General features: G+C 38.6%; 1 protein-coding gene and 1 long non-coding RNA gene across 3 annotated transcripts; one reads left to right on the forward strand and one right to left on the reverse strand.

The window, feature by feature from the left end:
* Positions 1 to 10,434: 10,434 nt before the first annotated feature.
* FUT9 (fucosyltransferase 9) lies at positions 10,435 to 49,576 on the reverse strand. 2 transcript variants are annotated; one of them, XM_064447605.1, is made up of 3 exons: positions 49,417 to 49,576; positions 41,234 to 41,383; positions 10,435 to 19,148 (listed from the first exon to the last, which is right to left on the reverse strand). In XM_064447605.1, exon 3 carries the CDS (start codon positions 19,138 to 19,140, stop codon positions 18,061 to 18,063), a length of 1,080 nt encoding a protein of 359 aa, XP_064303675.1. In that variant the 5' UTR covers positions 19,141 to 19,148; positions 41,234 to 41,383; positions 49,417 to 49,576; the 3' UTR covers positions 10,435 to 18,060. The 2 variants fall into 2 exon arrangements, with proteins under 2 accessions (XP_064303675.1, XP_064303676.1); XM_064447606.1 differs by lacking the exon at positions 41,234 to 41,383.
* Positions 49,577 to 49,710: 134 nt separating this feature from the next.
* LOC135312631 (uncharacterized) lies at positions 49,711 to 60,605 on the forward strand. Its single transcript, XR_010372262.1, has 3 exons — positions 49,711 to 49,796; positions 58,264 to 58,768; positions 60,188 to 60,605. It is a non-coding gene; the product is annotated as an uncharacterized LOC135312631 (long non-coding RNA).
* The last annotated feature ends 83,574 nt before the right edge of the window (positions 60,606 to 144,179 follow it).

Below are 144,179 nucleotides of genomic sequence, written 5' to 3' on the forward strand. Positions count from 1 at the left end.
TTCAGTTCTTAAGTTCCCTCCCTGACAAAAACGCTTTTATTTCTATAACATAATCTATGAAAACAGTCAGCCTTTAAGAACAATGGCTGTTTTATTTATATACAGTGGAAACTGTTGTAAAAGAGATATATATGGATTGTTCTAACTTGAGAGACAATGCAAGTACAAACAATGCAAGTACAAACATGGAAGCTTATTTATTCTACTGATAATTTACTGTGGGATTTTGCCAAGGTGAATTATTTCCTTCCAAAATATTTAGTTAAAGGATGAAACAGATGGACAGGGATTTTTTTTCGCTATGTGTCTATTAAATTATAATTTATGCCTACCAGACTATGAGCTTTGTCCAATAGGGGACCCATACATGTGGAGATTCAGTTCTACTCATAGATTATATCCTTAATAGATAAGTAGGTGGATATTAATTGAAAATCAACAAAAAAGAACTTAGAAAACAAAGACTAAGACCAAAAGATATGCCGACATAATTTTAGAACAAAATTCAGTGAAATTAACTTCATGCAATTTTGGAACCAAAATAGATTTCCTCCAGCAGATTTTTTTTTTGAGCCACATGGATCCTGTGCTGTTGCAGGATAATCTAGTGTGTGGTAACAGTATGCACTACTAGCGATACTCCTCAGTGAGTAAATAAGATATTAATCAAAAAAGGCTGCTTGGCCACAATATCTTGCATAAAGAATTGTGTTTGAAGGTATTGCCAGTGGGTTCGGAGGCATACTATACCTGGAAGCTGAACTTGATGAAATACAAAAAAGAGACCAAGTAGAGTATTTGCCTTGATGAATTTGAGGGAAATTAAAAAGTAAGCAAGCTGAATTACAGTAATCAATTATCCCTCAGTCTTGCCTGCGGTTGTGTGAGGGTTTATATTATACGGAGGTATAATCCTGTTGCAGTCAAATAAGGTCCATTCAGGAAAAAAAGATACGTGAACACATCCCAACACTCAGCATCACTTCAAAGCTTATGAGTAGTGTGGGCACAATTGTATGTTGCCATCCCAAGAATGAAACAGAGGGGCCTTGTCATCATATTGAGGTTTCTGCAAGAAAAGGGAGGAAGAAAGGTGGGATCTGAGGCAGAGACAAAAAGTAGCTTAAACAAAAATCTCAAAATGTATAACTTTCATTCACACTGCACTAAATATCAGATGGTATCATCTTGTTGGCATGAGGGCGACTGAGAACAGCTTAGGATACTGGACATAAATTCAGCTCAGCATAATGTGATCTTTTTTATAAGAGTCATTGGTCTTCTAGCCAGCTCTAACACCAACTCTCATATTTATGTGGAAGCTGTGTTGTGATGCAGATTTCTTTTACTGAGTTCTGATGATGAAGTTATAACCCATTATGACTTTAGAGAAGAATGTTGTGCCAGTGAAGAGTTTTGGATGGAGGATCTTAATTTTTTTTTGTACTGTAGTGAAAATTAGAACATAAGGAAATAGTAGTGGGGTCATAAACATATTAGCACTGCATTTTCTTGTGTGGGTAACTTTCAGATCTTACCTTTTAGATCTACTAGGTTTCACATTCCTTACTCAAGACTGCAAACAAACAGACCAAAACAATATGTGTTAAGCTATCACAACACTATTGCAATCTGTAGTTCACAGAATCCCAGAATCCCAGGTTGGAAGGGACCTCAGGGATTTTCAGGATTTTTGTCTAAAAGGTATGAAATTTTTGAAGCATCTTTACCTAGCTAATGAATTAATTTCCTAAATTCCTTTACAAAAGTGAAGTGCCATATGTGAAACAATAGGTGAATATGGAAGGGCTCTGAATTTTCCATTCAGTTATGTTTGCAAACATGCAAATGCTCATTTGATTCATTAAAATCCTTTCATGCAGGGCCTCTGTCCTGCCATGGTGCATCCTTCTGCTATGCTTCTATAAACACATTCAGCCCCCATTTGATTAATTGAAAAATGTGTCTCCAGATTCAAGGAATTTCAGCAGATGCTTATCAGAAGAGCAGAATTTCTTCTGCTCGCTTTTGTTATTTCTCTTCCCTATCAGTTCCAGTTCTAATTTGAAATATGAACAGAATCTTGCCTTCTATCTCAATTATATGGAAACTATCCTATTTTAGGAGAAAAAAATTCTAACCCTGAATAGATATTGTGTGCTGGGGTATAATGAATGAACTCTTTAATCAAGAGCTATCTATTCTCCAAATATCTGAAAAAGATTGAATTCACTCTTACACAGTTGAACACTGCAGGAGGACTTTCATAGTAATCAAGGAAGGGAAGGTTGTCAAACAGCATAAAATTTTAGGCATAAATTAGGTCCACATTTGTGTAATACCAGTTGTAAAATTTTGTTTTCATTAAGAAGAAATTGTCACTAAAAGGGGGTAAATTCACATTAAATACAGGAGTGTGAATTGTCAGAATTCTGCCAAATTGATCATGCACTGAGCTGTAACAGCGAAAGATTTTTCTAAATTAGTTTATCGCTCTTTCAGCATAACATGATTACTCTCCCCAGAGAATATGACAATGCATTTTGCAGGTGGTGGGATGTGATACTGTTTTAGTTCATGAGAAATACACGATTCAAGAATTTAAAGAAGTACATAGTATTAAATACTTAAATCTGTGCTTACCTTTAACTGCATTTTACTACTGAAATATGTCCATGACCATTCTCTGAGACTAGCCAGTGTCCACACTAGTCAAGTCTATCCTTCAGAACAGAATACTCTCATATTAAGTGCCTCTCGGCATGAAATGTGCTAGGGAGGTACCGGGAGTGCAGCAGCTGGCCTGAGGCATAAATAGTACCAGGGTTCACTCTAACAATGCAATAATATAGATCACTCTAAAATGTAATAGTATACATTAGAAAGCCTGGGACATGGTGGAAAAAGTGACCTTAGATATCTAATACCCGCTGCCTGTATCCATCTTTGAAGATCTGGCCCGTAGTTTCACGAAAGGCAGATTTCAGAGAGATTTGAGCATTTGCCAGTCATTTTAAGGGCAGGCAAGGAAAGCATTTCTGTGGGGCTGTATGCTGTGGGAGTGCATGCACCCAAGCAAGGACAGTCTTCTGATGTTCACGAGAGAGGACTGAGGGATCTGTATCTTTTACTCCTCTGTGGCTCCCAGAGGCTAATGCTGGCTCTGGAATTAGTTAATCATCACATGTCTACACAGAAATATGGTACCAAAAAATCTGCTTGTGCTCCCACATACGGTGTCACGTTGCTGACACTTAGCAGTAGTCAGGTAGCTCTACCCACATGCTGCTGCCTCTGAGGTGTGTAGCTGGCTTGCATGTCCCTGGCAGCATGTTGGTTAACACTTTGGTGAGTTAATACGGGTACAGCCAGATAAGCTTTCAATTAACTCACACACCAAACTTGATTTGAGAGAAATGATACCGTTAGACAGTCTGCCACCTGCTGCCATATCTGAGGCCGACTGACAGTTGCGTGCCACTGGGGTTGCCTGTAGAGTGCACACAGACTGTTAAGCATCTGAGAAAGGGATTTTAGAATTTGGCCAGTGAACGTGGTGCTGCCATTGGTCTCCAGGAATGAAAAGCTCTGGCACCTGTGGGTCAGTTTTCAGATATGGTCACGGAAAGCTTACCATGGCACTTCTATATGAGGACATAAGAAGATCAAACTGGGTTAGAATAGGAGTCTATCTAGCCCCGTGGTCTGTCTCCAAGAGCAGACACAGGCATATGCCCAAATGTGCTGTATCGTAGGCTGCCTGGGTATCATTTTTTAATGGCTCTTTGGCTGCATGCTTATTTGTGAGCAGCTTGTGTTTAAGTGAACAGTTGGGGAACGGTTGTTCTTTAGCAAAAACTCTTAGCTGTCGTTCTTGTGTTCAAAAAAATTTATCTGGACACTTGGGGAATATAGTCTTTGTAGGTGAGACAGGAAGAGAAATATTGTGTGGAAAGAGCATAATGTGGTCCTAACAAAATCAAGGCAGTCTGAGGAAGAAGGAAGAGGTTTGAAATGGGATTAAAAGTGAAGTGGCAGTTGTTTCAGCAGAGAGGCTGGCTTTGTCTTTCATGTTTCTCCACAGAAGGTGAAAGGTTGAACTTGAGTTTCTCTAAGGGTGTGCAAATGGCAGATATTTATACTGCTGCATGGTGGAAGGAGATATGTATCAGAATTAGATATTTTAGACATTTCCCAGGACATGAGGCTTAAGTGATTCCTTTCTCTCCTTCTCTGCCTGTCTTTACCTGTGTTTTCCTTTTTGGCTCTCTCTTTCACACTTCATAATTTATCAGCATATGAGCCAATTTCACAGAGTGTTAGCAGGTGTAAGGATAATATGTTCACATAATGTTCATCAAAATGGGCAACTAAATAGTTCAAATAGACTTGTAAAGTCTCCTTTCTGAAAGAAAACCTGACTTATGAATGCAATCCTCCAGAGACATCAGGGAATCCACAAGAGAGAGCTATTATGAGCATCCTGATTGTGAGAAAAGCTTTAATCAGACATCACGCCTAATTATATGCTAGAGAATCCAACTACAGGACCTGAATTCATAAAAATAGGCTTTATTGCTTCCTCTTCAGGAGGATCTTAGGAGAACTAAATGTCTTTTAAGGGGATGGGGCTGGTGATGAACTTCACTGAATGTAGCATTGAAAGTACTACTGGAAAGTCTCCACTGAAAGTGGAGAGGGATTGTTATGCTTAGTAAACTGAGTGAGAAAGAGCAGCATGTTGTCTAGGTAAAAAAATGATGGTGGAGAGGGATGTTTTGGGAAATTTTTTAAAACTGGAATGCCCTGTGAAGCAAAAACCACAGAAGCAATTAGCTTCAGAGGAGATAACATAACTTATTAAGCATGTATTCTTCTGTCTTGGGGGGTGTAGTATCATACAATGGAGTTATTACTGCAAGTATTAGAACAATGCAATCAACAATGCCTTGAAATTAATGTTTCTGGACTTCACAAGCAATTTCAATTATATTATGCTAATATGTTAAATTAGCAAAACAGAAGTTATGTAAAGCTTTTAGATAACATCAGGGTGCTGAGCTGGTAAATGAATGAAGGGAATTCTCCTGTAGTGGGAATAAGGGACTGAGAAACAGTTAAAGGAAGGTAATTGGGAAATGCCCTCAAACTGAAGCAATCAGCTACTGAAAGAACAATAAGAAATCACTATAAGACCAGAGACACCACCAATAAAGGTCTCCTCGGGGAAGAAGATGGAAGACAGATCAATGATTTTAGAGAAGTACCATTGAAGCTGCTATCACCTAGCACCTCAAATACTGCATAGCTCTCTAATCACTCAGATTCAGGAAAGATAAATTCCTCTTGACGGCTAAGAATATCAGGGCATGGCAAACCCATCATGTGAAAAGCAAATGGAGGAGCAAACTAAAAATGGAGAAGGAATGTAACACTATGAAAACACATGATGAACGTAAGCTTAAGGGAAAAAGAAAATAATTTCTTCCCTCTTAAGCTGAAGGGCAGTGCTGTCAGAAGATGAGGTGGGCTTCCATGAGAAGGAATAGTTGAACTACTGAAGTAATGAGATTCCAGAGCAGCAAAACAGCTTTGTAAGTAATTTTAAGCTTAATTATTAAGACTATGCTCAGGTTTGCTGAGAACTGTTCTGGGTGTTCTGGCCTAAAATGTGTCCTTTCCCATCCAGTCTTAGATTTTAGATATCAGGTTGACATAAAATGTAGAAAGACAGAAGGCTACAGAGTAGAAAAACAATTGGTAAGGAGAAGACAGCTACCTCTTCAGTAAGGATATTAGCATTAAGTATTTTCCAAAATATCTACATGTTTCACTGAAGACAAGTTTTAGTTGTCTTAAAATGATTATGCTTAGAGTTTAAGAGAAGCACCTCTGAGACATCTTTATTAATGCTGTGGTCATCTGTGAAGTCAACTGCTTTGTAAAGGTATGCATTAGTATCCACCATGGAGAGATGCTCCCAGGTAGCTTAGGTTTCATTACAGGATTAAGAAATTTAGAAAAACACCTAAGGCCTGTTTTCTGACAAACTTTCAGGGAGGATTCTAGAGATTTCCTGAGTGGAAGGGCTTATCAGATCCCTTGCAGAAGTGCAATGGCTTGAAGTGAGCTTGCTCAGGTGCTGGGACAGCGCAGGCAGGTGGTTATATTGTTATACATCTGTGCTGTACAATAGCTGAGCTAGTTCGTTCTGCTCGTGACTGTACTGGGCTGTGCAGAGAGCCCAGCTAGCTGAAGTGTAGTATGTCATTTGTAAACTCTGCCTCAGTTCTTTAATGTGGAAGAGGAAAACATGTATATTTATGCAAGGCACCCATTTTCTGGAAAGTAAATGCCCTAACACTGCAAACACTAGTGCAGATGCTTTAGTTAAGTGTGGAAGGAGTCTCAAAACCATTTAAGTCTACAATTTACAACATCAAGGAAAAGCATTTTTATAGATGGTGAAGGGTCAGATCTATTTCACTAACTCTTTGATCTCCTTGGCTGAATGGGATTGGTAGCAGTGAGAATGATTATCATTATGGTGCACATTCCTGCATATTTTTGCTGATAAGATAGAGCTCATGAACCATGTTTTCATTTGTAAATACATATTTCAGCCTCACAGAAAAGGTAAATGAGTTCTGTTTTGCTATACGGTTATCTGTGAAAAGCATTCATCTTGAACACGAACAAAAATGTAATGCATCAGAGACATAAAATCACTACAAAGGTTAAGGTTTTGGTTCTGTAATTTTTGTAACAGGTTTTGAGTGATAATATTAAGTGCCATTGCTTTCAGAGGTAATGGGAAAGAGGATGCTTTTTAACATCAACCAAATGGAAGATAAAAGAATTTTTCAGACATCCAACATGAAAGACATGAAAAAGGACAGAGAGAAAGAAAGCTGCACTTTTGAACACACTCTCGTGTTGACCTAGATCTCATATGGCTGGTGGGTGGCCCACAGGCTCAATCCTGCTTGCCAGGCAGTGCTGTCCAGCTCTCAGGAATGCTTGGAGATGCACCTGCACTTTATTATTGCTGGGCAGATTGTCCAAGGCACTGGAGAGCTCTGTGAGTCCTTATGGTGCTCTGCGTTAGCCAGAAGCCAGGACGCTAGGAACAGACTCAAGGGCTGTGCCGAGACAGAGTTCATAAACGCTGCTGGACATGGGCTGGGCCTGTGCAGGCAGATATTGCTGTAGTAAATTGGATAGTACGTCTATCTGTATGTTTTGGGTTGGGTTTTTTTTTTCCCCCTGTTAATAAGGGAATCTCAGATAACAACTGATTAAATGGTTATCCTGTGCTCCTGGTCTGTCCCCTCAGTATTGTTTGCTGTCTTTGAGCTCAAGACTGGATCTAGTATGGTATAAACGCATGACAGCTTGGAGCTATATTAGAATAAAAGGTTTCAAGGGTAAAGCCGCCACTCTTGGATGTAATTGACACATCCGGTTGATTGCATTACAATATATTTGGTTGACAAGCAGAACTAATTAAAAAGCACCTGATTGCCCTGTACCTTGTTACATTTCATTTCAGTGCACTTATCAGTGAATTATATCTAATTTAGTGACAATGAAGGGGCAGTGGCGTCAAGGTGTGGGGCTCACTAGTTCAAGGTTACAAAGGCTTGAACCATTCTAGCTGGAAATAGATTTTTTTTTTTCCCTTTTGTCAAAATGCTGATAGAGAATGTAAAATTAAAAAGTTGGTGTAGGAGAGGGATTGATATGGCTGAGCAAACTGAGTGGACATAAGGTGGAGACAATGTCAACAAATGCCAGACACTGTAATGGTGCTAATAACAAGACTGAGCAGCTTAAAAACCAAAGTGAACTTCATAACTTGAGAGTATGTGTCTGAAAGATGGCAATCAGTTACTTGATGATTGCTCCTGTTGCAGGAATAACATGATTGTGGTATAGCAGCAAGTCTGTGACTATATACAAATTATTTTGAAACCTTTTGTAACATCTCTTCCATTTTGATTAACCACATCTCACTGAGTATGTGTTTTTCACACATGACAGAATTCAGAAGAGAGAAGCCAAGAGGAGAATGAAAATGCAGTTGATGGCATTTTCCTCATTCAAGAATCCTGTCACTGAAAAATAGCCTCCTTTGGGAAAAAGAAACATCTCATAAAAAGTGTTGAAATTAGTACGCAATTTCCCAAATTAACCTTAATATTATTTTAGCTATTACTGAAATCTTAAGTTTTTGATTAAAGGCAAAAAATTTGAAAGAGATTTTGATCTTTCATAAAAGTATCAATTAGAACATCACAAGCAACTAATTTTGGCTGAAAAAATGAAACCTGATAATTTTTCACCTTTCAACACAAGCAGCTTTGTTTGATTTCATTTTTCTGATTTGTTGTACATCAAAACAAATCGTAATAACAATTGTCATTGAACTGCTAGTTAATATGTTATTTTTTAATGTGATCTTAGGTAGGAATAAAGATGAAGGCACCCTGAGTAGGTGAGCTATGTTGCTCTCAGACTCCATTTACTTTTTTAAACTTATGACTCCTTTACATGTAATGGGAACTTAGAAATTCATTCCACTTCTGTACACCTACGTGCAGACATCTGCTCTGAGACACCTTGAGCAACAGCCAGGTCTTTTGGCTAAAGGCTTGTTATCCTATCCAAAGACTTTATCTGGTATTAAAATATATGTTGAGACAATATATTTCCTGAAAGGAAGTTTTAGTCAGTGTGAGAATTGCATGGGGTATTTTGCGGTGTGGTGAGCCAGGATGTAACCAGCTAACAGACCCAGAAGCAGCATAACTGCTTGTCTGTCTCACCTTCTCTATTAGCCTTGCTGAGAGGTGCTAGCCTGCTCGCAGACTCACACTGGCTGCCCGCTTGGTTCAATGAGCTGTTTGTGCTGAAGGACCGGCCTGTGTGAAGCTTATGTACGGCCTATTGCTTGGTTTACTGCGTGAGGAAGTTGTGCCCACAGCAGCCTTATCACTGCAGATCTGGTTTCAGCTTCTCTAACAGTCCCCTATTGCTGGCAGCGTTAGAAACCTGCACACCTTCTATGTGAGGCTGCGTTTCTTTAGGTTCCACTTCAGTGCTGTGCTTTCAGAAGCAGATTGTTAGGCCAGCTTCTTCTGACAATCAGGAGCAGGGACCTGGCTTTCCAAACACACAAGACTTTGTGTCCAGCAGGTTGTTTTATCCAGGAGGAGCTTTTAGGTGAGAGGAAGAAGAAATGGATCATTTTAGAAAAAATGTTCTGTTTTAAAGACAGAAAGTTGTATGTTCTGTCCTAGATTGCCTTTTTTTGATGTGGTATTTGAATACAAGAAGGAGAAATGAGAAGCGGGGGCGGGGGGGGGAATGAATGAAATGTGACAGGGACTTCTTTCCCATGTCCTGTTAAAATATCAGTTTGTATCTGTACTTATCAAGGCCAGGTTGGACGGGGCTTTGAGCAACCCGGTCTAGTGGAAGGTGTCCCTGCCCATGGCAGGGGGCTTGGATCTAGATAATCCCTTCCAACCCAAACCACTCTATGATTCTATGATTGTCAAGGATGAGTTCAAGACAATTGTAAGTTTGGTTTGAGTAAATAGCATAAATCAAATAACTTATAAAGAATATATCCAAATTAGCAAAGTTTTATTAGCTCAGGAGAAAAGCAAATTTGCCTGTCTGATAGAAAGGAAAAGTTTTTTTGAAGACCCCAACCCATTCCTGAAGCTGCACTGTAGCCAGACATAATATTCTGTCTTGGATAATCTTTGCAATCACTGGGACCAAATGCTCTGTTTTACTGGGAGTACTGCATTATTTATTACCCTCATTTCAGTGGCAGCTGTTTCATTTTTTTTTGCATATATATATTTAAAAATAAAACTGACACCACTGTGTTAACCGTTTACTATTTTAGATACAGTTAAGGTCTGCAAATGTAGATTATTTGTACAGTGGTTAAAGCAATGAAATAGGAGCATGTAAATTACTATTGTATTCCTCTGAGAACTTTTAAAGATATATTTTTTTGGTAAGATTGTATAGACCTAATAAAACCCATTTTCCAGTATCAAATATCTTGTAAATTCAGAAAAAATCAAATGATTGCTCCAAGTGCTGCATCACCATGCTGCTAAAAGCAAGGCAAAATAACCTCAGCTGTAGTACCATACTGATTCAGCTGTGTTGCTTGCTGTACACAGCAAATTCATGCAACAGTCCATAAGAATTCAGTTTGACCCTGAACACTTACAAGAATTCCATGTGTAACAGCTTAAGAAGAACTAAAGTTCTGTTTGTGAGAACTCAGCCAGAAGTCATGGGAATGACTAGCAACAATCTTTAGATCAGGCTCTTGAGAAGAACTACTGCAAGAAGAAAAAGAATGACATTAGACCTACAAAATAATGATCAAAGACTATAGTACACTTAGAATGTTCTCTTTTTATTTTAAATATATCTATTACAATAATTTGTTAGGCTTATATAGAGCACTATTTACATAATTCAGTGTTTATCCTTTGGGGAGAATTCCAGTGCTCAATAAATAAGAGTCAGTGAGCTGCTTGATAACCGTCTTGGAATCAGAGTTCTCAAGTATTAATTTCACATAAATGATTAAAGTCCTTGAAATGGTTACAATTACCTGTAGTTTCATACAGTATGTATCTTCTGACAGCAGTCAAATTGTGTTGAAAACTCTGAACATAGCTATAGGTAATCAGAAGAAAGTTTAACAACAACATCAAATTAAAAAAATACTGAAAAACATCAGTTGTTGAACCTCTACACTTTTTAGATGCATCTCAGGGTGATGACATTGTTCAAAGGGAACAAAGAAACAGTTTGGTAGAATCCCTGTTATAAAATGTCTAGATCATGGGGCAAAATATACAATCACTAATAAATAAAAAATACAGCTTTTTACAAGATCTCCCTTTAACATGGCATCTTAAAATGTGCCTGCAGGTAAGAATGGTTTTCATTAATTTTATTAAAATTCAATTTTCCATGGTTACTATTTCTTACACATGAATTTATGCATATTATATATACTATATAAAACACATAAAAGATTAAGTTGTCAGTACAAGGAATATCAGTAGCTGAGAACATGAAGCAAAAGTTCATATCAGATCCCACCGAATGCTCTGTGTGTAAGCTGAAATACACAAGAAAGGGACTTTGGTCCTGATCTCGCACCAAGAGAGTAAATGTGGTCCCATGTTTCTACATACAGAACTTACTATCATTACTGAGATCGTACCAGCCCTGTGTGCGCCAACTCTCCCATTTTCAGGTGACCCACCACAGAAAGTGGGTTTGAATCAGGACAAGCAGCTTAAGGGTTTTTCTCCTAATTCTCATCAATATATTTCAGAGGTCAAGTCTATGGCACATTGTGTGAGTGGCTGAATATCTATGACATTCAGCTATGGCACCCAGTTTTGTTTCCCCAACATACAGAAAGACAGAAGGGTAAATGCAGCTCATAACTACCAGGCATTTATCCTAGCAAATGTAACATTATCATCATTATCATGGAATAGAAACTGTCATTTATTGACAGTGTGCCTGCTTGTTCAAGAAAACATCTTCGATTTCAGTAGCATTACAGTTTGGCAAAGAATAGTTTCTGAATTATCTTTGTTACAGTTTTGAATCTCTGGCACATTTAAGACACCCACCCACCTATTCAAACAATATTTTAAAGCAAAATTAATGTTTGGTATAAAATAACAGTTGTGTTGTAAATGTGGAAAAATAGTCTACAAAAAATAAGTATAAAAGTGATCTCAGATTTATGAATATGTTTCATATAAACAAGTCCAGGTGACTAATTTGTGTGCTAGAAATGGCCCTTGGTAGGCTGTGTCACAACAGTACATCACATTTTTCACAGTTTACAATAACACAGATTCACAATGTGATGACACCTTATATAAGAAAAATAGTATTTTACAAACTATACATTTGGCATCTATTTTTAGATTTTTTTCTATTTCTTTTTCAGTTCCTTTTTTCTTTTTCCTTTTCTCTTTTCTTACAAAATAGTGCAAAATTACAGTGCGTTAATAGAACATTTTGCAAATCCTAATAAAAAGTCAGTGTATTTAACTGTTTTTTTCATTCCGTGGAAACAGTTTGGCACATTAGGATTTTGTATAGATGGAAAAGCTTCTCACTTTCTTCTCTTCAGTATATCCACTGAATCTTTAAAATATTAAATTGCACCAAGGGAGTTAACTTTCCAAACTTTTTAATCTCATCTCTTATAACACGTGTGTTACAAAAGAAAACAGCAAAGGAAAATGTAGATCTTGCAGTTAATTTATTTGCCAGTCAGCGTATATCAGACTGGCTTTTCTCATCATGTTATAAAGAAAAGGACTGATGGGAACATTTTAACTCTGGTGACTGGTAAAGTGTTTAGTTACAGATTCAAGGTTCTATAAGAAATTTATCCCAGCTTCACATATATGTAAGTGTTGGTTTACCATATATCTTTCAAATTTTGCTATCATGCATATTTCTGTATCTGGACCCAAACAGGCTGTATCAAGTCAGGAGGATAAAGTTTCATCAGAGCCTGTTTTGCACTGGACTAATTCCTATGGAGAATAACAAACCATTGCTTTTGCTGCCAATTTGCAATGATTAAATGATTTTCCTACTAATTATTTCCTTAGGAATTTTAACAAAGGGTTCCCCCATGTATGACTTTCTCGTTTGTACAGACTGGTACCATACCTCAAAAAAATGTCAGTACTCATTACTTGGAACAGCACAGTCTTCTGCGTAATCATAAACAGGTATGGTACAGACTGCAGGAGTGAGAGCGTCCTAAGCCACCCCATGAGCATGCTGAGAAACACACAGAAGATGCCAGAAGAGTCTCAGGTCAGTTCTTTGCCTCCTTGGCTGAAAGCAGGAATAAGAAACCTGACTGAGATCACTGAGTCATCTACTAGAGGTTGCCAGACAGCACTCCGTACCAACCTACTCATAATTCAGGCTATTAATCTGGAGGTGAAAGGCTCTCTGCCACATGAGCAAATCTTTGAACTATTCACTGCACAGAGGCTGTTGGTTTCAGTTAAGTGCGTAGAGAATATGGCAACATTAAAGATTCCCAATTAATTACCTTTCCAATAGAGTGATGAAGTGACTTTTTCCAATACGAAAACTGCAGGGTGATGTCTCTAGGCCTAATTATTTCTCATGAGTTTACGGTTTTATCATCTGTATCACTCTGTGGCATTTGTGCCATGAATTAAAATTACTACTGCACGGTTTATTTAATCAATTTCCTGGCATTTCAGTATCTTTTATGAACATAGCTAACCAGTATGAATTTTACACTGATTCTCTGAAGGTAGAATTGGCTATAGCACTAGAACTAGCGATTCAAATATTAGGAGGGAAACATCCATGAATAAGAAGGTTGGTTTTTAGCCCAGCCATTCCAGCCTTGGCTCAGTCCTTTATTACTAGCTTGGGAATCTCCCAAATTACCTGCTGACTCTGGTGGAAGATTTACCTGATCAAGGAGTGAAAGATGAAGCTGAAATAACTATCTTGTATGAATCATACTGATTGATTTCTAACATTTAAAAATCACTTATATTAAAAACAAACAAACAAAACAGAACTGTCAGTCAATGTTGATGAAAAAGCCAACCAGCTGGTAGATAAACAAATACTTTCCTTAGACTCTCTTCTCATTACTAGTCAATACTAGTTTTGACCAAGGAAATACTTGAGTATTTGATTAACTTTTGATTGACTTTCACTGTTAGGTTTAAATAGGTCAGAAACATCCTTGTTAGCCTGCACAGGCATACCTCTTGTTCCCACTTTGGACACACAGCTGATCACTCACAGCATCTCATCTAGACTAAACCAAATGTTTCCCTCCAAAAGGAAATTCATGTATGGCTGAGACTGACCCTCTCTAGGGCACACTCAGTCCAGATTAAAAGGATGCACACATGACCAAGTTTTATGCTTTCTTCCTAGGACAGTCCTCAAAACAGTATCTCAACAAGCCTCAGCTCCTCTCAACTCTTTATACCACACACAGGTTCTCTTATCCTGCACAGCACAGGCAGGCTGTAAGGCAGAGTGCCATGCTGAGCGGACGGCATGAGGTGATGGTGGCACATATAGAATGAAGAAGCAGAAGAGTAGGGCCAAGGTATATTTGATAGACACTAAGCCAGAATTAGTCCAAATAGTTTTCAGTGTGGAGTAGCCAGTCTACGCACAGGATGGACGCACATGATGCAAAAGAGGCCACACAAATTGGGCTCTGTTGATTATAGACTGTGCTCTCTGGCACAATTCCCAAAGGCAATAAAAACATGCTGTTTGAAGACCCAGTGCATTAAAGCATTTAAGATGCTCTTGAATTTAAGCATGTGCTTGAGTCTCATGATCATATCCACGTGCTTAAGATCTTTATTGAATCAAGTCCAGAAAGTATTGTTGCATGAAGACGTGAAGGTTTACTTCAAAATCAAAAGAGAAAAGAAAAGAAGGATTCTGGAAGTCAGATAAGAAATTTGATTAGCTTACTGACAGATTTCACTCTTCCCCTAGATGTTATTTTTGGTCTAGTAAAAGAGATAATACAAGGCCAACAGGAGTCCCATTCTTGAATAATCAGCAACAGTTATTAGTTATTTAACTGAAGCTTTCTTAATTAGAGATGGGAAAAAATTATATGCTATGGTTTTTTTAAAAGCTCAATTTGAGAAACAAACACGGGTAGCTAGAAACAGTAAGTAGCTGTTTACCATGCTCAGTAGTGCCAATTTATCATATTTTCCTGAGCCTGCATGAACTCTACAAATCCCCACATTCATGCTCTCTCAGTCCAACTTCCATTTTATTTGATCTGTGTCTTAAAAGACAAATATGTTGCTGGATGTGTCTCGCGCATTCTGCAGGCCTCGCTCAGGCTGCTTGTTCATTTTGAGTACAGCTGTCTCAGAAGGCAAGAGGTATTCAAAGAAACTGGCAACCAGGATTCACTAAGGAATGCCTCATACTGGACAAGAGCTGCTGTGGTCATTAAGTGTCTGCAAAATGAAAGGAAAACTCTGCTTTAGAAGGATCTGCTGCCAGTTTTGTCTGACGTCTGCTCACATTCAGTGGGGTAGCAATGCATGTGCAGTTAGTATTTTATCTGTTTTGGGTCTTATTTTCCACACTGAGAAATGCAGTAATGTTGATAGCTCAGTGCATGACAGAACATAAAAACACCCAGAAGAAGCCATTGAAAAAGAAAGAATAATGATTACTCTCTGTCTTCAGTGACTGCCGAGTTAACTTGTGGCAAGTGCATATGCAAGATTATTGTGGGCTGGCAAATAAAATAAACCGAATGCCTGAAATAACTTTTTTGAGAAAATAGTGAGATTTAGTATGATTTCTTATCCTTCATTTCTCTTTTCTTGTACAACTGAATGCAAAGTATACACCTGTGTGGCATTTCTGTAAAGGGAATAACTCCCTTTCCAGTTCCATCAAAAGACTTTCACAGTTCTTAAAATTCAGCCTAAGAGTAGCCATGCTGGCTGGATGCAGTGCTCACTGAGGTAACGACCTTACTTACAGGCTTAAAACTTAGCATATATTTCAAAACTTTCCTGTGTATACACTGATCGGTATTTGTAGTAATAAGTCATATATCTTGTTATTGTGCTTACTTGTTATTAACGTAAGAATTTATTGGCTAAGTCTTGATGCCAAGAAACCAGTCTGATTTGACATAAGGCCTTGTAACGCACAACACAACTCCCACTATCTGAAATGAGGAAAGAAATATGGGACTGTGCACTTTCACCAAGGGGTGAATGTACTTCCACTGAGATCAATGCAAAGAACTTCCAAATTCCAGCATCAAGGGAGTCAGGTTATCCAGCCAAAGCAGTGGCATATTCAGTGACTGAGAATTTCACAGCTCTCCTGAAAACAAAAGGCAGTAGCCACTAGCCTTCAAAATAATAGAAATAGTACTCACATTATATCCATGTCAGCACTTTGTTTTTAGAAGACTGGGTTTCATTATATTGCATTAATTTGCAAGGTAAGCTCATCTTGTTTCATACTGGAATGCTGGTGAGTTTAGGAGGTTCACAGTATATTGCAAACTAGCTTTTAAAGACAGCAATAAATAGTATAAATAAATATCTAGATGAGAATACAGCTTTTGAAGCCATAGGGAGAGCACAAGTGTTTCTACAATATTTCCATGGAGTTTCCTGTTTCAGAAATTTAACTACATTACTTTTACAGACTTCTGTGTTTCTATTCCAGCCTGGGGTAAAAAAAACAACTGACAAATCACCTTATCTTTTGCTAAATGTCTATCATTGTTTATCCCTTATTTCCTCACTTCAGCAACGTTGTTGTCTGCAAGTTTGATCTTAAAGCACTTGATAAACTACTTTGCTTGATCAGGGCCCTCTATATCACATAAGCTGAAGTTTTTCCAGTTAGATTTTTTTTCAGTAGAAGGTATGATTTGTAACATTTTGACCTGAAAAACCAAGCTGATTTGCTTTCACTTGATACCAAAACATATCCATACATTTATGTCTTTAAACCAACCTTGTACATACAAATATATACAGCAATCAGATAATTCTTAGCCAAAAGAAAAAAGTAATAAAATCAAATGACATATGTTAAAAGCAGACATTTTAAACAATCAAGACAATCATCATATTTTTGTATTTGCTATCAGAGCAAATTTAATATTTAAGAACCTATTTATATATTCAAATTTTTATAGGAACTGCTGCTCTTAAGAGTGAATTTGTTTATACCTGTCACATAAAATATTTTCAAAACCCCCAATTCATTAGCTTAATGAGTTGAATGGTTGAATACATCAGCCTGATAACTTACTTAATGATTTTCAGCATATTTCTTTTAGAAAATATACTGTTTGGTGATTTTTTTTCCACATTCATGAGTCATAACAGCAACTTGCCCAGCTACAATTGAAGTTCAACAGATCTTTACAGAATTGGGACAAATTCACAGTCATTCAAGAAATTAAATGAGAGAATTGCTAAAATTTTTCAACAAGCTAGTTCTAAAAATTCATTATTACCAGCTGCATTCAGTGCATGAGGCTGACGTAATCAAATGCTTATGTTAAAATCTGTTTATCTCTGTATCAGTATAACACCACTTACAGCCCTGGTTCAGGTCGACAACACTTGAGACACAATGAGACTTTAAGGACATGCTGCATTTAAACACGCTTAAAAATTGGATGACTCTGGGCTTTGGTCACTAAGGTTGTTCGTCTTCTCTATATCTGACTTCTTTATTCTTCAGAGGGTAAGAACAGAAATATTCCTACAGCAACTTAATGGAGCTATTTGTTAGGAAACATCTTATTTTTAGAAACAAAGACTGCCTACTATTGTAATACCTTTTAAAAACTATATTTCTAAGTTCTTCACCCTTAAAAAGGGGTGCAATTGATCACACTGGAATAATGGTAGGTATTGAACTTTACTGTGCTCTTAAAATGTAAGATGAACCATAAAAAAACTTTACTGTCTTTTGAAGTAATACACACATTTCAGATTGGAACAGCAAATTATGTTCTTAAAGTTCCCTCTGGCATTTAAAAGTTGTGTCCTCATTTTTTCCAAATAGATTAAACAGGAAATGTAATGTTAAAAATTAAAAAGTAGTGTTAAAAGTGACTACTTTAAGTGTAAGACTGGGACATATTTCACAGAAAATGTGGAAAACCTTGTTTAAAAATTATAGTAAACAATTATTCTTCAGTGCATGTAATCAGTTTGTACATTATAATTTAAAACTGAGTATTGATGACTGCTGCTGATGATCTTTTAAAATCTCTTACAAAATATAAATAGGTTGGCCAAGAGAAGATAGCTGGTAAACCATGATGTAAGGTCCTCTTTTAATTCTTTTTTTTTTTCTCTTTTCCTTTCCTCTCCACTTGGACTGAAGTTTCTTCCAGCTTCTTCAGAAAAGTGCCCCCCCCCCCCCCCCCCCAAATTAATTCCAAAACCATTTTTCTAAATTTCCAATGGACTTGTATTCCTGGTGTCTTTTCACATGATCACAAGCAAGACATGCATGTGATTCCCAGAACCTAGGAAGATGCACTGAGAAATCCTTCTTCCAGTTGAAATAACTAAGGTACATCTTGTTATTTTTGTCAAGCATCAGAAGATATTCTGCCAGCTCTCTGGGGGAGAGAAAATCTTCCACGTGTATGAAAGAGTCTGCTGGGATGTAATTCTCATAGTTTTCTCTGGAAGGGCCCAATACAACTGGTACCGATCCGGCCAGAAGAGCATTGTAAAGTTTCTCAGTAATGTAATCTTTGTGGATTGAATTTTCAAAGGAAAGGTAGAATTTGCAAGTGGAGATAGTTGGAATCAAGTTTTTATCATTGACGTAGTCTCCAAAGGCTTGTCCGTAGGTATGGATTTCAATGTATTTGCTAAGCTCATTGTAATACTTGACTCGAGCGTGCTCAGGGTTCCAGTTACTTACAACCCAACAGACCAAGTTTTCTTTACTTGGCACTTCAAACGTAAAGGAACTTGTACCGACCATCATGAAGCCATAAGGCACCTGAATATCTGAATCACGCCGATAAGTCAGGGTCAGGTTAAAGAGGTGTTCAATGCCACTCTTTTGTGGAGTATGAGTTGGAGACTCCAGGTTCATCCAAATCCACTTCTGGAATGGTGGCCTGGCTTGCTGAGGTAAATTAGTCAGATCCCAGCTAATGTCCCTGTGATGAATGAGAACAGCATGGGATCTGTTATATAGTGAGCGGTCAATAGTCAGATGGCACCCGTGGATATTGAACATTGTTTGGCAGGATGTTAGATCGAACGTCTGACCAAATGGCCAAACCCAGATCAAAATAGTAGTTTCATTAAGGTTATCAGTTTTGGAAGAAAAGAAGCTCTTCATTTTTAAAACTGAACTGGCTGATTCTATAGGACCAGAGATCCAGCTATTTGTTGGTTTGATATAAATTAGTATAAATGCCATGAAACAACCAAGGACAATGAAGATAATAAAAAATGGCCGGAAAATTCCTTTAGATGTCGATGTCATAATTTGTTCTGAGAAAAAAGAGAGGAAGAGAAAGAGAGAAAATAACATCAGGTATTAAATTACATATGTCCTGTTAAGGCAATCAGACATCAGACTTCAAAAGTGATAGAACTTCAATATCACTGAGCTGTAACCTCAGAAATTTCCTCTGAGTGGAGAGGATATGGGTTATTGCATGCTATTCATGACAAAGCAACAATATTTCTCCTCTCCACATTAAAAACTAATTGATATAAATTAAAATCAGGATTTTAATATATCTCATACTTGATATAAATCACTATACATCCTAAGTAGTCTTTTTACTTAGATCCTAGGCCACGAGCTTGAGACTCACAAGACAGACAAAATCACCCTTTGATTCTGTCCTCTGTAAGGGATAACATACTGCAGTTTTGGTCCATTCATATTTTTGTGTATATACATATGGAGGATATAGGATTAGAGGAATGAAGAAGGAAGGGATGGGAACTTTAATTCTGAAATCATTAATACTGTTAGGAAACTAGTTCATGCCTGATAGCTACATGGGGATGAACATTCATGCCTTCTCCAGAGGACTCGTAAAATAGCTAAGGAAGAAAAGCAGCTATAAAGGTTCTCAGCTCCTCTGTTCCCATAAGCAGCATCACACAGTTCCTACAGTGTGTAGGAAAATGAGAAAAATGAGTAAAAAGATGTCCTTAAATATTTGATCATGTTTTTATGCCACAGCCCCATGTTAAAAATTAGGAAAAGTAGAGATATGCTGCATCTTTGTGAGGTACCGTTTTTTCAAGGGGGAAAAAGGGGTGAAGAGTTCATATAGCCTCCTTTGTCCTCTGGTTGTCTCTTTCTGAGAGATTTAATAAATCTCATTCCAGAACTTCTCTTCCATATGGTTCTTGTGAAACCTGGCAAAGTTAGGGGTTGCTTATTGCTAGCCTTTGCTCCTGAATGTAGCCCCAGAACTCAGAGTTGTTCTAAAAATAAAAACAGGTAACCATATAAAGAGCACTATGACACACAAGGAAAAAGGAGTGGAAGTTAGTTACCAAAAAGAAGTGTTCTGAATATATTGGCCTACTGTAGAAAGGTAATTCTTCAGTTCGTTTCAATGACTATAAAATTTGTCTGGCTTTCTTTTTCCACATATTTTTCAATTATTTGGGTTTTTGTTATCTTTACTATCTAGCTCCACAAAAAATTTTATAAAAATCCCACCCCTAAATATTTACTTAAAATATATATAATATACGAATAAAAAATAATAAAAAAATTCAAAGTCACAGAAAGCAGAAAGAGAATTTCAGGCCTTTTAAGCAGTTTCATAGCTCATCTCTAACCTGTGAAATAAGTAGTTAAATTCAGAATGAAGACATGATAGAATGCGATTCAGAGGACCATTAGTGTAACGTAACTTTGCTGCTTTGTGAATGTAAAAACTGATGTGTCAGTGTAGCACTGCAGTTACAACAAAAATGTTTTTGTAATATTCATTGTTGAGAAAAAGAAAAAGGAGGAAATGTGCTTAGCTTTACATTATATCTTGAGGAAAAAGTAATTTGCCACAATGTCGCCCGTTTTGGGAAGCAGGTGGTCTTAATTCTGGTTTTAGTTATTGTGGTGGGTTAACCTTGGCTAGCTGTCAGACACCCATCCAGCTGCTCTCTCACTCCCCCTCCTCCACAGGACAGTGGGAGAAAATAAGATGAAAATCTTGTGGGTTGAGGTAAGGACAAGGAGATCGATCACCAGTTACTGTCACACGCAAAACAGACTCACCCTGGGGAGAAGTAATGTAATTTATTGCCAATTAAAATAAATTTGGATAGTGAGAAACAAAGACAGAAGTTAAAATAATACTTTCCTCCCTCGACCGCTTCCCAAGCTCAACTTCCTCCTCATTCCCAACTCCTCTACCTCCTCCCTGCCCCTGAGCAGTGCAGAGGGATGGGGAACGGAGGTTTGCAGTCAGTCCACAATGATACCTCTCTGCTGCTCCTTCCTCCTCACACTTCTGCCCTGCTCCAACATGGGTCCTTCCCACAGGACACAGTCCCTTCAGGAAAAAAACTCTACTCCTGCACAGGCTGTCCATGGGCTGCAGTTCCTTCAGGGCATATCCCCCTGCTCTGGCATGGAGTCCTCCCCAGGCTGCAGTGTCGATACTGCTCCACCCTGGTCCTTCATGGGCCACAGGGGAATCTCTGCTCTAGTGCCTGGAGCACCTCCTCCCATCCTCCTTCTCTGACTTTGGTGCTCACAGGGTTGTTTCTCACTTTCCCCCCCCTCATTCCTCACTGCCTGTCCCTTTCTTAAATACACTTCCCCAGAGGCACCACCACCTTGGCTGCTGGGCTGAGCTGTGCCCTGCGGTGGGTGGGTTGGAGCTGCCTGGAACCGGCCATGTCCGGCCCAGCGCAGCCCCGGCCGCTCCTCACAGAGGCCGCCCTGCAGCCCCTGCTCCCAATACCTGGGCATGAACACACAATACAGTTATATAAAATATAGTGGTATGTAGAGTCTGACTTTTGTTTTTTTTGACCCCTTTCTTTAGGACATATTTAGCAAGTCCTCTCTGCTTTCAGCAAAATGATCCTGAAGGGAGTAAAGCAGAGGAACTGTTGTTTTCATGGCTTTTCCACATATCCTCATCAGTCTAATTTCCTCTGAATGAAATATATGGTTTTATAGCAACATCACATTGGCTTTTTTAGCTTATGTTGATTTTTACTGGAAAATATATCTGGAGGTGAGGTTATGATGCACAAGAGCAGAAGGCTTCTTCCCTGCCTTACTATAGTGAAAGTCAGAATGGGGCCTCTGAGGAAGAAGTGTGTTAGGCTGAGCATCTCTAGGATGTGAAGCTCAAGGGAAAAACAAGAGGCTGAGCTGATCTTCATGCAATACTGTTCTTTATGTCTGTGCTATTGAAACCAGCACACAGAATAGGTATAGCTTTTCACTGGCCAGATAGCTTGAGCCGAGTTTAAACAATAGGTTGGGAAAGGTGTTTATTCATAGATGCTGTTCATTTTCTACAGATTGAAATGGATGAGAAATTAGAAAAGGTCTTTAACATTGTGCTTTGTAACTTAGTCGCCCTTCAGTTAAAAGCCCTTTGACACAAATCTCTCTGATAGAGATTATTTTAGCTCTTCTGCTAACTAATAAAAAACCCTGCATCATCACATGGCAATTCTGGCTACATAGCAAATGACTAGCTATTATGTATTCTGTTCTTTGCTTGAAATTCTAGTGTGTCCATGGTGTTGCATTTCTGTAGGAAGCTTTTGAATTGTAGGGCCAATGTCAGGATAAATGCTGTTTACTCTAACCAGAGTGCCAATATTAACATCTCTCAACACTAAACAGGTGAATTTACCTATTTCATCCCTTCCAGATGTGTTTTCTCACATTGCTTTGCTGCCCTGTGAATTCACGTACCCCCTCCTGACCTGGGAACATGGTTTTTAGATAATGCCTTTCACCAAAACACAAGCCTACACTCAGGTTAGTCCTTTTTAGTTTTCCATCCTTTAGATTCAGAGAACTAACTGTTTGTTACGCAGACTCATACATCTATTAGATGTATAGGCATCACTGGCATCCTTCACTTTGAAGCTACTGCTAACAGGATGGTGGAAAAGGGTTGTAAAAGTAAGACCCATTAAAACCTGGAATGAAAGGCTTGCAAAGAAGCAGAAGACCTGAGCAGACTCCTAAAAATACCACTTACCTATACCCCAAGGAGCTGGACAGGATTTTGTCATGGCATTCTATTTTTCTATTCCATTTTGTGTTAACTCCAGTAATAACTATTAAGATGTGCACTGGGAGTAACAGTAATTTTTCAGGATGAAGTGCAATAACTCTGATGCAATAACTTCTGTGCTTTATATAGCAGATTTAGGAACCTATGGAACAGACCAGCAAACTCTGCCTTCATGGCTTTTGGGACTGAGTCCTGTACACAGTCAGGCAGTAGTACAGTGAAGGCATGTGGTAAGTACCTGTTGACAAATACTATTTTCTTGAGAAGCAGCTCGTCCGTACTGCTAGGAAGTATAGGTTGCATTTTTTTTGTTTGCCCACTAGAATTCATGGAATATTTTTTTCACAATACTGTCCAAAATGTGGAGCCTTTTCCATATTTATTTATTTCCTTCTCTTTTGTGTCCAAGATAACCATTGATCTCCCACTGTAATTCTCACTATATAGGTGACACTAAGGAGATATTTGTTACAAGACACCCAGCCAAGTAACCTTAGCTCACACTTCCTCTTTCATGGCTTTCCTTCTACCACAGAATAAACAAATTTCCTTTTTGTGGATCCCATCCCCCATTAATCTCTGTCATGCCAAACTCTGAAAAGAAAAGTTTGTCGAAGAAATGTGTTTACTGAGACTTCTGCCAACTGGAAGAATTCAGTACTTTTGATAGTTTTGTTATAAAGTACATTCCAGAGTGTTGTGGCATAGCAAGTATTTTCTAGGTGCTTTTTTCCCAAGATGAAAATATGGTATTTCATCAGTACAAGACTATTTTTCTTGGTACAAAACTTAGCAAGTCTCCTTTTAAAGTGCAAAACTTGGCATTCCATCAGCAAGCAACTCCATTTAGTAACAACACAAACAGGGAGATAGTAACAGGGTACCAGCAATGTTAACCCCAAGTACACCAGGCAAGGCTTGCAAAATTATATATATTTTGTGCATGCACCATGTTCACTAAGAAATAAAATGGAATTTTATATAAACTGTTTTATCATGGCTTCATTATGACAGTGACTTCTCAATCATTCCAGAAGGGATAGACATATTTTTTTTCTGGTTATGCAACACTGCAGGAGGGAGAAAATATAGCCTTTTTGGTCAATAATATCAATGCCTGCTTCCCTGGTATATTTTTACACCAATTTCTCTGCTATACCCTCAAGATTTTTGCCAGTAGCCCAAAATATATCACTACTTACAGAGGTATAACTTTCATTACTAGTCTAGTACTGAGATTTTCCAAAGGAAAAGGACTATTTCAAAATTAAGCCGGAGCAAAGATTTTTGAAATCATGGACACTGAATAATGAATAAAAAAAAATCACTTGTTACTTTTCTTATCTTAGAATTCTTAACTGTTCAGGGCTAACTCTTATCTTCACCATCACTTGGTCTCAGGATAACTAAAGAAGAAATACTTAACAACCTCAGAATAGTCTCTAAGGATCATTGAGGATCTGATCCTGGGATCAGACTGGGCATTTCTGACACAGAGGACTTACTGAGATTGAGGAGTGAAAGGGCACGGAGGCAAACAGGTGTCAGAAGTATGTCCATTTAGAAGCAGACAGCTGGCCAGGTACGTACTCCAGGACTATTAAAAGAACAGTTGAATGCAGTGGGAACTGATAGGAATCACAAGCAAACAATTGTTATTGTTAGAAAGCAGGCTCATTTGAAATTGCTTTTGCTGTCCTCTGGCATGTTTCACCAGCCTCCACAGCATATCTGCATTTATGTTAAGAACTGTGTTTTCTTAGACCATACTTCCAATTAGCTGGAGCTTTTTCACCTGCAGTATTAAAAGAAAACTGATTGCCTCAGGATAGCCTGACTTCTTATCTCCAAGTCACTGCTGCGTGGATGTGCCCCAAACTGCTTTTGCTTTAGCTCTCTGAGGCTGAAAAATACTTCTTTTTATTGGAATTAACTCTCACTGCTCCCAGTGATGCCTCCTGTGTCCCAACCAGAAGGGTGGATTTTTTTCCCCCCAATATCCAAACACGGGCTTGCTTCCACGCCTTTCTATGCCTGTCCCACAGATTTCTGAAAGCAGCCCCAGTGTGAAAAGGCTCAACAGAGCTGCACTACAGTTAAAGGTTGAAAGCTGAAAGAGCTGCTAATTTCAGACTGCATATTTTTATTCTATTGTTTGCAAAAGTTTCTACCTTCCCCTCTCCGCCTCCTTTGTTTTCGGGTTATTTGCTCAGTTCCTCACATTCCAGTTTTGTGTATTTGCACTTTGAGAGCAGTATAGAATCATTTCATTTAACAGTGGTAATTTTTATTTTGAACAGTTTTAGAAAAATGATCTAAGAGCACACAGAGGACAGGTAGCCATTAAGATAGATTGGTTAGGGATGGCGCTGAACCTATCACTGGAAATTGCTAGGAACAGGTTAGACAAGCACCACTAAGCAATGAGAGATCAGATTCTGCCCCCAGGTCCTGGGGCTGGGCTAGATGACATCACTTGATTCCATCCAGCCTTGTTCTCAGTGATAATATTAACCACAATTTCTTGTAAAATGTACCTAATAACAACACAAACTGGCAGTCTAAAACTGCAAAGAATTGCTGAATAAATGAATAAAAAACTCCTCCCTCTCGAAACTTGTCTTACAAACTATGAAATACATAGTACACTGTACTGTACACAGTAAAAATGTGAAGGAAACTGAAAAACTGCGTGGACAACAACAACAACCTCCTTATTTTCAAAGGCAAAATGTAAAGCTTCCTGTCAATTGCTGGCTGGGGTACTGCTGCTTTTCTGAGAATCTCTGAATCTTGTCCCCTCAGGCCTTGCTGAGGAAAAGCCTACTCTCAGCTCCCTTCTCCCAGTTGCTGTGCAGCACACAGCATGCTGCTATGGCTCAGCAGCCCGCAGGCTTCCCCTGTGATTGTCATCTATCCTCTCCTTCTCCCCACAGCAGTCACACACTGTCACTCTCCAGCTGCTTAGGCAACAGCTCAGTGGTTTCTTTCTGTGATCCAGCTGTACAGCAAAAGGCATTAGCCAGGGACACCGAGTTTCTCAGAATAACAGAGCGAAATGGCTACAGTACTGGAGTAACCGTATCTCCACCCACACTGCCACATATTGGGGGGGAAAAAAAGAGAAGTGGAATTACCCAAAAATCCTATCAGCAAGGAACTTTTCCAGACAATCTGGCATTAGTGTCAGGACACCCCACTTCATACTGCAGCTGTGTTGCTTTCTAATTATGAGCTTTTAGGTTTGTCTCAGAGGGAACATGAGTACTCTCCATTCCCTCCCCGGCGCAACTGGAAAATACAGGCATGCAAAGCTATCAGAAACCTCAGCAGCATTGCCAGCCTTGGTAACATGCAGAAACAGGACCTTTTTTACCTTAACTTCCACGTTGGCTTGTCCACATCACAGCTAGTTTTTGACCGATAGCGTTCTGTGAAAGGGGTGGTGGCTTTCCATACTGTGCTAGCTACAGAAAAGGGAGTTCTTCACCACTGTAGCTTAGTAGCAAACTTTATCTGCCTTGCCAGGAAAGTGCTTTTTATATTCCTGAAGATAAAGCTTATCCTAGCTATGCAGCTCAAGCCAGTCCACACTTCTTTCAAAAGCCCTGAAAAGGCTCTGCACCAAATGAATCTGATCAAAGAAAAGCTGCTCCAGAAGCAAGTGGTCTCTTTCTCCCTTCCTTCAATGTGGTTTGGGGATAGCAAACTGCCGTTCTCTCTGATTCTGCCAGAACTGCAGAAAGAGCTCTTCAGTAGCTTTGTGGCTGGCTTGTAAAACTGCAGCCAACCAGCTGAAATATGAATACCATACCTGTACAAGCTGTGTATTTGTGATGGCCACGAGCCCATCAGAAAGCCCTACTTAACTCACAGTAGCTGTGAAAATGGTGTGAGGTAAGCCAGAGATGGAGCATGAAGTGGCAGAAGGAGAATCATAGGCTTTGCTATGCATGTGTGCTAAGCTCCACAGCCCGGAATCACAGTTGATTCTGGCTGATTTCCTAGTATATATTTCCCTAGTACAATGGAAAAACACCTCTCCGTGCAAAGCAGACAAATCAGAATCAGGAAAGAGCAGGGGATGGCTGCTTATAATAGTGAACGCTTACTGTGGGGGACATGACTTCTGTGGCAAAGCAAGACTTTTGGAGCTCTAAGGCCCAGCTGTTTGTGTAGATGCGATTAGAGGCTGTGTGCAGTAGCTACACTGCTGAATCTTGCTGCATAGGCAAGCTTGAAAATTTTAATTGGGATTTAATGCTGCTTTTTTTGCAGATACAATTGCATAGATCTGGAGAATTCTGCCCGTAGCAGCATAACTCCTGAGACAGCTCTGCAGCCTAAAAAGAAAGCCTGAAAGGACTCTAAAAATATACCACAAAGTCCTCATAATCGGATCTCTACTTAACATTTCACTTCTCTACCTGCACCTTTTCCTTAAGAAACTCATTATACATCTGGGTTGGGGATCTGTACTGATGTAGCTGGTTTTTAGGATGCAGGTCAATGTTCTTGCTTTAATTTGCAAAGTCTTAAGTGCTATGGATACTAGTTGCCGGAGAGACAACTACTGCCCTAGAGAGAATATGGAGCAACTGAAGTGCTCAGATCTGTTGCAATCTGCTCTGTGGCTGAAAGGGAGAATGGTATTTACTAACACAGTCAGAAGGAAAGTGGAGCAGAGAGGTGATGATTTATTGGCATATTTTTTTAAATATGTCCATATTTGCAAGTAAGGATATTTTCTTTCCCCTCACAGGGTGGGAGGATGGACATTTATTTTAGAAATCCAGCCAACTGAATTGGATTTCTTTATTATTCTGAACAAAGAAGTAACTGAATGTTGGTCAGCAGGACCCATGATGGCCAAGAATCCTTATCCAGGTTCAGCTAGTTGTTGTCTAAATGACTTGAGCAGAGCTCCTTACTGCTCTAGCTTTCATAAAAGAGCATCAGTGACTCAAAGCTTCAGGTTAGAGTTTGTGTACAGAGAGTGTAAATCCTTCATACCATAAGATACTGAGTGCCAAAAATGATGGTTGCTTATTCTCCATCTGGGAAAAGTGCTGTTCAGGTAAGTGATGTAATGGAGAGCACTAGCAAGTTTAAGGACATCAGCACTAAATTAATGGACAACCAGAAAAACAGAAGACGAGCACCAATCATTTTCCCATTGCACACCAACAGCTATGTTTTCAAGGTGACTTGTCTTGGTAGTGCTAAACATTTTAAAGAAAAAGGCCGGTAGGTGTAAGAATCATAGAATCATAGAATCGTTAAGGTTGGAAAAGACCCTTAAGATCACCGAGTCCAACCGCTAACTTATCACTGCCAAGTCCACGACTAAACCATATCCTCAAGCACCACGTCTACCCTTCTTTTAAATACCTCCAGGGATGGAGACTCCACCACCTCCCTGGGCAGCCTTTTCCAATGTTTGACAACCCTTTCAGTGAACAAGTTTTTCCTAATATCCAACCTAAACTTCCCCTGGCGCAGCTTGAGGCCATTTCCTCTCGTCCTATTGCTTGTTACTAGGGAGAAGAGTCTGACCCCCGCCTCGCTACAGCCTCCTTTCAGATAGTTGTAGAGAGCGATAAGGTTTCCCATCAGCCTCCTCTTCTCCAGACTAAGCAACCCAGCTCCCTCAGCATCTCCTCAGAAGACTTGCTCTCCAGACCCTTCACCAACTTTGTTGCCCTTCTCTGGACACGCTCCAGCACCTCGATGTCCTTCTTGTAGTGAGGGGTCCAAAACTGAACACAGTACCCGAGGTGCGGCCTCACAAGACTCTTAAATGAAGTGCTTTGTCTTGCTGGAGCAAACAAATTAATAAGTCACCTTAAAGACTGGCCAAGTTTGGACACTGAAAATACGAACGGAATAATTTTAAGAGCCAGTCCAAGTGGCTTCTTACTTATGCACAGAGAGAAAGATCAAGATACATACAAAGTAAGTTCAGAATCATTCCTAATAATATTATAAGAAGTTTAAACATATGCACAACCATGAACAGAAACAAAAATATAACCCCCCAAAACGCTAAAACATTAAATAGCAAGAATGAAAACATATTTTAAATAGAATATATATTTTAGATAGTACATATTGTAAAACCAGCAAAAATAAGAAGCCCTAAACCTCTCCAACTGAATATTCCTCTAAGCAAACAAAATTGCCGTTGAAAGAAACCAGTGGTTAATTTCTTGGGGTGTCTCTTTATGTGCATAGCAAAAGAAAGAGCAGAGAGACGGAACTACTAGTATAACAAGTTGAGAAATATAAAGCTTAACAAAAAGTCACTGAAAAGTCTTTTTCTGTAGAAAAGAAAAAAAAAAAGAAATCCTTCAGTCAAGAAATAGTAAACACATAAGAGGAATAGGCTGAAAGAACAATAGTCTGAAAAAAATCCTCCAGGAGTTACAAACATCTACATGTTCTAAGATGATGTTTTCTTATTGCTACTTACTGCCCAGGTGAACATATGCAGTGATGCCTCTGAGAGCAACTCTCAAGGTTAGAATACGGGAATGAAGAATACTCTGCACAGGCTGTTGACAGTACACGGTACAAAGGAGATCAGTAGATAGTGCAGAGATCATACCTAATTTGAAAAGACTCAAGCCGCTTCATATTTCTTAGCTTATTGTCTTCCTTTTGTGCTTGTTAAAAAGAGAAGTTAAATACTTGTAGTGTAAGCTAAAGCAGTTCGTTCTGATGTTCAGTTACTGGGTTTTACTGTCATACATTATCCTACTCTTAATAGAGCAAAAATTCCATGACAATTTAATAAAATTTTTACCACTACAGTAACAAGTTAATGTAAAATTATTTACTATATCTTGGAAATACAATTTGCCAAGTGGTCTTTTTTGCATCGTAAGGTTTGCAGCCAATAGTCTTTCTCTGGTACAACCCTACTGTATGTATTAAAAAGAGGCATTTAAACAGGGGAAAGAAAATGTTCGTATTTTTTCCTACTACAGGAGGAATATTTTACAAAGCCATCTTACTCAGAAAGTAACTTTCTAAAGAAAGCAAGCAGAGACAGCTAGGAGGAAACACAAGAAGAGAGAGAGCAAGGGAAATAAATCGGAAAAGGGGGAAAGAAGGAGCTAGATATGAGGTCAGCAGAACTCTAGTTCTGTATTCCTCTTCTTTGAGGACATTGGTGTAAAGAAAAATTATGGCAGGCAGTTGCCTTTGCAAACAGTCTATGAATCCCTGCAGTTAACAAAGCTTAGCAAAGGTGGATAGGACTAATTTGACGATAAGAATGATAAGAGGAAGCTAAACCCCTCGTTGATTAGGCTACCCCTAAGGAGCCCCAAGCCAGAAAAAAGACTAATAGGGCTCAGGGGCAACGCTGGTACCTGGCTCTGAAACTACAACCTGAAACATGTCTATTCATTTGTCTTGTAATGCTGGTCATGCTTAAGCTCGCTCTGGCCCTCTGCCTTTCAGGATCCTGTGCACTTAGGAGCCTGGTGCCAGCACATCCCCAGAAGGGGCTCATTCTTCACAGTGAAGGACCATTCAAAATCAATAAACTAGTCATTCCCCCGGTTCTCAGCCCTAAGGGTGTAGATGTGGCTACAAGAGCAGACTCCATCTTAAATGCAGTGATAACAGCTGTTTTTTGTCTGATTTTGAAGAAACAGGCATTGGATGAAGTCCCTTTATGCAGCCAATCAAAGGTATGACTTATTAGATATAAATCCTACTTCAGCCAGAAGTGATTCAGACCTAGATATTTCACTTTCCTTAAAGATCTCCTAGCTCCTAGGTGGCGATGGCTGTCAATTTTAAAATATGTGATGAATCCTTTCCTCCTTATTGGTGCAGGGCTAATCGAGGCACTACTATTTTCTCTTGACCTCTTTCTGTCTCTTGCCTATTGACTCCCTAATGATTTATCCCAGGAGCACATCTGCAGCAGTAGAGGGTGGAGTCAGCTTCCTTCCCTGTGCAGTTTACAACCTTGTAAAGGGAAGGTGGCAGAGGTGCTTTGAATCTCCTTTGTCAGAAAGATCACAAACCCTGATCTGTATTCTGGGTGAATCCTCCTCTGGCTGTGTTTCAAAAGGTGTAATAGCCCTAATTTCTTCATAAGAGAAAGGGGTTAGCTCCCTGATCTCCAGGGAGGATTCCCAGCTCTGAATCCCAAGAACAACCCACTCCTTCAGAGCGCTGGATGTGCCTTGGTGAGGGATAGAGGAAGACACATTCCAGTTCTTCTCTGGGCAGCCTATTCCACTGCTTGTGCTGTGTGTCTCCATCCTTAGGTGCCTAACTAATTTCCTGCATTAGGTAGGTGGTGTAGGCACCCTAAGGAGGCTTTTGGGCTAACAGCCAGACCTGTTAATGCTCGGTGCACAAAGTGGTTTTTAAGTGCAGCTTTTGGTCTGCATGATCAGTTGTGGTCAGATGTCACACAAAACAAAGCCAAAAATACCACAGAGTCTCCCTCCCAGCCACATTAAATTGTATTTTTTTGCTAGAATATATATATATGTCTCTCATAAATTCTCAAAAAGGGAGTGAAAACAAAAGCAATAACACTAATATTAGAAAATCAAGATCTTACTGACCAGCATCTCGTTCCAATAAAGGACAGCACAGTCTTTCCAGGACAATTAGAGCCTGCTGCTGCATGACAAGTCTCATATATGGGGCAGAGAACAAAGTGGTAGGAGGACTTCCTAGCTGTTCTATCAGTTTAATTTGAGTTTAGTTGAGTTGAATTTAATTTCTGTTAATTTAAGTGTTAATCACTTTCTATCTCATTTTTGACACCCATAGCATGAGACTAATAACATTTTCCCTCTTTTAATAAAATACCTTAAAATCTACAAAATTAAAGTACGATACAAGCAAAATAAAATGCTGCTCTAGTAATAACAATATTTCCATTTCTGAAATGCCTTCCCTTAAAGAATCTTTTGAACTTTTAAAAGCAATAATTAAGGTTTAATTACTGCACAGTCAAAAAATTATTACTAAAACTGCTTTATGAGGAGTAAAGGAGGGATGGAAATGAAGTCCCAGAGTGATAAAGTGATTTCCACAATATCATAAAGTTTTTACAGATATTTGACAATGATGACTTCAATTCACATCAAAACAGTTGAGTCTGTGGGATAGAATATTTTCCTTCAAACAATTGTTACCAGAAACTAGTCATACCACGTTTATTCAGATCAGATATCTCTGGCATGCATCTTTGTTTCAAATCTCTGAAAACGCATCCTAATCTTCTTGATTGTAGTAAGTTAGTAAAGGGAAATTGAAGATTTAATCAGATTTAAGTCAATGACCCCTTGATCTGTACAATAAGAAAAACCACAACCCTTTTTCAGAACTATACTTGAAACTGTCAGCAAAGCTGGATTTGCTGAAAGACAAGAAGTATCAGAGATGAAATCTTGCTCACAGAAAGACTGGGAAATCTTCTATTAATTTCAGCCTGGTTAGGGTTTTGTTCTTTCAGCTGGTTGCAGCAACATGTAAGAAGTCAGAAAAGAGCTCAAAAGCTATTCCTTTGTGATTAAAGTTAACTTAGAAATGAAAAACCTAAGGCAACTCAGGAGAAAGCAAGACATGTAAGTCAGAGCTCAGGGGATCTAAAAGCTAGAACAAGTTACAGATAATAAACATTCTCCCGTATACACACCTAGACATAGACACACACAATCTCTGACCTTAGGAAATATTTAATCACCTATTAAAAGTGTGTCTCAGTTTTTACACCTGCAACATTTTATAAATAAAAAATATGCTTACATACATATACACACACACATATGTATATAAATACACACCATTTATGTGATATTTGTAACACACTTCATTTCTTAGATTCCCTGACACGTCTCTTATCAGTTCTGCTTTATATTTTTTTGCATCCATTCCCTTACATACACCTCTATGTATGTAAGCATATACACATACACATGTGTGCTTATGGATATATAGGAAACTACTACCCAACCTGCTGGACGTGGGCAGAGGCGGTGGTCCTAACGAGATGCGCTACCGCTTTGCAGTCAGACAGCCGGCAGGTGCAGAAGGCAGTGGGGTGACTACTACTGCCATACTGGCAAATAGGACGGAGAGAAACAGAGCATGGAATTCACGGAGGCACTGAACCAGGGAGGGATGGACAGGAAGAGGAGGCGGAAAGTGGAGATGGGTATTATTATTATATGAGAAATAAATTTTTTTTCTTTCTTATATAACTTAACCCTTTTATCAGAGAGGACATGAAAGAAAGCATTGCTCTGAAAGAGTTACTTCAGCAAGAAGCACAGCAGCAGGCTGAATCCTGCAAACCTGAAGATTATTTACAGCATGAGATGCATGAGGCCTCTGTACACATATCTGGAGAAGGGAAATCTGACTTTAGACTTTTGGAAAAACTCTGGCAAGGAAGAGAAGGCAGTTGCTCACACTAGGATGCTGATGAACTATGTCATGGGGGAATGGGGTGTATTTACTCAAGAATCTTTCCTAATGAGCAAACAAGCATATTTATTGACATAGTTGGCATGAATAGAAAGCTCTAAAGATAAAGGATTCTTAATATCCAATTTAATTTTCATTTGCATTCTGTCCTTTTTTGCATTTTAAGTGTCAGAAATGATTATCAGCTTCATTTTTATTACCAGTCAGTATCTTTCAAGTTTTCTATGCTTTTAGGTTTTGAGTCATGAATATGACAAATATGATAATTGTTTTCAACCTGCTATTTCTAGTGGATCAATTTTAACTGCCAATACAAAGGTCTAAGATTTATGTGCATCTTTTTTTTAAAAAAAAAACCAAAATATCTAATGACATTTTAGAATAAGCTCTTTCAAAGGTTTTTTCCATATATCTTCTGTTTATATTCTGAGTTACTCTGTTCAGGTTCCTATGTCATGCCTGACACCTTAGTATCTGGTTTTATCTGTTGTTCTGAAATGATGCTCTGCAATGCCAAAATGGAAAATTAAACTGTAAGTAGAATACGTGGGAATTTATTCTATTTAAATGGTTCTGTACTCATAGAGGTGGTTGCTTTGCTGTTCTGCATGTGAGAATGAGAGGAGGGTGACCTGAGTCCACACATCCAATTTGCTTCCTTAGCACTGCTGAGAATGGCTGCCTGGCTGGGAAAATGTATCTTCAGCAGAACTCAGCTTCTGTGTAGGATCAGTCTCTTAGTGACCCACCCCTATTGTGGGACCTCCAGCAAGAGAGGTTTATTCATCCTGCAGACTGATGTACCACTAGAGGAATTTTGGCCAAGTCAGAAAAAGGAGGCCATTGTAGGAATATATAGGAAGATGGGAGGAGATTTTGTAACTCAGTCTTTGATGTTCATTATGGGATAATCAGCAGGTGGCAACTAATGTGTGCTTATGTAATAGAAAAATACACCATATGTAATATACATATTAACTGGATGTATTTTCCTTCCTTTAAAGAGTTAGAACAAAAAAAATTGTTTCAAATTCTTAGAAGCTAGAAATATTCATTAGAAACCAGAGGCTGGAAACCTAGCTGTGAGTCATTTCTACCTCATGTCAATCTGTTCAAGCACATATTTGAAGTGAATTAATTATTTTATTTCTTGGATGGTGAAGGAGTGGCAAAGATAAGATGTAGTTGCTGGTGGCAGCTGGCAGTGGAGAGGAAAATATTCAAGGTATGTTATAAAGTGGATGGCCCTTTATAAAGAGTGAGAACCATTTCAGGCTGCTGTAGGAGCTCTGGGTGTTTTGGAAGCGTTGGTGTTGAATGCAGGCAGGATTTGTGCTGCAGGACCCCAGGGTGGTCCAGCTCTCACCTTGGTTTGGAGCTAAATATCCTCATGAAGCTCTGAAGCAGTTTTGAAACGAATCTTCTGATTACTTCTTGGAAAGGAAAATAGTTTGTGCGCACCTAAATCTCTTTAAGAACTGAACCAACAGACAGTGAGGGGAAGCAGTCAGGAAATCCATTTCAGAATTGCAATATGGCTTCAAAGCAGATCACTAATGCAGACAATGACCACAGCAACAAAGTCACAAGAATAATTAACCACACTTGATTCTTTTTTTTTGCAGTCTCAACAGCAAAATATGCCAAGACCAGGTATGTTTGCCAAAGGAATAGAAATAACCTGACATATTAGCTGTGTGCCTAACAGTATATTGGCATAGTTAATGTATCTGCAAATCATTTCTGTGCTTCTCTGTAGTTCCTAGTGAGCTCCCAGTGACACCTGCTATTAGTAACTGATATGATAGAAGAGGAGAAAGACTATGGTTAAGGATCAGAGAAGGAGTTCTTTTAAAAATTGAGTTACTTTGGATTTTTAGAGATATAACAATATGCAGAATATATTTTCTAGATTGCAAATAATGTAGTATTAACTGGAAAATATAAGTTTTTTAGGTACTCATGAGATATTTAGAAAATTCCTTACAGTTTAAAGGCAGTCTTCTTGATTTAAGCTGTTTGTTTGAATGCCATGCAAGTGTTTATTCAATGACCATGGTGTAAGCATTTAAACAGAAAGTAAAAGATTACTTAACAGAACTTGTGTGCGATTGACAGATATTGGAATTTGACTCCACTTCTGTGTTATTTAAGATGATAACCAAAGAAATCTGTGCATCCGGAGAAGCTCGTTTTGGATGGATGACCTTTACTTGCTGATGAAAGTTACACGAAATAAATTACATTTCAGCCTCTCTGAAACTGGTGTATAATGCTGAACTGAACTGTAAGTATTTCACTAGGAGACTTCTAACAGGTTCTCAAAGATTTTTTTTTTCTAAATAGAGAATAAAATACAATAATCTCCCAGGAGTCTTCTGGAAAGATACTTTAAATTGTCATTTTGTGCAAGGAAGCAAGACAGAGTTTTGCAGAGCTGATGTGTTGATAGTATGATTGCTCTAGCTAGATTTATTTTTCCATTGGGATTTTACATCACTGTTTTATTTAACTGCCACATATAAGGGAAATTACATAAAAGGAATAGTGTTCAGGCAAATATGGCACAGAATTTAGGTCTGGAATACCTTGATTTACAAAGCCTAAGAACAAAAGAAATGTTTCCATAGCTATTATTGTTTGAAATGCAGAGGAAATATTTTTCTATTTCTTTTACAAATTCCTGCTGTGTATAAGCTGTTGTTCTCTGTTTGTCTTGAGGACAAACTCAGATTTACTGGACAGTAACTGCAAACTGCAGTGGAAATTATTTTCTTGTTTTCATTGGACGAGGTGAATTAAGTGCCCTTTGTTTCCTATTCTCCTTCCATGCATTAGTTCTCAAATGGTTTTAGATTCTGATGTACTGGGCATAAAACTTTATTTTGGTCTATGAAAGTTCAAGGAGACTTGATCACAAAATGTTTAAATTTTTTTTGTGTTCAGTTTTGTATCGGTTTGTCAAAACAAAAATTTAAATCAAGAATGTCAGGTTTGTTAACATTTTCTCAGGGATATTTGTAATCACATTTTGAATAAATTTTCAGGGAAGCCCATAGCTGCTTTAATACCAGCAGACCTCATTAGGGAGGGAATGGTTTGAAAGATTTCAATTTTGCCCTGACAAAAATGAGAACATTTTCAACATCACAAAATTTTGCAGAGGACAAGAAATCATTCCAGCTATCAATTTACAATACCATTAATGGCTGCAAGATCTCTCATCCTCTGTCAAGCCTGGAGGACAGGTACACACTGTCACGTGCTGTCAGGATGGGATATGGCAACTGCATCACATCTTTCTCCTGAGCTGTACAACTGCATTACTTTCTAAAGAAAAAGCAAGGGTGGAAGAAATACACCTCACCTCAACACAATCTAAATAATTAGTAGTTTCCATTAGGAGACAATCCAGGAACTGTTGCTCTAGCAGCAAGGACCCACAGGAGTGACATGCTTCCCAGTGTCCCCTAAGTTTTTAGGTAAGTATGCCTTGAAGGATCTGCCTCAAAGAGATTGTACCTGTAACATGCACATGTAAGATACCTTATGAAAATTTCAGTCTCCTCATTGGTCCTATACTAGTCGTCTCTACTAACAGCATGACCATGGTGAGAGTTTCATGGTCTCAGTCTCAGACATCACGATTCTTACAGAGAACAGCCTCAAGCCCCTCTCTTAATTGCCTCTTAATTTTTCCTTCTACATCTACTGTTCCTTTTTCTTCATCCTCTGATCCTGTTTCCATCTTTACTTTGGTCCTTTCTGGGGCAATGTAACACCCTTTTCATTTCTCAGAGTTAGCAAAAATTACAGGAATCTGGCAGCTCCAGCAACATCCTAACAATTTACTGAACTAACCAAATAATACTGGCAATGTTGCTTTTCCTGTCCTTTGTCCTTATTTAGAGTTCACTATTTTCTATGCATTTGCTATTTTAAAGCAGATCAATGGAAATTTGAGTGTTCTTGATAGGGCCCAGCATGTTAATCAAAAAACAATTGTTACATAATTGGAAATTGCTGAATAAAAGCCCATGAGAAGACTGGGAGAAAAGCACCTGGAAGCAGTACATTTTTTCCTTATGGTACTCTACTCCTCTGAGTGAGGGGAAAGATTATCAGTGCTCAAAGAACTAGTACTAGATAAGGAACTGGAAACCTTAGGACTTCAAGGGTGTTCAGGAAAGACAGGACCTCCAGGCTTACCCAGAGTAAAGACGGAAGAATAGAGGCAGTTTCTTGATGGTGCTGTTTGTTTATTAAAGACATTTAACACTATGTACATGTCCTACTCTGTTATTTAAAATGGGTTCAGACTTGAAGTACCATGCCTTTACTCTGTTATTTGCTATGCAGAATTAATTACCATGCCTACAAGTGTATACTTGACTAAGGGTGCTACAGTTACCTTCATGGAGACATGGTATAGCATGTATTACATCCCTGACATTTTCTGAAGTCTTCTTTCTTAATCTTACATGCATTTCATACCAGCCTCACTCTGCTCATTATTAATTACTAGAGTTATTCCTTGTTCCCCCAGCAGCAGACACTCCGAATTAAAAAAGTCTGCAGGATCCAGACCACTGATGCTTTCATGTGAAACCTTTGTCCAATTAATGAGCATGAATTAAAATCCCGTGAATTTGATTATAACACTGGTGGTTTGCATACATTTTCTGGACCTATGATTGCAGGCTTCCTGTAGATTACTATGTAAACGCCTCATTTGAAATAAGAAGCATTATGTTCTTCCAACTGTGTTCAGCTCTGCCTGCTTCCAACCCCATTTCCCTCCCTGCCCTGCTTCTAAGGTCTTCTGGAAGACTCTGGATGCAGGTGACAGCTCTGCCACCAAATGATGCTGCTCTGAACCACCACGTCCCTTTTTGCCGTGTTCCTCAGTATGCCAGTTCCAGAGCCCTGCACTGGCCTGCTCTAATGTTTAGTGGGACTCCATGCTGGGCCTCACTTTTAACATGCTTTTTATCTTACCAGTTGGGAATCACTGTTCTTGAAGTTTCCCTAATGGTTGGCTACGGTATGAGTATGACCACTAAGCTATTCAGGATGTCTATATTCCAAACCAGTCATGCTATAATGCCATAAAAAGCAGCATAATGAACAAAGCCACAGAATGATATAGAGAATAACTAATACCAATACTAAACTGAATACAGCACACTAAAGTCATTCCTGCTGTAGCTGCCGAGGAGAAAAATCACTTAGATAAAGCAGCAAGAGTGCTTTGCTGAATAAATGGTACAGTGACGGCAGTTTTTGGCCTTCTCTCTTTTGACTTTAATGGAAAACCTCCTAAGCGGAATAATTCTAAATGGAGGGTTGAGGAGGGGTGACAGAAGGACTTTCTTCTAAGGGTAAAAGTTTAGAGGCACACATCCCACAGATGTGGGCTTTCCTTGTCCTCAGTCATCAACACTTTGCCTTTTGCTTGGCAGCTTTGAAAGTTGTTGTTACTCCCTGAATAATAAGTCTCATTTTCTCTGTGATAACTGTGGCAGACATTTGCTACCGTGCATCATAAGTCTGAAGGTATATTTCCATTGTAAATACAGAGTATGAAACCCAGTATTTGAATGTCATTCCCACAGCTCGACTAACACTCTGTCACTGTCATTTTAGCACCCTAATTACATCAACATTGTCCTTTGTGACTCATACTGCAGATTTCCAATCAAAATGTCTCTGATGAGGGAAGTAGCATTATGGCAATCAAGCAGAAGAACAACATCTCTAAATAATCCTAGCTTGTTCAACATCCCAACTGCACTGTAGAACATTAATCTGAACAGCTAAACATGGCAGGAAAGTACACATCACTGTGAACTGCTCTGGCTTAGATAGCTATTAAGGAGCAGTTAAATATAGATGAGCATTGCCAGACTTCAGTGCACCTCACCCCTGCAACCCCATAACACTGAGTGACGGTAAAGAAACAGCAAAACAATAAATTGATGCCTGTTATGCTTGCATACATGCATATGAATTCACACACACAAAAAATTCCCACACCATAGACTTAGGAGAAGAAATGTTTTCACTAGTTGTTTTTTTATTCAAGCCTAAACCCAGAAAGCCTTAGGTTCCTGGGTAACGCAGCACTGTGAACACACAGAGCTTCCATTTTCCCAAGGAAATAAATTTCTAGCAATCACAGCTGTAGAGCAAAGCTTGAAAAAATAACCTGGTGTATTCCAAAAACTAAGATGAAAAAAATACAGTACTGATTACAAGAAATCCTATTATGGGACTGTGGGAAAGTAGCTCCTGAGTTTCACTGTTCAGTACTTCCAATACAGAACTTGCTTTTTGTTCTCACAGGGCAGAGGACTTTTAATGTGGAAGGTTTGAAATAGCCTCAAACAAATGCTTTTTCTCTGGTTTGTTTTTTTTTTTTTCTTTCCTTTTGATGCCACATGGATTTGAACCATGACTGCAGACTACTTTGTGTCTGCAGCAAAATGATGCTGAATACAGTTGGCTGCAATGCTTCATTAGGAACTGGTTTAGCAATTGAGTAGGCCCAGAGCAGAAAAATGTTTGGGTGATATTTTCTGTATTTGGGAACTCATCAGAGATGTGGAATGGATATGGTCTGAACTGCTTTAGCTCTATTACTGTCACAGGATGACTGCTATAATTTAGAGAAATTTGCCATTGATTAGATGCTCCTGTGCTGTTTTACTGCATGTTAGGGCTGTGCTAGTTAGTGTGTGCTGTGAGGCATTTTTTCTGCAGAATTTTGTGTTTTGTTTGGGTTTTTTTGTTTCTCTTCTAAAATGATACATGATTATCGGAGAGTCCTATCCTTTCTTGAGTACTCCAGGACTATGACACTGGTAAAACAAAGACTCCTGTTTAGGCTTTTCTTTTCCCTGAGAACAGTATACCACTGCTGTCTGTACAGGATTGCCATTTGGTGAAGAAAGCAATGCCTGTGGTTTGCCAGCAACTCTAAAATCCCTGTCCCCACTGCTGAAACATGAAGAAAGATGAAGAACAGGTTTATTTTGTGGTAGTGCAAAAATGCATAGAACTTTTATTCTGCTGGGGAAAGATATGCTGAAATGAAAGAAGATATTTCAGAGCTACTTATGCTATAAATAGCTAAAAGTGTCTCTTTTCTTATTTAATTCAAAAAAAGAAGTCAGCATGCTTACAGAGCTCTCAGTTTTGGGATCTGTTCTTGCGCAAGAACCTCATCCTCAACCATCAGAACTGTCCGTTCAGAATAGGACGTTGACCTGCAGCAAGCCTTCCCGAATGCACATGTACACCCCATTCACATTCTAGTCTCTTCCACAGATTTTCCTCTGATTCTCAGTCTTATTACTTAATCAAGGTATCAGTTTTTAACATTGCTCCCAAAGGAACTGCTGACTGTTAGAGCATAGGTTTGGAAATGCTGGTATCTCTAAGGCATAGTTAGACAGAGCTGTTGCCTGTAAACAAGCCTCTTTTTGAGAATAACTGTGGAAAGCATAATGACTGGGCTGGTATTAAATTTTGCTATGAATGAAAGATTTTTCTTATATTAATAAAATCTCCCTCTAGACCAACAGGGAGAATTTTATCTCAGTGTAAATTCATTTACACATTTAAAACATTTGATCCCTTTACACAGACAAGCACACTTTAGACTACCGTAAAAAAGAAGCTATGATGGCAGTTTTGACAGAGATTGGAAATGAGAGCAACATATTAGGAGGATACTCAGAGTTTCAGTGTGGATGACACTGTACCTGTTTTGCCTGAATGGTGGTGCAGGTGATAGTGACACTGGCAAGTCAGATCTTATGCCTGATTTAGTTTTCTCAAACATAAAATGGATTTAAAGAGACTCACCTTCTTTGTACAGTATTCTGAAAGTACGTAGAGAAATTATCGTGTAACTAAGACTGGTTCCCTTGCACTGACTGAATCCTCTGTTAAGTGAGTAATTGGGATCTGTGATGCCTTTGGGCTTGCAAATCGGCACAGATGAGATCCAGCAGACTGGAAAAATAAAAAGCAAAATGTGATCTATCAAATTACTTCCTAATATCAGTGTCATGTCAAGTGCACGAAGTTGGTTGTACTGATTGCAGAAGAAACACTGACTTGCACCACTGGTAGGTCCATATCATCAGAATATAGCCTCAGCATGTTTGCCCTCCAAATAAGCCCAAAGTAAATAATTTTAGTTCAGATATCATGTGAACACAAGCCATAGTCTATCTGAGCTAACGTACCCAACCCTTCAGCATGCCTTCGGGAGGCCTGGCTATGCTGATGCCCTTAAACACAGCCCAGAGAAGAGCTGGCTCACTTCTTGAATGTGGCCAGAGCAGCTACACAGCATAGATCTTACACAGCACAGACATCGTGGAAGTCCTTATGAACTGTTCATTGGCACTTCTATGAACTTGTGCAAAAGGACAATAAGGCCAGAACTGTGCTCACAGAAGTCACGTATGAGTAACAATATACTGCATAACACTTGTGTGTAAATGCTTTGCCATCTGAAGGATTGCCATGCACTTTCTTTGATGGACACTGAGCTTTTTAGGTTGGTAGAAAACAACCTCTATTCTGGTATGACTTGAATACCTGGAAGAAGAAGTTCTTAGTCCTGAGATGATATAAAGAAGGGATGAATGAAACTGATGGATACAGAGGAAAAGCAGAGTAAGTAAATACACTCCAAGCAGACATGCAGTACAGCTATTATTTTTACATTTCCTCTCCCTCTGTATATCATATATTTAGAGACTTTGTGAAATAACAATCAATATGCTATAAAAAAAGCAAATGTTAAGTAAAGATATATTCATCACAGGAAAATGACGAAATATTTCATTCTATTGTCTGAAATAGAGGAGTAGGTAGTATCAGCAGTCTTTGCTCATCTGTTCATTACTTTTAGAGGTCTTTCAAATGCTTTCTAGCTGGCATGGATCTAAAAAAAAAGAAGCTAAAAAAAAAAGGAGACTGTGACAGTTATGCATTTGTAAAAAAATATGTATTTATAGAGCTCTGTCCCATGTTAACTCCTCACTGCATGTTACTATTGTATTATGCTATTGTGACATGTTGCTATTAAGAGAAAATATGAAAGAAATCTTTTGGAAAGGATTATAAAGTTTCTGCTTGTGATGGACTTCACTATCCCCCAGGTAAAATTTACACTTCCTTCCTTCCTTAGTTCTCTTCTCTCAGATACTTCAGATTATTTCCCCAAATCATGATTTCCAGTTCAGTGCTATTCTTTTAATGACATAGTAATTGCAGCTGTGATCACAGGTAACCCCTTTTCTGTATAGTAATTCTGAAATTGTCCATTGCAAACCTGTAAGAACATTCTAAAAAAAGGAAGAGCCAAGGAAAAAAACCCGATATTGTGACAACTTGAAGATTAAACATTAGGGGTCAGCAAGTGTTTCCATTCCTTTCTGCAGAGACTTACATATAAAACTAACTTTTTAAAGCTTCTTATATAGTATTTTGTAACAGTTTTACAGAGTATAAGAAAATCACTGAATTTTAGACTAGAAATTAAATAAAGCCAAGGAATTTTAATGGAACTCCTCTACACAGAAAAAAAATAACTTTTAGAATTTGCACCTCATAATGATGGCCACATTAAAATTCCTCATTAATACATCCTACTGGTTTTGAAAACAGGTATAATTTAAGCTATTGCTGTATATCTTAACTTTCTCATAGGATCCTTCCTTGAAAAATGGAAATACTGAATCTAGCTTGCAGAATATGTTGCACAATTCTGCAAAGTCCCAAGTTAAAAAAGGAAGCTTAGTGAAAAGAATTAGGGTCCCATTTGCAGAATTACTAAGGGCACACTTTTCAAAAGCACCTATCACCTACCTGCTTTAGAAATCCATCACCACTTTCAAAACTAGCCTAGACATTTTAATCGGGACTTCAATCGCCTAAAAGTTAGATATCTGTTCTAAGCTGGTTGTATAATCTTCTCCTCATATTAGAAGAGAGAGACAGTTGTCTCAGTAAATAATTCAGCTTATCATAAGATAAGAGAGTAGATGCTTATTTCTTATTTCCCCTTGGGATGTAGAGTCATTAATCCTCTTTTGGAGTCAAGTGGATAAAGTAAGGTCAGTTCTTTCTGGGTTGGCAGGTAGGGGATGTAAGGAACAGCTGCCTACAACACTGTTCTGGAAAACTGGAGAATCAAATCCAAATCCCTTCTGTGTTTGATCTGGTTTCCTATCTTCCAGGAAAGAGGCCTAACAACTAAGCTGTAAGGAGGCATTCAGAAATAAAGGTCTTTGTGCATCCCAGGGTGAAATTTAAATACCTGACTACTGTAGCAGAACATGAATGTGACCAAAACACTGTAGCTGTGGAGACTAGCATCCTCCATCTGTGATGTGTCCTAGAACATGGCAGCTTCACGTGAGAGTCTGCAGAATGTGTAAATCCCTGCTTCAAAACTTCAAAAAAAACCCAACAAACCAAACAGACCCCATGTTTTAACCATATCTTGGGACGTTGTAGGTAAGTACTTTTAGCTACATGTTAAACAGATATACTTTCCCTCTCTCCAAGCTGACTCATGTGAAGTTCATGCACGCTCCAAATATGGTGGTGGGGTCCGAGTATGCAGGTAACATGGGGAGAAACCATTTTGACTTGGGGATCCTAGCAGGGTAATGGGATACCCCTAGGCTTTGGACAGCTCAGTCATGGTAGAAAGCTGCGTGGTTTTCCCAGAGCTCAGGAGACAGTGGACTTTTATGCTGAAGCCTTTACAGACCAAAACTTGGATGCAGAGGTCTCTGGACATGGGAAGCCTACATGGCTGAGAGGGTGTAGTGTCTCACAGGTGCCTAAATGTTTGCATTTAAGAACATGAAGTAGATGCCTAGGTCCCTGACTCTTCAGGCTCTAAATGAAAAATTTCCAGAAGTGCCTATAGGTCAAATGTTTTCCTTTTATATTAGAGACTAAAAATTCAGCTAATGTGCCAGGGGAATTTTCTAAAGTTTCTGGGTACTGTTCAGTGATTAACATTCATACCTTCAAATTTTGCCCTCATCATACCTTGTGCTTTCTTTTGAAAATGAGATTTTATAAATTGTTATATAAGGTGCTTTAAAAAACTACCCTCCCATTTCTCTAGAAAAATGCAGTTTTTGTTGGTTCAAACAGTGCCTTAATTTTCATCACAACAGGTTCACTTAAAATGTCATGAAGAAGAATGCTAGTCTTTTAAGGCTTTGATATGTTTGAAAACGGAATCCAATTAAACCCCCATATTTGTTAATCTTTGTCTTAATAAAGTTTCTGTGGGTGTTATTGGCTGTTTATACCACGAAAACATGGAGAAACAGCATGATTATTTTCAGATTTGTGTTTAGATTTTTTGCTATCATAATCACATGAGAAAGCTGCTTGAATGTATTCAATATTAAAATCAGCAAATGGTTTTTAAAGGAGAGAAGGTAATTAACTTCACTTCTTAATGATGCTTCTAATTTAGACTATGCATGAGATGTATCATGAGTGAGAGAGATGTTGCAGAAGAAGACTGTTCTGTGGCTAAAGAACCAAACTGGGAATCAGCAGTTTGATTCCATTTTCCCGTCTTCAGCAGACTCACTGTGTGACCTTAACTGAAGTATTTAATTATTCTGTGCTGCAGTTTATCTCTAAAATGGAAATAATGACAGTCAACTTGCTGAGAGGTTGTGGGGATTAATTATTTAATTAATTATATCTTCAGAGAGAATACAGATAGAATTGCAGAGTATGATGAACGATTAACATTATTTTGCTATTATCAAGGTCTGAGATTATAGCCTGGCTATTTTATTGTACAAAAATCTTCACTTCTTATAGTCCTGCATGCGACAATTACCCTGCCTAAAACATATTCATCAACAAATGTAAAGTCCTTTTCTTGGCTCTTGTAATTAATGCCCAAATTACTCTCAGAAGTAGTAGAGAACAATAATGTGCAAGTCTACCTTTGTTACCTGCACCTGCCAGTTCTGCAGAGGATGAGTAAAGGGTATCTTCCAGATATGTAACTTTCCGACACTCTAATGGTTTAAAAAAGCCCCAAACCAACACAGAGCACATTAACTGCAGGCTTAGCTTGCAGGTCATGGAGACTGGAAAAAAACCCAACAACTTTCAGCTTCTGGTCAGAGTTGGAGAGTATGCTTACGGGCAGCAGGCAAGACTTGTTTTGAAGGTGACGGGCTTCTGAAGCACAGGTCTGGCCCACACAGCTGTTGAATCTGGCTACCTCAGATAACCTATTAAGCAAACGTCTCAAGCAGCAGTTAAAAGAAAAAAGCTGCATATATGCCCCAGAGGTGTGCCAAATACGCTCTAATTGATGCTGATGAATCATTCGGAGAAATTACAGAGTAATATTCATGATGTACAAGTACTGCCATTTTGAATCAACAAGTAATTACCAACAAACGTCTTTAAAAATTTCCTATGTAGTACTATTCAATATACAGGGGCAAATGGTCTTTTTAATTCAAACACTTCCTTGTTGTTATTGGCTGTACTTCATGAATTATTACTTTGAATTGGGGTGTGCTGACAAAGGTCTTCAACGTCTTTAAATATGTGATGCGTCTGAGCAAGTTGAACTTACCACCTGATTTATTTGTCAACACACACTAGAAGAAGGTGGCATGTGTCCTTTCTGGTATTAAAAGGAATGAGGCATTGAGCAGATGATTGCTGTCCCTGTGACTGTATCCTAAGATGAGTCCTTTGTACCAGTGCCTGCTCCTGATCATGAGCAGGGAACACAGCAAAGCCCGAGTTAGGACACTGCTCAGCTGTGGTCTCTCCCTACATATGTGCAAGGAAAAGTGATTTTAACTGTAGAGCTGAGGCACAGTTTGAAGAACAAAGAGCTCATGCAAATACTTTGGAGAAAAAAGAGAGAATAGAACTCCATTCTTTCCTAGCAAGACACCCAAGAGATTTAGAATAGACAAGAGAGAAATGCCACGATTTTATCTATGCTATTCTTATGTCTGAAGATGATGCCACTAAAAGGGGAGCATATCAACCTCATAGCTTAATATGAAATTTTTACAAATGCATTTGATTCATATCTTCATGAACAAAGAGGTCCCCTGTGAAAGGAAGATTAATTGCATGAGCCTTGGGAGACAATCCGTTGTGGTTTTTAACCCAGGGTAATAGTCATGAATTAGCCTATGATCTTGCAATGACACTAGAAGCAAAGATTACACTATGTGAGAGAAGCAGTCTGTAAGGGTTCTTGAAGCTTAAATAAACTGTCTAAATGACTTTTCTTATTTTGTCACTTTCTGTATACTCTGTTGATGAGTGTGGCAGTATAAACACACATAATTTTAAATACCCTGACCTATATAAATGCCATATAGGAAAGCTCTTCTACCTGTGGCTTGAATCTGTCCTGATACTTTATATTTCTGTATCACCTTTGGAGTTGGCAGCTTTGTTTTGGAGTAACCCTAGATCTTGCCTTGCTATAAACAAGCATTATCACCTCCCGCTGCCTGAGGAAGCTTGTATTTCTTGGTCTTGATGAGCAAATTAAAGCCCTGCTAGTTGTACAACATGAAAAACAGTAAAAGCAGGAGTAGCTCTGAAGCACCTAAGTTCTTGTATGACTGTTGCTTAGAGACAGAATCATACATAGGGAATCTACATTAGGTGGCTAGCAAAATTAACATAAACTTTCACTACATTTTCCTTACATAGAACAGAAATAAATGTTTTGAGGGCAGCTAAACCCCCTACAGAGCCTTATTCTGACTCATAACACCAAGAAAATCCTGATCTGCCAATCTAAAACAAAAGCAACCCCCCCCAACAATTATCTTAAATGACAGAACCAAGTTTTCTGATCAGGCTGTTGGTCCCACTCAATCACCTTACAAAATCTTACCATAACCTGACAGGATATATGAAAGGCAGAGAAGTCTGAGGATCAAAAGCTCTTAGGTAAATCCTGCCTGCTCTTTGCTTCTTGAGAACAAGATCCCAGATGTGATGACCTCCAAAGTGAAAAAGTCATCCTAGGGCTAAGGTCTTTTGTCCAGTAAAGAGAAAAAGGAATCCACGTTCATGCAGAAAAGACTAGTGTCATTATAAAAAGCTTTTTCTTTAGCATGGAGAAACAAAATTACACAAAATATGTAACAAAAAAATAAACCCGGTGGATTAGGATATTTTCCTATCTAATCTCTGCTCTGTAGAATTTGCATAGCTGTATCGTCATGAGCAGTAAGTATGAAATGCAGTGACATTATAAATGTTCTACACCTCATCTATAGACTTAAGTTGGACTGTATAATGTGAACTGGTATAAACAGGGTGCAGGGCAGTGTATATACACCTCTTGTTTGTACATGTCTTCTCTACCTTCTTTCACAATAAGGATCTGACGGACAGCATCACTAGCTAGGATGTTGCAGAGTACGAGGAACTCTTCATTGGTCAACTCCCAACACCAGCTCACGATCTACATTCCACCATGCAAACAGGCCATTGCAAACATGAAAAAATAACCCAACAAACCCAGAAAATAAAATCTGTCCACAATAAGCAGAGATCCAAACATAGGCTATATAAATGTTGTGGCAAAGAAAATACTGAAATAAAATGGTAAAGAAAGATGGTAACAAAGATTATTGTTTACTGATTTGGTTAAAATGAGAATTTAATCTTTGTTATTTAAAGTGATATTAGTAATATGCAAAACTATAAATAAGTTTTACAGTGATGAAGAAACAGTGTATTTTAGGGACAGAATAATAATCTCTTCTATCAAGCTCAGAAAACTACACATTTGCTAATGTGAACACTCTTAAATTCACAAAAAATGATATAGGGAGGAAAAAAGTACTATTTCGTATTACTGAATGAAAGCTATGGACATCACAGCCACTGGCCTTGACTACCAAAAATGACAAACCTAAACCACACAATTATTAAAATTCAAAAGCATTGGGTAAACTATGAATGCAAAAAAAAAGCCCACTATTTTTGACTTACAGGTCAAAAAATTGGGAATGCCCTTAGGAGGGCAAGATGCAGATACTTCAGACCAATATGATTATATTTTTAACACATGTCAATTACATTTACAGCCCTGGATAGACATTTGCAATCTAGCAGATTAACCTAACTAAGTGTCAGATGTGATTTGAAGCAACAGAAGGAAGCAATGCAATTAGAATACCAAAAAGGCACAACATGTTAAGCCCTTTTTTGCATGATACTCTATCCAGCTTCCCCATGTGTTCATCACACCTCTCTGGTCCGAACTCTAGGAAAAACAACCAAGCACGCAAAGCATGAGGTGGCTTATTTTGTAGAGTTACAGCGTTTTTTTCCCCCATTCCTAGCCAGTGTTAATGCATTAAATATTTCATAGTTTATGTCTTTTCAAAATTAAACAGAAGAGTTTCTTGTTTTGTAAAAGTTACAAATATGAAAACAGTTGATTTTTGTGTGCTTCATACACACTAAAAGATTTCACTTAGTTCACTGTCATTGACTATCTCAGTAAATGCCTCAGTGTTGCTCTTGATTAGCCTCTGTTTTTCTCTGGATTACGCCAAATTCTCCTTCAATGCTGAGGTCAAAGCCTTTTGAATATTCCCAGCTTGCTGCTGTGCAGGACAAGGATTTCAACTGAGTGTTGTAGCTTGCGTTAAAACATTCTGTTTGGTCTGCTAAAGATAGAGCTAAGCCTGCACCAAATAAGCAGCAGGTTTTGGAGCACAGCTCCAGGTGATAACAATCATGCTGCACATCCTTACCTTCAAGCAGTTGACGAACTCTTGGCTTAGAGCATTAGATATGTGCTTATAAGGCCAAAGTTGTACTGCAGGAAAACATGCTAACTTAAAATGGAATGAACAGCTACTTGCTACAGTGAGTTTTCTCAGTGAGGGGCTCTCCTGGATACCCTGAGCAGTTTCGTACAGAAAATACTGAAAACAGATAGCAGCACAAACCTCTCAACTCTCTACACTTACCAACGACATTTTTTCCCACTTCCTCTCCTCCAACAGGCTTTTCCCTCAGTGTCTGTGTTTACCCCCTCAGGGAAATCAGAAGTGAGTGTGCATCTTTGTTATCTTTTGCTCCATCTCATATTGCATTAGCTCTCAGTCACCCGCATTCTCATGAGCTCTGAGTCTGATCTTGTCTAGGAATTGTACTCATTAACTCAGCTGAAACAACAGTTTACAAAGACATCACTAGAGTAGGGTACATAGTACCAAGTCAAGGTCAGGTTGCTTAACATATGCATTTGTTCAGTTGTTTTTTACTTTATTCCTGCAAACGTGAGCTTGGGGACTGGCTTAGCAAGATCAATGTTCTCAGAGATCATAAATGGAATAATTAAAAGTAAGTTTCTTCAGCTGCATCTACAAAACTGGGTTTTCAGACTGCGCTTTTAAGATTTTGTTGTTGGGTTTCTTTTTATTTTTGAGACTTTTTTTTTAAACATTAGCTAATATGTATAGAAAAGACATGTTAAAGGACATTACATTATCTGAGAAATACTGAAATACATGTAAACAGTGGCTGTTCTATAAAATATATGTGGAAAAGAGTAAGGTTAACACTGCAAATGAAAGGTGGGATTTACCGATGGCTCTAATCTATGCTGTTATATATCCCCAGAAAAACTGACACTTTTTTCTTTTTCCTTCTAATACCACACAGAGAAGATTTAGATCATCTGGAAATCTGAAATACATTTTTGTATACAATATATTTTATTATGAATGCCATTAGTTCAGTGGAATTTGCCTTGCATTTTTCTGATAGGAATGATGTCTTGCTTATGTAATAGATGATGGACAGAGACTACTCCATAACAGTTGATTTGAGTCATGAGGGTGGCTCAAACTTCTTTAATAGTTTGCAAAAACCACATGAACACAGAACCCTCTTCTTTATAAAGATGTATGGGTTTGGCTGGCTGATGTACCATTAGTTACAGTTTCTAAAATAGTACAGAAATAACATATCTTTTGGCAGGTTCCTGGTGGACCCCATCGGAACAGAAATGTGATTGTAGTTGCATTAGGAACATTCACATGCAGGTGGAAAATACGCCACAAGGAGTATTTTCTCTGAGCCAAGAGACAATAAATGAGTGTAGCAAAAGAGATGAAGAAAGATAAGAAGAACGATAAAGGCAGCAGGAATAAGATCTTGTGTTTAAGCATGAATGTCCAAGTCACTTTAGAAAGCAAAAATAAATCTATATCAGCCATCCTGTTTGCTGCTGAATGCATATCAGAGTACCTTCTTTTTTAATAAACTTTTTAACTTTCTTGTGTACTATTTTTTATTAGTTTTTATTTTTGTACCTTTGTTGTTGTTGTTGTTGTTGTTTTCTTCCCAAACAGCGTGTCCTTAAATGTTGAATGGGAAGAGAATAGGATCAGTTTATGGATCAACTTTAGGAATCTATTGTAGTATAAAGGGCTACCTAAATGGAATTTGAAAGATGTTGCCACTATAGCAGCAGAATGAATAAAGATACACATGCTCCAAAGTAATGTGCAATGATAAAAACACAAAGGCTGACTCTGATGTGGCAGGAAACTGCTTCCTATCACAAGATAGGAAGGTAGAGCTTCAGAACAGAGGAAAGCATTCCATAACAACTGACATGACTATTTTGGCAGCTGTATTTTATATGAGCAGATGAGTGCAGTGAGGAGACTGGTTAAAAACCCAAGACAGCACATCAGGGCTTTAGCAGCAAGGGCAAGAAAACACAATGTAAACCCCTTTGGAGGAGCAAGTGGTCTAGATGGCCTTATCATGGAAACAAATGCAATGGAAAAGGAGGAACTGAAAATTTTCTCTAGCAAGTTAAGGGTCACTGTTTTTATACCATTTGGATTGTCTAAATACTCTGCAAGTAGTGCCTTGTGGCAATCCAGTCTAAAGGTGAGACGGGGTGGGCCGTCTGGGTATGAGAAACGCAGACTTATGCCCATGCACTAAGCCAATGTTTTCACTACTGCCCCTCAGTTTTTTTCCTTTCTTATCAGTGTATTTCACAATTGTTCTATTTAGCAAGTATTTCCCAGCATGGTCTTAATTCTCCCCAGACTGATTTCTATTTGCTCAGTCCTTGCTGAATGCCCTGCATGATCCAAATTCTTTAAATCTAATTGCATTATTTATTAGCTTAGTGATTTTTGAGTAGACAACTAAGTTTGCATGTAGCCTCTGAGGTGTTAGAATTTGTGAGGATACTTTCTTGGCTGCCATGGAGGCCAACTTCATCTTCTCTTTTCCCTTCTGGCCACCACAATGAAGGTGCTTTCACCTTGACCCTCTTATTGAAGTTACTTTCTCTATAGGACATGTCTCCTTTGAGCACAGGTGAGGAGAGAGCTTTATAAAATGTATTTATACTCAACAAGTAGAAGTTAAAAGGCATGTGTTGCCAATCCCAGGGATGCTGCTTGTATGAATTATGTCTCAATAATTACATTGCTCCTGAGTTAAATCATTTCCTTACCCATTTTTCCAACAGTTTTCTCCATCAAATCACAGGTACATTATCTAAATGCAAAATAGCCCTAAAATTACCCTAGCATACTACAGTCCTTTCCCAAACTGAAAGTTTCCACCCCAGATTACATTTCACAAATCAGCTTTCCATTCTGCAACTACTCACTTCTCTTCACTTTAAACATTAATCTCTGAGGTGAAATCATCTTAAACACTTTTTGAAATAAATCCTACAGAGGAGTTAAGTGCAATTTTCTCTGCTCAGAACTCATATACATCTTCTATACATTTCTGCAGGCAGCAGAGTGGCCACTTCTTTCTGGCTTTTCTCAGTAGAATTATGCTTTTTCTTTCAGTAGTAGGTTGATTGTAATCCAACTCTCAGGGAAGTTTTTGTCCTTATTTTCTTCTAGCAAAAGGAAAAACTGGAGAATACAGTGCTCATTGTCACTTGTCTTAAGAACTAGAAAAGAGTTCAGGCAACTACATTTTAATGCTGCAGTTCCTAAAACTTACTTGCTCAGAGCCAAGTGTAATGTTTGCACTGGAAAGTGCACTGTGCTGCTGAGAAGTGGAGCACCTGGAGTGGGCTTTGCAGTATTAAGTCAGGTGTCCATGTTCCCTTGAAAGAACGGGATTTCTGGAAGCCTACAAGAGGGATTTGCACCTGTCAGCAGGTGAAACACATTGATGCTTAAGTCAGTCCAGAGGAGGCTGAATCTACAAATCTGTTATAAGTAGGCAATCTTAAGGTGGTAGGTAGTCATGTCTCTTAAACTAGAATATAGGCCCTGAAGCTCAGCTCCTGAACTTGGCTACCAAACTGGGTGTTGACTGATCTTCAATTCCTATGATGGGAAGGACAAATGACAGAGTACAACACTCAGTTGCAGTGAGTAGTCTCAGTGTCCAAACCAACAAGCAGGAACTCATTGTGGAAAGATGTTGGTGAGATAACATGTCTTTTTTTCCAATTGCAGCTTGTCAGCCAAGATTGTGAAAGACATGCAGTAAGTTCAACATGAAAGCCTGACAGGCTTGTACCTTGCATATCTTGGGAGCCCAGAGCTTTGTGTACAACGTTCACACGAGAAAGAGCTTGCTGGAGGTCTCCTGCCAATGTGCTTAATTGTAGTTACTCAGTAAATATATTGTTTGACCTGGAGATAATTGAAAAGATAAGTAGTAAATTTTCTTTGTGTTGAGGAGGAATAATGCCAGCATAGTTACCAATGCCTTAAAGCATTCACGTTCAAAACAGAAGAAACCTTTTGTTAAGCTTGGATGCTACCTTAAATTTAGACTTGGAAGTGTGTTTTCTTCCATTTGAACTTTCAGAGTGTTCACACTTAAACTCAGCAGAACTACTCATGAACTTAGCACTCAGCACATGCAAAGTATTTGGATGGCCACAGACACAAAGTCAGATACATGGTGGTGCCTAGGTGCTCAGTAATGGAGCTGGGATTTTCAAAAACACCTATCCAGACAGTATAGACTTGTCTCCCTTACCTTCTAAATGATACATAGAGCTGGCATGGCTACTTCGGCTGCAGATGATGAGATCCCTAGCTGCTGGGAAAGCCCTTCTCTTCAGGAAAGAGCTTTTCAAATTTTGTATCCCTTTCTAAACTTTCTCCAGATTCATCCATAAAAACCCCTTTGGTTTTGATCTTGACACTATATAGGTCTTCTTGAGGGGAATCAGGCTGCATGATGCTTTCCAGAATGGGACTAGTCTCCTGAGACCTGAACGACCTTCTACAATAAAGTGCTGGTTGTTGATCATTCCTTTGTAGGGACACATAGGCACAAAAGTACCAATGATCATCTCTGCAAATTCCAGTGAGTTTCTAAATACTATTGAAAAACTGATCATGGCTTACAAGTGTTCTATTACAAACAGTTACACTATACTACATAATTGTCTTTATTAAGAACTAAAATGCTTCACAACTGTATAACATTGTATCTCCTTTTGCTGCCTATAAAAGATACATCTTTTTTATATGACATATAAAATGAAGTCATTAAAAAAAAGAAATTTATGACTAAAGTGAATGTCTAATCTTTTTATAAAACAAATCTGCTGTTTCAACCTCAGGTAGTTTCTCTTTCAGCATCCTTAAGCTGATTGACAGCCAATCCATGCTGTTCATCAGAAAAGCTGAGTGCCATTTCTACCACAAGTTCTTCTTGTTACTTTTGAAAGATCAAATAACTTCTTTTACAAGCCTTTCTACCTGAAATGGCATTCACCATCTCTAAGACTTTTTTCTGCATTTATTATCCACTGGTTATCCTAATTCGACTGGGGTTTTTTTTGCAGTTTACTGCTTCTTTTCCATTGTTCCAATTTATTCTGATCCCACTGTTGGGTTTTTTTTTCCTTTCATTTTCCTATTTCATTTAGTCTGTAATATATTTTTTTTAATGTTCTTTCATATATTTTTGTTTAAGTAGTTATGATATAAATCTATTGAGCTCACAAAACCAACACTTTCTTAATTGACTTACTTCAAGACACAAAATAGATTTTAAGATAGTTTGCAATATGAGCCAAAAATTTTGTATAAATGAATAACTAAAATCACTCTGTGCTTCTCCACAATTCAAAAAATTATATTGATGTTAGTATTCCTTAATGTACTAACTTTCTAAAAGATCTATAACAATAATTTATGTTAATGCATGTAGTAATTCTGCTGAACTCTTACTCACATGTGTAGAGTTAAGCAGAAGCAAAAACATTTCACAGGAATAATTTTAAGGCAATAATCATCTTTCTATAGATATTTAGAGAATATTGTTCTGGAACAATTTGGATTCAAGTGCCAGATTTTTGGTATGCAAAAGGCAAAACTAAGCCTCATGCACATCTTTCTTCGCCCCTTCATATGAGTACTAAAATTTTTGGCACCTCTGTCTAAACAAAATACACATCAGCTTAGATAGCTGAAATGTGGACGATAGCTTGTCTTTATAATATATATAAAAAGTGATATGTGATTTCTTTCTGGAAGTTCTGCTTGAATGAAGAATTCATGATCAAGTCTCAAATCAAAGCTTATAAGAATATTAGCCCCAGCATACATGTTTGTGTCCTGAGTCCTTTGAATACACTGCAGCTATGTGTAGGTAAATATGATAGATAGCAGAACAGGCTTAATAAAAATCAACAACAGATTTGTTTGAATAAGGATTGCATGATCAGGTTATTTACTAGCAAGCTGGCAACTATCCAAGGCTACAGGACCTTAGAGGGAAAGAATACTCTACACAAACAGTGAAGACAGGCTGAGATTTATGGAAATATTATTTTAGAATTCAAGAACTGTTGTCTCAGGGATATATTTCTGCTATATTTTTGCAGTGCTACAGACTACAAGCCTGACTCGTGTTGGCCCTAGAATTTTCATCTGTATGTATTAGGGCAAACTGTATACCTCACAGCTATTCCCTGCTCACTGTTTCCCGTTATTATTCCTTAAAACAGGGACAGGACGCACATGAATTGGCAGTATTAGAACTAGCACAAGATAAGTGACTTTTTGCTGCATTTCTCTCTCATCCACCTAAGAAGATTAAGTGATGTAGCATAGATTTTACATACAGAAGGCATTTCTTGCAGAGAATTATAAAATGTTTAAATCCACTTTTATGAAACTTTTCTCTGAAATGAAATGCACTTAATATTGCAAACGGGCTGTTCCAGCCTGCTCATGTTTGTCCTTTTGTTAGTGCGTCCTTCGCATAGAAGTGATTTATGCCACCAAAAGAATGGCATAGCTAGTGCAGTCTGTAACATTTATCCAAACAAAATAGTTGCATTTCAAAAAAGATATATTTTCTGTGTATATGCACAGTAATTAGAGTATTCCACCACTATGAAAACTGACAAAGAACCTTGTTCCTACCTGACAATATAGCACTACCAAAGAAGACACTATTGCCCTATGGAAGAATCCAGATTCAAACACATGAATGGAATGAGTAAGGGAGATTATGCATAATTTTTAAAAAATCAAAATGTTCCTTAATCTTTTGGGAAAAGTAATACATTGGTATTTCATTATAATCTGGCAGTGGAGTATGGGAAAGGGAGTAGTGAGGGAGAATGAATAAATACATAAACCACATAAAATGTAAGTTAAAAAAATATAGTTTTAAAAATTGTTAATTCACTTTTAAAATTACAAACTTATGAAGACATCAGTTACAAGAACTAATAGTAAAGATCTCTATGATTCAGCTTTGCAGATCCATCTATAAGCAGCACTTCTCTGTATCTGCCAACTCTTTCAGAGAAGGCATGCTTAGTTTTAAACAAAAGAATTAATTCAATTTTTAAAAACCATGCTAACTTATATATATATTTTTTGATAGATTTAAACTCACCAGTATTCATGATACACTACTAAGTCAGAAACTCATAATCTAAAGTGTTTGTTGGTTGCATGAAATGCTGGTTTGGACCTCTTTGTAGTCACAGCATCACAGAATCACAGAATGGCAGGGGTTAGAAGGGACTGCTGGAGATCAGCTCATCCAACCCCCCTGCTTGAGCAGGGACACCTAGAGCAGGGGGCACAGGCAGGTTCTGAAAACTTCCAAAGTAGGAAATTCATGCCACTCAAGTCTCATTATCATCATAAACCAAGATTATGGCTTAACACTTCTGCCAGAAGTTAAGGAAACAAAATACCAAAACAAAGCCAAAGTCTAATTTCACTAGCACAGGGTATATTTGCCCACAGACTTGAGTGAAAAAATTATTTGGCTTTCCTTCCTACCTGCTACCTTTAAGCTACTGATAATTGATCAGATGGAAACAGGTAACTACAGAGAGTAAGCATGGTCAGAATCAACGTCGTGACAACCATTGCCTTATTTTCATCAAAGTTCTTTACAGTAAGACTCCTTTTCTTGAAAGCAGAGCTGTTCATTTTCTCAGTGATCCAAAGCCAGAGGAGTAAATAGTTTGCCTGACTTAAATTAGTTTTGTATGAATTTCTGTGGAATGACAAGTAATAGTTAAAAGAAAAATCAAAAGCCATGTTGTACTGAACAAGTCTTGTGTGGAAGTACATCATGAAGGGTGATGACATCTTAAATACCATATTCCTTTTTTTTCCTTCAAACTTGGCATTTTTTTATCTTTAACAAACAAAATAAGCTGAGAACTACATGGAGTTCAGATTAATGTGATTTCCATTGCTTTCTCTAAAAACTGTTAAACAGTAGCACTGTGGTCTTTCATGTGCAGTTTTGATTATAGGAACATTTAGGCTACAGTACTGGAAAGGTGTATGCACCTGCTTGCCATTTGGCATTGCAAAGAGCTCCATTGATTTTGGTGAGCTAAGGTAAGCCTTTGAGCATGCCTTTGCAGGATCGAAGCTTAGCTGCTTCAAATTTCAAACAATAATACCATGACATGCCTAGGTCAAACTTCTCTTCTGTTTCAACAATCTGTTTCTGTGGTTGTTTCTGTTAAGTACTCTGTTCTTTATCCTACCTCGCATAATTAAAGTTGTAGTTGAAACTCGTACTTAGCGATTTATGAAAATAAAACTGAAGCTAGCTATGCTGGGTAACTGGCTTTGACAGAAAAAGACAGAATGAGTAAAGCAGGTCAAAATTTTTGCAGGCAAAATAAAACCAAAACAACCAGTCAGGTAGCAATAAAGAAGACCTGAGACTTAATTAGAGACACGTACATAGAAAGGTAGAAACAAAATTGTTTTCCCCCAGAATAAGTGCCTACAAATTGAACACTGCAAAGATTGCCCAGCTGTTTCAACTTAGAGTGTAACATTGCTATTTTTCAAAGCCTGAAATAGCTCCATAATTGGGCATAAAATAAGTAATGGAATAATGCAGTGAAAAAGTTTCCTTGTTTCCCTCTAACACAGTCTGAAAGTGCAGGCAACCCAATAAGACTCATGTGCTTTATATTTGAAATAATTTTCAGATACTTTATCACATGATTCTCCCACCTCAGAAGATATTTATTCCTTTCATTTAGACCTACTTTGTGTGTTCATATCACACTGGTCTGCTAGGCAGAAAAGTAAATGTCTTTAAAACTGACTTCTGATTTGGGAGCTCTGCTTTGCTGATACACAGGACAGTAGTCAGACTTCATGTCCGGCACTCATGAATCAATTTGACAAGGCCTGTCTATGATAGAGGTTAAACTGCTCATTAATTACAGATAGAAGTAAGTTTTATTGGTTGGCACAGTGTCTAATAGCTTAGAAATGTCCATAGTTTACAAAATGGCTGTAATAATCTAAGGTGGATTAATCTTCTCTCTTTTTTATTCCAATCAGCCTTCAACTTGGTTATTAACTGGTGTCAGAGGACAGAGTGACCTGTAGAATCTGGGAGAAAAAACTGTGGGGAGAGTCCTTTTCAGTCTGCACAGGTCTGGTATGCCACATTCTCAGTTTAACTAGGTTTTTCAGAGACGTGTGTAGCTACGCTATCGAGCATGTATGAAATGAAACACCTGACACAGAAAAATCCAGCTCAAATGATTGAAATTTTACAAAGTTGCAAGGAACTGAAAAAAGGAGTATTAGCACTGCCTGTCATAAATAACATGACCTTGGGAGTTTGGAGGCTGACTTTTAGGCCACTGCTTCATCTGGTTTTTTTGCCTTCAGAAGACATTGTCAAAAATCCTGGGTGGTGGCACTGATTGCTTTTGATTTATCCAAGATTTCTTCTGGAGTAAGTGAGTGAAGTACTTGGTATTCTTTCTCAGATCCTGCCTCCTGTCTCCTGGGTTTGGTGATCTATAGACTTTACCAGATGGTGAATAATCTTCATAAGGTAAGACAATAAATCATAATCAGAGAAAAATACTGCAGTCTGAGGCTGAATGGGAGCAGTGTGTTTTCCTGTGTCTAATGATCTTACAACTATGCTCCATATACTGGAACTACCTGCTTATTCACAACGTACTTATCCTACTCTTGCCATACTCTATCTTCTTCACACAGAAATTAGCAGCACTGTTGTTTCTCCAGCTGCTCTACTGACTAGCAATTAAATACAACCAAAGACAATTATTTACTTTATAATTTGCCTGTGTAACTGGGCTGTCTTGTCATTCGTTTCAAACTGTGCATTATAATTGCTGTTATCAAATATGATATATAGGAAAATTTGTGGTGGTGCAAAGGAATTTAGTTGTGCAACTACTATCGACGTTAATAGAAGTCACACAGCTTGATCCTTTTAAAGCTTGCTGGAATTTAGGTAGTTAAATATTCTAATTTTTTTTAGGAAAACAGGGTACTTCCAATCAACTTCCATGTCAAATATTTATCAGTATTTAGACACCTTGATGCCACTCCTAATCATTTGCCCACTTCATCTCTGACAAGTGAAAATCAATTTATTTTGTATCAGTTTTATACTATTTGCCAAAAGGTCTTTAGCTTTCTTGCAGGATAATAGTGCCTTTTGAATAGCTGATTTTTTATTTTCCTCATTTATTGAGCATTTTCCAACTTTTGTGCTGAGTCAGGAGTCCTTTGCGAAAAATAGTATGTGATCATGTAGTTAAAGATGTAATATGCACATTCACATGAGAGTAGACTGAAGACTGACAAAACATCCTTGGGTCTGGCATTTCCTAGCTCATAATATTTTGGATTTCCAACCTGAGTAATATTCTTTGACATATTTTTTGTTGGTAAAGAATTGATTTATGTGAATGAACATTTGTAGAAAGTGTGATTCAAATAAAGAAAGGAATCGTCTGAACTAAATTCACATTGCACAAATTCCCAATGAAGGTGATTTCATTGTGTATCATGAAGACTAAGAAACTTTTCCTACTTTGCTCTCATAATGCTTTGACTTGACATCATCATGTTACTTTATATCCTTTTGTGCCTCTGAGGCAACTCCTTTGCTCTTCATCATAGCATGTAATTACTTATCTTCCTCCCAGGTATGTTTATCTACGGCTATCTATACATTCAGCTTGCAGGTTAAAGAAGTGACTTGATTGAATTTCCAAGTTAGTCTACAGTAGATCAGTATTTGAACTTTGGTAATTCAAAGACAGAGTGATAGCAACTTTGGAGGGATTCTTATACACTCTTACCCAGCTATGTTAGTTTTTGGTAGGTGAGAGCCTGTTTGGTGCAATTGGCTGCATTCTGAGGTAAAAAATATACTCACAAAATATATATGGAAGCTAGATCTTGAGAATCGTATAATCTCCCATTTCTTTTTCAGTTCCACTATTGGGTCTATCCTGCCTTGAGGGAAGTGAGACCTTTTCTGATAAGGAACCGTTGCTCACTTCTCATCACTCACCCCAGAAGCTTGATGGATTTTAACTGAATAGGAGTTCATTAGCTGTGAACATACACCAAGAGGATGGAATTTTTGACTGCTACCATTCTGAAATTACATTTAGGTCTGCAATTGTCTTATTAAAATTAAGTGGGAAAATAAAAGTACACAGGCAACTGCACATATAAACCCAAGATACTGGGTCATAAAAAGATGACATACTTACCATCATTTTAACACAGTGTGAAACAAGCAGCGGATATTGGTCTCAGTGAACAAAGCTCCATCCTTTTCTTAGCATCTGGACCTGTAGATTTCTAAAGCAACAATGCCATAATAAAGACAAAGGTGCTTGCCATCTGTTCTGCTTTATGAAGATTATTTGTTGCCCTTGTAATCCTGGAAAGTTTCCAGCAAATGTTCCAGCAAATTTGAGCATAGAAGTAATCAGGTGTGAGGCATATGACCATTATTGTGTGTGATGTGCTATAAAACATAAAGCAGCAAGGAAACACAAAGGAGAAGATAAAAATAGAGCACAAAGAAGAAGAAAACAAATGTTAATAGAGATAAAAGATATTGGACTTTTTTTTCCATTTTGACTGAAAATTAATAATTCTATGCATAGAAAAAGGCAATGTTAAGGTTGTGATTTCAAACACTTAAAAGCTAGAAAGTATGCTGTTGGTGAACTCCTGGTTAACTGCACAGAGGTCCCTGATGACTTTAGGAGAAACTGCACTACCTGAGAGGAGCTCAGGCAACTGTGACGGTTGGAGCTTGTAACAAAGATGACAAGGTACCAACATAATGTGTAAAATGGATGGCAGCAAACAGCTCTAAAAAAGGAGATGTAAGGAATACATGGATGACTCTTTAAACTAGGAAGAAGTTATTGTATAATCATTAGGTTCAGAAGAAGAATTGGCAATAGGTCAACCATAACATTTCTATCTCATTTTGAGAGACACAATAAATTTTAGCTTTACTGTATTCACTTGAATGTGTGAGGTTGACCAGTCCTCACTATGAACTAATGAGGTGGTCTTCCTGTCATCTGTTCAAAGATGCAGCAGGAATGATTTCAGACTTTCCAATAAAATATCTTCTAGAAGTAAAAAATAGAACCAGGTGCAAGTAGATTGAAAAGCATTGATCTGGCCAGTAGATTCAGGTTAAGGTGCATGGCATTTTGAACAAAATAGAGAACTAGCTGTTCTGATTTCTATTCAGAACTTTGACACAGTCTTCCTCTTTGATCATGGAGAAGACCTATACAAGCCTGGATAGTCTGTCAGAAGTTGAACGTCTAAAGATGACAGAGCCCCTTGAAATCTTTTTCATTTGGGCTCTTTTTTTTTAGTTTCATTTCCTCAAAATTGTAATTGGAAATCTATGAAGTGACATAGCTATGTGGCTATGAAGCCACTCCTCAAAACCTGAATGGAAAAAAGCCTTAGATCTCTTTTTTAGTTTGTTTGAGTTTTGTGAGCTGGCATTAGATGTTTGGTCAGCTGTTCTGGTATCTGGAATAGAGCTAATGCAAGTTCCGGGTTATAATGGTCATGCGAAGTCAACACTGCTATCTCAGTTCTCCACCAGTAGAACTATGCTTACTCTTGCCACGTTCTCCTGAATGGCTATTAACATGTTTGACCAGCCAATAAAGAAATAGTTTATTCTGAAAAGAAAAGAACAAGGCTGTGATCCGTGGTGAAGAGAACACAAGCTGCCAGAATTTTCAGGGTTACCAGAGAACTAAGAAAATATGTTCCAGTTCAGGATTTCTTTAGAAGTTTTTGTTTTTGTAGCTAAAGCCTCTTTTCATGTTAAGATATTCATAAATAAACTCAAATAAAATAATATGTAACAAAGATGCATCTTTTGAAGATACATCATAAGAAAGAAGAAAAAAGAGACAATACCTCTCTGTACCACTCAGGGGAGGGCACAGTCCTGGACAGGAAGGCTTCAGAGGATATGGATGAAAACAGACTGAGACCATGAAATGGAAGCAAAGTGATAAAAAGTCCTGGAGGAATTGATTTATGAGAAAAGATCAAAAAGGTAAAACGAATCTATAGCTAAGAGTGACTAAGAATAAAAGACAGCAGTAGAAGTTGGCATGCTTTATAGCCATGCAGGGAAATGTCACTCAAATAATATGGGGGTTTTGGGGAATGGTAGCCCTGTGAAATCATTCCAGGATATACTGGTAGAAGAGCTCAGTAGGCTGACAAACATTAGGAAAAATATGGTAGAAAAAAAGGTAGTCATTGGATACAGATGACAGAGAAAAAAGAACTAGATTTTTCATTTCAAATTTGGTAGCATATTAATGTTAAACTTGAGCTGGGAGAAAGAATTGGAGATGATGGCCGCTATAGTGGCTGGCCTCAGCCTACATTATTTGCCTTTTTTCAGCAATCCCCTCTATCAACCGGACAAGGAAAACATAAGGATCATGTATACCTGTGATACTAAGTTGCTTGTGGGGCAAGAAAGATACAAAACCTTCATTCAGCCTAAATTCAGTGCATGGGGCTGTGGAAAGAATTGAACCTTGATCACTGTAAATCGTGCCTGATTCTCTGAATTCAATTGCCTTAATCAGCCATGGTATGAGGACAGATAAATGACCTCTCACTCTAGCGACCACAGACATACTGCCATCCACTTCCAAAAAAAAAACAACCCAAAACCAAACCTTTTGTTGACCTGAAATGAAATACTGAAAGGCTTTTCTGGTGCATGAGTTGATGGAAAGGTCTTGATACCAGTCTCCAAAAGGGCATTCCTGAGTTTATCATATGAATTACAAAGTTTGGCAGGTACATCTGTAGGGGAAAAAAGCCAGGAGGAAGATGTTTGCTTTCTTCTCTTTTAGATGAGATGAAACTCCCTGGATGCTCTAGTGAGGGAAAAACACAGCATGTATATGAATGGACCTGCCTGCCAGTGACAAGCCTCACTCCAGGATTTCTGGCACTGACAAACCAATGAATGGGATTTAGCATATCAGGAAACAGAGGAAACGTCTTATCTGAAGATTCAGACAAACCTGATACTGCTTTCAACAAAGGTGGTTCAGATCCTGCATTCTTCTGAAGCAGCCTTATTCAGAAGAAAAGTAAACCCCAAAGTTGCACTAAATCAGTAGTGAAGGTTATGTAAGGGCAACAAAAATGTCCTTTTCAATAAAAATTCATGTTATTTTTGGACTAAGAATGGCTTAGCCTTCATGAGCTGTCTGATTCTGACAGTTGGGTTGACTTGTGAACGACCATTACCCACCCACACCAGTTACACCAGCTATGAAGTTGCTGTGCTTCACACAGGACACAGCTTCTTCTCCAGGATGCTTTTGTGCCTGTAAAGCCATAAAGCCATATTTGTGCCCCAGATCATAACCTGAATAAAATTCTTTCAGGTCTGAACATTTTCACATTTAGCACACAGTATCTGTTTGAGCTGGGTATCAGACAAACCATACACTTGATCAAATTTCATTTGAGAAGATAATCCTTGTCACCTCTTTAACTGGAAAAACTTTCAAAGACTTCTGTCTTTAGATGACTAAGGTGTTCCTTGGTGAGGGACTGACATTTTTTTTTGCCTTGGGGAACAAGTAAGTAAGCGCTGATGGGTGGAGTCGCAATCTAGAGGGACCTAAACAGGCTGGAGGAATGGACCAGCAGGAAGGTTTCAAATTTCAACAACAAATGCCAAGTCCTGCACCTGGGAGGAAGACACCTTGCAATGACATAGGCTGGGGACTGTCTTGTTGGGGAACAGCTCTGCCAAAAAGGACCTGAGGATCTTGGCAGGCAGCAAGCTGAATGTGAGCTATCAGTGTGTCCTGTAAGGAAAGAAGGCCAGCAGCATCCGGGGCTGCATGGGAGAATAGCCAACACATCAAGAGAAGTGATGACTCCCCACTATTCAGCACTCAGACGACACCTAGATTTTGTGGCTAGGTTTTGGGTCCCCCAGTACAAGACAGACTGATAAACTGGAGTCAATTCATGAAGGACCACCAAGATGCTCAGGGAGCTGGGGCACTTGCCCTGTGAGAATAAGCTGAGGGACTGGTGCTTTTTCAGCCTGAAAAGAAGTGGCTTTGGGGGTACTATAGCAGCCCCCCAGACCTTCGAGGAAGTCAATGAGGAGATTAAGCCGTGATCCTCTCTAGCAGTACATAGCTAGAGACCAAGAGACAGTGGGTACAAACTGGAAAGAGAGGTTCAAACCAGGTATAAAGAGAAATTTTTACATCCTGATGATAGCCAAGCAATGGAACAGGCTGCTCAGAGATGTGGTACAGTCTCTAGCCTTGGAGTTTTTCAAGACCCAGCTGGACACAACCTTGAGCAACCTGGCCTGACCTCAGATCTGAGAGTGCTTTTAGCAGAAGATTGGACTAGAAATGTTGTGAGGTCCATTCCTTCCTGAATTACCTTAGGGTCCCTCATCAATAAATACTGAGAAAGTATATGAAGCACAGGAAGGATTAATTAAGGATTTTCATGGTAAGACCAGAAAATAGTCTGTAGGCTGATTCCTATATTCTCCCTCCAGGTTAAATTGCCAGTTCAGTTGGGTCGTCTTGCATAGTATAGGCAATCGGAATCTACTGAAGGATTTCAATGACAGTGCTACATTGAACTGAAATTGAGAGGTCTCTAGCTAACCATTTTACTAGAGCACTAGAGTTAATACCCAAATCTGCTGAAACGTATCACAGACTTCTTAAAAAAATTCAGCAGGACTTCAGTTCCACCTTATTTAAAAAAAGAAAGAGTAAGCTAATTTCTGCTCACAGTTACACTAAATTAAGTGTTTGCTTTTCCATGTTTTTGCATATGAAAAGAGTACGTTCACTAATATTCCATAACAGTAACAACTAAAATCTAACAGTTTAGTGTACAATCAAGGGAAAATGAGATGCACATGGAATTGATATTGCTCTTTTCTGTTTTACCTGTATGATTTATAAAATCTCTAAAAAACCAAACAAAAAAATTCTTAGCAGAAAGAAAAAAAAAGCATAGTTTTTAATGGATTGCACCCCAGAACAAGATTCACCCCATTAGTTCTATGTATTATTTAATCAAGCAATACAGAACTCTTGTTATGCTACCAAGCGATTTTAAAAAGCAAGTTAATCATGCTGAAGTGACTGACAATACAGCAGCACTTTCTGCAGGCTTCATTTCAAATCTAATTATTTTAATCCAACAAGCATAACAATGCAGCAGGCAAGATAGTCTTTTATAGTTTAAGTAAAGATGTGGGGGGAAGGAACTGTACATACTTCAGAAACTCTAAAATTTAACTTCCATTCACAAAATTATTTTAAATAGAAGGACAACATTTTTATCCTGTGATTACCTTTGTCAAGGTTGCCAATTTCATACCTAGGCTTTGCCAGTAAAAAGCTGCTAATTTTTTTTCCTAGTTATCTCCTCTGCTGCCAGAGATATTATATTTTAAATGAAAGGCACTCACAGTATACCTAGAAAAACTACATTTAAAATCTGTACACACTATCTATATTAGCACACATTATTATTATAACAAAGGTAGAATAAAAACAAATCTGTTGTGAACTGGATTAACTCAGTGCAAGAGTGGATGCAGATTTTAATTTATCTTTGCTGTGCTGGGTCAGGATCTCTTAAATACAGTTTAAAATTATCTTTTTGTGTATTTTCTTTCCTTTTACCGTTCAAATGCTTCCTTTGTTATGTGTGTTTTCTCTTTTCCTCCTTTTACCTTCTGGAAATTATCCAAGTTATCTGTATATTTGAACCACACATTTCTTTTCTGCTTATACCCTAACTCCCTCCTTCCTTTCCCTTCTTTGGTTCTCTTCATCTCCCTTTTACTCAGTCCATGACTTGACACTTGTTCACTTTTAAGAGTGGATGTCACAGAATCTGTAATATCTCATGAGAGATAATAACATGGAGCAGGAAAAGAACGCAACCTATTGAAACGAGGAATGGAAAAAAATCAGTATGGGAGGGCGGATGAGCTGAGACGAGAACGTGCAGGCAGCCCTCACCATCCCTTAGATATCAGGAGTCTAGGTCTCACAGGTGGAACAGCTGGGTGATGAAGTATCAGCAGAAAGTGGCTGTTGTGATGGCCTTGTTCAAGACAAATATATATATATATATGCCATCATTGCTTTTATATTTCCTTTCTCTGTGTTTCTGATTTCAGAGCTGGAAAATCTGTAATATTCCTTTCTGTATATTGTGATATCAGAATTGATGTTTTTTTAAACACCGTATTTCAGTTATCAACTGCACACTTTCACCACAGGCTGCATAATTAAGAGACTATTGTGACTATCCTAAAATAATGAGTAACATGCAAATTAAATTGTCTGTGGACGATGTTAAAAAGTTCTAATTATGGAATTCATCCTGTTGGAATATGAAAACATAGAAGTAAAAAAGTCAGAGCACTGCTTAACTTTCATTCTAAGAGCAAGACTATGTAATTACATACAAGCTATACACAAAAAACAGATATAAAATTATTTATTGCAGCTATGTTCAGAAGTCAGATTAGAAACATGATTCTCATATTATGTTAAAATACAAGGGCATATACTTTTTATGAGAAAAAATATATGTCAGTCTTCTGATGAAAGTTACTGTAAGAAATCACCTGCATCCTAAAACAACAAAAAGTATCACTTTTCTTAAACTGAAATGAATTTTATATCACATTAAAGATGGTAACATCTATTTTTTTTAAATTTGGGTGGTTTCCAAACTATAGCTTAGGATTTTTTTTAAAAATGCACCATGCAATTAAGGATAACATGAGTCACCCTCACAAGTAATGAGGATAGTTTGACTGCAAAATATAAACAGTTGCTAAGATTTATTCAGGACAGGAAGAACTGATTTTTACTGGGGGTTGAAAAGAGAAAGATACTTTTTATGAGGACTTGAAGTACGTATACATCATACAAAAGTTATTACAGAAATACCATATGCTTTCTGATGAAAATATTGAAATAAACCAGCTTAGAGGAACACAGGTTTTACTGGTCTGCATCAGTCACCATCCATGATTTCTGTCTCAAACTGATGGTTTTTAATAGTGACCTACTGTGATTTTAAAACATGGAGTGTCTTCTTCAAGTTTGGTATTAAGGCACAAAGATTTGAATCCTCATTTTTTAGCAGTTAAACAGAGTAGGTGGTCATACCCTACTGCCATGGGTATAACATAAACCCCTAGGTCTGATAAGCCAGGCTTCCCAGGAGAATTTGTGATCATGCTTCAACAAAATTAGAATAAGGTGGTAAGCACATGCCTGAAAGAAAGAAATACTGCCCATTACATGTACACTGTGTCGGCCATATGGTACTGAAATTTCACAACAGGAAAGTAACTTGGTTTTAAAAATGAAAGAAATGAGCAGGTGTAGGATAACATACCATGAACAAAAAGCTTTTTAAGCATGAAATGGTCAGAATAATGAGGAAGCTATAGCCTAGACTGGAGAAACACAGCCTAACTCCACAGAGACATTTGTGAACAACTGCCCTGCACAGTAGACCTTAAACAAATATGCTGTTTGGCTCTTGTTTTTAAGATCCCTAATAGCCATCTTTTCTCATTCATTAATATTCAGTGAACATCCTTATAGGAAAGGAAGATGAGGCATCAGTGTGTGCCATCATACACAAATTATCCCAGACTCTCAACAGCTTCTTTGCTTTCAGTGCTTGTGCATGGGGTTTTGATATTCTGCCAAGAGCTACTGCTTACGTGACTGACCGAAATACCTGAGTTTCCTTTTCTTTCCATGTGTTTTCCTCTCACAGTCACTAGGGATAACACAGACCATTGGCAGTGCAGGGGAGTAAGGGACAGGTCCTGTCCTGCTGACTAAGAGAGATTCTGCAACAGCCATCCCACTGCTAGTCCACACTAACAAAAAAGGGACAAAGAGGAAGAAAAGACACGTTTGTTGTGTGACTCACACACTCTTTGCTAAAAGGAAAATTACCTCTTAAAATTGTATTCCTGAAACATTTTGGAGTATGTGTAGGCACAGACATTTTAATTAGGATTTTGTGATCCCAAAAGGGAAAGACCTTCATGAGATGAAGCAGTGCTTCAAAAGCGCTTTTACATTTTGAATCGGGATCTTGGAGTTAGACGCTAACATTCTCACCCTGTTCTCTGAAGTACCACGATAGGTGTCTTCATTTGTAAGATCACTTGCCATTTCCCAGATAAAGTGCTATTATATCTCCAATGCTGCACAGATGATCTTGTAATTAGGTCATTTATTTTTCTTAGTTCCTTTTTTTTTTCAGTTTTTAGGCTAGTGCTACATTTCATAATTCCAAATACATTTTAAATGGAACCACGTTTTTTACAATTTATATTGATCACGCTTATATGTGATCTTCCCTTTGTTCCGATGCATGTGTTTTAGTAATTGCCACTGTGTACATTTATTACACCATTACCAGAAAATGTTTCCCTTTTGCAGATAAATCCCTCTCTGACTTGTAATCTATTCATATGCTATTTCATAACTCTTTTTTGTGTAGCTCAAAGGCTGAGTATGATTGTTTTGTGTTTCTTTGCTGTCTGTTCTCTAGACTGAAAACAGTAGATACTACTTTCTTCAAGTACTGAATATGTCTTCAAAATATTATTATACTATTTAATGAATAGAAAGTATTTAAAAATATATATGTAGTACCATATTTATAATTAAAGGAATAGAAATATAAGGAAAAATGCACTTTTTCATCTTTGCAAGTTGACATATGTATGCGTTTCCAGTTGCAAAAAACTAATTAATACTATAATTTAATAATGCTTAATAATGATCAAATATTTGTGCTGAAACACAAGGATCCTTAACCAAAGAAAATATGCCAAATTATTCTGCATGTAACATAATGAATATGAGAATAAGGAATGAGGGCAGAAGGATGGAAGTAGAGGATTTCCCTTCATACCAGGATTACACCTTTGTTACAACTGCTAATGTTTGGCAGGATAGATCCAAGTCAGGATTATTTATTTTGCTATCTAGATAAATGGATGAAACATATTTAAGTAGATAAATGATGGATGAGATTCTTGTGGGCATCACAGAAAAATAGGTTATTCAGAAGGGATTTGAAGGAAAGGGTAGCTATTTCTAGAATGATGTATAGGCAGAACACAGAGGAAAGAAAGGGTCATGAGAGAAACGAGAACAAGAAGTTGAGGTTGAGGTACCATCATTGAAGAAGGTGAGGTACCCACAGAGCATGCAGACAGAATAACCACTAAATTCTATACCTAAAGGACTGGCTAGTAAAATGGAGGGAATGCACACGTATGTATAATCCTAATGACATTGAAAAAGAGCACAAAATTTGGGAATAGCAAAAAGGAATTAGAACTGGAGTAACAATACAGACAGTGATAAACACTTGTAGATTTTTCATCTATATGGCAAAAACAGAAACAGAAATAAACAATGCAAAGACACAACATGATTTAATTTTCAGATTTTAGGAAGAAAGTTATATCAAGGAAAATAGCTCCTGGAGAAGATACTGTTGTGGTTTATTTCTAAATTAGAGAACAAGTCTTATGAGGAGATGCTGAGGGAGCTGGGATTGTTTAGTCTGGAGGAGGCTGAGGGGAGATCTTATTGCTCTCTACAACTATCTGAAAGGAGGCTGTAGCGAGGCGGGCGTCAGACTCTTCTCCCTAGTACCAAGCGATAGGAGAGGAAATGGCCTCAAGCTGCGTCAGGGGAAGTTTAGGTTGGCTATTAGGAAAAACTTGTTCACCGAAAGAGTGGTCAGGCATTGGAACAGGCTGCCCAGGGAGGTGGTGGAGTCTCCATCCCTGGAGGTATTTAAAAGAAGGGTAGACGTGGTGCTTGAGGATGTGGTTTAGTGGTGGACTTGGCAGTGCTAGTTTAGTGGTTGGAGTCAATGATCTTAAGGGTCTTTTCCAAACTTAATGATTCTATGATTCTATAAATGCATTGCTCTCTGTAGTTAAAACATGCTGTCATATAGATACTGTGTGACAGGACTTTATAGTGACTTGGAGCTGTGTTTCACTTACAGATTGATTATTGAATTTTTTCACAGAAATGGTTTGCTGGGCACAGAATAAATTAGTCCTCCAAGAACATGCACAAGTGACTGCCTATAGGATAAAGAGGAAATAGTGCCTGAGGTAATGCTTGATTTGAGCAATGTTATTCAAATGGAAAGCATTACAGGAATACACAAATCTTGCAATGCAGTAATTTTGGCATGTATGAGTAGTTTCAGCCTATGGAATCTTTACAACTGTAATATTTAATTTCAAATAATTTAGTTTCATTTTCTAAGTTAATTTACCAGAGAACAGTAACCTAAAGAGTATCCAAAGAAGGGACTTTACCTAAGGCTGTGCTACTTCCTGAAAAAATACAGGGCAAAGGGACACAGTCCTGTGTTCATTCAGGTCAGGAGCCTGAACTTGTGAATGCAAACAAGCATATTCATACCCATCTGGATTCTGTCATCACCTTTGCTTTGCTGCTAATGGGGATGAAGTTATTCATCGATTCACAGAATCATAGGTTGGAAGGGACCTCAGGGATCATCTAGTCCAACCTTTCTAGGAAGAGCACAGTCTAGACAAGATGGCCCAGCACCCTGTCCAGACGACTCTTGAAAGTGTCCAGTGTGGCCGAGTCAATCACTTCCCTGGGGAGATTTTTCCCATGGTTGACTGTCCTCAATGTGAAAAATTTCCCTCTGGTGTCCAATCATAATCCCCCCAAGAGCAACTTGTGTCCATTCCCCCTTGTCCTCTCCATGTGACTCCGTGTAAAAAGGGAGTCTCCATCTTCTTTGTAGCTACCCCTTAAGTACTGGTACACGGTGATGAGATCCCCTCTGAGCCTCCTTTTCTCAACGCTGAACAAGCCCAGTTCTCCCAGCCTATCCTCATATGGCAGCTTCCCAGTCCTCTGATCATCTTGGTGGCCCTTCTCTGGACCCCTTCCAGCCTGTCCACATCTTTTTTGTATAGTGGGCACCAGAACTGCACACAGTACTCCAGGTGTGGCCTGACAAGTGCTGAGTAGAGTGGGATAATGACTTCTTTATCTCTGCTGGCGATGCCCTTTTTGATGCAACCCAGCATCCTGTTGGCCTTCTTGGCTGCAGCAGCACACTGTTCGCTCATGTTGAGCTTCCTGTCCACCAGGACCCCCACGTCCCTTTCCACAGAGCTGCTCTCCAGCCAGGTGGATCCCCGTCACCTCCTCAGTGAATCCCAGGTGCAGAGCCAACACCTGGTCCCTGTCCCAGGCCTTCTGAGTTGAGAGTGTGGAGGTATGAAGGGTAAGTCTAATTTGTGCACCTCCCTAAAAACTTTGGTTACAGCAAGTAAGTTCTGTTATTTGCAACAACTTTGTTAAAGAATTCAAGAACACGTTTTCATTTGTTCAAAAGCACCAGAATCCTATTTCCTCTTTAGCTCTGGTTCTGGGCCATAACATGTCACAAGGACCGAGCAATTTACTGAGCGCTTAATTATTGCGTGCAAATTTTCTCAAGCGCCTATCTGATAAGTTTAGCAAAAACAAGCAAAGGAATAACCAGAAAGATGTTCAACAGAGCCTGAGTTTTATGGAATTAATTGCAGAGCCTTAGCCAATTTGCATGTGGTAATACCTGTCCATATTGCTTTTGCAATTCCAACTGGAAAAGATATGTTTCCTATCTCATTTTTGAACCCGTCTGTTTTTTTGTTATGTGCCATTGATCTGATGCTGCATTTTAACTCCCAAGTTGATTTTCTTTGTGTGTGTGGCTTCAGTTAACTCAGTGTTCATTAAATAGAGGGCTGATACTTCATTTTCTATAAGGAAGAATCTAATTTCTATTTTCTATCTATACTCCTTATTTGTTTCACATCTATATTCTTTACTTATTGGGGCTATCGAGTCATAAGACTAACAGTTTGCAAAATGACCTTTACAACTCTAAAGCACTTTCAGATGAAACAGGAATTACTGTTCTATAGCAGATTCTTAGGCGCTCTACTGCAATCTGTTGCCTCTTTTTGTAACCAAAGCTGTAGCACTTAGAGAAAGATTTTAGAAACTCCCATTATTTTACTAAATATGCACTTTCCTCAGTTTGGTCTTTTTTCCATACCTCACAGCTAGAGACTTGTTTAAGCCTCAAAACATGAAACCTCAGGAATCTTCATAATGTTTGTAAGTAATAATGGTAATAATTACAGCATGTCTTCTTTTTTATTCCTTTTTTATTGATAGATATAGATATATAAATAGATATAATGCAAACACAGTCATCTCAGGATTGTTCTTACTATATTACATCTCGTGTGATCACTCACAACTGCGCTAGCTAAGTTGGTGTAAAAACCTACAATGTCAGAACTGTGCTGGTCTATGTCCATTCTGGAATTACTTTGCACTGCTAAAAATGTGCGCTGATAAAGGTAAGGAGGGGAGAAGGCAGAGAATGAGACCTCCCCAGTTTAGACAGTGTTTAGTTTTGGATCATAACTGAATCCTGTAAGTTATGATCCAAATAAGCTAAATGCCTAAGATCCAATAAGCTAAATGCCTACTAAATTCTGTTTCTTAGACAAAATTCTAGAACTGATTCCATTTTGCTTACAATACAAAATATGTTTCTAACTTTACAAAAATAAGATTCCTTTATAATTGGATTATTGGAAGTTATTTTAGACTTCAAAATAGACTCACTTAACTATTCAAAACGCCTTGCAATTTCCATTCTGCATCAGGAGTAAAAGTCTTGAACAGTGAAAGGGGAGGGCAGAGAGGGAAGCACATTATTTAAACGTGTCAAAGGTTAACCAACAGAGAAAGAAACCAGTCACCTTTTAACATGAAATCTCATTGTGTGTGCTCTGTATTCTGTATTAGGGCTGCTCTTTTTGCTGTTCTTGAAGTTCTCTTCCATTCCAGAGCCAACGGTTATTAGTGTAACTGATCTGGATTAATTTACACCGTATTTTGTAGCATATATTTTGATAAATAAGGTTTTTATTCAAATAATCCATATCAATGTGTAAATATCAATCACAACTTTCTCCCGGAATATTGCCAGTAAATTTCAAATAAACTGGCTGCCTGAGAAATAAATGTAATTTAAGCTATAAATAAAAATAATATAAGCTCTATTTCCATAAAACATTGAGATCAATACTTCTGAGGCTGTAGAATACTCTAGTTCTATGAATATGATGTGAATTAAGTTACTGCCATGACTGATGTGCTACAATGCATTATTTATTATTTCATCCCAATCTCATTGAAATCTTTGGCCTTTTCTTATACGTAACTCAAATTCTCCTCATTTTCCCCCAATTACTATCTGTCGCTGCCTACGGAATTGTTCTCAGGAGAGTCTAAGGCAAAACTTCATTTGCTTCAGTAGTGCGGGGCAAATTCTAGCAGTCTTAAAGTAATAAATTTGTTTAAGAACATCAGTTTCTGAACTACTCTCTTTAATGCTTAAGAGATATTCTCTGTAAATAGGTGTACTGATAAAAGACATGTATATGAAACCAAGGTGTGTGTACTGGTAAGTGTATTATTTGAATATGAAGATGGGATTGGAGTTTAAATGTGAGATAATAGTATGTGTCCATAGTTCTCTGTTCCTGGATATTTTCTGAAGCCTTTGCCCTATGGAATATAAATTCCATGATCTTTGGACTGGGAAGTATCAGAGCTAAAGCTGATGAAGATGTGAAAGTTCATAAGGTTCCATTTCTATGCTAGCTATGCCATGCCATGCCACGCCATGCTACTCCTGACAAACCACGTCTATTTACCAGGACTCTTAAATACACTGCTATCTATAAAGAGACTTCAAATGGAAAAAGATTGGCCAGAAGAAGGCAGAATCTGGAGAACAAAGGAAGAACTGTTCCAAGGTGGAAGTACTGTTTACTTGGCAGAGATAATCCATAGAGAAAAACATGTACAAGTAGAACTGACAAGTTTTTTCTTAAATCTCATGGAAATTTAGGGAAGGAATGAAGAGAATATCCTGAAGTGGAGGAGGAGAGGTGCTCCTTAAGAACCAACATTATGATCAATGTTGACTGTCAACCTAGGGGGTTTAAGTTTAGTTCTAGGGCATCTTGACTGGAACTAGATGTAGATGTAGATCTTGTAGATCCACTGTAGTTCTGCTCCAGATCTAGATCTAAACTGTAAAGGGACTTCACTAAAAAGGGCAGAATTTGATTTAGAAATGACCTATCATTTTTGTGATGTCCAAAGTATTTTAACAAGACTTACCATAAGTAGTAGTGTCTTGTCAGGCAAGAGGAAAGAACTAGGATATAAAAGGGGCGGAAGGGTAGGAATGAGAACTTCTGGAGGAGATATGAAATACTGGGTCACCTGAGCAAAAGAGACATTAGAAGAGAATGCATGCACCACTCTTGTTTTGGATGTTGTATATTGCTAATACCGGTAGATAAGCACGTTGTCCTTAGACATTAACTCAGTAAGAGGGATGTGTAGAGGAATGAGCTCTGACTTTAATATAGAAGATTAACAGAAGTAGCTGATGGACTGGACTAGTATTTTCCATATTTTGTACATTAGAATCATATTTGGCAGTGCATATGTAAGCATATATCTATGGCTTCACCAAACTGATTCTTAAATTAGGATGCGGTAGTGTTGCAACAACTTTGAAAGTCAGCTTCTGACTGTTGGGTGTGTATAAATGCTCAGTTATGAAATAGCATTAGTGAAGACCTTATGCATTTTATTTTACTTTTCAAAATGATGAGCTGTGGCTGATCAATAATACTTAGAAATAAGTGTGTAGTGCATGGTTCAAAAATAGATATAGTGTAAAATACATTTTTGCTTCCTGTGCACAGTAAAACTAGAGTACATACGGACAGAGAGAAGGAAGAACCTATAATTCAAAGGTAAGTAATATTTTGCTCTTGGAACAAAACAGGAAGCTCTTTGGAGCAGATTTGGATTAAATATTTTTCTATAAGAAAATCATGAGCTGTCGGAACCAAAACTGTTTGGTGAAACAACACATTCAATTAAATGTTTTTTTAGGGAACTGCTCTGCAATCTGGAATGAAACTGCTAGTCAAAACCATGAGAATGACCAGATTCCTCCCTTCTAAATGATCTTTAACGCAGGATGGGAGAATTAAGGTCAGATATTGAAGACTCAGTTCAAGTGTCTGATGCAAGAAAGACAGCTGATGGCAATGAATCTAAGGTCACATGTACAGAACAAAACCCAGGCCAGAGCCTGAGGATGGCCTATGCCCACATGGCTATGCACAAACCTATTTCTCCTCAAATGGGACAGATTTATCAATAGGGCCAGCTGAACTCATTTAGTGTGTTTTGCCACACCCAAACTGTGTTATGGCATTTCTTAGCAGCAGAGAAAGTCAAGCCAGGGAACATACTAAAAACTGAGCAGTGTCCTGCATTCCAGTTTTCCTTTCATTTTCAGGGTTATTATTTTTAGAATTTCAGCAAAACGTAAATATTCCCTCTCAATAGAAACGGGCATGAGAAGATCAGCTCAAGACACTTCAGTACAGTCAATTCTGAATCCCTGAGTACAAAGACACTGGCACAAAGCATATGAAGCAGGAGAGAACAGTGGTGTTCGTTTTGACCAAAGTAAGGTCAGTACTGAGAAAGGCCTCAGCCTAGTTTTCGGCAGCTGTTATAGAGAAATCTGTGGCAAGTCATCAAACATCCATGTGACTCACCTCTCTCCTTTATTTAGTGGTCTTAATATGATGCTTTCAGTAGCGGAGAATATCCCTATGTGTTTTTACCCTTCTGATTTGCAGCACTAGTTACTCAGGGACTTGGGTAAACTGCTGCTGCTGCTCTGATGCTTCCTGTTCTGGAGCCTGCTTGTTGGAGCTGGGAACCTCTGTATGATGCAGCAGTGAGCTGCACGCAAACCCTTCCTAGTGTTGGTTGAAATAGCACTGTGACACAGATGGCTACCCTACAGCGCTATATGGTGTGTAAGGATGCATATGTTGTTTTCTGCTTTGAGTACCAGTGTCTTTGTAACCAAACACTCAGGACTGAAAGCACTATAGCATGGTTTAAGCTGGTGCTACTGCTCGTGCTTATAGCGAGGCAGTGTGTTCTAATTAGTCTTTTAGGTACTACATTTAGATGTATGACCACATCTGAAGCTGCTTTTTAAAACTGCTTATCATAACATATTCAAATCATTGACCACACATTTATCTTGGTTGCGTGACTTTTTAAGTATTTCCTTTCTACTAAGTAATCTCATCTGTGATGATGTTTTCTTAGATAATTTTTTCTTCCAAGATGAATTTATGTTGATCTTTTTTACACATTCATCAGGTTTACAAGGTTCAGGTTTTAAATTTCTCTCTTGATACCCTTGATAGCAACAGCTGTGAATATATCCTTTTGATTCAATTTTTTTCCCCCAAATCCTTATTACAGATGCTAAGTAATGCTACAATTACCAATAAAATGTATCGGAAATATTAGATAATTCATCAGATAATGCACTCATGCTTATTCTTCTAATTTAGTCCTTCAAAATTTGAACTATATAGATTCATAATCTACTAGGACAAAGACAACATTTTTATACAGCTTTTTCATGCCTCTTTTCTTTTTTGCAATACATATTGTAGAAAGAATACGGTTTTAAGTTTAAACAAAGGCAAAACAATTCTGCCCAACTTTTCAAAGTTCTAGGAATTCTTTTTATGTGGGACCAGGCAGATAAGCTGCATCTTACTTTGGCAGTTTAACAGCATGTCACTCGATGTAGATAGTAACAGCATAGGTACATACAATAATTTGTAATGCTTATAAGACAACCTGTCATCTTCCACTATAGCAAAGCATATCATTAAGAATTGTTTGATCTACACATCGCCGATACGATGCCACAGAATAAGACTGTAGCATTTTACCTGCACTTCTATAAATCATGCTGAATTGTCAGCTCTTTTAAGACTGACAGGATTTTAGTCTGATTGTTATAACTGTACCTCATGATAAGAATGTAATTTAAAGTAATTCCCATGCATGTACAAGATCCTTTTATGCAGCTGCTTGAGAAATATTTTTGTGAAGTACAAAACATGAAACGATATCAGCTCAGAGGGGTAGCCCATGTACTTAATTTTTGAAACAGAGTTTTTGAATGAGATTGGGCCAGGCATAGTCTTCCCCATCCAGCAACATGTCACAGAGGGATATGAGATATTCCTTCCATCCTCCTGTCTCCTTTCCCCTGAGGATCCTGGAATTATATATGTGTATAAAAAAATAATCTGTCTTCCACTAGCAACTTGTCACAGTGCTCTGCACTCATGGTGCAAGCAAAATGAAGGTTGCTCACAGGTAGCACCCAGAACTTATTCATATTTTTAAAACACACATTTTCCTTAAACTCCATGTAGTGCATAGTTCTGATGAGAAAAATGGAAAAATTGTTTTGGGGTAAATGTCTCAAAGGAAGTTCAGTCACTTCTCACTACAAAGTCTACTGTACATAGAACAGCTAAAGAAGACAAGTGAATTTATTAGTATTCTAGTGACCTTTTAGGCAGACTGCATGGAAATCCTGAAGGCTAATTTACAGCTAAATTAATTAAGATAGCACATAATATATAAAGTCAGACTGTGGTCTTTCCAGAGTTTTTCTGTCTCAACAAGACACTAATTCTCAATTTTATTCTTAAAAAAAAAAAAAAGTACTTCTCTGTGTCCCAAGTCATGCAAAAGATTTAGAAAAGCAAAGAATAATGAATCTCAGAAGCACTTTAATTCCAACCTCAAAACAAGGTAATAAAAAATTCTTTCATTTCTTCCTTGGAGAAGCTATCGGTATCATGCACAGTGCAAAGGAGATCATACTGAACTCATGACTGTGAGAGGTGCTGAGTTCTGTCAATCAATCTTAAATATTTTTTTCTATTTTTTCAGTTACCTTTTCCTTAAATCATAAATAAATGCAAAGTCGTTAATGATGCATTAGTCTAAAGGTTGGAGGGGTGTGAAAAAAAATGAGAAATGGTATTCAGAGGGAAAGGGACAGATGAGAAAACTGGTAAAATAGAGCATTGATCACAAAGTACAGGAAGGAAAAGCACCCATTGTTTATATATATTAAAATGGCAGTCCTATTTGAGTACTTGGGACTATCTCCATGAAATGAAATCACATCTTAATTGAACCCATTACATTCTATGAAGGAGAGTGAAAATGATAAAACACTGAATTTTAATCTAGAAGCAGAAAGCACAGGGTGGGTAGATATGGTCACTTTTTGCCTTATGAGTATTGGACGACTCCATAGGCTGGTATTGACTGAATAGGTCTATCAGATCACATGGTGTCTACTTTTCCTTTCGACCATAAGTAATCATTACTTTTTACCATGGCTGCAGTCCTGTAACAGTCATTGATCACTTCATAGATTTTAAGGCCAGATGAGAACACTGCAGTCATTTAGTCTGACCTGCAGTGTGACACGGGCGGTAAGACCTTACCTAATAACATCTACCTGAAGTCCAATAATTTATGGCTGAATACACTACACCTTTTAGAAAGAATCCAATATTGATTTCAAAATGTTGTATGATGGACAGAAAATCTACTACTTTCCTTCATAAATTGACCCAATGGTTATTTTGTCTCACTGATAGAAATGTATCTCATATTTCCACTTTGAATGTGCTTATCTATAAACTGTACGCAGTGTTTTTTTTGTTGTAGTTATAAATAGCATGGCATCCATTAGCCCTCTCCTATTGCATACTCCTATTTTATTATTAAGTTATAGGTCAGTCTCTTTACATTCCCCCTGATAGGTAGATTACTTCCTCAGATATTTCCTTGTGAGGGAGACTTTGAGCCCCATGATTCATTCTTTTGAGTAACACAGCTAGAAGTTGGGGTTTCAGCCTACTCCTTGGAACTGTGAACTAGGTATCTTTGATGTGTAGGGACAATATAAGCTTTTGAGTCTTGTTTGGTACTTAGCTGTATATACACAGATAATTTAACCCTATATCTGTTCTAATGGTCTTATGAAGATGATTGTGGACCTTGCAAACGTTTGTCTTGATAGGGAAGCAGCATCTGCAGACTGGCAAATGGGATAGAATTCACCAACAGCTGAGTATGAAGGAAACAAAATATATCGAAGTTATATAGTCTGAAGAGGTTTCCTTACCAGTCTGAACTATCCAACAGGCTGCGGAAACAGAGGGAAGAGGTTAGAGAGTACCAAAAGATGTGATAATACCATAATCCCTACTGTGTTGGCACTGGCAACATTATTCTTGCAACTTATCTTCATCTGTATGTAACATTATTAGAAAAGTAAAATATATATATTTTTGTTTAGTATACACTTTAAAATCTGGTTTAGGGGTTTTTTAATTATTATTAACTGTTGGCAATTAGGTCTAAGCTTGAAATGTTCTTAGCAACTCCTTGGATAAATGCACTGGCTAATTTTCTGTCCTTATACTCTCCTCAAATTTATTGTGGAGGTCCTATTTCACAATGGCCGATAAATTCTCTATTCTAGATTTGGAAATTAGTTTCTAGATTTTGAACAATCTTTTTCTGAGTAAAGCTTTCTCTCTTCTTTCAGAACAACCCAACTTCCAGTTTAAGCCACCATTCTCAAGCACCTCAAAACCAAATGAGACATGCTGGATTTTCGGAATTGTCCTAATGGCATAACCTAGTTTCCACAAAAGGCAACGGGAACTTTATCAATTATTCTAATGGAAGATAAAATGGAAAACTTGAAAAAAAATCTAACCATAACTAATCAGGTTTTGTGTCTATGCTAGGTCTGCCAAGTTGGTTGTATTGAGGAGCCGACTTAGAACTGGCAGGATACCTGATGTTGCAGTTACCATCCAGTCTGTCAGAAGCCCTTCTTTTTTGAAAGCAATGCCATACTTCTATCACCTGAAATCTCTTTACTTCATGTGCTGTAAGAGCTGATAGTGTTCGAACACTTGATGGGGAAAAGAGTCCAGTGTTTACAAAGGGCAACGTGAATAAAAATTTCTAGAACTACGAAAGACCAATTCTAGGATCCTTTTAATCTTATTTTAGCAGTATAAAAGCGTCTAATCTAAGCAGTAACCCATGTAAACTTCTAGAGTCAATGGAAGGAGATGGTAAATCATGCATGACTAACCTTCTATACTAGAGTGAATGGCTCTGTGGGCAAGGGGAGAGCAGTGGATGTCATTAGCATGGGTTTATCAAAGCTTTTGACTGTCTCTCACAGTGTTGCTGTACCTAAGTTAGAATATTATGGTCTGTTTGTGTAGAAAACAGTATGGGTAGAAATATGGCTTGAGGGTTAAACTCACAGGACGGCATTTAATAGTTCATACTCTTGAAGTATACAATTGAAGGTAAGTAACACGTGAGCATCACAAGGGTCTAAATAGGGACTGTTGTCTTTAATGTTTTTATCTGTGACCCAGAGGAAGAGATGGGGAGCACTCTCATCGAGTTTGCAGATGCCCCCAAACTGAGGGCACAAGTCAGTTCACTTGAAAGCAGGGCTGCCATGCAGAAGGACCCAAACAGGCTGGAAGAATGGGCCAGCAGGAACCTTTGAAATTCAATGAAAATGTTAAGTCCTGCACCTGGGAAGGAAGAACCCTTATGATAATACCAGTTTGGAGACTGACTGGCTGGGGAGTAGTTTTATGGAAAAGGACCTAGGCATCCTGGAAGATAGCAAGCTGAATGTGAGACAGCAGTATGCCTGGCAGCAAAGGTCAACAGCATCAGAGGCTGTATTAACAGGACCTGAGCCAGGAGATCAAGGGAAGTGATTATCCTCCTTTAGTCAATATTTAATAGACAACATCTAGATACAGTGTCCATTTTTGAGGCTTCTCCTTCTCCTCCCCTCATCCACCACCCCCTCAGTCCAGGAAAAGCATCAATAACCTGGAGAGAGCTCAGCAGAGGCCACCAGGATGCTCAGGCAGCTGGAGCACTTGTCATGTGAGGAGAGGTTGAGGGAGCTCAGCTGGAGAAGAGGCAGCTTTGGGGGGACCGAACAGTAGCCCACTCGTAGCTACAGGGAGGTCATTGAGAAGGTAGAGCTAGTCTCTTCACAGTAGTGAACAGTGGAAGGATGAGAGACGATGGGTACAGGTTGAAACAGGAGAGGTTCAGACTAAATATGAGGAAAAATGTTTTCTGCTGAGGGTAGCCAGACAGTGGAATGGGTTGCCTGGAGAAGTTGTGCTGCCTCCATCCTTGGAGGTTTTCCAGGCCCAACTGGATAAAGCCCTGAGAAACAGTAGTTTGGACAGGAGATGTTCTGATGTCCCTTTCATCCTGAATTATCCTATGATTTTCACTCTTTGTAAGAGCTAAATTCCCCCACAAGGTGCCTAAGCTGCTACAGAAAGAGCCTTGCTTGGGTTAAGATGTCTGATTTTTAAGGTGCCGATGTTAAATAGGAATGTCATCCTATTAGGGAACATCATCCTATTAGGGAACGTGAATGCAGCTAACAAATTGACTGAGTGATAATACTAATCATAGAAAACGACTCTTAAATGACAAGCCACTTCTCCAGTCTCACCCTTGTAATAGTGACCAAAGGTCTCTTCCCTTGGAAAAGCCATTTTCTGTAAATTCCTATAATAGGTATTTATATATCTTCCTCCTTCACCCACACATTCACACGTACACTAACAACGCAGCAGCAGTACCAGCACCTCCCCCTAGTTTCTGAACTGTACTTATGCCTGTTTAACTTACCTCAGCAAGCAGGTTACTGTAACTCCCTGTTTATGGATGCGGACATGAGACCCAGAAGGACTTTGCTCTCCTGGTTTCTAGGCTACTTCTATAGACACTGGACTGTCCTTCATCTTTATCAGATGGTCTTCCTTGAAAATTATCATCCTACATAACATTAGACATAAGTCTAATCAGATGAAGAAGTCAAGGACCAAGGTGCTGCTAGTCATCCTTTATTCAAACAGTGCCTATTTCTCCAGTATCTTATATGCTAGCTTCCAAAGCAGTACTTGGCTTCAGGACCAATGCTCTTACAGACATCTCTGACTAGCTTTGGGCTTTTAGCCTCTTACAACTATAAGCTATTAATTCATTAACAGAAGAGTAGTTAAATTACAAATGCAGTGTCCTTTGGTGTCGAGAAAGACAAATGTCTTAGGTGACAGCAAAGTCAAGAATAGTTTCAAGACAGTTATTGTCTGGAGTACAGAGAGTGAGGGGAACTGATAGTCTGAAGGGAAACCTGATAGGCAAGGATAAATTATGCATGTTTAATTCTTAGATGAGTATTTTCCTATCTCTATTAAAATGTAGGATAGATATAAGATGGAAATAGCCTTGAAGATCTCTGTGAAGAGGCTAGCAGGAAGCGGCAGGAGCAGACACGCAGCCTGCGTGTTGTTATTTACACTCTGAAATGAGTAGAGAGAGCCTGGAGGGGTGGAACAATATGAAAATTTTGAAGAAAAAATATGGACATTCTGTTCATGGGAATAGAAAAAAATTTATGGTGTCTTAAGCCTCTTAACTCTGTTCTTTCCCTTCAGCAATTAGGAAATTAGTAAATTCAATTTGTAAATAATCAGTGAACCTTTCATTTACATGATTATAGTATACATACATTAACAAATTAACACAACTTTGAAGAACTCTGTCCTTTCTTGTTTTTAACCTCCCAGTCGTGCCATCTGGTCCTGTGCAATGGCTGCTTTAATCATTCATTTCCTTTTTAAGCTGACCTTGGGTTGACTTCTTCACATTCCACATAACTGATTATATCTAGTGACAATTATTTTCATATATTCTAGTAAACTCTCAATTCTTTTTCATGTACTTGCCAGAAATCTAATTTTAAAATAAATTTGCACATGTAACATTTTTGCTATTTGCTTTGCATGTATAATTATACTTGCACCACTGTGCAGGCACCTTCAGTATGTTCAAAATGGGTGTAAAGATCTGCCTGTAAATGTATTCACAAAGGTAATTTTGGCATAAACTTTCAAACATACAGGTAATGATTAAACAAGGGCAAACACATATTCTTTAAAATTAGGCCTGTAGTAATACATATGTTTCGGTACATTAATGTCTCAGGTAGTGTAATGTGTAAAATGCCACCTCAGCCATCAATTCTATGTTGGAAATTTCTTGAATCTTTGCCATATGCTGAGGCGATCCCAATTCAGTAGGCCTGTCGAATTACTGAATAAAATTCAAATGGCATGTGGGCATTTTGTCTCAATAACTTGATTTTGTATTGTCATTTATACTCCGAAGTTATTATAAATTAATTAAAAGACCATCTGAAACCCCTCAGGTAATTTTCAGACACAAGGAGAACCTCCCTTGTAGTGATACTGCTGTCCCTGTCAGTCTGTGAAGATATTTTAATCAGACATTAATTTTACTCCACTAAAATGAAAGGGGGAAATATATGATTATGGTCTGTGCCTACTGTCAGTAATGCATAAATCTACTGGCATAAGCAGGATGCACAGGGTGTAAGTCAATGTCACAAACACAGTATATTATTTCACTTAAAGTACAGCAGCCTTTAACAAAATAAAAACACATTCTGTGTAGGTTGTCATGTGTAGGAAAGCCAAGATGCAGAAGGATTTATTTGACACCTTTGGCAATTAATGTACATATGTGCTGTGATAGCTCATGGAAGTGGTTGGCAACAGTACCCTCTAAAATAGAAGTTTAGCTGAAATACTCAATGATTTCAGGAAACCCACTGATAACAAGAGATGTCTGTCTGAAAGCTGCTTCGTCCTCCATATCTCTCTCCCAGTCTTATTCCTTGAGGTTCTTGACATGTAACACAGTTCATGAGCTGTCATACTGCTGGATGAACTGGAAGATGATTCTCCTCCTTCTCAAGATTTTTCTTGTTTTGGTTTTGTGCATGTGAGACATCCACCACTTCTCCTCCAGGCAATTTTGCTCCCAGATGCCCAATATCTTCTGCTTAATGAAAATATCCTTCATGGGATGGGCCTTTCACTGCTTTCCTGCTCATGCTGACTTCTCTGTATTAATAATTAGCCATTACAACAGGTGCTTGAGCCTTATTTTCATTTCATTATATTAGTATGGAGTCAAGGCTTTAACCGTTTAACAGTTGCTTTTTAAGATGTTATTGTTTTCCGGTACATATTGACCTACTGCTGGTTGGTATTGCTAGCAAAAATGGAAGTGCAGTGTCTTCCGAGTCGCCACAGTTCACAACTTATGATATTAACATAAAAGCCATTCGTTTCAGTTTAGGATGATATGCTGAGCCATAGGGTGTCATGACCAAGAGGATAATATACATTTGCTTCAGCTACTAAGGCAGAAAAAAATTGAAGCAAATAATAAATAAGGATGGTTATTTCTTAAAATATGTCACCAGGAACCTGGAGACCTCATTAATCACATTTTTCCTTCTGAAAATATTCAATTTTCCACAGGTTTGACCATAAGAATTGATTTTTTTAAGAATTGTTTTTCTGGAATGCAGAATGACAAGGAATCGCTAGCAGCTTGCAAACTAAGCTGGGAAGAAGTAAGCTACATCTTCATTAGAGCCGGTCCATAGTTTGGGGGAAGCTTTTCGTATCTTTTCAGGAAGTCATGTTTCTTTATATATTCTTAATAATTTATAATTCTTATCATTGAATCCTGATTCCCTCCCATGGGTGTTTAAACCTATAATTTTGGTAAATGAGATAAAAGTAAAAAATTCTCAGTTCACTTATGGGTTTTGCAGTTTTGTATTCTTACCTTCTTTTTTTTTTTTTTTAACAGCAAAAATTGCAGTGTTTCCTGTTACCTACATGAAAATGAGTATGACAGTGTTAGTGAACTGCTATATAGAAGAACCAGTACTGACTTGGGCTTTTTTTTTCCTGTTACTGTACTGAAACTGTGCAGAAGCAGTGCAGAAAACGGAAGAGAGCAAAAGAGAAGGGGGCTTACTTTTTGAAAGCTGATCAATCAGCTAACACAGTCTAGCGTTTGAAGGAAAGCATATATCTTCCAGGCATGGAAACAATGATTGCAGTTCTGGTCTTAGGCTCTGATACCATCTTTAAGGCAGGCGTAGATGTTTCTAAGGTCAAAGTGCGGCAGATAGCAAGTGGCTTTAGGCCTGTTCCTGAGGCTGAATTCCATATTCACTCAAAATCAGAAATACTGTATACTGGACATGCAAAGTAATGTCATTTTTGTTTTAATTAGCCTTTAACCACTGGTTTTTAAAATCAAGAAAGTCATTATCTAACACAGGACTACAGCAACCGCCTTCTAATCAAAGTGTTTAAAATTCAGCTTGAGAGGAGTGTGTTAAGGAGTAAAGAATGAAATAAAATGAAGCATATATCATGTATCTAGACATCTACAAATTAAAACATCTACAAATACATTGTTTTGTATTTTTTGTCCTATTTACTTAAGAAAAAGGTTTTAAAATTCTGCATAATACCTTGGTTGGGGCTCAAAGCAAACATAAATCAGATCAGCTAAAAGAAATATTCAATTATGAAGAGCACTGGTGATAGCGGCTGCCTCAACATTCACTAAAAATCTTCTCAGGCAAGTTCTATAACCAGATTTAAGACCACAGGAGTTTTTGCATTAAGAGTTTTTGACTGGTCAAAGCAAGCTATAACCTGTGGAGTATGAAGATGTTTTATCCTTTACTAAAGAAAAGGAGAGGCCCTAAAACATGCAACCAATCCATCATAAATGGAAGACAAAACAGAAGTAAATCTCTCTTAATTACAACACATCACACAAAAGAGTGCTTTAAATCTGGGTCTGGACCGTGAGAATCCCAAGCTTCTAATTAACTCTCATTTCGTTTGCCTCAAACAAACAGAATATTTATACTTTAAAACCAAGATAGAAACACAACAAGAAAGTATGACCATTTCTGTGATCATTCACACGAGCATTTCCACATATCTCTGGCAACCTCATGGCAATATTAGCTGAGTAAGTCCAAATTATACTGCCAATAAATTTTTGCACCAGGTACCCTGGAGAGAGACAAAGAAAATGAACAAAGGCAAAGGACAGAGAAAACAACATATGGGGAGAAAAAAAAAAAAAGGAGGACATATAAGAGCACAAAGGAAGTAAGGGATAGAACTGGAGAGGCAAAGAGAGAAAGGAGGGAGATGGAGGGACAATGAATGCATGTTAGAAACAGGGAAGCGTTTAATAACACTATTCCCAGAGCTTGAATTCGTTCTCTCTTTTTGCTCAAAAGGGATTTAAAAGTATGACCTCATATGCAGAAGAACCACCCTATCTTTCCAAGGAAATTCTATAATTTTTATTATAATTTGAACAATCCAATAGATATATAGGGCACTCTGTAAAACAAATTGATGTCAGCTTCTATCTTGAGTATATATGGAATTGCACATGAAAATACAGAGAAGAATTAAAGCTTAGCACGGCATATCTAAGCCCACACTTAACGCCTTCCATCCAGAGACTTTTCTTTCAGTGGGGCTGAAGACATTCATATGAGCCTATCATTTACCAGTGCAAAGTAATATAGCTCCAGATAAATGACCACACACGACAATGTAAAGCCTAACTAATCATGCATGGTGCCGGTTTGGATGCTTTCTAGTAGCTTTGAAAGCGGGATCAAAGCAAGCATCATTGTAGGGCTCACAAGCTATTTAGAAGGATACCAACCTACTGACAGTGTTTAATTTGAAGAAAGGAAAGTGCTCAAACTGCCCAGTTGGGAATTCAGTTAATTATATCCTGTCGAAGTCAAACAGATGAGAACACTTTTCTTTTAAAAAGCTCAAATACTTTTTCACTATTTACTCACAAAACATAGCATTGGAAGATGACAGTACTTGCAGGCTGCGTTAATTCATGTATAGTTTATTCTTTTGGGGACCAGTGATGCTCCCATTATCAGCGAGAGAAATTAATTTTTAAGAGATAGTTTAACAGCCTCAATTACTCAGAAGAACTGATAGTATAGTAAGATGTTGGTAGAACACCACTCCTGATAAAGGAAAGTTACTTTTAAAGCTTAATGGAATATCATTTACGATAAATTCCTTTTCTTGACTGTAGTAAAATGTGCTGAACACTCCAAATGCTCAAACTAAAAAGCATACTGATTCACAATTTTTTCCCAGGTCTTGAAATTCCTTCATCACTTTATTCTCCTAGAACCTCTGCTCTAATGTGACATGCTGGGAGACCTACATTAGCAAATCGTATTAGCTATAGAAGTACTTACAATACAGTCTGAGGTTGTAGTCTTAAGTAAGCACATATTGGGTCATTTTAAAAATACATTCTGTTGCTCTGCAAATTTTAGAATGAGATATTAAAAAAACCTGAAAAAGTTATGCTTTTTCATTCTTAAAATGAACTTTCTGGCAGTGAAAGAATCCAACTGAAAAAGATTTCTTTTAATCTGGGGGCCAATTTAAGCGTCTGCACTTAAATTTAGTGAGTAGGTTAATATCCCTCCAGTTCTTGCATTTAGATCATTGTTCTCCTTAGCAAATCAATAAATAATTCAGCTTCCTAGGGAATAAACTATTAAACTAATATCCAGTGGACTTTAAGAGAGGTATGTTTCTTTCTAAATAATATTGGAAGTCTTTCAACAATTATTGTGCAAAGCTTGTACAAAATCATGCTGCTATGAGACCACCTTGCAGTTACATTTACATCAGTTATTCATTTTGCTGGTACAAGCCATTCTCTTATAATTTTTTTTTTCTCATTTATTTTTGTTAACAAAAATGAAATGGTATTGCTCAATTTGCCTCAGCTTGAGTGAACACTCTTCTAATTTGCACCAGCCAATTATCATTATTTATTCACAACATCTCAAAGTGGCCTAGGTGCTAAAGAGAGTCCTTTTCAGGGCTGCGAGAACATTGGTGGACTTGACTGTCCCTGCCCAGCTCCACCAGCGCTACCCCCACCCTGCCCACAACCCAAGACCCCATCTTAGCACACTCCAGAGATGTTGCAGGGGCTCCAGCCCTGTTCCTGAACGGTTATTTGGATTTCCTGGCTTGTCCTTGGCCCTGGATTGCTACCTTGTTCTTGGCTGATGTTCATCAGCCTATCAGCAGGGCCCATTGCCACAAACACCCTGCTTGGCTCAGCTGGCTCAGGTGCTGTGGGGCTGCACCCCATCAGTGTGGGCACTGCCCCCCTGCACCATGGCTGCCCTTGGCCCCCAGCACCCTGGCCCTGAGGAAGCCACTGGCCTGCACAGCACCCCGGCAGTGAGCTCAGACCTTCTTGAGCCCTGAGCTGGGCACCATGGGGACTGCCCCCATGGTGGTCCCAGAGCCCCTGCTGTCCTCCAGACTCCAACTCTGCACCCAGAGCTGCCCTTGCCCCACACTGCTCCCAACCCTTCCACGCTGACTGAGCAAGGGTATGAGGGTTCCTCCATCAGATGCAGTTAGTACTCCCTGCTTTTCCCAGGGGACAACAGGTATCAGCCCCCCAACACCATTCACTCGTGGCACTCAGGAGGCCCTAAACTAGGTGACCTCCTGACAGAGCCAATGGCTGCCTGTGACTGAGCCACAAACACTTACAGCGGAAAAAGGCTCAGAAGAGATGGGTATGGATGATGTGCTCACAGTTCTGAGAAAAGGATAGGAAGTGACCAGTTATGGTAAAGGAGGATGAACTTGAGCAGGGGAATTGGACTAGGTGCTCTCAAGGGGTCCCTTCCAATCTAAATTATTCAGTGATACTGTACAAGAGGCAATTCAACAGCGTGCTGCAATGCCAAAGAGAGTAATAAAACCAGAGATGGCTAAGGAGCAAGAGAAGTCCAAGGCTCTTTACCTTGGTCTACAGTTTTCTACAAAAACTCACTGTCAGAACATGCACCTTTGATATAAATAATGTATACAAATAAAAAGTGATATAACATTAATCAAAAGGTAAACCTAAGCCTAAAATTTGTAAGTCACTTCATGCATTACAAGCAAGAGATATAACATTTTACCTACTCAAACCATGAATTACTACTTTTCAAAGAGTAGCATTAATTCTGTGGTGCTTGAGATGGCTTGATTAAATCCTGGAACCACTGAAGTCTATTGAATGTTTGCCACTGGCTGGCAGAGTTTTGCATAATTTACTTTCTAGTAAGAGTAATTACACATATATGTTGAAATTCCTACAGTGCAACTGTAAATATTTTAATGAATTGATTCTTCCCATTCCCCTCCATTTTTAAGTTGTATTACTAGTGTGTGCATCTTCCCTAGTGGAGAGTACGCTTGCTGATCTACTCTGCCTTTTCCATAGCGTTAGGAAAGCTCTGGGCTAGTCTGTACAAACTCCTGGGTCATCACTATAGGACTGTTAGCACCATAATAGTGAGTAATTTACTGAACATGCAGCCTGTAGAACTCAGCACTGAAATGAAGCATGATACATCTGGATTCTTCCTTATACCATGGCAACAACTCTGCCAAGACTCCTCAACCACTCAGCAAAGTCAAATGAGCAGAATCAAACGGGCACTGGAGACCTCACATAAAATTCTGCAATTCTGATCTATGAAACACAAGTGAGCCCCTAAACTGTGCAGTCAAAAAAATTAGGTCTGTATTCTCAGCATGCTGCAGAGTGTGCAGGAATGCTTAGAGAAGCACGCTCGGCTGCATGCTGCAGACTTGTCTGCACAGTCCTAGTGTCCAGTTCTGGAGACAGCTCATGGTCTCTGTTTGTCCTTACTCATTTTGACAATAAGATACTGAACAACTTCCAGTGACTGTAATGAAACCTGCATCAGAAGTTAAATTCTATTAAAGATGACACCACATGTGCAAGTGTTAGGAAAAGTAGAAAACTGTGACAGATTGGATTCACTCTCAGCAAGATGTGATATGCTTCACCTTTCACCACTGACTGGTCTAAAGAAGAAACTGTGACAGAGCTGACTTCCATCTAATGCAGTTTGAAAATCCCATGCCAGGGGGTACAAGAGATGAGAAACAGAGAAACATTTCATGTAAGCAAAATAAATAAGCAAACGAACAAAACCTCATACAAAATCAAAACATCTAGAAAAAAATATCTCTATTATAAAACCTAATTACTGCAAACCTGCCTCTTTCAGCACAAACTTTACCATTTTTCTGGTTTTGGCTGGGATGGAGTTAATTTTCCTCATGGCAGCTAGTATGGGGCTGTTTTGGATTTGTGCTGGAAACAGTGTTGATAACATAGGGATGTTTACAATACCGCAGAGCAGTGCTTGCACAGGGTCAAGACCTTTTCTGCTTCTCACCCCACCCCACCAGTGAGCAGGCTGGGGGTGCACAGGAAGCTGGGAGTGGACACGGCTGGGGCAGCTGACCCCAACTGTCCAAAGGGATCTTCCATACCGTATGATGTCATGCTCAGCATATAAAGCTGGGGGAAGGAGGAACGGTGGGGGGGTGGTCAGTTTGCCTTGGTGTGACATAGGAACACAAGATAGTGAGGGGTTTATTTACTCTCTCCAATTCATATGGCTGAAGAACTAATCTGTGTTTCTCAAAGACCGATGCTCACCATACCTATTGTACTGCTTAGTTAACATGAGGTATGAAATACTCATGTAATGGGCTGACACCCATTATGTCCAAGGTTGGAAGGGTACTCCCCAAGCCAACTGTAGAGAGTAGAGGTTTTGTTAGCGATTGTATCTAAAGAATATTTAAGTATCATGAGCAAGGGTTACTCAGGGTTCAATTCTAGGGCCAGTGTGTTCAATATATTGATCAACGGTCTGGATGCAGGAGTTGAATGCACCATTAGTATTTGCTGATGATACCACACTGGGAGATGCTGTTCACTCTCTTGAGGGACAAGAGGCATGCAGGGGGATCTAGACAGACTGGAGCATTGGGTTATATTAATGGGATGAAATTTAACATGTTGAAATGCCGGATTCTGCACCTAGAATGGAGTAATGCTGGGCACACGTATAAAATGGGACAGGAGTGGTTGAGTGCAGCCCTGCAGAAAGGTATCTGGGGGTGCTGGCTGACATCGGGCTCGGTGTGAGTCAGCAGTGTGCCCTTGCAGCCAAGAGGGCAAATGGCATCTGGGGTGCATCAAACAGAGTATAACCAGCAGGTCAAAGGAGGTGATTATCCTGCTGTACTCACCATTGGTGTGGCCTCACCTTGAGTACTGTGTGCAGTTCTGGTCCCCAGTTTAAGAAGGATGTGAATGAGGGCAACAAAGCTGGTGAAAGGGCTGGAAGGAATGTCTTATGAGGAGCAGCTACGAACTTTGGGCTTGTCTAGTTTGGAGAAAAGGAGGCTGAGGGGTGACCTCATTGCTCTCTACAGCTTCCTGAGGAGGCAAAGTGGAGATGGAGGTGCTGGTTTCTTCTCACTGGTATCCAGCAACAGGATGTGTGGAAATGGTTCAGAGCTGTGCCAGGGGAGGTTTAGACTGGATATTAGGAAGCATTTCTTTACTGAGAAGGTGGTTAAACACTGGAACAGGCTTCCTAGAGAGGTGGTCAATGCCCCAAGCCTGTCATGACTTAAGAAGCATTTGGACAATGCCCTTAACAACATGTTTTGACTTGGTCAGCCCTGAATTGGTCAGGCAGTTGTACAAGATTATAATGTAGGTCCCTTCCAACTGAAATAGTCTATTCTAACAAAGTACAAACTACAGACTGGAGGTGACTGACTGTAGATATGAACTTTCAACCACAGATGGAAGCTTCACCTGTGGAGCAGCAAGTATTTCCAAGAACTTTCTCCTGAGCACAGAAGTATCTTCTGATTCCCTTCAGTTTGGCTTCCACTGGCTGCTCTCCATTCCCAGGTGGATTGTGTCTACGTGTTACAGTTGTTAACTGCTCCTGCCTCAGTCCCTATGGAAATGGAAATAAAACTGAGATGATACTAAAAGGTTGCTAGGAAACAGCCAGATGATGATGGTGATGAAAAGGAGAGCATCCTGGCCTGTCTTCTTCAGGATATTTCTCTATTGTTTGTCAATCAAGATTGCTTTTGAAGATTTGCCAATTGCAGGTGTTGCTAAGGAATTCCATTAAAAAAAGATCAGGAATGCTTTTTGTACCTGTGCTTAGTAAGACAAATGCATAATTCTCTTTCTGACAAGATTTTTTTGCCTTCCTACAACTGTACTTGGAACTACTCCTAAAATTCATTCTAACTCAGGCTGATTCAGAATGCAGTAGATTATTTGACAAGTTATGTAGTACATTTATTATACTTTATATATCTCTTTATAGCATACTCGCAATGAATATTTGAGTGTCTTCCAGTAGTGCATTAAGCAATGTGACTAATGCTTGTTACATGTTTATTCTTTCATTCTTCTCCCCAGGGGAAGACGTGTCTACTGTGCAATGCTTTGTTTTACAACATATAATGCTTGTCTGACTGTTTGTCTAAATGTTTATGTTACAGAAAGAAAGGTTAAGAAAATCCAATTTGCACTTAGAAAAGAAGGTGGCACTCAAACTTGTGGCAGAGTTTGCCTCCTGGAGAAGTCAATTTCTCAGTCTCAGGCTGGCCCCAGCAAAAGCACTGTTTTCTGTTTAATAAGATTTACCATCTTTGCAAAGGTTTCCCTTTGCCAGTAGAAAAAAACCCATCAATCGCTGTTTTCATTCTCGGACTTCAGTTTAGATACCCTGAGCCCTGGCCACAAAAAGACTCAGAAAAACAGTGCAACTTTGAATCCAATTCAGTAGCTGATGGGACTGGAAATAACATTCTGTAAACTACAGTAGCTGCTTGTCAGGTGCAAGAGTTCAAAATTCCCCACAGCTCACCATCTTCCTACCAGAAAGACTGGACCACTTGCCACACAACGTTGCTGTGACCTGCAAGGGCACTGCAACCAAGAATGATTTTAATCAAAAGCGTGTTTCTGATGCATATGCTTTGGGAGTAATGCTTATTTGTGCAGGAAGCTTCTGAATATGAAAAATATAAGGATTGGCAGCATCTAGACCCCCACAGGAAAATCAGATTCCTAGAGAAAGTAATAGCTGGGAAGGCAAAGAACAGATTTGTGGTCCTGTTTATTTTGACATATGGTTAAAGTAGAAAACTCTTGAAAGACTTACCTTCACTAAACGATCTTTTTTCCTAATTTTTTCAAGACAATGTAGAATTATTTAATAATTAATTAATGTCATGAACCATAAACTGCTAGATTCTGATTTTAAACCTTTGCTCTGTTAAGTTTTTAGTGAGCTGCAGGCAATTTTGTAAAAGGAAAGTATAAAAGAGATATTTATTTCAGTTTTATCTTTATTTTACTTGCGCTCTATAAATAGCAAAATTTTGTCATAAAATTCTTACTTCATGCTTTATGGTATTTTTATACTTCAGTTGTATTACTGTCATTACTGTATATTTTATATTTCAGAGAGTATAGTGTTTCTCAGAGCAATAGCAATGTCTTTCCCAATAACAGGCAGTATCATAAATGTCCCTGAAGGTATGGCATAACTTCTGGAGGTCAGCTGTGCAGCAGTCAGGACCATGTGCCCAGCCTAGAATATCTGGAATGGCCACGAGGCTCGGGATTTGCATATTGGTGAAACTGAAAATAAAGGGTTTCAGCAGATGTTAGAAAATTCAGGAAAAAAAGGGCTACCTGCTTGCAGCAATGAGTGGATCAGTGTTTCTTTGTTAATACAGGTCACTCTTATTTGTATTCCTTTTCATAAGGCAGTTTCTCATGTTTTTTCTTTGAAACGTGCAATAATTTTTAAAACACAAAAGAGAGTAATGGATCAAACCTATTTTTACAAGTATTTTCCAGGGAAAAAAGTGATGACTACTGTAAGAGATTAACACTTTTTTCTTCTCTGTTCTCTTTTCATATTTTAATAGATATTAATTATAGTTTGCCAAAACTGTATCTGAAATACCTGCTCTCCTGAAAGAATATAAAAATAAACCTTTTGTCTACTATACTCTACTACAGAAAAAAAAGTGCTCTCTTTTTATGCCCTGTGTTTAAAAACATAACATCTACGGGATATGTGTAGGCAGGTTAAGATTCTTTTTCGCATCTTCTTATACCATGAAATATAATTTGATGTTGGTAAATATATCTCTCTAAGATTGCAGTTTTTGTGATCTCACCAGTTAAAGTAAATCAAACAAGGATAAGAAATCTGACCCTGATCCCACTGGTGACGGTGAGTGACCTATCATTTACTACAGTAGAGGAGATGGGTCCATAGTTTAATTAAATAATGTTGCTGTGGACCACAGGATTGAACAGAGGAGTTGAAAGGAGTTTACTGCAACTGCAGTGCTACAGAATTTGCTGCTGCTGAAAAGCAAATTGCAAAAATGAGTACTTGGGAAAAAATGTAGGAGGAAAAGTCAAAATTACTCCGTACTTTACCTTCAGAAAAGCAATCTACTGGAAATCTACTGCTGTTCTTTTCCTTACCTGACTATCCTCTTCTCTGATATTCCTTTATACTTTATGGCATTCTTAGCTGGATGAATGAAAATAAGTTTATTTCAGTTTTTTCTTATTTTTCAGCTGATTCATATCAGTTGAAGCAACATCAGTCTTAGAGGACTAATCTCAGAAAAAATCTGTCTTTACTGGGGTCTGTTTTATAATACACACCTTCAAAAGCTTCCTTGTGATAGCAGCTTTTGTAACATCTGTATAACATGTGACACCACTTCTTTTTCCCTTTCTGCGGGCTCGAAAATCTGGTAATGATGATCACCTAAACTTCCTGTGTTTTTTTATTTATCATCTTTGTGTTTGATCCTTTCAAGGGGAAACTTGCCATCATATTTGTCCCACTTCAAAAAAACAATTATTTTTTTTCCTGTTTCTACCAAGCAATGTTTCGATCTCAGAAACTAAAATTCTCCCCAGTAAAGTTCCCCACACACACTTTGAAATCTGGTAGAAATTTCATTCCCTCCCATTTAGGTAAAATTTATTGTCAGGAAAAGGATATGAAAAACCTTGCTATGATGATCTGAAGATGGTTGGTTGTTCTTTAGGAAAAGTTAAGAGGTCTAATAAAGATGAGAGTGAGAGGACTTGTGGTTACTTTTTATAAATACATCAGTGTAAAAATGGCAGGTAAAAAAAATACTGAAACTGAAGGATGATAGACATATTGATAATTTAGCTAATTAATTACCCGAAGTACCTCTCATATCCTTAATTCAGGTAGGAAAACTTCTACTTTTCTGTTAATTGAGGTTTGAAGCTTCTTCTCAGTTCAGCTGGAAACTGGGCTATAACTTCAGACCCGAGTCATGACTTCATGCTGTAAAAAAGGTCTTGCAAGGACTCAGTCAAATACTATTATTTATAACACATTTTGTGGGTTTTTTAAATTAAGTTTATGAACAAAATCTGTATAATTGCTCCTGTGTACATGTTTTGTTTTTGTCTCCTACACATTTCTCAACTTTAAAACAAGATTCTGAAAGAGGCTATGGATTTATGTTATTCACTCAGAAAACTAAAATGTATGTCACAATCAAGTACTATGAAGGTATTTTTCAAATCAAATGGAAACCATATAGAATGGTAAGCCATGACATGCTACAAACAACAAACTCCTGTGAATCCTTGCAGAGTCAAAACTCCTGGAATGATGTTAGCTGTGAAAAGTAGTAAAATAAAGCAACAGGCATTCTGTTAGTTTTCTAAGTTACCCAGTTTTCACACATTTTAATGGCAATGCAACTATTCGTGCATACGATTATATTCACGGTTGCATTCAGTGACAATTGATATAATTGAGATGTTAGTGGAACATTTATTGATCAACGGATAATGTCTCCATTTAAAACCTGCACACAAACTAAATGGGACAATTACAGTCAAGAGTTATAGCAATGGGGACTAATGCTGTAGCTGCTGCTACCTGTAAACAAATAGTAAGAAAAAGTGGTCATCTGCACTGTCACTGTACGTGTTGACTGCATCCTAATTCGGTATTTGCTCTGCAAATCTCCTACAGTGTGTATGGACTTCAGTTTCAATAAGAAACGGTGTGAACACAATTTTAGATTGTTGGATAACAGCCAGCCATCTCTTTTTTGGGTTCAGCTTCATCAAAGCATTGCTGTTCTCTGCATGTGCTTGAAAGTGCTACAGAAAGTGATTTACCCCTGAAGCCCAGGAATGCAGCCAGACCTGGAGTCAGTGCCTCAGAAATCATCCTCACCCTTGTTAGGATGTGACCGGTCATCAGTGGACTAGTATTCACTATCATTTCTATTTTGGGATTTACCAGAATTTGATGACCTGGATAAACTGGAAACAGTAATGACAGAAGTAGGTAGCCCACATGACCATGATCTGAGGGATTAAAGAACCATGGAAGAGCATGGAAGCTACATGATGTGAAGCAGAGAGAGGAAGAATGGACAGATAAGAAGGACAGAGAATTAATTCATTAACTTAATGGAAAAATTGAATAGAAGAAGGATAATACTAGAAAGTTAGAACTAAGTAAAGTTAGCATTAGAATAAAAACGAGCTGTAGTTAGAAGAAGTTGATGAGTTCAGCAGGGACTGAAGAAATGTATTTAATTGATGAAAATAGAATCTTGAAAAAAATTGAAATCAGAGTATATGAATAACTTAAGCTTGCTTTATGTTGATGATGAAGCAAAATTATGGAGGAAGTGACCTTGAACTTGAATTCTGAAGAAGAAAAGCTATCTGTTCTATATGAGCAGTCAACTGAAGTCTATCCTCAAAACCATTTCATGCAGAAGGCAGCCCAGACAAAGCTTGATCTGTGGTGCTCAAGCGTAAATTTGAAACAACACAGGAGAAACCAGTGTGAATTATCTACAAACCGTTGTTCCATACTGTCCTGCTTTTTATTATTATTATCTGTGGAAAAGGGCAGATGGATGAAATAATGTGTCTCATTCATAACAGCCAATTTTGGGTGTAGAGGCTTGCAACAGCTGTGTAAAGTCAGATGCATCAAAGGATGACTGCTTAGAGCCTGGGAAGTTGGGAAGCAGAGCAAATATCAAGCTTCTAAATATCATCGTTAAGCAGGAAATACATATGCAACTAGATCACCTAAATTTATGTACCAGTTACAAGCAGTGTTTGCATGCTTAGCTGGTTTTCCTCAAAGGCTTACCCACCTCTTTTCATGCTCCCAATTACACAGACAATTGCTATTATTAGGAAAGTGGTACAGATGTATCTGTCAGAAAATTCATCTTGCAAAACTTAGAAGGAGAAAAAGATTGTTGTGAAATGGTAGGCTTTTTACATTCAATCTCAGACAATAGGCTCTGCAGGTCTTGAAGAGTACATATCTTCTCCTATGTCACGTGTCTGACATAGAATTCAGATTCTGAAAATGAAATCTTACTCCGTTGAAATCTGTGGGAACTAGACCACTTGCTCCCTGTCTTTCCATCAGCAAAGCAGGACCTTCAGCAACATTCTGCTGGAAAAGACACTGAAAACTGAGTAATAAAGATGTAATGTTTTATGTTAGCTTTTGTTGATCTTTATGCTATTATCAAATGGGACTATCATTTAGAAACTTAAAAATACACGTTAATCACTGAAAGTTTGGCAAATAGCACAGTTATTTACGAATGTTATTTATTTTAAAACATTTTGTACAAGATGTGATTGCTTCCATTTCCAGTGAATTTAGGATGACTTCTATGGAGTATGGAAAAAGAAAAATTCAGGGCATTTCGGAAAGGATGGCAGTTTGTCTGGTCTTTTTACATTTATTAGATTAACTTTGCAATTACATTGGTTTTTTTGAAGAGCTCCTTTTCACAAAAAGATGATATACAACAGTGTTTCCATCTGTTCAGAGAATCAGAGCAACTGTAATTTGGGTCAAAGATGGCATATTCAGCTTATATTGTTCTTGGTAGCAAGGGAAGCATGCTGCAATAATACTACAACAGGCTAAAGCAAAAAGCTACTATGTGTTAACTTGAAAAATAGATACAACATATGAACACTTGAAAAGCAATAATAAAAGCTATTAAGTGGATAAAATTTGTGGCATTTTCATACTTTGCCTTTATTCTTTGGAAAAGAGCAACCAAAGTGGGACTTCTGTGAGGGATTGTGTTGGTTTCCTGGCCACTTCCAATCAAAACAAGGTATTATTCAGTAGCAGTAGATAAGACAGATATCAGCAGTCTGGATCATTTTCCCTGCTTGTTCTCTTGCTAGTTTGACTTGTTCCCTTCTTCGTTGCCAACAGCTCCTTAATCGCTTTTCCATGTCATACATTCTGTGCTATATTTCCTGTTGTATCATGAACTTTGCAGTGAAAATACATTATAATCCAAGAGAGTCAGAAAGCAGCCAAAGGAAGCAGCCTAGGCAATAATGCAACAAATCAAGATAAAGCCAGCTGTTCTGTTTGACTTCCTCATGTAGAAAGCCATGGAGGAGTAAGAAGTGAGAAGGCTTAGCTGGGAACGATGAGTTTGGCACTGTCAGTATGTGTGCCTTTCCATTACGTCCCAAATCCTTCCCCTTGTCATTCCCTACTAAATACCTCTTCAACACTCCAGTCTTATTCTTGCTGTAAAAAGCCCTAATCACCAGCAGAGAAATCTCTGCCTCCCTGGTGACATAGACTTAAATTCCTGTTTTGGTGCTCACCATGCCTTGAAATGTGTATTGACCTTTTCCTTCTCCAGTCTGGGCATCGCACAGGCTTTCAATATTTGGGAGCACACAGCGATGCCAGGCCTGCTCATGAAAAGGGAAAAATCGTGTCTTAGAACGAGATAAATGTTGCCAGTTACCTGACAGTCACTTCCACCTATCCTCACTACAACCCTCCATTCCCAGGAGACATGCTTTACATTAATCATCCTACGTTACGCTGCCATCGGTTATAAAGATGATGAAAGTTGTGGCCTTTGCGAGGTTGTTATTGACAAGTTTCACTGTGCCTTGGTGATGAATCGCTCTTATTTTTTGCCTCCCACACTTGTTTCTAGGCACACAAAACAATATTTAACCTTCGGGGTATGTAATAGATTCAGCTATGATTCTCTGTTAATTAGACACTGTTAGTATTTATAGGAATGCCCCTTTTATTGGGTTTGAATATCTTTGCTTAAGCATGCTTTATGAAGCAATTATTGCATTTGAGTTCTCTGCAAGCTAACCATAATTCAGTTTCTCTCCTTTCTGTGCTTACTTAAATACTATTAGCGGCTTCTTTAGGTAAACAGAAAAATGTGTAAAATGTATCATTAGCTGGGAAATAAAAAAAATGAAATGTTTCTGTAGAGTAACTAGTTCTGATTATGCCTGCTTTTCCCACACATTTTTCAATCTATTTTCAGCTCTTTTCTCATAGGCACAAGGGATTCTGCACTATAATAGCTTCTTCCCTATCCTCAAAGGAAATAAAACTGATAACACCCTTTTCTACTAAGCAAGCAGTGAAGTCAGTGTACTGACAAGATATTAATTTTTTGAAAGTTTTCTCATTTCCTTTGTCTAATGCTACTTCATTGTAGATAATTGGGCTTATGTGCACGTGCTTGTAGTTTTAAACCCAGATGGCAATTGTGTTGTTGCTTGCTTTCACAGTTTAAAATGTTTGTAAATTCATCCATTAATACTTCATTCATTTCTATATTTTTCACATGGGATTATTATACACTTAGGTTTTATTCATTTAAAAAGGTTATGCTGTGTTAATTCTTCAAAGTAATACTAAATCATTTAATTATGTTCTTAAATGTAGATTTCTCTTGTTTTGGAAGAAAGCCAGTTTCCCACCCTTTGCTCCCTCCCTCACTGTCCCTGTCCACTAATTCCAGTGGCCATGAAAAGAGTTTTTCTTTCATGGCTGCTTCAACATTGAGTGCTCCTCTCTTGTTAAAAAAGTCAAGCATTTCCTACTAAAAATTAAACTGACATTTTCATTATACTGCTGATTCTGCTGAGTGAGAAGACCTCAGACAAAGGGAGCTTGTATAAGGGAACTATTCACAGGAGGCACTTGGTTTCTTGGGAATGGGAAAAGCTTTACCTAGTGGCAACCAAGGGCAGCAAAACAGAGCAAAACTGAATGCAGTAACAGTGCCTCAGATTTCCCAAGCTGAAAGCAAGAGCGATCGTTTACAGGCTCTAGCATTGACCCTTTAAAGGTAGGAGATAATGAAGGTGAATATCAAACAATAAAAGAAGGTGGGTCAGGCTAGATGATGTGATATTTCCTCTTAGCCTTCAATGCTACGATCATTAAAAAAGGTACAGAAAAAGGAAGACTGAAAATGTCATAACGGCAGAAGAGACATTAAACAGATTATTCCGTGCTAGTAAGAACATCAGCAAGACTCAAACTGGGATGAAAAAATGTATGTCTTTGCTAATAAGGCAAGACTTAGAAATTACTATTTTGCCTAATTCGGTATCCAGACACAGCCCCCACCTCAACCTAATTTGGCTGCTCATTTAGGATTAAAAAGAAACAATTCTCCACCTGCTATACTTGGCTTTAAATAGAACTAGCAGAAAATATTTTTATTATTCATTAATTTGTTTCGCCAGCTTTAGTCCTATAGAGTTAGATGCTGTTGCAAGGAGCTAAAGGATAAAATCCTACCGGGTTAAACACAATCCCTTGGTTTGGAGATTTCCCTCCTATTCCCCTTTCTTCACCAGTCTAACATTTCCCTAGTGGTCATGACCAGGACACAAGAATTACACATCTTGGTATCAGCTACCTCTTGTCTGACAATGATGATCCCTAAGTCAAAGCATAAACAGACTCTAACAGATCCCATAGTTCTCTAGAGAGAGGACTGTCTCTTCCTCTTATTTAACTTTATCTGTGCAATTTAAGTTTCACTCACTGTTAATGTCATCATACTTCAGCAACAGTTTAGCATAGTATCTGAAAACTGGGTTAATTCCCTTAATAGAGAAAGTGATGTCTTTGACTACTTTCAGAAGTTTACCAAATGATTTTTTAATTTATTTTGTATTATTTCTTTAAATATATCTGAGTATACAAGATTTCTTAGATTTTCTGGAACAGAGAAATGTGTTGAGTCTTGTGATTAGATCCCTGAATTTGGAAGGTCTTTCCAGCCCCACAAGAAGAATTTACACACTACAGAAGTTTGGTGTGCAATTTTTAGCTCATCCAACTCTGTACATGCACAGAGAACAGCCTTCACTTTAAGCTGGCATTGGTCCATGTCTATAGGCATGAAAGATGGGCATCTAACTGGAAATTATATCTGGTTCCACCCCCTGACAGTGCCCATTTCCTTGTTTTCCTGCTTTCAGTATAAAATGATTTTTCCCATTAGAAAAGAGAAATGAGCAATGCATATACAGTGAGGTAACTAGCATCCATTCATTGTTTAATATTTGCAATTTCATCTCATGGATATGTTGGGGGAACAAATGAGACTATCCTGTAGGTTATGACCCCCTTCTCAGAAGTGGTAAGGGAAAAAGGGAACAAAAATTTCCTTCTTAGACTGAGGTAGCCTGGGTGAATCTGCCATCAATGAAAAGGACATGGACGTGACCACTTCTGCTGCCACTTCTGGTTTTCCTTTTTTTTTTTTTTTTTAGCAAAGTCCAGCTGAGTCTTTTCAAGTACTTAATATGCGACTACCCTCAGGAGAAGATTTTGGCTGGAGTTTGGGGGAATTTTGCACTTGTATACTTCAGAAACCAGGCTGTGTAAGCTAGGTATATGGCCCTCAGAATTTATGCTAATAGGTTGATTTTTTTATAGATCTACCTTCCTTTCTTACTAATTTTAAAGGCAATTTCTATTTCTCTAACTGGAAACGTATTTAAAAATTACTTTGGTAATTCCATCATTGTGTTTTCAACTATTCATCTGCAGTGGCTGTTGCAGTCTTCAATATTCTTATTCCTTCTTTCTCTTTGCTAAGTATAAAACTGTTTTATTTCAATTTTTTTACTTTGTTTTTTTAAGACCCTTCTCTGAATGATCAATCTTGCTGTGTTACATGTTGCCATTATTTCTAGTCTGTTAAAAAAATCTTTTTATCCCTACATCTTAGCAAAATATTGAAAGATCATTAAATCATCCACTTTGAATGATAAGCTCACTGTAATTTCTTAGTGACAAAAATCCTCTTGGACATAAAGTTGTCATTCACTAACCAAGTTTCTTTCAACCTTCTTAAAAAGCAGATGAACCAAACGAAACCTTCATCAGGCTGGTTTCACAAGGAAATGCTACCTCCCTGAGAAAATGGCAGAGCAGGCCTGTCCATATGCATTCAACTACAGTAAAATTTTAGGAGTCCAGGTCAAATTACAGAGCTCTGAAAAATAAATTCACATCTTAAACTTGTCTTTATTTGCTACAAATTCTGTTCCTTGAAAAAAACCTAAGCAAAAGCCCCTCACAAAACCTATTCAGGACAGATGAAGAGTAAGAAAACTTCTATTCTTTAAATCACTCAAGCTGTATTTGCTTTTCTTCTATATCAGTCAGTGGAGTTAAAGGTTCTGTAAAACAGGTGGTGTGAATAGTGGCATAAACTATCTCCATTCAGAAGGAACTCTCTAAAAACATGTTTTTAAAAATGATGCTAGCTGTATAACTGAGAAAGTTCTAAAGTTAGAGTTAAAAAATGGATTCTTAATCATTAGTGAATAATTTCACCCAGAAAACAAATGGCTTACATTTAGCATCACAGCAAGAGCTTTTTATACTACCTCCAAAAATATATGCTGAATGAGTTTAATTACTTTCTTAAATAAATGAGTTTGCTGTAAAGAGATAGTAAGAATGAAAGGCAGAATAAATTTGAAGTGCTGATAAAAAATAGATTATGCTGACCATACCCAAGCAATTTTGTAAAATTAACATTAAAGATATAATTATGTATGTGCAAAGATTCACATTATTTAAAATAAACATATATATTCAGCATAATCCGGTTTCATTTAGCACTCACTACACATCTATATGAAGAAGAACTACTTTTTTACCCAATGAACGTATCTTGACACAGTCATAAAAATAATCTTAATATTAAGGGCTGAAATTTATCACTTTTACCAAGGCTTGGCAAGTTCTGGAGAATGGACTGATAACTATACTATAGCTGTAATGCACAGATATCAAATCACACTGAATGCAACAGTTAAGTCCCCTTAAACACTGTCTTACAAAGACAACAAATGACAGCTGTGCAATATTTTGGCTAGGAATTTGGAGATGGGGTTTGTTTTGGGTTTGGGGAAAAATGCATTTCCTTAATTAGAAAATAGTTTAGAAAGCAAATTTATTCACAAGTGTGAACGGTAGGTGGTCTGAATTTTTTGGAGGACAGGTGTTACAGGGGTCTTTTCACTCCTTTTGAAATAGGCATATATACAAGGGTTGGTTCTGTGGTCCCTGTGAAGAAGCAGATCTATCAGCCTGCACCTTCCAACACTATTTTGGTAGCCTGGCATGGTGTTAGTGAAGGACTGTGAGGTTGAGATTTCTCCCTTCATCTCTGTGGTGAGTTCCTCAGGACAGCTTCCCCAGCTGATGGGCATTTGCAGACGAGCTCCACTGGGCACCTGGGGGGAGCTGCGCTGCTGGCTGCTGTGACCCAGTGTTACCAGCTTCAAAGCAGCAGGGAGTAGTAAAGCTTCGGGACATCAAGGATTGTTTCTTTCTCTGGATGCTCCAACATGTCTGTGATGCTCTGACCATCCACAAGGCAATTGGATCACACAGAGCAATGGGAATGATGCTGTGAAGGTGTTTCCTGGAGGCCTGGCACTTATTCTATGTGTTTGCAAGGTTCCCTAAATGGAAGACTACTAAACTGAAATGACAGAAAGAGTACAAAGCAAAATACACTTCCTTTGATAGTATTTGCCAATGTCCAGAGCAAGATGATGTTATCTGCAAATGACAACTAGCATTCAAGAAGATAAGATCTTTCAAAATATGTATTGAAACTGAATATTCTCGGTTACTCTTAAGTCCGATCTCCAGCATTAGTCTTCTGAATATCATCCAGTGGCATATTACAAGAACTAGCTCACAAAAGGATGGTAACTCAATGCTCAAAATTCTTCAAGGACTTTCTCAGTCTTGTACCAGAGAAAGGCAAAAAGGGTGAAATCTATCTAAAAATCTATATTTACCTGCATAGTCAGTTGATGGTCCTTCAATAGAAACATAAGGCAAGAGCACAGTGAGCCTTGAGTCATGTAAAGGATAAACTATTAGGCTACAAACTGGTTAGGTAACAAATTAACAGAGTTTTTCTATTTTCACAACCATTTGCCAAAAGAAAAAAAAAAGAGCCTGTGAACTAGACCCCATTTAAATGAGACTGTAACAAAAAATGTAACAAAATCAGTGTGACCTAAAAATCAATAATCCGAAAAAAATACTACAAACCAAAAGTTTTCCTGAAAATATTAGAAAGAAACAAATTACTGTATTTCATATTGCCATGAAATTACTGATTCTATGTCTTTAGAATACTATGGTCTAGCATGTAGGATGGGAGTAAAATGCAAAATGGAAATTATTGTAGTTTGTGGGGTTTTTACCAGTAAAAATATAAAAATTCATTAATTTATAAAAATATCAGGTAGTTAATATCTTTAATTTGTTACAGGACAGTGTTGGTAACAAATTAAGAATGCACAGATACTTCTGGAGTGACAAGTCCTAAAACTGTAAAAAAACTACATAAAGCTAGAACTCAGATACAATCCCTTGTGGTTAATGATAAAGGAAATTACTTAGTAAACATTTAGTGCAAGTGACAGAAATACTACTAATTTTTTTTCTTAGGCAAAACTCAGTCTTAGGCAAAACTCAGACAAGAACCTCTCCTGTGAAAGTGGGAAATCATCAGATACACAAGATATTAAACAATACTTTCTCTGTCCATATGGAGGGCTCAGAATGAATGTTGGCAGTACACAGCCAAGGACTTGAGTAGTTTCCAAGTGAAAGCGATAGTCAGAGGAACAGTTTCCAGTAAGTGGCATGTGCTCATGTGCAGACTCTTAGCTCTTCATAATACTGATTTAGCTCTCAAAACTGCAGCAAAGAAGTATATACCTCTAGTATTCAGCCCCCCACCCTGCTATTTTTATTACAGTTTAGCACCCAGTGATTCAGACCCCTTTCTCCCATTATTTTCTTAAATTATAATTTAAACCTGCATACACTCAAGCTGACCAAAACTTTCCGCAACTTCTGCAAAAGCAAAACAGAAAACCCAGATGAAAATACTTGACCATCTGGGAACATACAGTAGACTAAGTAAATGTATGAAACAGTAATATACAAAGAGCAAGACCTAATGAGCAAGTAAAATATGCAGAAGATCAAAGGCCTAATGTAAAGTATTGTTTGTTAGAAAAAGCAGCTGCTCTGGGAAAGCTGCAGCTCCTGGTGTCAGATGATGAGTCAGCATCACCAATTCCCCACACCCTATCCCGTAACAGAAAGACACACAGACTAACCAAAGGTTCAAGTGTAAGGCTTAACTTCAGGTACGAAGCAAGAAGATAAGCAGTCAAGGAGAGTACTACTTTGCAAAAGATTACAATTATAGCATTGCAGGTTTCCATGCTGATTACTCACCCTGATTTATATTCCTACTAGTGAGTAGTCACACCGATGTCAATAGCACTGCCTGCCTAAGTGTATGATCATCAAAGTATGGGAGGTAAATTGGGATTAAGATTCACCAAGGTTAAGATAGTTCAAGTTATATCTAAAAAAGATAATTTCTTTACAGCTAGGCCAAGAAAACTGTTCTGTGCAGAAGTGGAGTGGATTTCTTCCTACTGCCCTTGTTTTTTCATCACAGGAAGTAAAGCTTCTATAAGCTAAAAAGATACTTTTATTTCTACACAACTTTACAGTTCTCAAAAGAAGTGAGAAAAAAATTACTTGGAGATTCGTCAAATTACATAAAGAGTATGTGTAAAGCAGAAAAGTCTCCTGCCCCATTTTTGAAGCACAAATTTATCTGACTTCAGTGGATTCATTCAAAATCGTCATCAGTCTCCAGGCTCCATCTTATCTGCCCAGTGCTACAGATTGTTTTATGGAACTGCCAAAAGAGCTCAAAAATGGTAACTCAAGCCATATGAGACTATGAGATGGGCTCAGAAATCATGTGAATAAAAAAGAAAGATATGTGGGTGCTTTCCTTTTTTGTTTTGTTTTGGGTTGCGTTGGGTTTTTGTTTTGTTTTGTTATGGGATGTATTTTGAAGCTATCATCTACACTCATGGTACCTAGAAACTTGGAATTTGGAAACACATCATCCTATAGCTCTGGCTACAGATATGATTAACTTGATTAACTTCCACCTACCCTTCTCACTCTGGCAGCTGAAAGTTATAATGTCTGTGATTCAGCACCTGCTCACTCTAGCATATACTCATATAACTTGCTCATAATTTGTTTCAGGCTAAAACCTCTAGACTAACCTAAATACTTCAAATAGTATCTGTTTGCTAACAGAGCTCAGAGACAATAATATTTAGTTGGCTTAGAAGCTGGAAAGGGTTTTGCATAGAAAGTGTACTGTGTATGTTCCTAGCTTTCTCTTTTTTTTTCTGTCTAATGGCATTTGAGATTTTCATGCAATGCTCTAATTTTCTAAGTTGGAGCATTAAGATAAAAAATTCACAGCACATATCATAAAATAATGAGATTAGGTATTGCCAGCCCTTTCATGTGCCATAAGCAGTAGGGAAATTAAGCAGTGAATTTATAAGAGTAAAGTGAATGTGAAGATATTGCTGCTATAAAACCAATTTTAGTTCCTTTTATTGTGTGTCTTGTTAGATTTAACCCAAAAGTCCAGTAAGGCACTTGTGTATATATGAAAGAGCTGAAGTCAACTTTCTACTCCAAGAAGACAGGCCAGGATCTCAAACCTGCTGTCTCCATACTCTTCTCTTGGAGCAAAGGTAAGTTAGGGAAGTAGAAAAAGCTCAAATGCTCTTGCTGTCCCGACAGTTCAAGGGGAGGGGCGCTAGTGCTTCCCTCTCAGCAGATCAGCTCCCAACTCATCTCTGCTGAGAATAACAGTGATAAAATTAGTTAACCCCTACGTTTAATTGGTTTAGGATTTCCTTACACACAGTTTTTAATAACTTCCCAAACTAGAAGGACTTTTAGGTGAAACAACATACAGAAGTCCTTGTGAAAAAGAGTAGTGCACCAATATAGGGAGCAGCCTCCATCCCAATGTAAAAGACATTTCCTTTAGCAAAGACAAATTTGATCCTACTCAGTCAAAATACTTCCTCTTACAAAACAGTATGTAGCATTAATATTACAGAGCCTAATTTAAATGACATCCATTCAACTGGCAAAATGCTAATAACCGCACAGAAAGTCAGACCTGCTTTGCAGGCTTTCAGAGAAAATTGCGGTTTTATCCTCCATAGCCTTGCAGTTCTAAAAAGAAGTATTGATATGTCATGAACTGCTTCAGAAAATCTTGTTTGGAATAGTGCTGTGAGCATTTATTGCCAAATTTAGGTTGTGTATCCTTTCATTTTAGCAGTAATTAATGGTACGCACTCATCTATTAGCATTCAGTTTGTATTCATTCACAGAAATTAATGAAAGGACTTTTCTGTAATTAAATTAAGTTGCACTACTACTACTACTCCAGAAACGAGTATCAGGATGTTCTTACATTTTCCCTGATTGGCCTATTCATTGATATGGATGTGCATACATATAGAAATGGCAGGACAAAATGAATGATTGTACTGCTTCTCAGGAGAACATATATTCTGTAACAGAAAATTGCTTGTACAAGATGTCCCTAAACTTGCTGAATTTTTTTGTGATGATTTGTTCAAAACCAAGTAAGAAACTGGAAGAAAATTCCTAAATATATAGACAATTCCACTGGCCTATTTGCTATAAACAAAATTCATATGAATTCAGGTATTGTGCCAGTGAATTGAGCTGGTTTCAGCAGCGTTTCTTAACTCAGTGTGCAGTGTTGCATGAACACAGCTGTGCTTCTCCTAGTCCCACAATGGCTTCTGTGCTGCCAGCCCAAATCTCTCTGTACCATATTCTGCTTTCCCAACTGCAGGGGTAGCACAGCAGGCTCATCTGGCTCCTTTCCTGCTCTCTACACATTGCCCAAGGCAACCACAGGTGATGATACTGGAAACTGAAAGACCTATATAAAAATAATTTACACTCTTAAATAATAGAGTCATATTTTTTAGAAAAGTTAGACATACTCTCCATGGTACTCATTGAAGCTCCTTTATAGTCTCTCTCCTATATAGAGGGAGGGACAAGTACTTTCACAGTGTAATTCATCCCATGCTAAGAGAGATGTCCAGAAAGCATAATGAATTGCTCTCTGGTGATGTCTTTCTCTTTCATAACTACAAAGGAAGCCTTGAAGGTTAGCTTAGTTTCTGGTGGCTAAAGTTAGGTGAGAGGAAAGCCATCCATGAATACATTTTGAACCTCTCCAGGCTCACAACTTTGGGTCGATCATAGTATTACAAGTAGGATCATGACCTTGAGTGATAAAATACGGCTAAAGAAGATAGGATTATGAGAGGCAAAGATGCAGAGTATTAGTGACAAAAAGAAGAGGAAAAATACAGAAATTAAAATACATTGCCATATCTGTACTTAAACCTAAAATGTTAGGTGGCTTCACACTGAAGGGCAGGCTGTCTTTTAAATTAGTTAAGTACTTCACAGTCAGAGGCACATCTCTAGCTTCACTCACTGCCTTTAAAGAAAACACAGGGATTTCAAAATGCAAATATTTGAAGTTGGCTTTCCCAGGCATATTACTGCACAACTGATCAGTAGCTGAGGATTTGAGTCTAACAGGAAACAGTGACCATTCTGGTGTATCTATGATTCAGAAAGACAATCTAGACTTTCCAGAACTTAGAAAGAGGCACAAACCCAATAATAATTTGTAAGATTAAGATATTGTGGAATAGGTATATTCTAGTCACAGGAATGTAAACCTAGGAAGAATCCAAGTCAAAATTGTTCTATCAAAGAATTGCAGGCTACTCATCCAAAAGGAATCGTACGTGAAACTATGAAATTACACACTATAATTAGAAAAATAATCTTTTCCAATTTGTTTAAATTTAGATAAAATTTTTGCATGAAACCACTTTTCTTTGGGTTGGATTAGGTCATAAAAGGCTAATAAGGAAAGACAGCCTACAGCCTGCCTACCACCAACAGATTTGCAGCCATTGACAAAATAATTATCTAGGGAATACTAATGCTCTTGTCAACTTACTCCTGCTTCAGAAATATTTCAGTCTAAACAGGGAGTAATATATTTCAAAGGCTTGTCTTCTTCCGTTACCCATACCAGAGAAGACTTACCACAAACATTAGGGCTTTCACTGAAATCATATCTACGATTTGATAATGGCTCAAGGAGCATTAGGAATTATGAATGCCTAATTCAACTTGAATAAATCAGATTTTTAAGGACTTCAGCAAAGCTTTTTTAGTGCTACAGAAACCTAAGTAAGGGTTTCCTTTGTAAAATAAGATGTAAGAGCTATATTAGATTGAGTTATGTTAGTACATAGTTGCTTTCAGTGATACAGGAGCAAACGTGATAAAAGTCTCTGACATGAAGACTTAAAGACCTTAAATAGGAAGAATGTCATAGGACTGGTAAAACAAAGATCTTTTTGAGTAAATAATCTATCAGTAATTAGTATCTATGGGAAAGTGATAGATATTTACTTTGTCCAAAGCGTAATTCCCGGGACTAACGCATTTTTCGAGTCCCTTGGACATTAACTTACCTTTGCCACAGACTTAAACACCTTCTACAAACAAATGGAGAAAAAGTGGTAAAGTACTGTGGGAAAGCTGTATTATCACTCACTGCACTATATCTGTTATGTGAAAGAAGAAAGATCATCTGTTTCCCAAACGGGCTACTAAGGTCTTTCTATAAAACATTGCATTTGCTGAAGGTTTCTATTATTAGTATCTCTCTATATTTCTAAAGGCTCCTATCAAGGGATTTAGTTGCCATGTTGGGCAATGCTGACTTGAGCATTCAGACACCACCAATGCTTTCTATTCCTCATGAAACTGCAGCCCAGTATGTCCGAGCTCGCGGTACTCATGGCCAGGTCCATCAAGACCTGACCCTGCCAAGGCTCTCAGAGCGCAAACTCGCTCGCAAGAGGCAGCAGTCTCACCCCATAGAGAGCACAAATATGTTTTCTGAGAACATGCTTGCCAGAGCAGACATCACATGCATGAAAAAAACAAAGGGCAGGATCAAGGCTTTCTAAAACCACAGTAAATGAAATTCTCTCTTGGGAGACAGACAACCCCACTTCATCTGATCTATAGAGAATATTAGATTTGAGACTGCTTGCCTCCCAGAGGTTCCCATTAACCGGAAAGTACTTGTTATTTGGCAAGACTTTTTCATTTTCCCCTCTTGGAACCATTCAGTTTGCTTTTAAATATTTATTCAGCCAAACAGCAAGCAATTGACTCCACAGACCAATGTTAGTCCACTCTTCTGTGAAGAAAGGGGGTCAGGTTTAAGTTCCTCCTCCATTATCTATTTAATCAATTATCCAAATTGGCAAAGTTTCAAGAGGAAAAAGTCACTCACTTCATCCCAAAATAACCATTCAGTAAGTAGTTAGGGCACATTTCTGACCTGAAAGTGCCTGTGAGTGGATTTTTTTCTCCAACTCAGAAGTGTGGGTATGTTTTTAAAAGGTCATCCACGTAAATGGTAAGTGCTCTAATTACTGGATATTTGGGCATCAATTAGCAGCATGTTCTAATTATTTTGGGGAAAAGGCAGGTCTAGATAATATGCATACTTTCAGGGGACAGCAGACACTTACCCAGCACTGAAAGCAGATGCCTTTATGGTATAGGTTGTGTATGTATTATTGTCCCAACGTATTTCCCTGAAGCTACCCCTCCTTCTGCTTGCTGATTTCTCTGGATCCCACTCTTACTCATCTATCTCCTATGCTTCGCGCAGGAAGCCTAACTCAGGGTAGAGAACAAGTCTTTATAAACAAATTACCTGTCAGTTAGATGTTGCAATGCTTGACGGTTGCATCCAAAAAGATGTTTGGGTACTAGAAGGCAGAGCAACTCATTATTTCGCTTTGGAGTCTTCTTCCCACATTAGATGAAGCATCCATATTTAAGTGTTTATAAACTGGACACTGTCCCCTAGGAAGGTAAGCAGTAGAGACTGGGTAGTGTGCAACCTGCGCACAGAGCAGAGAGCTATGTAAAATCATGATGCTGAACAGGCAGTTTGACACAGAGGGGAATGCTAATCAAAGTCTGCTTTAAATTTCACCCAGCCAGAAGTTAAGCACCCTGCTTTGGATTTGAAGGATGTGCATTTATCTACTCAGGGTTCAGATTTTGTTAGAAAAGGAGACATATTTTTTTTTCTTGTTAGAAACTTTAAAAATAAAAAGAAAAGAGATGTGCTGGTGCTCCCCTAATAAAGCTGTGATTAGATTTTCTGTCCAAAATGTTGGCAGTGTGGGTTCAGTTCTGCTGATTCCCTGCTCTGGCTGTGGCACTGCAACCTGCTACTCCCAGAGACCATTCTGAGATAGAACACTGGCCACACCTGTAGGAACCATGTCACTACATGGTCAGAATGGGGGAATTAAATATTTATTTGCCCACAAAGAAGAGGTGAATGACTCTTTAGCCTAGTGCCTGACAGAGCTGCCCAAGGAATGGGTGGGTACCTGGTTGCAGTACTTAGTCCCTGTGCAGCACAATGAAAGGTTTACGAAGTCATTGAACTTGTTGAGTCTCCAGAAGACTTAAGATTCTTCTGGGGACATCCACAAATAAAGATTTTAAGACTAAAAACTGAGTTAGGAATGGGCGTCTCCAGGGCAAGGTGGTGGTACAGTTTCTGTTCAGAGCCTAGGAGACTGCACTGCCATATGACTGGGAGAAGTAGTGTGGGTGTGCAGTGAAACCCAATTACCATACATTGCAAAGCAGTCTTGGTGTGCCTGTATTAGACTTCTCTTGAGGCAAAAAAAGTTGGAGGGTCTGCTTACAATCTGTACCAAATGTACTATAACCTGCAGTGGAGACAAAAGGATCTGAACTAATGAGTTCTTTGAACAGCGTCAGACTATACACAGAGTAATAGCATTTGGTCCAAGACACCAAACTAAATCTAGTCCATGGTAAAACACATTGATCACATACCTTAAATATAAGGACCTCAGCACCAGCTGCTTTGATCTACTGGTCTGCTCGTAGTGTGCTGAATTACTTGCTAATACAGACAAATACATCCAAGTTACATTTCTGCTGCCTAAAACGCTTAATGTGTTTGGCTCTAAGTCTCTGTGTGGATTTTGCCCTCAATCATCACAGATAATTGTTAGTGAAAACTTCAAATTCCCTCTTTTTTTCCTGGGGCAAATAAAATAACTATTCAATAATTAAGAAAGAAGTGACAATTTGGGAAATGATGCAAAAGAAAAGATGGAAATTAAGAACTGAAATAAAATGAATCTGAGGAATAAAAGAAACAAAGGCAGGAAGAAAGTGTCACAGAAGTTAAGGAAAGATCAGTAATGACTAAGAGGGAACAGACTAGAAAGGAAAACAGGTGGTAATGAAGCAAGAGGAAAATACTGTTTTGAAGCAGTACTTTGTAGAAAGCTTAAAAAAATATGCATACCAGGAGATAGCATTCTTTACTATATAGAGCGATATTTGACTATTCTCTCAAGTCTGTACCAACCTTTTCTCACTGCTGCTGAAATAGCCTGATTATCACATAGAATCATAGAATCGTTAAGGTTGGAAAAGACCCTTAAGATCATTGAGTCCAGCCAACTAACCTATCACTGCCCAGTCCACCACTAAACCACATCCTCAAGCACCACGTCTACCCTTCTTTTAAATACCTCCAGGGATGGAGACTCCACCACCTCCCTGGGCAGCCTGTTCCAATGCCTGGCAACCCTTTCGGTGAACAAGTTTTTCCTAATAGCCAACCTAAACTTCCCCTGGCAAAGCTTGAGGCCATTTCCTCTCGTCCTATCGCTTGGTACTAGGGAGAAGAGTCTGACGCCCGCCTCGCTACAGCCTCCTTTCAGATAGTTGTAGAGAGCGATAAGGTCTCCCATCAGCCTCCTCTTCTCCAGGTTAAACAACCCCAGCTCCCTCAGCGTCCCCTCAGAAGACTTGCTCTCCAGACCCTTCACCAACTTTGTTGCCCTTCTCTGGACACGCTCCAGCACCTCGATGTCCCTGTAGTGAGGGGCCCAAAACTGAACACAGTATTCAAGGTGTGGCCTCACCAGTGCCGAGTACAGGAGCACGATCACCTCCCTGCTCCTGCTGGCCACACTATTCCTGATACAAGCTAGGATGCAGTTGGCCTTCTTGGCCACCTGAGCACACTGCTGGCTCATGTTCAGCCAGCTGTCAACCAGCACCCCCAGGTCCTTTTCCTCCAGGCAGCTCTCCAGCCACCCCTCCCCAAGCCTGTAGCATTGCATGGGGTTGTTGTGACCCAAGTGCAAGACCCGGGACTTGGCCTTGTTGAATCTCAAACTGTTGGCTCCGGCCCAACTATCCAGCCTGTCCAGGTCCCTCTGTAGGGCCTTCGTGCCCTCCAGCAGATCGACACTTCCACCCAGCTTGGTGTCATCTGCAAACCTACTGAGGGTGCACTCAATCCCCTCATCCAGATCATCAATGAAGATCTTGAACAGGACCGGCCCCAACACTGAGCCCTAGGGAACACCACTCGTGACTGGCCACCAGCTGGGTTTGACTCCATTCACCACCACTCTCTGGGCTCGGCCATCCAGGCAGTTTTTGACCCAGCGCAGAGTGCACTTGTCCAAGCCGTGAGCAGCCATCTTCTCCAGGAAGATGCTGTGGGAGACAGCGTCAAAGGCCTTACTAAAGTCCAAGTAGACAACGTCTACAGCCTTCCCCTCATCCACTAAGTGGGTCACATAATACCTTCCCTTCATTGCATCAGAAGTGTTCTCCATATTTTGGGGAAAAGCTATGCTAAAACAATCTTGTACTATAGGAGGAAGCACGGCTGGATCTGGGGACTGGGAATGTAGTGCCCTAGCTTCCATATCTAGCTGTGCATCTCTGATCTTCAGAGAGGCATAATGCTGGAGTCACTTTTTCTACTTACCTGAAAACTACAGATAATCCATAACCATTACACAGCAGTAAGCACTTCCAGAAATGGGGCACAAACATCAAAATTACTTATTCTAGAACAACCCAGTGAAAGGAACATATATTATCTGCATAGTAATGTGAGCAAAAAGAATTACAAATTAGGCCAATACAACAAAGTTCAGGCAAAGAGATAAATTCATAAATACACCACAGAAAATTGCTCTATTAGCAAAAAAAAAAAAAAAAAAGGCAAAAAATAAAAGCTGACTTTCAGGGAGGAGGATTTTAACCAGGTAGAGTGCCTGAGGAGCTCAGCTGCTATTGTGGACCACAAGAATAGGAGTATATACACATACATATAGGTATGTATACGTGTGTGTGTGTGTGTATATATATATGTATATTCCTATATAATTGTGTATATACATACTTTAAAAAATATGATTAAGATACAGTGATTCTATTCAGCAGATTAGACTATTGCCTTTATAAACCTTAACACAGAAAGCTGCAGGTTTTCCCAGCAACATCCAGTGGGATACCATATTCTTTCCTGTAAATCTAGAGCTGACTGAAAATTTTTCAGAGGAGAATGAAAGACAATTTGATGTTTTTACATCAAAACATCTCTTGGAATTGTGCGAATTTCAAGAAAAAATTGTTTTCAAAAAGAGAAAAGGGTATATTTTTCAAGTTTCTATTCTGAAATAGCTTTCAACTGCAGTTTTCTTCATCAAATAAAATAACAAATGATTTTGGTTTTATCATGATCAATCTTCTGAATTTATCTACAGCTAGATTTTCCTACAAGCAGAATTACTGACTGAAAAAAAAACCTGCTTAATCTGTAGAGAGACGTTCAACTTATGTTTTTGTTCTTTTCAGAATATAAAACTGGTGAAACTGTAAAGTTTCCCATAAACAAAATTATATTATCATATGGCTGAGTGCTTCATTACTAACTACACAACAGACTCATAACATTTTTTTCACTGAGTATCTTAGGTGTCAAGGAAAACAGAATTTGTCCCTCAGCAATGAACACTGTGCATAATATGGTCGCAAAATCATTATCTGAGAAAGTGAGTTGTCTCCGCAGCCAGTCTGTTTTTCCTCCTAACAAGATTGAGAGGAATGTGGTGATGTGAAAGCTAATTAAATTTAGGCCTGTTTGAAAGTGTCAAGATGATGTGGGATGAAGCAACCTATTTTAATAACAGGTAGTCTCCTAGTTTCAAGTTGTACTTCTAAGACTGGCATTTGTCTCCACATTTTGTAATCATATCTTATAAATGTGAAAAAATGGTGACAGCTGGCGTCTTCTTTGGTTATCCACTACTGTACTTCACAGGTTTTGGTCAACTACTTCTGTCCTTTCACTAAATTGATTCATTCATACTGTAGTTTATATGTACACACACCCCCCCAACCATTTCCGCTATTTATTTCATTGACTGCATGGAATTAAACTACTCCCAGGCTTATTCTGGATATTATGAACCAGGTAAAAATTCCCAGCCCCAAGTTTCATAGCAGTGCTGCTGTGTTTCGCCCCAAGGTACATTCAGGTTGGAATTCCTTCCTACCAACTATTGGTACCACTTGTCATGCAAGACTTAAACTTCTCTTGTCTGGAAAGATCTAAAAAAAACAGATGTCACTATTGTTGTTAATGTTTTGTTTGTCAAGATTGCTTTAACAATAGGGATGCTCTCAGCTGCCTGCACTTGGCTGCCCTAGGATACCTGTGGAAAAAAGACTCATCATCTCAATGAGGCCTTAAGGAAACACACTTTGCCTAGCTATGTGTATTCTAACTGCTAAAATATTTGTAATATTATTCTGAAATCCTCTCATTGCTTTCTTGTTAAATATTAGTTAGTTAGAATCTCAAATACTATCAGCTTGCTGCAAGCAGGCACAGGGCCAGTGCTGGAGGCCCAGCAGGTGTGGAGGGAAGAAAGTGCAGGAAGGCAGGTACAGAGCATCCAGGCTCAGCGAGGCTGAGTAATGGAGAATTTTGCCTGTCCCCCCCAGGAAGTTTGGTGGGGAGGCAGCTGGTCATTGCTTTGCTTCTCACGTGTGCTACACAGCAAAGGTGGCCGGTAAGCACCTATAGGGGAGGCACGGAGAGTGTCTGGGAAATGAAGTTTGATTACTTCCCTGAGCTCCTCACCTGCAACTCTAATATCAGTGCTAATATTTAATATAGGACACAAGTTATCTCTTAGCATAGGTGGTCGAGACCAATGTTGTTTGGGGCAAGCATTTGCACGTAAAACTCCCCTAATTACTGCAAGTTTGTTATGCTCCAAAACGGCATTTATTGGATATTATTTCATTTTCTTTCTCCATTCAGCTAAACGGTGTTGCTTAAAAACTTTTTTTTAAGTCTGGTGGTTGCAATAAACTAATTAGCATTTGTGTCAGACCAAGCTTACTTTGTTATACTTAAACAGTGGCCTTTAAACTATGGGTATTTAGAACTGCTGAATAATAGTCTTAGGCAGTTAGTTTGTGAAAATCTTGTATTGCCAGCTTAAATAAATCGTAAAATTGGTATAGCCTAGGCTGATAGCCTTGGCTGTTTAGCTGGCAAATTTTATTCCAAACACAACAATAGAGGCAATAATAATAACTTGATTGCTTTCTAAATGAAGTTGGATGTCCTCCCATTCCATTTAAATGCAATACTCAGCGGTAGTGACCATAAAATAGTCACCATTTCAAAAGTTTAATTTCAAAAGTTTATGATTTTCCATTTCTCAAATTAAATTAGGGATCTTCTACTACTGACCCATACTAATGCCACTTCTAATTTTGAAACATTAATTACTGCTATTGAAAAATAATTTTGATGGAGAGTTCCAAATCAAGTTCTACCCTCTCCTGCTAGGCCAAGACTTCCACTGCTTTGCCAAAGAATAGTGAGGACTCAATTCCAATAAAGCCAGAATACTTGTCATATGAGTATCTCGATGTACGCAATCAGCCAATTTCTTGGAATACACACAGTCCTAAAGCTCTGTGTCTACATAAACGATTCAGGATTGATGCTTTTATTCACCATAGCCTTAACTTTAAGGAAAGTCTTTCTTCTGTAGTTTAAGCACTGAAGAAACTTCACGAAATAACATTCTGTCGGAATATGCAGTTCCGCTGAAATCACAATGCTCCACGAAATTGAACTAATTTTGCTGAAGTCTTGGGTTGAAAGAAAAACCACAAAAAAAAGAAATATTCAAATTGTTTCTGATATATTGGGACATGTATTACAATATTTTACATTTCAGTCTATCCAAAACAATTTGGGGAAGTAACTTTGTTTTTTGAGGACTTCTAAGTTTTTGTCTTTCATTTCAAAAGGAGACATTTGTAATTTCAAAACCACTGAAATGTTACCCTGGTAAGTAGAGAAAACTGGTTCTGTTGCTTTATGAGCCTGCTTCACCCTGTGGTGTCTGGCATGGTCTACTTGCTACCTGCATCCATCTGTCCTTGGTTAGTAATCTGTTTTAGGTACTGCTGTTGGTACCTGACTTCCTAAGATGTTGTGACTCATTTGAAGAAAGTCTTTGAATATACAGGGAGTTAATGCTGCTTAATTAGTTAGAAGCTATTTAAAAATATTTGAACTCCCACCCAGTGTCTTCATCTGGGGTGAAAAAAGCTACAGGAGGATCTGTGGGGAAATGTGAAGACAAAAATGTAAACGAGCTGCTTAGTGATTATTTTAAGTATGGGCAGATTTCAAAGCAGTTTAAATCTCCAACTTGAATTGTAGTTCAAATCAGTAAGAAAGGCACCATGTATTAAATGACTATTTAATCTTGGACTAGATTTATGTTTTTTAGTTATTTTCTTAAAGAATATTTAAGCATCACTCACTCTTGACCATTAAAGCACACTAATTGACAGTCCAAATTAAGTGCTATACAAAAATGGACACCATTTTTTGCTAATCACAAAGAAGTCTACAACTGTCATTTGTTCAGATTTTTAATTTGGGCATTTTACTATGACAAATGATGATTAATGTTTTAGTGTTAGCTAGATGCTTTGGGATAGAAGTTCGTATATCAAGTGCAGAAAATATTTTCTAGGATTGTTGTTTTATCAGGTAAATAAAACAATAAAAAAGTTGTTAGATAAATACAAAATTTAAAAAGTACATTCCGTATTTTTAAAAAACCCACACTCATTTCCTAAATGAAAAAATTAATTTTGAAGGGAGCATATGTTTTATGTCACATCCTTCAAAGTTTAGACCTTAGAGGTCTCTGCCTCTCACCTCTTTCTAATACTAGAATGGCAGAACAAGCTTTCCTGTGGTTTCAGTTCTAACACACTTTCTCAGTTTGAAACTGTTGTAGTTGCTGTCCTGGATAAACTAAAAGAAGAAGACATCTGCAGAAAAACCAAGAGACCGTTGAACAGCTGGATTATCACTTAAATATTCGTTTTCAGTGTTCAGTTGGCAGCTTTGTTTAGTTCAGTAGCTTTACTTACATAGTAGGTTTACGTTGTAGTATAAAACAATTACAGTAGTTTTATATTGATTTTTTTCCAAAAGAGTAGTAAGCTTAATTTATACAAAAAAAACCCATTATGCATAAAAATCCATTATAAATAATAGATTTGCATTTGTTATTTGTTTTGTTTGTTTTCTGACATTTTCTGCTGCTGAGTGGCGGACTTTAGGGGGAAAAAACAAAATCCAACCCAAACTTCAGTATTGGAATGTTGTAATTTAGCCAGGTATGGGAGTGCATGGTTAAATCACTGTCTACTGTCACATCAAAAATGTAGCCTTATGTGGTAATAAAATATGAACAACTGTGAGGTGGTTTGCTCATGGATTATACATGTATTCCAGAACCAAATATCTGACAACATGGAATTAACAGTCTCTCTACAAAATTAAAAAACAAACAAACCAACCAAAAAACAAAAACAAAAACCAAAGGTGTAAGAGCTTTTTTTAAAACAAAAATATTTGGGTGTTATTAATTCATTTCTCTCTGCTCCAGTTTGTGAAATACAAGCACATATTTCCAGTAAGATATCCTTAAAGGACTAAATGTCTTAAGGGACTGGTAATCACATTTTTGGAGCCTTTCACCTCTAGTTCACTGATTCAAATACAGCCAACATGCAGTAGTGACGGAAAATCATTGTGATTTGAAAGCTGGTTTGTGGCCTGTGTGAAATGAACTGGTTATTTCACTCCATTTCTTAGAGGATTTTGAAAATGCACTCGGCACTTTTGAAAGCCCCGGTGCTGAGAATACTGAGCTCCATGCAGGATCCAGCCAGGTCCCCAGGGAGCCACAACTGGGCCTGGTTTCTCTGAGGATGGCAGAAGCCAAGGCTAACAATTAAAATCCTATTCCAAGCAAATTTCCTCACTACATTGACCACTTGGAGCAAAGGGGTCCATAGCCACCTGGAAGGTCTTGGTGGGCAAACATTTTCTCCATGTTGAGTGAGTATAATCGGACTTTCATTTTCCATTTTTGTCAATCCAGTATTTTTCATTAGCATTACATATACTTAATTTAAGAGAAAGAACAGCAGAAGGACACCACAGAAATGACTAGGTTTTTTGAGGATGAAATTGCATTAATCTTTTTTACACAGAGGTACATCCCTAGTTAGGAACAGTTAATAAATTGTCCTTTGTCAAGATCATACCTATCATGTTCTAGAAAACATATCTGGCAATAGTTTTTCTCATTAGCTACAAATTATCTCAGTTCTATGTTTCCCAGTGAAGGCTTTAAATTGTCTCCTTTATGATTTCATTTCCTTTACGTTAGGGACTTTCTTCACAAGAGGTATATCTCTTTTTTTAAGAAAATATACACATCATTTTTCTGAACATTTAATATGTTGTATTAGGAGCTTCCCCAGAGGAAAGAAAGAAGTCTATCTTCATTAACCACTAAATATAAAGTGAGGAAATTAAAACATTCGGATGTCATGTCAGCTATATACATTGTCTTCTATGATGTCACATTTGATTATCCTTTTCTATGACTTTGACAGCATCGTATTAAAAATTTGATTGCACAATGACAGTACAGGCTTTGAATTATTCAGCTTATGAGTGCACTCTTACAGGAAGACTATTCTGTATTTCTTGCTGTTTCTGAAAAACTGACATTTAAAAAAATGTAAAAGGAAAGGGAAAATGATTGCTAATAACTAATTAATAACTCCAGCTTGGCAAAGGTAACCTCATTTTAATAGACTATGACACAAATTAAAAACAGATTAAATATAACACACAACGTATTTCAAAAGTCACTTGAAACATAATTCTCAGGATGACATTTTGGCCCCAGCCAAATCAATGGCAAGACTCCAATTCAGTTTCGGTGGAGCCAGAACTTCCTCCTAACAGAAGAAAACCCATACATTTCCAATCTGGTTTTAGTAACTATCTGTCAGAATTTTTGTGGTACTTAATTAAATTATATTTATCCATCCCTTCTCTTAGAAGCTCTAGCTATTAATGCTTACTGAAGTCAGTAGGACTTTTTACATTCAACCCCATAAGGGAGTCAGACCCTTGAAGCTGGAACTTCTTGGGTAATTTTTGTAATAGCCTTTCAGAGGTTATACGGTGCATTTTCCTGCAATGACTGGGCTCTGCCGCCTTTCTTTTTTGTTTCATTTTACCTCTGTCTAGTGTTAAATAAGTGCATTCTGTTGGTTCATTTGTATCAAATAACTTCAGCTGTAATCCTTTTCAGAGTGATCAAATTTGTCTTTTCTTCATTACAATTTAAGGTTATTTTTAAATCACTAAGGATATTTTTAAATGGCCAAAGTTGGAAACATCTGCTCTCCAGCTTGATTAAATTCAGCTAGTCCTTTCATATCAGAACCATAAAACAAATAATGCCATTTTAAAAAACATGCTATTCCCACCACCTAAAATGAAATTTTAGTGGTATCAGGTATAAAAATATCATTCAAAGTCAAACCCTTTTTCCAGTAAACATGACTATTATTTAACTGGTTGGGTCCAATAAAACTGCACATAGCCATACATACATTATTCTTTCTCACAAGAATTATTTCAGCTGAGCTGTCTGGGCAGGTAAGAACTATAGGCTCGAGTACAGCTCAGAAGGGTAAAGCATGGAATATTCCATATGAGACACAAAATAAATCCTTCCAGCTATGGCAATGGGGAAAAATACAAATGATCTTTTCACATCCTGGTTCCTCAAAAAGGTTTAGCATAGATGTCTTTGACTCTGCTCACAGCAGTGCCTGGGGAGAATCTCATACTGATTTAGCTGGGCTTGGAATCATGGCCACAGTTATACCACGAAACGTGCTTGTATTTCCTCAGAAATGGCTGAGGTTTATTCAAGAGTTCAGTTCATCATTAAAAACATATATTTTGCTGTTCTTCATCTCTCTTTTAACATCTCTCTGTGCCAATTTGAAGATGACAAGAGTGTCTGTTTTCATTATAAGCAATGAGAATTAGTTACGGATCACTTACACTACATCATTTTGGTTCACCTATTTAACCTGAATCTAGTCCGTTTCAATACACGAATCATCCTGGGACAGCATTTTTTCATTCTTAAACGAACAGTTACACACTCATGTTGCTTTCCTACTGATAAGCAAAACTTATTTCAAAACGTACAACTGGAAACAAGATATTGCAATTCAATAACATTTCATCCTGCAATATCAATATCAGTCTGCAAATATTCTGCCGGAAATAAAATGCGGGAGCTTCCAGGACAAAAATCTTTCTGTACTTATCATTTACTGCTCAACCTCCTCTCAGGCAAACTCCAGCTGAAGACAACAAATGTTACCTATACAAGTGGTGAGTAAAAACTGCAAAATAGCATAGCCCTCTACCAATATCATGTGTTTGTAATATCGACCCTTATCAAAGGCTTCACGGTTTAAGCACTGTTTCCAAAAGACCCCATTGACTAAACTGATATCAGAATCAGAGCGTTTCCCTTACAACTATTTGTGGTTCGACTGAGAACAGGCTGACCATCACAGGTGACAGAGAAACTTATTTCCATAATAACCTTTATATCTTATTGTTTCAGGCTGTCACCAGTCATGGCAGTTACAACGTGATGAAACATTTCTGATGAGTCTCACACACATTCCTTCCTGTATTTCAAGAGTAAAACTCATCATCCTGTAAATTGTACAGAATCTACAGAATTACAAGGTTTCCCTTCCCACAAACGGTGTGCATCTCTTGTTTGTAGAACCGCTTGAATCCCTTTACCCAGTATAATGCAGGACTAAGAAGTCTTCTGTGAGAAAGAACTAGCAAAAAGTATGTGAAACACATTAAAAAAACCAATGCAAAACCGAGCAAAAACTCCCAACAAAATTTAAGAAAAAGCAGGAATTGTGGAAAAAAAAAATGACATTTTCCCCCAGCCTCCTTCAGTCTTAAGTGTTATCACAGCACCAGCTTCTGGAGAAGGGAGCGAAGATTTAGTGTGAATCTTACATTCGTACTTGTTGGCTATCTGGCAAAGAGGCAAAAGGTTGCTCTTTTTTTTTTTTTTTTTTTTTTTTTGAAAGCACTTTCCAGGTCTTTAACATTAATCTGATCTGGAGATGCTAAATAAAAGAAGGGGGAAGCGCTGCTGCCATAACAACCCTTCGACAGGGAACTATTGGGATACAGATAGTTACTACACTACCTACAACCAACCGTGTGCATCATGACACATAAAATCCAGAAAACGCTTTTCAGTCACAGCATCCCATCGTTTGTGCTCTCGGCTCTGGGCAGCGAAAGCAAATCACGCACAGGCTTCCCCCCCTCCCCCCCAAGCTGTATTTAATTGTTTATTTATTGGAGGGAGGGGGGAGCGTCAGAAAAGTCCATCCGAGCGCTGAGTCCCGCAGGAAGCGGCTCCCCGCGGGAAGGGCCCCGCTCCGCTGCCCACGGCGGCCCCGGGAGGGGGACCGGGACCGGGGCCGGGACCCTCCCCCGGCTTTCGGGGGGACACTCCGGGGAAGTGGCCAACTCTGCTGAGCCGGGTCCCCCCCACCTTCAAATGGTCCCTTGCGAAAGTTAAGGCGCTGCACCCTCCCCCGAGCCGCCCCCGGCGTGTGTGTGTGTGTGTGTGTTGCGGGGGGTCAAGGGGCTCCTGGCCGCGGCTGGGGAGCGGGGCTGTCGGGATGTCTGTGTGTGCGTCCGTGCGTGTGCGAGACCCCCGTGGGAATGGGCAGTGGTGCCCGGGAGGGGCAGCAGGGCGGGAGCCTTTTCCCCCACAGCCCCCGCGGAGCTCCGGGGACATCCCTGCCGCCCTCCCGGACCTTCCGCCCCCGCGGGGAGGGCGCAAGCCCGGGCCGGGACCCTCCGTTCCCCCGGGGGCGGGGGCAGGCGTGAGCGCGGTGCCTCCCCCCGCGACCCCCCACTCCCCCAGCGCTCACCCCCGGGGCCGCTCCGGGATGGGAGGCGGGGGCGTGGGGGGGGAAGAAGCGGGGGGACGCACGGCAGGTGCTTTCTTTTTTTTTTTGGGGGGGGGGGGGGGCAGGGCCCGGCGACTCACCCGTCCGAGGCTGGGGCTGCGGGTAGCGCGGCGGCGGCGCTGCCCCCGGGGCGCGGGGGGCGGCGGGGCAGGAGCAGCAGCGGGCGCGGGAGCAGGGGGGAGCGGCGGGGCCCGGGCTGCTCCTGGGCGCGCTCTCGCCGCCCATCCCCGGCACTGCCGCCGCCGCCGGAGGAGGATGCGAGGGAGAGTCACAGCCCCGGGCGCGGGCACGCGCGGCGGTTAAGGCGGGGGGGGGGGGGGGGGGGGGCGGGGAGCAAAGCGGGGGCGCGCAGTGGAGGGGGAGCAGCCGGGAAGCGCGGGCGCTCGCTTCTGCAGCCCTCCGTCCCTCGGCCCGTCATCCCTTCGTCCCTCATTTTCTCATTCTTCCACCCACTCTCCCTCCATCCCTCCAACCCACGTCCTTCCATCCTTCACCCCTCCATCTTCCCATCCCTCCATCCCTTACCGCTCCATCCCTCCACCCATTATCCCTCCATCCCTCACCTTTCCATCCCTCCACCCGTTATCCCTCCATCCCTCATCACTCCATCCCGCCATCCCTCCACTCCCTCGGCCGCGCGGTCCCCCCGTCTCGTGTCCCCCCCCGCCGCCCTCCGCCGCAGGGCGGCCCCGGAGCCCCCCGGGGGCGCGCAGGCAGCGCCGGTGGGCGCGGGCACGCTGCTCCCCGCCGGCGCGTCCCCGCGGCGCCCTACCCCCCGCCCCCCGAACCCCTCCGGGAAGGGCGGCATGCTCCTCTGAAGGGCAGGAGGTCCCCCCCTCCTTCGCACTCTCCCCCAGCCCCGAGGGGAGAAGCGCTGATAGCGCTTGCCTATCCTGCTCTTCCCTTTTTTCTTTCTTTATTTTTCCCACCCGACAAGAGAAAACAACCCCGTGCTGTGGTAGGGAAAAAAGGCGGTAAACAAGGGGAAAACATATAGAGTGTGATAATCGTTGACTGTATGAGAAATAAATCATACACTGGAGTAGTTCTTAAAAGCAGTCTTTCAAGCCTGCTCCTGAAACCTAAAGGACTTTCCAGACGCTTATTTAGGATCAATAGTAATTATTTTAACATTAAAAATAAAAGAAACAACAGCTCAAAGTGCATTGTGTAAGCAGGAGACTTGTAAATCAAGTAAGTCAAATAAAACAAGCACACCAAAAGCTGGCTATCAACTCTCCCTGCATTATATAATGTTGATAAACTGCTGCGAGTACGTTAGGGGAAAAGATATAGCGATGATGAGAACATAGTGCTATTCATTAGAGCACGAGCTGCCTTACCTGCCAAGTAGTTGGTTCAGAGGTTCATCGGTGCGTTCCTCATCAGTCCTCCAAGTAAACGTTTACTAGGTGCTGAATGCAGTTATATGATTCTCTGGTGTCAGTGTCTCTGTCCTAGATGTTTCTTGAATGGCTTGTGGTTTATTAACTTACTATGCTCTTCCACTCTGCCTTGTACCAAGAGCCGTGCAGGTATCAACAGCTCCCACTTGTGAAGCCAGGGAAAAGAGAGATTGGGTAGATTTCCACGTAGCTCTGCATTTCAAACTGCTGATTTGCTGCAAGGGCTACAGTCACTAGGAGAATTGCTCTGGTCTTCTAACAGGTTTATTCCAGAAGACAGGCCTGACCCAAAGTTCACTAAAGACAATACAAATATTTCTATAACCACGGTGGGAATTGGTTCAAACCACTGTGAGCTCACCATTGGCATGAAGGTATTTCTGAGAGCCACTATTCTTCAAAGCTAGCGAGAACTCCCCGGGAAAAAGAAAAATCACTGAGATGTGCATCTTTTTCATAAAACTGTTGAGAGAAGGTCAAGGACCCGCTTCTGCCCCCCTGCAGCTATTGGCAAAAATAAGTCCTAGAAGGCAGGTTGCAGCCCCAGGCTAGAGGATGTCTTCTGGTATCTGCAGGCTCAACCGAGCCGTGCAACCATCAAATACAGTAGGCAAGGGGAGGGAAAGAAGGGACATTGTAAAATTATTAGGGTTCAATTTTGGACACCTGTAAAGCCAGCAGGAGTGATACCATAAATACACTAAGCGGGACTTAGTGATTCATTTTGAGCCATTACTGCTTACAAGGAAATTCTCAACGATTTAATCTTTCATTTTTTTTTTCTTCTCTGGACTCAGTCCTGGGTTTAGATCTGAGCACCTTCTTAACTTGCAGATTTCTGTTATTTCCCCTGTACTCGTCGTTTCCCCATCCCTCTTCTGCCGTCTCCAGCAAGGGCTCTAGGCTATTGAGAGAGGTGGAAGTTGCCAGGGGAGGGAAGAGAAACTGGGCAGTGAGAAAGAGTTGGGCTCTGTGTAGATAATGGCATATTTGAGCAAGAATTTACCTAGCCTGAGTGGTGCAGAAATTAGGTTATATTTTTTGATACAGTTAATACAGCATTTTATTATACTTAATACAGTTTTTATTGTAGCTAATTTTTTTGTTTCTCTCTTGCTCTGTAGTTGCTCCAGCAGGGACTACTGAGCCCAGTGTAGCAGTAGCCTGGTAGTTGGAGTGATTATTGAGAAATGGAGACTGAGAGTAAGCATTTTTTTTTCCTCTGAGATTCAGAATAGGAAATGAACCACTGAGGTCCTGTCTTTTCTCAGATGAATGACTTTAGCTCTCTCCTAGCTTTGACTACAAATTTTGTCTGCATCATAGCAAGCACATATATGCCCACAGAAAATTTCACCTTCACCAAAATGATTTTTTTGGAAATTCATCAGTTCTTCAGGAAATTACAGGGCTCGCTTCAGATTCTTGCAGATTCTTGCATGCTCTTTATGTATATGCACAAGTATTTATGTTTATGTAGAAGGTTTTATCAAGATTTTTTGTTTTGACATTATATCAGCATTTTGTTTATGAAGAATACAAATATTAACCCTTCCATTTCAGCGTCATTGCAGTGAATAGGCTTATTCTTAGATAAGAGGTTACATCTCGTCTGTAAAACTTTTGTGTGAGACCAGTAAACATTTTTTTTCTCATTGGAGAGAAAAGGTAAGTCTTTTGTGATTATACCATTGCTACATAAATTGCCTTTCCAAAAGCTGGCTACCGAGCTTGCTACCTTAGACTGAAAATATGTGTATGTTTTTTTTCTAAGAATTCAAAAACATTTTCAGAGAGCACAATTTGATAAAAGATTTCATCCACACGATGGAGAACATGGGGATATTAACAGATGTTTTAAAAGTAAAAAAATGTAGCTAGAGACCGATTTTTTAAGAGGGGTATTTTACAGGTCAAAAGAAACAGAACAAAATTACAAAAAAAAAAAAACCCAAAATGCAACAACTCTGTCCCCAAACAGCTCCCTGATGCCCAAAGTAGATATTTATCAAAATCGTATAAAAAGATGAGGATTTATTTTTTAGCTAACGTGGTCTGAACACTTATGTCAGGGATGCTTTTAAAGTAAGACCATTTAAGCACTTACTAAAAACTGATGTGCAGTACTGAAATGTGTGCAGTGCTACTGATGTTGTTTCTATAACGTTAGTCCCACCGGTGTTTGCAGGGGCAGGGCTTCTGTTTTTATCCACATTCATTTTAGGGGACCCAGAAGCCACGCTCGTGGAAGTTCCGTGTGCATTTTCCTATTTGTAATTGATTTTTGGCTTGGGGGTTAACAGCATCATTTAAAAATCTATCATCCTTTGGCTTACTGTTCTTGACGTTCATTAGTTATGGCTTGCCTTAAACTTGGCCCTGATTCTACAGCCGGATTGACCAATGCCCGTACCTGGTGCTGTGCAATCAGCCTTAACGACCTTGATGGGCTCAGTGGCCCGTTGAGGTTTGCAGGGTTGTGGGACAAGGAGTAGGATCCTCGATCTGGACAGGAACTGTGTTGTAGAGTGAGACCTCAATCCAGGCTGAGGCTTTGGATAGGATTAAGGTAGAAAATACCATAAAATACTACTAATATTTGAATCTGAGAAATAAATTTATGTTCTCAGTTTTTACTTTCTGTGGCAGGGTGAATGCATTTAGCTCTGATATGAGTGGTGTAAGTCCCCATTCGTAGGCATATTTATAGCATCTTCTAATGCCTCTTTTTAAGATAAAATAACATGAAACACTTATTAAAATATCTTCTATATGGAAGTGTGGCTTTACTATAGCTTTCATTTATTTGCATAATATTTCGTTTGCTCAGTATGTTTTATCAAGGAAAAAAGATTAAGTAAGATTAAGTAATCTATGGTAAACTAGGATGATTTTGGTTTTGGTTTTGTGTGTGTGTGCATAGTGCCTTTTGTATTGAGTAAGGCTCTCTGCTAACCAGCAGATTCACATCATACAGGACAATAAGATTTAAAATCTAAAATTATATGCTTCTGATCTATGGCTCATAGGACTGATCCTGAAAAAGTGTTTTGCTTTAACAGGCCAGGATACAGCAAGGTCTTCACTCATGGATCCAAACTGGTCTGGAGTACCACTGCTTATAAGAGAGACTTGCTTTTCTGTATCCAAGCCTCCATCTCCACTGAGCACAAAGGATGGCTGTGAAAAGTACAACTTCTCTAGTTAAGACTTTCTGTCATGAATTTCTCAACAGATTTGATTGTCTTCTCATGCCAAGCACAAAGAACTTTACAGATAAGCTTATATCAGCTGGTGAAAAAAGAAACAAAGTGTGAGAGAAGAAATGAAATACAGTTACCCCTTATCCATTACAGGAACGATTTAGGAGAGGGAAGATATCATCAGAAACCAAACATATAGGCACTGGTATAACTTTCTTCCCATTTTAATCAAATGTAAAAGGGACAAATAATTGAACTAGGGAACTTCAATATACTTACAGATTCTCATAATATGCAGTAAATCTTTACAGTTCTACTCTCCAAGGAGATTCTTGAGTAAATAATAATGACTTTGGCCTCTTGGATAAATGAAGATGGATGTACTGAGAAAAATCTAATTATGGATTTCTCCTGCCTTGACTCCTATCTTGTGTGCCAGTATTATATCATTGATACTTCATATATATTCCAGTAGTGGTGTACTAAAATGAAGCTTAATGCAGAAAAAAAGGAGTGTAAACACATCAACAGATTCGTTTCTTTAATAATTCAATATTAAATCTGGTGATTCTGGAAGCAAAGAATGTACCAATTTCTTTGAACATTGGCTAGTACTACCAAGTCAATACAGCTATGCTGCAAACTTGGTTTTGTGTATCATCAAGAGAATTGTTTGCCAAGGGCCATGTCTTCACTAGGAGTGGTTTAAAGGTATTCCTCCAATAGTGTGCCATAGCAGCAATTCTTTCCTAGTAAGGAAGCAGCTTGTCTTGTGAAAGCTGTGTACTGCATACTTTATCTGATTACCTCTGAGTTAAGCTAAATAGCTAAATGAGTTAAACAGGTGAAAGCTCTGGGGTTTTTTGATTATTTTTTTTTAATGCAAGTGGGTTTATAACAGGAATTTCTGGAAGACATTTTCATACCAGTGGCTCACAAAGCTATGCCAACAGAAGCCTACAATGCAGGCATAATAGCTTAATTTCAGATTGATACAGATGGCAGAATATTGGAAATGTTATTGAATGCATTACTGGAAGAAAATATCCGAGGTCTCAGCTTGTCTAGCAATTTTTACTGTTAACACTGAGGGGAATAGAAATACACCGTTTTCATATTAGAGCCCAGTCTGGTTGTGCAGAGCCTACAGTTAGACAAATGAATGTTTTCTATTTGAGACATGGCTCTTTATATATGAGATCGAATGAATGGAGACAAGGACAGCATTAAACTCCATAGGAACCCTTTTTACAGTGTCTTTTCAGGGACATATTAAGCTTTAAAAGTCTTTTCACCCATGTGAGAGTTAATCCTCTGTTCTCTTTTGTTCAGTATCCATTATAACTGTTAATGTATAATTATAGATTTGGCTCTTTTTTTTGAGCTCCTCTCTAACATTCCTGACTTCATGCTTTTGCCTGGAAGGACCATAAGCTGTTTGGAGTCACAAACCATCTTTTTGTTCTCACATGTTACAGTACGTAGGACAAAAGAGTCATGGACCACCAGTATGGTTCCACATAACAGCTAGTAATAATGATCATGTATCGGCTCCAAATCATGTATTCACATAGGCTAGACAGCTGGGAGATGTGAAAAGCCTCAAACTCCTTTGATGTTAGAAAAATATGCAACAGAGTGGGAAGTCTGTGTATGCAGACAAGCAAAAGTTAGTAGTCCACAGAGGAATTTGAGAAATTGCCTTCATTCTGACTGCAGGAGATGTAGTGAAAAAAAGCCACTTGGTGCTTTGGAAATTTCCACCTCAGGTATATACAGAGTCCAAGGCTTTCATTCCAGTCAATGATAAGACAATGTTCAAATCTTCTTTTGCAAGTTTACAGGGCAAGTAGGAGAATATTTTGAATTGCTTATGCTGGTTGAAGTTAAACACCTAAAATCATTTATATATTTTATGAATCATTAGAGAAACAGTAGTCACAAAATTCACTTGCATCTAACAGATTGAAACTTCTAAGAAAGTACATTTGGAAAACTTTCAGCTTTTTGGTGAAGGCATAAGATAGAAGACAAGTAGGACAGTGGTTAGAATTGTGGCTATAAAGTTTCACTTGAATAAAATCCACACAGTAATTAATATATTTTTAGTACAGACAAACCCCAGAACACTCCATGGTGCATTCAGAACATGACTAATCCCACTGGATGTCAATACTCATAAAGTCCAGTTTAACCCATTCTTCTAAGAAAATGCTTTTAGGAAGCTGAGGAGCTATTACTAAATCCCAAACCAGAAGATTATTTGGAATATTCCAGATTACAGTCAGAAAGGCAGTGTTGAAATACATTAATATTTTAATCTAAGGCATGAATCATGGTATTGGTTAATGCTATAAATTGGTTTAAGATTATTTGTTAGTACTGAGATTCTAAATATTTTAAACTAAAAAAGTACTAATTTGAGTAATTACTATTGTGGCTGTGATGGCCTAGGGACATAAGAGAGACAAGGGCTGTGGAGAGAGGAAATACCTCTTTCAAAACTAGCTGATGGATTTGGAAAAGAAGCGGTACTCCCGTCCCACCTCCAGTTTATTACCTACCCTTTCTTTGAATAATATTGAATATATAAATACTGTGTCTGATGAATCCAGATCATGTGACTGCAACAGAACTAATTGCAGCATGAATAAGTGGCAAGATTAGGTCCTGTCACATTTTTTCTAAATGCCTAACTGAATAACCTATTACAAATCAGAATCTAGATGTTACTGCCTGAATTTATATAAAATCTAAATTTCTCTCTGGATTGTTATTCAAAGGAAAACCAACAGAAATGTGATCTTTTGAAACATGAGATCTTCAAACTGTTTATGACAACTTGCTACCATCTCAGTCATGATCACTCTTAATTGGTTAACATGTCCCAGACTGAGTGTCCAATATAAAGTGGCTTGTTCTCTGTCAAAGCTTTCTAGCTATCTTTTAAGAAGTATTGACCTGCAGGAACCTACAAGTTAGGATGTAAATTCATGGTTGACACAAAGGGATACAGCCCCTTCAAAACTAATGGCATATTCTTATCACCAATATTACCCTTGATCAGGAATATAGTCTTTGGAATGTGTAAAACCTTTGCTTACTTGAAATAATGACACAGAAAGGAAATGCAAGCAAATAACAACAAAATCTAAAACCAGAAATGCCATCGCATATGCCTGAGTGCAAATAATTTTCACACTATAATGTATTCTTTCCTTCTTCTTTGATCTGTTTATTATTTAATTTACAATAGAATAGAAGTCCCAGACAGTGTTATAATTTATATTCATGTCATGGTTTAACCCCAGCCAGCAACTAAGCACCTCACTGATGCTCACTCACTCCCCCCTGGTCGGATGGGGGAGAGCATTGGTAGAAGAACAGTGAGAAAACTCATGGCTTGAGATAAAGACAGTTTAATAGGCAAAGCAAAAGCTGTGCATGCAAGCAAAGCAAACTGAGGAGTTCATTCACTACTTCCCATTCACTGCTACAGGCAGGTGTTCAGCACCTCTAGGAAAGCAGGGCTCCATCACACGTAACGGTTACTCGGCAAGACAAACACAGTAACTCTGAATGTCCCTGCCTTCCTTCTTCTTCCCTCAGCTTTTATTTCTGAGCATGATTTCATTTGGTATGGAAGATCCCTTGGGTCAGTTGGGGTCAGCTGTCCCAGCTGTGTCCCTTCCAAACTCCTTGCGCACCCCCAGCCTGCTCGCTGGTGGGGTGGGGTGAGAAGCAGAAAAGGCCTTGACTCTGTGTAAGCACTGATCAGCAATAACATCCCTGTGTTATCAACACTGTTTTCAGCACAAATGCAGAACATAGCCCGCATCTTATGGTATGTGCTCATCTTTGGTTCATCATGAAAGGCAGCCAAGTATAGATACATTCATTTTCAGTCCAGAGGAGACAACACCGTCTTTGGTTGCCTGAATATTGCAGGACAGAGAATGTGACCCGGTAGTTCCTCTGCAGGTAGGATTCATTCTTCCCTTTTGCTTTCTAGCACCAAAGTTAATTGTTTGCATCCCATCTGTTGGAAAGGCACTTCATGTTGAACTAAAGAGTTGTGATAAATTTGCCGCTTCCCTTGGTTAGCTGCACCACTGATTAATTGCCCTCCTTGCTAAAATTTGTTTCTTCTTCTTAATTTGTACTTTTCCATCTTATGCAGAAACTGAATCTTGTTATGCTGTTGTCTGTCAGATTAAAGTGTCCTGAATATTAGCAGTCTTCTCCTCTATGTTCTTACGAACCATGGTCAAGTTGCCTTTTAAATTTCCGTTTGATGCACTAAGACTGTGATTCAGGATAGCAGAATTGATGATGAATCTCTCGAGGTGCTGAAGTCACTCTTTGGCTCAGATAATGGTGTGACATTTGGAATAATTTCTTAAGGATATCTGTATATCTTTTTAATAATTTGTTTTAATTGTAATCATACATTCTTAAAACAAAACCCAAACAAAAACCAGAAAAAGACGAAAAACACAGATCGCATCGCTCAAAATTCTCTTAACAGGCGTGACTCTCCTGACTAGCTGTAGCTTGAGCTGTATTTTGTCTACATTATCCAAACATTGCACTGTGGGGTAAATCTGCACATGATCAGATGCTAAGATGTTTCAATAGCTTTCTCACCCTTGTTTCCAACTGCTTCAAAACCTTTAGTTCAATGTATCTTCCTGACAACCCTGTGACATAAGATAGTATTATTATCTTTTTTAATGAAAAGGAACCGAAGCAAGGAGTGACTTAGACAAACCCTGTCAAAAATACCAATTCATTTAGGCTGCCAACTTTCAGACACTCAGAGACAGATTTTTTTAAACCTTAAAAGTGCAGGTAGGCAGGTAGGAAGAGATCATTAGCCTAAGAAGATGCTAAACCCTCCTCATGGGTGTTAGGCACCTCACTTCTCACGTCGTTTTGAGAGTCCCTGTAGGCATGATTTTTGCCATTTTTGGTGCCTAAATATATTTAAAAATATGCCCCCTGGCGGCCTTATTTTCAGAGTACTTAGGATTGCTATTGCACTTTGCATTTCCAGAACACAGCTCAAGTATACTTCGCTTGCAGATGTGAGCACTCAGCACATTTATAAATCTGTCCCCATATGTCTTGGGGTGAATATTTACAACGTTTATATCTTCTTATTTATCTTTCACTCATTAACTCTTTTTTTCTTCACTCACTGTATACCATTCCTTACTTTTGCCCTTTACTTCAACACTCTGGTTACTGCAATACTCAGCATCTCAAGGTGTTTGACAGGAGGAGAGTGATGATGTCTTCTTCCTCCTCACCTGAGAGTACATTTGGGCTATTTTGGCTTTTTAACAAAGTCTGTGCTGAACTTTTTTTCATTGACCTGAATTTAAAATTACTTCTGAATTTATTCTGTATGGTGTGTGTGGTGCGTCAGATACTTGTTTCCTTGTTCTCTTGGTGACTCCTAAAACCAGTATCACCCAGCTCCAGAAGCCGCATTGCTTTAGGGCTCTTTAGTTGATAACGGGCAAGCTGTGTACAGCCCTGAAGCCTCTGGGCTTGGGCCCACACTTCTGTGGTCCCTGCTAGCATCCTGCACTCGTACTGCACTGTACCATATTGCTGTTCGGGAGTCATACGTAATTCATACTACACAGATTAATTACTAGAATAGCTACCTGTAACCAGTACCTATTACAGGAAATATATCAATGTTGCAACAACAACGGGTGCTGCAGCCCAAAATTATACAAAGTCAAGCAAGGCTAAAGTAAAATTGGTAATGTCCACCTCATCATTAGGCAATTGCAGTTTCAGCTAAGGAAGCTGAAGCAAAACTTGCAAGTCCAGACAAGGAGAGTCTGAAAAGCCCCATCCTGAGTCCTTGCAGTTATTAAAAAGCCTGTAGAGTGTTACTAGCCATGGTGATACTGCATTTACTTGGCAACAGGACACACTAGTTACCGTGTTTGGGAATCTAAAATTAGATGAGGTGAATCTAGGCTTTGGAGACCAAGCTACAACCAGGCTACTGCTAGTGGTGAGGAGCAAAAAGGTGGGTTCCTCAGCCTGCTGTTCTAATCATGGTAAAGATACAGCTTCAGCGCTCTTTGGGTTGTACCAGTTATCAAATCCAATATGGTTTGAAATCATAAAGTAATATTGAGCTTTCCAACATTTTCATTTTTACTGTTGAATAATTTCCTATGACTTTCCAAGAGTTAAATTATTACTGTAGAAGTTGCAAGGTAGGATTGATATCTCATCAACTAGCCTGTTTCTTTTTTTTTTTCAGTCTTAGTCTAAATTCACTACTCAAAGGAATGGCCCTGTTGATTGGCTAATGATGGCTCTGCTATAAATTAATACACAAATGCAGGTTGGACCATGAGGCTGAGAGGAGGATGGTCTTTGCTACACAGCTTTCAGGGAGGAATGTAAGCCATGCCATCGCATCTGGGTGGTTCCCTGTTTGGCATGGTGTGGTCAGACTCTGGCTCCATGTTGGCATGTGGACCATAGGAATGGTGTATAATAGTAATAGTGACCTCTGCTAGCACTGCAAAATATTAGAAGAGGGACACCAAGCAACATGCCCTCTGAGGTGTTGCCTCTACCTTGCAGGCCATGGTTTAGTGGATCTGCAGCATCAGTGTTTCCAGGTGTAGTCTTGTCCAGGCTCCATGTGGAATGAAGTAGTTTTCTTTTTTGTTGTTCACCTCCAGTATACTCAGGGTACTCCAGTACTGGAAAATGTCTGCATTTGGGAAATAGGGCCATGAGGACGCTGATGGAACATTATGATAAAGCAGTTTTGTAAGGGAACACCACACCCCTTGGAAAGAAGAGGTATTGTCTCTGTTCAATTAGCGTGAATCTAAACTCCTTTTTGATCAAGCATTTCTTATGTGGTGTTTGATGTTTTAATATTTAACCTAAACTCAAAGACAGGATATCTTGGTCATCAACATTATCCATTTAATCAAGGACAAATGTTCCTTTTGGGAGAAAATAAAGGAGAGATGGCAAGAGAAAATATCCTTGAGTTGTCCTCAGGTGACATGCAACCATATATGGATAAAAAGGGTTAGGGTACTTCATCTGTGAAGACCACCAGAGACCACCAAGGACCCCCAAAGAGAGGAAGACATGCACAGAAGGGTCTGAAGTAGAGCCAAAAGGAGTGACTTAATGCCATTATGCAACCTCTGTAGATCAGAATGAATATGTATTAGATAGGTGGAATATATATTAATTTATTGTATAAATATAACAAAGGAGCAGGCTTTGGTATGCTTGATTTGTGGAAAACCACTGAGCACCCAGGCTTGCACAACCCTGAAATAAATAAGCAATGTCTTTCCTGAGTGTGTGATTATTGACTCATTGCACACCAGGCAACGAATCTGCTTTTTGGACAACAGTTTTGCTGCAGCCAGAGAAAGGCACCTGAAAACATGATCTAGGTCTTTGGACTTCCAGCCAAACCATTAAGCAAGAGAGTAAGACCAAACTACATAGAATTAGATTTTAGGCTCAAGCTCACATCAGCACCTCCTTTTAAAGTCACTGGCAGTTACCTCTCTATATCCAGAGGCAGAAAGTGGTCTTTAATAGTAATTAAATGACTCTTGTTTATTGCCATCAGTTGATTAGTGTGGTGAATTGATGCAACGTGCGGGAAACCACTCAGCAGGCACCACAAAGCACTCTGTAAAATGTCTATGTATCTCAAATCTTGCAAGCCTGCAAAGCCCCTGAGGATCGCACAATCCCTAGAAAGCCATAGAGCTAGGATCAAACACTTTCCAGCTGATGGCATTGACTGTAAACCATCTTATGCTGTAACAGCATACAATTCATGTAACATGTGCTGCTCTTGAGTAATGAACAGATATTGCAGAAAGGACACAGGAATGTTAAAAAGTACTTATTTTTTACACTTTCCACATGAATAACAAGAGGCAATCTTTAAAGACATGCAACTGTAGAATAATATTTTGGTATACTTGGTAGTAATAAAACATGATTTATATTAATCAGTGATTATTAAGAAGTTATTTTATTTTAATTCCTTAGGAATGGGTTGCAAAACTACAGAAGATTTGGAAGTCTAAGACAACCATTCAGTGCACATCTCAAATCTGTTCACAGGAGGGGTTGGAGGCACATCTTTAGAATTTCTTGGGTTTTTTCTGAGGGTGTAAAATAACATTTTCTTCCCTTCATTTAGCATACTTCAACAAAAAACATTCATACCACAAATGAAGCCTTAATGAAAATAGCCTAGGTTCCTGACTGACGATAGTGAAAGAATGCTTTCTGGTACATTTAAAAAATGCAAACTATTGTTTTTGTCAAAAAAAGAAGGCTGTTATCTACATTCATCTAATATTATCTGTTCTTTGTGAGCTCTCCTCTGGAACTTCTGCTCATTGTACCATTTTCTGCTACCAATCAAGTCCCTTTACTCAACAGAAGACCATCATTTTACCACAGAACAATGACACACTAAATGAAGGTTCACTTAGAGCTACATTGCTCCATATTGAAACAATTTAAGTCTGCTCCACTCTGCTTAACAGTCAAACCATGAGGCATTTCTGATACAAAATGTCATCAGGCTTAAATTTTTGCAAGCTTTCCTAGAGTCTGATGCGCTTTCCTTAGCATTTCCTACGAGCTGGTTTGGTGGCTCCTAACTCAGGATATAGCCTTGCAAATGACTTTTTGCTTAATTTGAAATTTCCACAAATATACTCCATGACAGCCTTTGAGCTACAATTACTAGTTATGACATACCAAAAGGCAAGCATGGTGACAGGGGAGGGTGGCATTTTTTCTGATCAGGGAGACCAGAGATTATTTTGAGATTCAAACATTTTAAATTTAGTTCCTAAACCACTCCATTGAGGAGGTAATCAGGGATAGATGGCCCTGTGACTAATACCGATTATTTTTCCTTCTATATTGTATTATTCATGCTGACTGAAACTAGAGTGATAGAGAAGAGTCACTCAACAGAATTTTCCTTCTATCCTACCACAGACCATTGATGAGAGAGGTTGCACAGGGGTGCAATATAGCAGTTGAGAATTGAGTCTTAAGCTTTGGTAGAAAAGAGGTCAACAGTTTCTTGAATGCACTTAGATTTTGTCAGACTATCTCCAAGCTTTTGATACTTCTTTTATTCTCAGCCTATTGGAACGAATTCCAGGAGGCAGTCAAATGACCTCGGCAAGTTTCTCTGACAGTTATTTTTGATCCTTTGGACACATAACCTCATATCACATCAGTTCAATAGACCAAATTCTCATCTGAAACAGTCTCAGGATTGCCTCTTTGTGACAAAGGCCTATCCACTGTATTTTCCAAGAGAGACTGAAGTGCTTATATAAAATGCACTCCATTATTAGTTCAGATTCTGCTACTCTATGTATTACATACATATTTGCAATATGATGTTGATCCATATTATGATCAGTTTTTCGTTATCTCAGCATTTTCTTTTATTTTTCTTATTTCTTTCAGTATAAGTGGCAGCAGAACGAAGCTTCTTTTTGCAATGTTAGGTACCGTGTAATAAGGTTAAGACTTTCTCCTTTATTTTTTGTAGGATACGAATTGAGTTTCAAGATGCCATTTAGCTGTAATACTTAGTGATTGCTAAGTGTAAAATTATTCACAAAGGGTTCATCTTATAGACCATTGTGTGGGTCAATACTTTAGAGTATGTTTTAGACATTGAGTTGGCTCCAAAGCATGTCTAAGACAATGAAAGATTTCTATTAATTGCAGTGGTTTTGGAATATGTTCAAAGCTATATTGACTGGAATCACTAGGAAACCCCTTTCAGCCTCCAGAATTAACCTACTTTAAAACCTCAGTGATATATAGAAGAATAAAGGAAATAAACAAAGAAAATACATCTTTGGCTGCACTGGACTCAAAAAGCTTCTTGTGCAACTCACAATTTTGTAATTCAGAAAACCACTCTCCTTACTGTTTCTTTACCTTCCAATGATAAACAACGTGGAGGCTTGGTTTTCTTTGTGTTTTCTTTGGTTTTTCTTTATATTTGGAAAAGGGTTTATTCAAGCTTGAAGTGTTTAAATCAAAACTGGATGTCCTCTTAAGGGCTACATTCTTGCTCAGCTACAAGATAAGGGACTGAGTAATGCTAACTTGCACTGGAGGGAAGAATATTTCTGTTCATTGCAGGAACTATTAGTTGAAATTGTTTGGCCTGCACTAGGCAGCAGGTCAGACTAGATGAGCTTAGTGGTCCCTAGTGGCCCTAAAATATGAATCTGCAGCTTGCTTCTAGTTGCCACTTAAGTCCTTATCACCATTACTTCGAGTAATTTATAATTCCCAGAATTAGTTCCATCAGTCTGAAATTACTGCATGAAATACTATTTTAAAGAGGATTTTTTTCCCACTTAATGATACTCTCAGAGGCCTGGACTCACACTGGAAATTTTGTCTCAGTGCAGCAGTGAGCCAAACTACCTCTTCAGTTCTACTTAGCAGCATCCCCAGCCACAAGTTAGGTAAGTACATTTTCCACACAATGATTAGAGAAATATGTTAATGACTGGGAAGGTACCTCAGAACAGGATTCACAAAACCCAGTGTACAGAACCTCTAAGGCAATTAGAATTTGTTGCTGAAGTGAGGAATTTGGCTTAAAGCCCTTTCCTTTGTGAGACAGAGGTGCCTAAATTCAAGCTTAGTAGACGCACCTTTGTGCTCTCATTAACTCTTTCTGCATTTAGGTACTGAAGTCAGTACCTTTTTGTAAAGGACTACACCACTCATAGAACAGGTGGAAGTTTCAGTCCCCCATTTGCTATCAAGCTATAGGATATGATGTGACATATTAATAGTAGTCTCTGGTGATTATGCCATTCTTATTTATATGAATTTTTAAAATATTCATTGCAAGACAATGCTCAAATTTGTGGTCTACTAATTCATATGTACTGCCCCTGGCTCAAGGTCAGTGCAAAGTGAATGTGTTGACTCTCAAGTGGTCAGGGATATCTCCTCCTGTGGATTTATTCCATGTGGTTCCTTAGATCAGAACCCCACAGCTAAGGAACAGTAAAGGTACTTGTGTGTCCCATTGTGGTTTAGGCACAAAACAGACACAGAACTGTTAACTGTGGTCGAGAATTAATTAGGTGCCATAGGGGTTTTGCTGAAAAAAAGGAGGGTCTCATAAGGTGATTTCAAAATTAGGTGCCTGAAAAGGCAGCTGTTTGACCAAAAACGCCATTCTTGATTCTTGATTTTTTTTATCCCCACAGAAATTCTCTTCTAAGCTCAGCATTTAAAACCTGAGATAAACGCTGTACTTGTGTACCATCTCTGTTCTGATGAGGGACAGAGTGCTGCAGGTACAAAGAGGCATTGTACTAGAAAGAATTCCCAGACACACCCAGAGCACAGAAGTAAGAGAAAAGGCTCAGGAGTTGCACGCAGAGAAAGGATTCATGGGTCTCATTACTGGAGATATAACATGCTGTCTCTCTGAAGTGGACAGTTTGAAACATTGGCTGGCAAACCAAAAGGCACCGTGCTGTTGGTGCAACCAGTCATGCCTTTTGGTAGTGTTTAGTGACAGCTTATATACACATATTTTCAGAATGGGAGAGTATATCTGTGACCTCTGATTCTTTGAGAACACACACACGGGAAACTAGACTCGGGCCTACCAAGTAGATTAAGCAGAATTTGGTGGCATATTCCCATCTCACTGACAGCAATCCTGGGAACTTTACTGCAGAATTTAGTACAACAGAAGAATAACGCATGTGAACTTGAAAACTTTTCTGTTTCTATTCCCCGGCAGAAAATAGAAGCCTATATGCTAGACTGACATGGAAAGAATTACAAGGGAAAAAAAAAAAGTAAGTTAAAGTTAAGAACTTACTCTTTTTCTGACAGAATTATGAGAAACACGGGCCATACTCTCAGTTAGCCTCTACTGGCACTACTCTGTTGCTATGACTGGCAGCAGTGAAAATAGACTGACTTTTAGCAACAGAGATTCTGACCTGTCTTGCTTCCTTTTAGTCAGAATTCTGACAGTGGCAAATACAAATGACACATTTACTGTAAAATGGGTGTACGCATACACATATGTGTGTGTATCTGATGAATAGAAAACTGAAAATCTTTTAAGGACCAATTATTTCTAAACCAAACAGAATATGCTTCTAGCTCTTTTTCTGGCACAGACATCCATCAAACAATAACAGGGCATCTGTTGAATAGATATGCACATGCAACGCAAGCAGGCTTAATTTTTATTTGTTGCTCATAAAAGATGTTGCCAGAGTTTTATATATTCAATTTTGTATAAACATTTAAGTGAATAAATGAATAAAGTACAGTTACAATGAATAAATGCCAATAAAGATTGTGATTATATACAAAGCAACGCAGCAGGAATTTCAATAGATTGAAACTGTAGTCACATCTACTCAAAAGGGTGTTAACAGTTTGCTTCAGACTCCCTGCTGTCGGTTTTAAGCAACAAGAATGCCTGTTGCCCAAACCCTTCCCAAAGGAAATAACTTCATAGACTGAATTTCTTCTTGAGGGATATTCAAGTATTGATTATTATCATTAACATAAAGCTCTGCTGCATGGTTTATTTGAATGGTTTATTCCTTATCAGTCTTTTAACAGTTTTCAGGGGAAGAGTTTTGATGCAGTAATAAAGAACATATATAGAAGGGATAGCAGTATGGCTTGACTAATATGTTGGATTTATTGAGTGCAAGAATGGAGACTGGTCCTAATCCTAAACATATGGTAGAAATTACCACCTATATCAATGTTGAAACACCATGTTCTTTAGGAAAATACAGCATGATTTTAGATACAAAATATTTAACAATCTAAATATTTTTACCATGTTGTCAATCACAGGATCACAGAATCACAGGTTGCAAGGGACCTCAGGGATCATCTAGTCCAACCTTTCAACTGTCATTCAATTCTTCCAAAAGTATTTGTCCCTCAAGAATTATTCTACATACATTTTACCACTAAAAAATTCTTTGATGTATCAATCATCAGTTGATTCCAGTGTTTAATATATAAGAGGACATTTACAACTGAATCCTACCTGGCTGCTGTCTCCAGCAAGCACCCTAGTTCTCCCAACCCAGGGAAAGAAACAGAGCGGACCATACCAGAGCAATAGACAGGCCCTCTGAGCTCATATAGAAAAAGATGCATTGGCTTTCTTTGTTGGGTTAATATAGTCCTAAATCTTATGTCCAATTTGGCAATTACATGCTACTTTGACTTTAAGATGCTGGTCTTCAGTCATTTTAATCTGCTGCCAGATGCTCAAAGAAAAAAAGTCTTATAAGTGTTGGCAAATACTAAAACACTTACATACTAAAAAGTGTAGCTCAGACAGTCAGTCCACAAGACTATGTCCTATGCAGAGTAAACTGGGTGAGTGGCACCCACCTGGTTTAGTTTACCACAGGTTTAAGAGATTCTTCTGCAAATTCTTTCCATGTTCTCATTGCTTCTGCTTACATGCCTCAATGGTTAATTGCAATGTTTTTTGTGTTAAATGTCCTATGAACACTTTCCCATCAATTGGGACAATTGTAGGACAACTCATCTGTTCTTTGCAAGAATTATGGGATGTTCTCAAGACATAATGGCGTCTGATTGATTTTTTCCATGTCCTCAGTTCATAGTAAATGTGCTTCTGTCAGACCATAACTCAGGGGCCTTCCCATCACAGTCTTTCTAGCTGGTCAGAGTTTCAGTTAGCACAGGTTTAAATCACTTCTAAAAGCAGATTAAAGGTTATTATTTGTTGATAGGAAATGTAGTGCTGACTGGCAAAAGATCCGGTTAACTCTTTAGTGAAAGAATCACTAAGCATGAGCAGGACAGTAAATGCCACCATACATTTGCTAAATGGCACATATATCTCACCTGAAAAGTGCATCTGAGAGAAAAAACATGGTCATTAGTTTTACCTCTCACCTTTGACCTTAAAAGGAAATCTTACTAAGTCCGTAGCCTCAGTGTGCAAAGCGCAAAAGATGCTGTCACTTCTCCAAAAATGTTTACAGTTTGAAGAACTATCCATGCTACCAGGGAGGTCACAGCGTTTCATGTATTTTTCGACCAGCAAATCCTAGGAACCCTTGCAAACAAATAAAATTTCTTTCCTTAAAACCTGTATCTTTAATAACTGAAGTGTTAGTGATCTTATTATACTCAAAGGTTTGCACTACTTGCAGCAGTACAACATTTATCTCCTTTCATTATGGCAGTATAAAAACTTTCGTGTTGCTGCATAATTATTAAAATTAACATCTTTTAAAGCCTTAGCTGAGGATAAGGACAAAACCTCTCGATGCTAATAGAATAAATGCTAATACAGTACTTCCTAAACTTTAGTTTCATCTTGATGTTATTTTGATTACTTAAAGGAGGATCTGCCCTTATCTCTTTGTTGAGCTAGTGCACACAGTTCTTTGGAATTAAAATCTGTGTGTATATTGGATGCAAAACAGCAGAAGACTCCCCAAACATGAAACTAATGAGTGGGGAGCAGTGGAAAGAGAAGCACAAACCCAGATCCTAACACTTGCACCTAACAAGAGTTCTCAAGGGAGCTCCTCAATAGTATGTACAGGACTGCATATCCCCAGCGAAACTTACTCTGCATGGTTGTAAAGAGTGATAAGGTGAACAGGACCTGTATGTGGCATGAAAAAACACCTAGACGAATGCTGAACTAACTGAAGCTACAACCTTGTATAGAGGAATTGCTTCCCTGAAATCCACATTTAAAGTTGTTAAATTTACTTTTACTGTTACTGGAAGTTGACAATCTCTGTATGCCTGCTGGAATTTATTTTGAAATAAAGCTCTCGAGACACCGTTAAGTCAACAGTGAAGCTGAAGGAAAAAGGTTCCATTAGTCCTGGAGCAGAGATGCCTGTAAAATCTTCTAAATGCAGTTCAGAGATATTTCAAGACCACTGAAAGCCATGAGGAAAAAGAAAAAAATCTCATGTACATGATTATCTCCCCTAGTCCTTTTTATGAAAATGCAAGTATTATTGATCCTCTCATTTGAATTTCACCTTCACAGTATAGCAACAGTAATATACAGCGAAAGCAGCACAGGACTGAGGTTTTGCAAGGCCTCGTAAATGAAAGTGAAAAATGTGGCACTGAAGAAAAAAAAATTCATGAAGGTGATGAAAGATTCAGCACAGAAAAATAGGTGAGGAATACTAGTTGAACAGGACAGCATGTTTAAAACTGTTGCAGGGTAAAAAGAGCGTTGCTGTCCAACCATGGAAGAGTTTAAGCAACGTCAGGGTAGTGGAAACTGTGAAAAGAAATTGCCATTATCCTTCCAGAGCGAGCTCTGAGGGGA

This window comes from Phalacrocorax carbo, chromosome 3, assembly GCF_963921805.1.
Source record: "Phalacrocorax carbo chromosome 3, bPhaCar2.1, whole genome shotgun sequence".
Taxonomy (NCBI): Eukaryota; Metazoa; Chordata; class Aves; order Suliformes; family Phalacrocoracidae; genus Phalacrocorax; species Phalacrocorax carbo.

Bases quoted from the DNA above. Each gene is read 5' to 3' on its own strand.
- FUT9 (XM_064447606.1), bottom strand. From the start codon at position 19,140: ATGACATCGACATCTAAAGGAATTTTCCGGCCATTTTTTATTATCTTC.